The sequence below is a fragment of the Ovis canadensis genome, chromosome 22 (assembly GCF_042477335.2).
Source record: "Ovis canadensis isolate MfBH-ARS-UI-01 breed Bighorn chromosome 22, ARS-UI_OviCan_v2, whole genome shotgun sequence".
NCBI lineage: Eukaryota > Metazoa > Chordata > Mammalia > Artiodactyla > Bovidae > Ovis > Ovis canadensis.
In genome coordinates, this window is record NC_091266.1 from 17082502 (window position 1) to 17226680 (window position 144179).

Consider the following 144179-nt stretch of genomic DNA (forward strand, 5'->3'; position numbering starts at 1 on the left):
ACTTGTACAGAATATATTGTCACATGACTAAAATCTGTTTTCCATTCTGTTTCCTAATAGCCAGTCCCTATTAGGACTAAGAAACTCTCCTCCTTTCATATGTGAAAGCAATCCTACTCCTTCTATCCTGAACCTCTTGGGGTTCTGGAAGTGCTGTAATTCACAACTCTCAGAACTCCTCTCAGTTCCACAGGAGGTGAGTGAGAGACTGGTGATATAGGAGTCACTGGGTTGATTATAAATAGGAAAGAAAAATGACAGAAAGAAAATCACAGGGAAATAATGCAAATGTAAGAATATGAGACGGAGACTAAAATGTGGATTCCAAAAGCTGGATAGATTTAAATGCAGGCTTTGCCACCAAGTATCTGTATATCATCAAGAAAGTTTATGGGCCCTTTTGTGTAAAGTTTTTAATCTACAAACTGTTGATAATAGTAGCTATCAGGTTGTTGTGAATATTAAACAGAATAGCACAATCCAAGGTCCTTATTATAGCCATTATGGCAGAAAGTGAAGAAGAATTAAAGAGCTTCTTGATGAAAGCGAAAAAGGAGAGTGAAAAAGTTGGCTTAAAATTCAACATTTAGAAAACTAAGATCATGGCATCCAGTCCCATCACTTCATGGCAAATAGACAGGAAAACAGTGGAAACAGTGGCTAACTTTATTATTTTGCCTCCAAATTCACTGCAGATGGTGATTGCAGCCATGAAATTAAGAAATGCTTACTCTTTGGAAGGAAAGTTATGACCAACCTAGATAGCATATTAATAGAAACATTACTTTGCCACCAAAGATCCATCTAGTCAAGGCTGTGGTTTTTCCAATAGTTATGTATGGATGTGAGAGTTGGAGTATAAAGAAAGTTGAGCACTGAAGAATTGATGTTTTTCAATTGTGGTGTTGGAGCAGACTCTTGGAGATCCTTGGACTGCAAGAAAATCCAACCAGTCCATCCTAAAGGAAAATAGTCCTAAATGTTCATTGGGAGGACTGATGTTGATGCTGAAACTCCAATACTTTGGCCACCTGATGCGAAGAGCTGACTCATTTGAAAAGGCCCTGATGCTGAGAAAGATTGAGGGCAGGAGGAGAAAGGGACAACTGTTGGGAGCTGCGTTAGGAATTACTGACAAAATGGAGGCATGGCCCCAACCCCCTCTCTTTGTCCCACAGGCACGGACCCGGGATAAAGAAGTTAGGCTTTGTGATTCTGACTTGTTTTTTCCTTTCCTCGGCTGAGGTGACTGAAAAGAATATTAAGGTGCTTATTATTCTTGAGAGGAGCGTGAGAAGGTACAAAGCCTTCTGAAGCTGTGCTCAGAGAATAATTCATAAAGTTAATCACTGACATTTGTTCAAAGACTTTCACAAAAGAGTGTTCCTGGGTTAGCACAGAGGCCACAGCTTGAGGCCATGGGAGGGATTGCTGTTTGAAAACTACTTGTGAGGAAATTGTTTATGGCAAAGGAGTTTGCTGAATTTAGGGCTTAGAAATAATTAAAATAGTCAGAAGTTAAAGATTTAAGGGAAGTTGTAATGTTAACATTATTTTGAGAACCCCATGAACAGTATGAAAAGGCAATATGGTAGGATACCAAAAGAGGAAATCCCCAGGTCATTAGGTGCCCAATATGCTACTGGAGATCAGTGGAGAAATAAATACATAAAGAATGAAAGGATAGAGCCAAAGCAAAAACGATAGCCAGTTGTGGATGTGACTGGTGATAGAAGCAAGATCCGATGCTGTAAAGAGCAATATTACATAAGAACCTGGAATGTCAGGTCCATGAATCAAGGCAAATTCAGTTTAGTTCAGTTCAGTCACTCAGTCGTGTCCGACTCTTTGAGATACCATGAATCACAGTGCGCCAGGCCTCCCTGTACATCACCATCACCCGGAGTTCACTCAGACTCACATCCATTGAGTCCGTGATGCCATCCAGCCATCTCATCCTTGGTCGTCCCCTTCTCCTCCTGCCCCCAATTCCTCCCAGCATCAGAGTCTTTTCCAATGAGTCAACTCTTCTCATGAGGTGGCCAAGGTACTGGAGTTCCAGCTTTAGCATCATTCCTTCCAAAGAAATACCAGGGCTGATCTCCTTCAAAATGGACTGGTTGGATCTCCTTGCAGTCCAAGGGACTCTCAAGAGTCATCTCCAACACCACAGTTCAAAAGCATCAATTCTTTGGTGCTCAGCCTTCTTCACAGTCCAACTCTCACATCTATACGTGACCACAGGAAAAATCATAGCATTGACTAGACGGACCTTAGTCGGCCAAGTAATGTCTCTGCTTTTGAATATGTTATCTAGGTTGGTCATAACTTTTCTTCCAAGGAGTAAGCGTTTTTTAATTTCATGGCTGCAGTCACCATCTGCAGTGATTCTGGAGGACAAAAAAATAAAGTCTGACACTGTTTCCACTGTTTCCCCATCTATTTCCCATGAAGTGATGGGACCGGATGCCTTGATATTCGTTTTCTGGATGTTGAGCTTTAGGCCAACTTTTTCACTCTCAAGGCAAATTGGAAGTGGTCAAACAAGAGATGGCAAGGGTGAATGTTGACATTCTAGGAATCAGCGAACTAAAATGGACTGGAATGGGTGAATTTAACTCAGATGACCATTATATCTACTACTGTGGGCAGGAATCCCTCAGAAGAAATGGAGTAGCCATCATGGTCAACAAAAGAATCCAAAATGCAGTACTTGGATGCAATCTCAAAAATGACAGAATGATCTCTGTTCGTCTCCAAGGCAAATCATTCAATATCACAGTTATCCAAGTCTATGCCCCAACCACTAGTGTGGAAGAAGCTGAAGTTGAACGGTTTCATGAAGACCTACAAGACCTTTTAGAACTAACACCCAAAAAAGATATCCTTTTCATTATAGGGGACTGGAATGCAAAAGTAGGAAGTCAAGAAACACCTAGAGTAACAGGCAAATTTGGCCTTGGAATAAAGAATGAAGCAGGGCAAAGACTAAAAGACTTTTGCCAAGAAAATGCACTGGTCGTAGCAAACAGCCTTTTCCAACAATACAAGAGAAGACTCTACACATGGACATCACCAGATGGTCAACACTGAAATCAGACTGATTATATTCTCTGCAGCCAAAGATGGAGAAGCTCTATACAGTCAACAAAAACAAGACCAGGAGCTGACTGTGGCTCAGATTATGACCTCCTTATTACCAAATTCAGACTTAAATTGAAGAAAGTAAGGAAAACCGCTAGACCATTCAGGTATGAACTAAATAAAATCCCTTATGATTATACAGTGGAAGTGAGAATTAGATTTAAGGGCCTAGATCTGATAGATAGAATGCCTGATGAACTATGGAATGAGGTTCATGACATTGTACAGGAGACAGGGATCACGACAATCCCCAGGAAAAGAAATGCAAAAAAGAAAAATGGCTGTCTGTGGAGGCCTTACATATAGCTGTGATGAGAAGAGAGGCGAAAAGCAAAGGAGAAAAAGAAAGATATAGGCATCTAAATGCAGAGTTCCAAAGAAGAGCAACAAGAGGTAAGAAAGCATTCCTCAGTGATCAATGAGAAGAAATAGAGGAAAAGTAGAGAATGGGAAAGACTAGAGATCTCTTCAAGAAAATTAGAGATATCAAGGGAACATTTCATGCAAAGATGGGCTCGATAAAGGACAGAAATGGTATGGACCTAACAGAAGCAGAAGATATTAAGAAGAGGTGGCAAGAATACACAGAAGAACTGTACAAAAAAGATCTTCACGACCCAGATAGTCATGATGATGTGATCACTAATCTAGAACCAGATATCTTGGAATGTGAAGTTAAGTGGGCCTTAGAAAACGTCACTACAAACAACACTACTGGAGGTGATGGAATTCCAATTAAGCTGTTTCAAATCCTGAAAGATGATGCTGTGAAAGTGATGCACTCATATGCCAGCAAATTTGGAAAACTCAGCAGTGGCCACAGGACTGGAAAAGGTCAGTTTTCATTCCAATTCCAAAGAAAGGCAATGCCAAAGAATGTTCAAACTACTGAACAATTGCACTCATCTCACATGCTAGTAAAGTAATGCTCAAAATTCTCCGAGCCATGATTCAGCAATGCATAACCTGGAACTCCCTGACATTCAAGCTGGTTTTAGAAAAGGCAGAGGAACCAGAGATCAAATTGCCAACATCTGCTGGATCATCGAAAAAGCAAGAAAGTTGCAGAAAAACATCTATTTCTGCTTTATTGACTATGCCAAAGCCTTTGACTGTGTGGATCACAATAAACTGTGGAACATTCTGAAAAAGATGGAAATACCAGACCACCTGACCTGCCTCTTGAGAAATCTGTATGCAGGTCCGGAAGCAACAGTTAGAACTGGACATAAAACAACAGACTGGTTCCAAAAGGGAAAAGGAGTGAGTCAAGGCTGTATATTGTCACCCTGCTTATTTAACTTATATGCAGAGTACATCATGAGAAACACTGGGCTAGAAGAAACACAAGCTGGAATCAAGATTGCCAGGAGAAATATCAATAACCTCAGGTATGCAGATGACACCACCCTTATGGCAGAAAGTGAAGAGGAGTTAAAGAGCCTCTTGATGAAAGTGAAAGAGGAGAGCAAAAAAGTTGGGCTAAAGCTCAACATTCAGAAAACGAAGATCATGGTATCTGGTCCCATCACTTCATGGGAAATAGATGGGGAAACAGTGGAAACAATGTCAGACTTTATTTTTTTTTTTGTGCTCTAGAATCACTGCAGATGGTGACTGCAGCCATGAAATTAAAAGACGCTTACTCCTTGGAAGAAAAGTTATGACCAACCTAGACAGCATATTCAAAAGCAGAGACATTACTTTGCCGACTAAGGTCCATCTAGTCAAGGCTATGGTTTTTCCTGTGGTCACGTATAGATGTGAGAGTTGTACTGTGAAGAAGGTTGAGGGCCGAAGAATTTATGCTTTTGAACTGTGGTGTTGGAGAAGACTCTTGAGAGTCCCTTGGACTGCAAGGAGATCCAACCAATCCATTCTGAAGGAGATCAACCCTGAGATTTCTTTGGAAGGAATGATGCTGAAGCTGAAACTTCAGTACTTTGGCCACCTCATGAGAAGAGTTGACTCATTGGAAAAGACTCTGATGCTGGGAGGAATTGGGGGCAGGAGGAGAAGGGGACGACCGAGGATGAGATGCCTGGATGGCATCACAGACTCAATGGATGTGAGTCTGAGTGAACTTCGGGAAATGGTGATGTACAGGGAGGCCTGGCGTGCTGTGATTCATGGTATCTCAAAGAGTTGGACACGACTGAGCGACTGAAGTGAACTGAACTGAACTTATAGAGGTTAGGAACTTTAGTGATATTAATAGCTAGAAGTCTTTTTAAAAGTTAGTGATCTCATGAGACTAGGGGCAAACAGGACTTAGAAAGATAAGATATAAGCTGAGGTTTGTGGTATGCAGCCCAGATTTGAAGCATGAGTTACAATGTAAACACGAGTTAAAGTAAAAACTCTTCTGAGAGAACCGCTGAAGCAGGAACTCTGTTTGAAGGCAACAGTGATATATAGAGATAATAAATCTGGGTGAGAGGGAACTAAAAATGTCAAACCTCTGACGTAATGCTTTTATTAAATTATAAAAGAGAATCTTAAGATTGAAAAAAATAGGCAGTACAAGAAAACTGAGACGCTGTCTCATTCCTTGCTGACACTGCTCACCCCTTTAGGTTGAATCCTTGTCTGCTGGAGCTGGACTCCGGCAGACAACAGAGGATGAGGTGGTTGAATCACAGACTCAATGGACATGATTTTGGGTAGGCTCCAGGGTTTGGTGATGGACAGGGAGGCCTGGCATGCTGCAGTTAATGGTTCACAAAGAGTCGGACACAACTGAGCGACTGAACTGAACTGAATTGATAGCTCTTCACCTATTGTAAAGTGTGTGTGTGTGTGTGTGTGTGTGTGTGTGTATGTATGTGTGTGTGCATATGTGTTCAGTCATGTCCCACTCTGCAACCCTGGGGACTGGAGGCTGCCACGTGCCTCTGTCCATGAAATTTTCCAGTCAGGAATACTGGAGCGGGTTGCCATTTCTTCCCTCAAGGGATCTACCTGACCTTGGTATAAAACCTGCATCTCTTTCACCTCCTATATTGGCAGGTTGATCCTTTCACCACTGTGCTACCTGGGAAGTCCCACTGTAAAATTAACCAAAGAAGGAGGAGTAGAAGAAGGGCAAGGACAGAGAGAATAAGAACACTATTCACTGGGGGGTTGAGGGGGGGAATGGAAAGAAATTAAACCAGAGAAAGCAAAAAAAAAAAAAAAAGGATAAAATTTTAGTTTGTAAAGAATTAACACTAGACAGAAATAACAGGTATTGGTAAGTATTATGGAGAATTGGAATTCCTGCATGCATTCTATGTTTTATTCAACTGTCTGGGCTTATAAATGTCACCATGATACCCGTGAAGAGTAGTATGGAATCATCAGTTTATCAACATGAATGGACCTTGCAATTTCTGAAGTAACAAAGAGTTATTATTTATAGGAGGATGTTAAGAACATCTAGGATTTTTTTTAAGATGGTTAATAATGCATGAAACTTCACTCATCTACTTGGCATTTCACTTTTACAGACACTAGAACAGTTCCATTCACTAATAACTTTAACAACAAAACAACTAAGAACAATTGATATGAAATTTGCTAACTTAAGGCTCTTAGATGTTGCCCTGTGCTGTCTCTGATACTAATCTGGGAAGATCTAGAACAGAACAATAACCAAAACCTTTCTAATCTGTTAGACATTTTTATTGGCTAGTCAGTGCAGATACACCGTCAACCAACATTTCAGGTAAGTGAAAACATCAACTAACGTGGCTCCCTTAGAAGTTTCTATTATAATTATGGGATAGTACGGTGGCTCAGAGGATAAAGAATCTGTCTACCAGGAGACTGAGTTTCGATTCCTGAGTTGGGAAGATCCACTGGAGGAGGAAATGGCAAAAGACTCCAGTAGTCTTGCCTGGAGAATTCCATGGAGAGAGGAGCCTGGTGAGCTACAGTCCATGGGATGGCAAAGGGTTGGGCATGACAGTGACTAACAAGCAAACACGAAAGTGAAAAATGCAAATGTTTGCACATATGTGTCAATATTGGAAATGATATTCTAGTAAATTTCTTCACTGATTCCTAAATTATTTATCCAAGCAGTAGTCTCTTATTATCTGTACTGGCTTTTATTCCATTAGTTTCAGTTCACTGCAGATGCTCAGTCCTGTTCGATTTGTGACCCCATGGACTGCAGCACACCTGGTTTCCTTGTCCATCACCAACTCCTGGAGCTTACTCAAACTCATGTCCACTGAGTCAGTGATGCCATACAACCCACTCATCCTGTCGTCCCCTTCTCCTCCCACCTTCAATCTTTCCTAGTAAAAGGGTATTTTCCAATGAGTCAATTCTTTGCATCAAATGGCCAAAGTATTGCAATTTCAGCTTCAGAATCAGTCCTTCCAATGAATATTCAGGACTGATTTCCTTTAGGACAGACTGATTGGATCTCCTCAAAGTCCAAGGGACTCTCAAGAGTCTTCTCCAACATCACCGTTCAAAAGCATAATTTTTTGTTGCTCAGCTTTCTTTATACTCCAACTCTCACATCCATACTTGACTACTGGAAAAACCATAACTTTGACTAAATGGACTTTGTTGGCCAAATAATGTCTCTGATTTTTAATATGCTGTGTGGGTTGATCATAGCTTTCTTTCCAAGGAGCAAGCGTCTTCTAATTTCATGGCTGTACTCACCATCTGCAGTGATTTTGGAGACCAACAAAATAAAGTCTCTGACTGTTTCCATTGTTTCCCCAACAGTTTGCCATGAAGTGATGGAACTCGATGCCATGATCTTAGTTTTCTGAATGTTGAATTTTAAGCAACCTTTTCACTCTCTTCTTTCACTTTCATCAAGAGGCTCTTTAGTTCTTCTTCACTTTCTGCCATAAGGGTGAAGTCATCTGCATATCTGAGGTTATTGATATTTCTCCTGGCAATCTTGATTCCAGCTTGTGCTTCATGCACCCCAATATTTCACATGAGGTGCTCTGCATATAAGTGAAATAAGCAGGGTGACAATATGCAGCCTTAACATACTTCTTTTCTGATTTGGAACCAGTCTGTTGTTCCATGTCCAGTTTTAACTGATGCTTCTTGACCAGCGTACAGATTTCTCAGGAGCCAGGTCAAGTGGTCTGGTATTCCCATCTCTTTCAGAATTTTCCACAGTTTTTTGTGATCCACACAGTCAAAGGCTTTGGCATAGTCAATAAAGCAGAATTAGATGTTTTTCTGGAACTCTTCTGCTTTGCTGATGATTCAACGGATGCTGGCAATTTGATATCTGTTTCCTCTTCCTTTTCTAAATCCAGTTAAAATATCTGGAATTTCACGGTTCACATACTGTTAAAGCTTGACTTGGAGAATTTTGAGCATTATGTTGCTGGTTTGTGAGATGAATGCAATTGTGTGGTGGTTTGGACATTCTTTGGCATTGCCTTTTTTACGATTGGAATGAAAAATGAACTTTTCCAGTCTTGTGGACACTTCTGAGTTTTCCAAATTTGCTGGCATATTGAGTGCAGCACTTTCACAGCATCATTGTTTAGGATTTGAAATAGCTCAACTAGAATTCTATCACCTCTGCCAGCTTTGTTCATAGTGATGCTTCCTAGGACCGATTTGACTTTGCATTCCAAGATGTCTGGCTCTAGGTGAATGATCACATCATCATGGTTATCTGGGTCACAAAGATCTTTTTTGAATAATTCTTCTGTATATTCCTGCCACCTTTTCTTAATATCTTCTGCTTAGGTTAGGTCCATGCCATTTCTGTCCTTTATTGAGCCCATCTTTGCATGAAATATTCCCTTGGTATCTCTAATTTTCTTGAAGAGATCTCTAGTCTTTTCTATCCTATTGTTTTACTCTATTTCTTTGTATTGATCACTGAGCAAGGCTTTTTTATCTCTCCTTGCTATTCTTTGGAACTCTGCATTCAAATAGGTATATGTATCAAAAGTGATTTTGGTAACCGTAGCCAAAGACATATAAGCTGGACATAAATGAACAGTGACCCAATTCATTTTCTCTGGGTAGCTTGTTAATAATGAGATTCAACTGCAATAAAATACTCTTAAAATACATGTACAGTTTATTTAAGATGAATTATTGAGGTTTTTCTGCCATAAGCAAATGAGAATTTTTTCTCCTGAAATTAATTTTTAAAGAGGATTCAGCAAGTATTAACCCACTCAAAATGCTGAAAATGTTGAAATTTGGGTGTTCTAAAAATTTTTTATGAATATAATAAATTTCAAAAAGCTTGCTACCAGGAAAAAAACAATCTAAAGGCATACATAATTTTGATTGATTTTCATAGAACTTGTGTGCAGTATTTTTCTCTTTTCTAGCTATTCTTTCAAACTCAGGGCATCAAATACCTATCTAGACTTTGAAATCATCATTGCTCTTCAAGGTGAATAATAACCTTTAGGGATCTATATTTTACTTGCATATTTTCTTATTTCACATATCTACACAAAATCTTGTTCTTTCATCTATCTATAATGTCAAGAATAATCCATCTATCCTGTGATATTTGATGTGATCAAACCATACTCTAATCAAAAGGCAGTATTAATATCCTCTATAACAATTTCAGGTACATATAGCAGCACTGAATAATAGGAATTAGACAGTGGAGAAAACCCATTCACTTGAATATTCAAACATCAAACTATCTTTTGTTTACCTTCATTTCAATATACTCAATTTCTATTTGTTTATTTAGTATGCTAATCAGTATGAAGGAAGAAGGCAATGGCACCCCACTCTAGTACTCTTGCCTGGGAAATTCCATGGATGGAGGAGCCTGGTAGGCTGCAGTCCATGGGGTCGCAAAGAGTCGGACACGACTGAGTGAATTCACTTTCACTTTTCACTTTCACGCATTGGAGAAGGAAATGGCAACCCAGTCCAGTGTTCTTGCCTCAAGAATCCCAGGGACAGGAGGAATCTTGTGGGCTGCAGTCTATGGGATCACACGGAGTCGGACATGACTGAAGCAACTTAGGAGCAGTAGCAGCAGCAATCAGTATGAAATATAAATCAGAATGCTGAACAATAAATATCCTTGATTCTTTAAGGTATTTTAATGAGTCTTGTTATTAATATAGATATTTGACCAAATAACTTGTGTAATTAATCTTTTCAACTGAACTTGTAGACTATGTTAGGTAAAAGATAACTTTCAGAAAGTACAATTTTTTTTTCCTCTTTTTAGGGTAGGGAATGCATATCAAGAACACTCAGCACTGACATATTAAACATAATAGATATTATTCTAAGAGCACAGTGTTTAAAAAAGAGGGTGGTTCCCCCAATTCTCCATTAATACAAAATTATTTTAAGCACTGGTAGCAGACCAAAAAACAAACAAAAAAAAAAAAAAAGAAAGAAAAGAAGTGTAGATGAACCTTTGGACCAGATCTGAGAGTCTGTCCAATAGACTACAAATGACCAAAAATTTTAATATTAACTTAGTCCATAAACTAAAGTCCAGAGTCCAGAGATTGGTGTTTTTCAGTGAGCATTCAGAGGTTGTTTACAATGATATTAAACAGTCATGCTTTAGGGGCTGTCTCTGATACAGTCTCCTCTGTTCTTTGTTTGCTCATCTCTTGTTTTCATCTAATTGTTCTTTAATCACTATCAGGATTTACATTCTTAATGATCCCCCAATGCGTTAACTTTGCCTTTTTTTTTTTTTAAGTTTTCCTTTAGACTTAAATTTCTCAGTCCTCTGTGTTGACATCAACTTTCTTTCCCTTTTGGGGCTTTTGCCTTTTCGTATGTGTACTTTGCCTTTTTGTATTCAGTTCCATCTCTTCATGGCAAATTGATGGGCAAACAATGGAAACAGTGAAAGATCTCCAAAATCACTTCAGAAGGTGAGTACAGTCATGAAATTAAAAGACACTTGCTCTTTGGAAAGAAAGCTATGAGTAACCTACACAGCATATTAAAAAGCAGAGATTACTTTGCCACCAAAGTCTGTCTAGTCAAAGCTATGGTTTTTCTAGTAGTCATGTATGGATGTGAGAGTTGGAGTATAAGGAAAGCCGAGCACTGAATAATTGATGCTTTTGAACTGTGGTATTGGAGAAGACTCTTGAGAGTCCCTTGGACTGCAAGCAGATTCAATCAGTCTGTCCTAAAAGGAAATCAGTCCTGAATATTCATTGGGAGGACTGATGCTGAAGCTGAAACTCCAATACTTTGGCCATTTTATGCAAAGAACTGACTCACTGGAAAATACCCTTTTGTTGTGAAATGTTGAAGTTGGGAGGAGAAGGGGATGACAGAGAATGAGATGATTGTATGGCATCACTGACTCAATGAACATGAGTTTGAGTAAGCTCCAGGAGTTGGTGATGGACAGGGAAGCCTGGTGTGCTATAGTCCATGGGGTTGCAAAGAGTCGGACATGATTGAGCAACTGAACTGAACTGATGTGTATTGCACATCCTGACTCCTGGATCCTGGATGAACAGGGTTTACTTCCCTCTATCACATAAGCCTGACTAAGGTACGTTCAGGTTTCAATCATCTATTTCCTTTCAAAACCAACTATTGCCCTATAGCAATGTTTATCTTTATTTTGATGCACACATTAATTTTGAAAATATTTAAAGTGACCAGTCCATGGGGTCACAAATTGTTGGAAACAACTTAGCAACAGAGCAACAACAAACTGACCAAAATCTTATAAAATAATAGTCTCCATTTATTTTCACCAAACTTTATTAATTGTCAACATTTCAATTCCGCCCTCTCTATATAGCTATCTCCCTGTGTATTTGTTAAAAAAGAGAATTATTATAGTCAAAGATGCCATAATACTTACCCCTTTAACTGCATCTGCACGTAACTCTATAAAATACTATTATCCAAAATGATAAAAGAACTTTACATTCAGTCAAAACTTTAATTTGGAGAATAAAAAAGAGATGCTATTGTTTAAAAGTTTAACTTTTTAATTACTATAAATAAAAAGGAAACTGCTAAACAAATGAATGAAAAATTCCTTCCCTACTATTTTCATATTCATATATTGCATTGAGTTTTCTAAACGATGGAATTTTAGATGAAGTTTTTCAGATTACATTTTATTATCAATAGCTATCTTTTCTACTTATAATTTTTTTCATGTGCTTTTAATTTTTTCACCCTATTTTATTTTTTACCCTATTTAGGATAGCCAATGGAATTGACTGCTTTCATTATTTACTACCATATGCTTCAAATTATTTACGTTATTGGAACATTTTTTATTCCCTTAGCTTTAAATGCCACTGGACTGTAAACTCTTTGAGAATAGGAGGTTTTGTCTGTTATGTTAACCATATTTTCCTGGCTCCTGAAACAATACAATTACATAAAAGTTTCTCAGTAAATATTTTGCTGAATCAAAGAATGAATGAAATGTAAATACTTGTTCTTCTTCAAGAATTCTTGCCTAACTTTCAGTATTTTATGTGTAAGCCTCCACTGAATTTTACTCAGAATTGGTCAGTTTCTCCTTTGTGTCACTCCGTCTATAGGGTCTATGTTTTTGAATAGTACTATTAAGTGTTACCAGTTTTGCTAAATTTAAAAAAAAAATAAGAATGAAAACTATATTAAAAAAAAACTTGCTTAAAATATGCCTCTAAAATGGACTAGGTAAGTCAAAAATTGAAATTTCACAGAAGAGGTCATATTTTTAGCAAAAAAAAAATGCATGCAATGCGGTTTTATAAATTAAATTGTCACAATCCTGATGTCTGAAACTGACACAGATGTATTACTTAATAGTTCTGTACATAAGATGTTTCTCACACATATCAGTGGGCTTAAACGAAGATGTTGGCAGGACTGCATGTTTTTCTGGATTCTGTTTGAAAGAATCTATTTTTTTTGCCTTTTTCTGCTTCTATGGGCCAGACGCACTCTTTGTCTCACAGTCCCTGGCTCTATCTTTAAAGCCAGAAGCATTTAATTTCTATGACCACTCTTCCTTTGCCACATCTCCTTTTGACTCTGAACAATACCTCCATCTTTCACTTTTAAGGACACTTGGGATTATATATGATCCTCCCAGAATATCTAGGATAATCTATTTTGTTGTCACTGTGTTCAGTTGCCCAGTAGTATCCAACTCTTTGAGACTCCTTGAACTACAGAACAGAAGGCCTCACTGTCCTTCAACATCTCCTGAAGTTTGCCCAAGTTCATGTTCATTACATCAGTGATGCCATCCAGCCATCTGAACCTCTGATGCCCACTTCTCCTTGTGCTCTCAATCTTTCCAAGCATCAGGGACTTTTCCAATGGGTGGTTTGTTCGTATCAGATGACCAAAATACTAGAGATTCAGCATCAGTCCTTCCAGTGAATACTCAGGGTTGATTTACGTTAAGATTAACGGGTTTGATCTCCTTGCTGTCCAAGGGACTTTCAGGAGGCTTCAGCACCACAGTTGGAGGGCATCAATTCTTTGGTATTCTACCTTTTTTACAGTCCAGCTCTCACAACTGTGTGTGAACACTGGGAAGACCATAGCCTTGATGATATGGACCTTTGTTGGCAGAGTACTGTCTCTGCTTTTCAACACACTGTCTAGTTTTCTCATCACTTTCCTGCCAAGAAGAAATCATCCTCTGATTTCATGGCTGCAGCCACCATCCGCAGTGATTTCAGAGCCCAAGAAGAGGAAATCTTTCACTACTTCCACCTTTTCCCCTTCTGTTTGCCATACAGTAATGGGTCTAGATGCCATGATCTTAGTTTTAATATTTAGTCTTAAGACAGCTCTTTCACTCTTGTTCTTCACCATCAAGAGGCTCTTTAGTTCCTCTTTGCTTTCTGCCATTAGAGTGGGGTCATCCGCATGTCTGAGGTTGTTGATGTTTCTCCCACCTATCTTGATTCCACTTGTAGCTCGTCCAGCCTGGCATTTCTCATGATGTGCCCAAGTGTATAGGTTACACTGAGCAAAACAGTGACAGCAGACTGCCCTGTCTTACTCCTTTCTCGATCTTGAACCCGTCTTGAACCAGTTGTTCAATACAGGGTTCTAACTGTTGCTTCTTGACCCGCATACATGTTTCTCAGAGATTGTCTGGTATTCCCATATCTCTAAGAGCTTTCCACAGTTTGTCATGATCCACACAGTAAAAGACTTTGAGTAGTCAATGAAACAGAAATAGATGTTTTTCTGAAATTCCCTTGCTTTCTCTGTAATCCAGCAAATGTTGACAATTTGATCTCTAGTTCCTCTTCCTTTTCTAAACCCTTCTTGGACATCTGGAAGTTCTTGATCTGCAAAATGATGAAGCCTAGGATTAAATTCACCCATTCCCATCCATTTTAGTTATCTGATTTCTAGGATGTTGATGTTTATTCTTACAATCTCCTGCTTGACCATGCCCAATTTTCCTTGACTCATGGGCCTAATATTCCAGGTTCCTATACAACACTGTTCTTTGCAGCATCAAATTTTACTTTCATCACCAGATACATCCACAACTGACCATTGTATTCACTTTGGCCCAGCCACTTGATTCATTCTGAGGCTATTGGCAATTCTCCTTCGCTCTTCCCCAGTAGCATATCAGACACCTTCAGATCTGGGGGACTCATCTTTTGGTGTCATATCTTTTGGTCTTTTATATAGTTTATGATGTTCTCATGGCAAGCATGCTGGGGTGGTTAGCCATTTCCTCCTCCAGTGGATCAGGTTTTGTCAGAACTCTGTTATGCCTCATCCATCTTGGGTGGCCCTGCATGGCATGGGTCATAGCTTCATTGAGTTATGCAAGCCCCTTCATCGTGCCAAGGCAGAGATCTCTGTTTTAAGCTGAGCTAATTAGCAACCTTGATTCTACCTGCAATGTTAACTATGTAATCCTTCTTTGTCAGGTAACATTACATACTCATAGATTCTGAGAATTAGGATATGGAGATATATTTATATATCACAAATCATTATATCTGTATATCCTGAAATATATAGCAAACATTATCAGTACATTCAATATTTGTGCTCTATGTTATATTATTTGACTAATTTTAATTTATTTCTAAAAATAAACAGCCTTCAACTGGATTTCATGTAAAAAATGTTCAAAAGCCATTTTCCAAGTTGATTGCTTTAATAGTTGCTAGTAGTGTAAAATGTTTCCTCTGATAATGTTTTTCAAATATATATAATTAAAACTTTTTTCTAAGATAAATTCTAGATATCCTTCCTCAGTAATATTCTATTTTTTTTTAATTCTTAGAAAAGTTAAGTCCATTACTCTGAATTCATCACATTGAGAGTAAGACTACAGTCTTTAGTCTTACTTACAAGATAAAAGCTTATATTCCATCTAGCATATCATCTAGCTACACAATAAATGCATAATGGTTGAACTGCAATCTGTACCCAAAAAAAGTTCAATAGGTTATGACATTTTAATTAATTCAAATAACACAGAATAGTGATTTGCTGAGGTTTTTCAGCCACATGTAGGAGTTCCAGGATTGCAAAGAGAACACATGATTCTGAAAGATGTATTCATATGCATTTGATTCAGTTCAGTTCAGTTCAGTTCAGTCACTCAGTCGTGTCTGACTCTCTGGGACCCCATGAATCGCAGCATGCCAGGCCTCCCTGTTCATCATCATCTCCCGGAGTTCACTCAGAGTCATGTCCATTGAGTCCGTGATGCCATCCAGCCATATCATCCTCGGTCGTCCCCTTCTCCTACTGCCCCCAATACCTCCCAACATCAGAGTCTTTTCCAATGAGTTAACTCTTCCCATGAGATGGCCAAAGTACTGGAGTTTCAGCTTCAGCATCATTCCCTCCAAAGAAATCCCAGGGTTGATTTCCTTCAGAATGGACTGGTTGGATCTCCTTGCAGACCAAGGGACTCTCAAGAGTATTCTCCAACACCAGAGTTCAAAAACATCAATTCTTCAGCGCTCAGCCTTCTTCATAGTACAACTCTCACATCCATACATGACCACAGGAAAAACCATAGCCTTGACTAGACGGACCTTAGTCGACAAAGTAATGTCCCTGCCTTTTTTTTGTTTTTGGCTGTTCAGTAAATGTCAGCTAATGATCAGACTTTATTTTTTGTTTTATTTTTGTTTTAATTTTTTTTAGTTTTTTAATTTTTTAATTTTAAAATCTTTAATTCTTGCATACATTCCCAAACATGAACCCCCCTCCCACCTCCCTCCCCATAACATCTCTCTGGGTCATCCCCGTGCACCAGCCCCATGCATGCTGTATCCTGCATCAGACATAGACTGGCGATTCAATTCTTACATGATAGTATACATGTTAGAATGCCATTCTCCCAAATCATCCCACCCTCTCCCTCTCCCTCTGAGTCCAAAAGTCCGTTATACACATCTGTGTCTTTTTTCCTGTCTTGCATACAGGGTCGTCATTGCCATCTTTCTAAATTCCATATATATGTGTTAGTATACTGTATTGGTGTTTTTCTTTCTGGCTTACTTCACTCTGTATAATCGGCTCCAGTTTCATCCATCTCGTCAGAACTGATTCAAACGAATTCTTTTTAACGGCTGAGTAATACTCCGTTGTGTATATGTACCACAGCTTTCTTATCCATTCATCTGCTGATGGACATCTAGGTTGTTTCCATGTCCTGGCTATGATAAACAGTGCTGCGGTGAACATTGGGGTACATGTGTCTCTTTCAATTCTGGTTTCCTCGGTGTGTATGCCCAGCGGTGGGATTGCTGGGTCATAAGGTAGTTCTATTTGCAATTTTTTAAGGAATCTCCACACTGTTCTCCATAGTGGCTGTACTAGTTTGCATTCCCACCAACAGTGTAGGAGGGTTCCCTTTTCTCCACACCCTCTCCAGCATTTATTGCTTGCAGATTTTTGGATCGCAGCCATTCTGACTGGTGTGAAGTGGTACCTCATTGTGGTTTTGATTTGCATTTCTCTAATCATGAGTGATGTTGAGCATCTTTTCATGTGTTTGTTAGCCATCCGTATGTCTTCTTTGGAGAAATGTCTATTTAGTTCTTTGGCCCATTTTTTGATTGGGTCGTTTATTTTTCTGGAATTGAGCTGCATAAGTTGCTTGTATAATTTTGAGATTAGTTGTTTGTCAGTTGCTTCATTTGCTATTATTTTCTGCCATTCAGAAGGCTGTCTTTTCACCTTGCTTATAGTTTCCTTGGTTGTGCAGAAGCTTTTAATTTTAATTAGATCCCATTTGTTTATTTTTGCTTTGATTTCCATAATTCTGGGAGGTGGATCATAGAGGATCCTGCTGTGATTTATGTCTGAGAGTGTTTTGCCTATGTTCTCCTCTAGGAGTTTTATAGTTTCTGATCTTACATTTAGATCTTTAATCCATTTTGAGTTAATTTTTGTGTGCGGTGTTAGAAAGTGATCTAGTTTCATTCTTTTACAAGTGGTTGACCAGTTTTCCCAGCACCACTTGTTAAAGAGATTGTCTTTACTCCATTGTGTATTCTTGCCTCCTTTGTCAAAGATAAGGTGTCCATATGTGTGTGGATTTATCTCTGGGCTTTCTGTTTTGTTCCATTGATCTATATGTCTGTCTTTGTGCCAGTACCATACTGTGATGACTGTGGCTTTGTAGTAGAGCCTGAAGTCAGGCAAGTTGATTCCTCCAGTTCCATTCTTCTTTCTCAAGATTGCTTTGGCTATTCGAGGTTTTTTGTATTTCCATACAAATCTTGAATATGCTGTCTAGGTTGGTCATAACTTTCTTCCAAGGAGTAAACGTCTTTTAATTGCATGGCTGCAGTCACCATCTGCGGTGATTTTGGAGCCCAAAAAAATAAAGTCTGACATTGTTTCCACTGTTTCCCCATCTATTTTCCATGAAGTGATGGGACCGGATGTCATCATCTTTGTTTGCTGAATGTTGAGCTTTAAGCCAACTTTTTCACTCTCCTCTTTCACTTTCATCAAGAGGCTTTTTAGCTCCTCTTCACTTTCTGCCATAAGGGTGGTGTCCTCTGCATATCTGAGGTTATTGATATTTCTCCTGGCAATCTTGATTCCAGCTTGTGTTTCTTCCAGCCCAGCATTTCTCATGATGTACTCTGCATATAAGTTAAATAAACAGCCTTACAAATACAAGACCAGGAGCTGGCTGTGGCTCAGATCATGAACTCCTTATTACCAAATTCAGACTTAAATTGAAGAAAGTAGGGAAAACCGCTAGACCATTCAGGTATGACCTAAATCAAATCCCTTATGATTATACAGTGGAAGTGAGAAATAGATTTAAGGGCCTAGATCTTATGGATAGAGTGCATTTGATTGCTAGAGAAAAATGTAAATTCATTAAATTTATATATTAAATTATTATATATTTAAAAGAGTGTTATAAGAATGCCAGAGGGTATTTATGTTTATGAAAAACAGGATTGAATAGCCAATTTTATGATGACTGTCAGGGCTGACTGTGCTCTTCTGCACATAGTCCCTAGCTCCCACCTACACAACTCTGAAACTCCCCTTAAAAAAATTATTGTCCCCTGCTCAGTGGTAGGGATTTGGCCTTTGGACAAGAATCTAACTTCTCTTCAGGCTGCCAGCTTATTGAATGAAGCAAACTTTCCTTTCTACAATGCTTGCCTCTCAAGTATTTGATTTTGAGTGTCAATCATTTGGGCTTGAGGTCAATGATAGATTTTGGCAATCAGCATAGGACTATACCCCTACAGTGTCTTGCTCCTTTGAGTTTCCTGAAGGAAAGCCATCAGGTATGGCATCATACTAGAATGGTCATAATGAGCCAGCTGCTCATGGTTAGCTGGTTCCAAGGCAGGTATTTTGGGGGATGCTACCAGTAATTGCCAAAACTATTTGCTTTGGGGAAATACCCACTGTTTTTCCCCTGCTCAGAACTTACTACCAAACTCTGCTTTCAGTTATTGGGAAAAGAAACAATAATATTATAAAGCCAATGACTTTTCTCTGTCTCAGAGAACTTAATGCTGTACATAGGCCTAAACAAATATGCTTTTACTCTAGAGAATTCATTTGTTGTTGTTCAGCCCTTATCCTGTCCAAATCTTTGTGACTCCATGAACTGCAGCACACCAGGCCTCTCTGTCCCTCAAAATTTCCCAGAGTTTGCCCAAGTTCATTGCATCAACGATACCATCCAGCCATCTCATCCTTAATAGCCCTCTTCTCCTCCTGCCTTCAGTCTTTCCCAACATCAGGATCTTTTCCAGTGAGTCAGTTCTTCATATCAGGTGGCCAAAGGATTAGAGTTTCAGCTTCAGCATCAGTCCCTCCAGTGAACATTCAGAATTGACTGTCTTTAGGATTGACTAGTTGGATCTTCTTGCTGTCTTAGGGACTCTCAAGAGTCTTCTCCAACATCACAGTTCAAAGGCATTAATTTTTCAGTCCTCAGTCTTTTTTATTGTCCAGCTCTCACATCTACACAGGGCTTCCCTGGTGGCTCAGAGGTTAAAACGTCTGTCTCCAATGCGAGAGACCTGGGTTCGACCCCTGGGTTGGGAATATCCCCTGGAGAAGGAAATGGTAACCCACTCCAGTATTCTTGCCTGGAGAATCCCATGGATAGAGAAGCCTGGTAGGCTATAGTCCACAGGGTCGCAAAGAGTAGGACATGGCTGAGCGACTTCACCTTCACATCTATACATGACTATTGGAAAAACCATAGCTTTGACTAGACGGACCTTTGTTGGCAAAGTAATGTCTCTGCTTTTCAATACACTGTCCAGGTTTGTCATAGTTTTTCTTCCAAGGAGCCAGTGTCTTTTAATTTCATGGCTGCACTCACTGTCTGCAGTGATTTTGGAGCCCAGTAAATAAAATCTGCTACTGTTTCCACTTTTTCCCCATTTATTTGCCATTGCATGTTGGGACCAGATGCCATGATCTTAGTTTCTTGAAGGCTGAATTTTAAGACAGTTTTCCCACTCTCCTCTTTTATCTTTATCAAGAGATTCTTTAGTTCCTCTTCACTTTCTGCCATTAGGATGGTATCATCTGCATATATGAGGTTGTTGATATTTCTCCTGGCAATTTTGACACAAACTTGTGATTCATCCAGCCTGGCATTTCACATGATGTACTTTGCATATAACTTAAATAAGCAGCATGACAGTATACAGCCTTAATGATTTCTTTTCCAATTTTGAGCCAGTCCATTTTTCCATGTGTAGTTCTAACTGTTGCTTCTTGACCAGCATACAGGTTTCTTAGGAAGCTGGTAAGGTGTTTTTGGTATTTCCATCTCTTTAAGAATTTCCACAGTTTGTTGTGATCCACTAAGTCAAAGGCTTTAGCATAATTAAACTAGATATTTTTATGGAATTATCTTGCTTTTTCTTTGATCCAGTGGATGTTGAGAATTTGGTCTCTGGTTCCTCTGCCTTTTCTAAATCCAGTTTACACATCTGGAAATTCTGCATTCATGTACTGTTGAAACCTAACTTGAAGGATTTTGAGCTAGCATGTGAAATTAGCACACTTGTACAATACTCTGAATATTCTTTGGCATAGTTCTTTTTTGGGATTGGAATGAAAACTGACCTTTTCCTGTCCTGTGGCTACTAATGAGTTTTTCAAATTTACTGGCATATTGAGTGCAGCACTTTCACAGCATCAGCTTTTAGGATTTGAAATAGCCCAGCTGGAATTTCAGCACCCCCTCTTGTTTGTAGTAATGCTTCCTAAGGCCCACTTGACTTCACACTCCAGGATGCCTGGCTCTAGGTGAGTGACCACACCATCGTGGTTATCTGAGTCATTAAGACCTTTATAGTACAATTCTTCTGTGTATTCTTGCCACCTCTTCTTAATCTCTTTCTTTGTGTTAGGTCCTTTCTGTCTCTGTCCTTTATTATGCCCATCTTTGCATGAACATTTCCCTTGGTATCTCTAATTTTCATGAAGAGATCTCTAGTCTTTCCCATTCTATTGCTTTCCTCTATTTCCTTACTCACAGGATAAAACTTGGACCCAACAGACAATGGTAATTCTACACTGACATTTTTATAGACTAGTAAAAATTTACTGATATTGTGTGACTCTTATAGTAGGCTCACATACCATAGACATTCCACTAGATAAATCTGAAAAAAAAAAAAAAGTTTCTGTTTTAACAGATACTAAAGTGTTGATTTAACTTGAGCAGTTGAACCAAAAAGAAATAAAGAAATTAAAATATCACCAACAGATAATTAAAAAGATGTTTTACATTCAGAGTATTAACAAAAAAGATAATTAATTTCTATAGGAGTAAGTATGGCATTGTTTTTCATATATTGTGTCCTTACTTTTTTATCTGTTATGTCATGCATCTATTTTACTATTATCTAGATAAGTATATTTCATTAAAGTGATAAAAGAGAATCATAGTATTATGCATGTTCATTTCCTTAAGCAGAATGCAGTAGTAAATTTGACGAGTGGTTTAATTTTAATTCCTGCAAAATTCTTTGGATGATCTTGCTTTTCTTTTATTTTTTTAATTTTTAATTTGAGCGTGAAAGTGTGCAACAGAAGATGGTTGACTTTTTGATAGGGAAACGCTAACACACATAAGGAGATCATTCTGAAAGCTACATATTAAAGCTTTAGGGCCGTTTTTATGATCTTTATCCTACACATGATTGAATAAAGCTTTAAGACTAAGATTCCCTTAGGTGTCTTAATGGTTAGGCCTAATTTATTTGACAACTTGGCTACACAGTGGCACTGTGGGTAGGCTGCTTCTCAGCACATATCTTGCGATATAGAACTCCAACAAACTAGGAACATGTGTTGTAAACTGGAGCAGTTTAACAGAGCATTTAATGATTATTTGGTTGAAAATCTCTATAAAGGGAACAGGAAATTCACACACCAGGCCGCAATGTTCTTTCCCTAAACATTTAAATGAAGTGATTAAGGGTTTATTTGCTTTTTATGTCTGCCATTTCACCATTTTAGTTTTATACACTAACTTTTATAGTGACTGACGCTGGTTCAGGAAACAGATGTGCTTTTATTAAGTGCATTTTTTTTTAACAAAAAAGGAGGAAGTAATGTATCAAATGTAAATGTTATAGTTAAGATGAGTAAATGCTAGAAAAATAGTCTGCAGGCATATAAACCAAGGTATTATATAATAGTCAAAAACATTCAGTGGCCCAGTCACAGAAGGGCAAATACTGCATGATTTAACTTACATGATGTTTCTAATTAATGAAACTCAGAGGAGGAAAGAACTAAATGGTGTTTGCCAGGGTTTGATGGGAAGGGGAAACAGAAAGTTGCTAATCAGTGTATGAAAAAGTTCTTCAGTTATAGAGGATGAAAAAGTTTTCTCTGATAAACAACATTGGGTCTTTAGGTGATCATAGTACACTTAAGATCTACCTCCTTAACAGATTTTTAAGCGTTCTTTTACTATAAAACAAATATTTGTACAATTTTTTACATATATATATATACATACATATACACACACACACACACACACACATATATATATATACACACACATATACGCACACACACATGCACACAAATCGCTACTGTAGAGGGCTATTCTTTTCTTCTGAAAATATTAAAAACTATACTTTTAGTTTTATTTAATGTTCAAAGGAAACTCCTGAATTTCTGAATAAAATGTATGATGTACACCAATGCTTTCCAATCACTTTTAGAGCAACAGGACATTTTAAAAACATAAAACAGAAACATTTATGCAAAATGATACATATTCAAATTTTAAAATATTTACTACATATATGATTTATAGGAAAATAAACAGAAATGCTTGGAGAAGGCAATGGCACCCCACTCCAGTACTCTTGCCTGGAAAATCCCAAGGACAGAGGAGCCTGGTGGGCTGCAGTCCATGGGGTCGCTGAGAGTTGGACATGACTCAGTGACTTCCCTTTCACTTTTCACTTTCATGCGTTGGAGAAGGAAATGGCAACCCACTCCAGTGTTCTTGCCTGGAGAATCCCAGGAACGGCAGAGCCTGGTGGGCTGCCATCTATGGGGTTGCATAGAGTCGGACACGACTGAAGCGACTTAGCAGCAGCAGCAAACAGAAACGCTGGGCTGGAAGAAGCGCAAGCTGGAATCAAGATTGCCAGGAGAAATATCAATAACCTCAGATATGCAGATGACACCACCCTTATGGCAGAAAGTGAAGAGGAACTTTTAGTTTAGCCTCTTGATGAAAGCGAAAGAGGAGAGCAAAAAAGTTGGCTTAAACTCAACATTCAGAAAACGAAGATCATGGCATCTGGTCTCATCACTTCATGGGAAATAGATGGGGAAACAGTGGAAACAGTGTCAGACTTTATTTTTGGGGGCTCCAAAATCACTGCAGATGGTGATTGTAGCCATGAAATTAAAAGATGCTTACTCCTTGGAAGGAAAGTTATGACCAACCTAGATAACATATTCAAAAGCAGAGACATTACTTGGCCGACTAAGGTCCGTCTAGCCAAGGCTATGGTTTTTCCAGCGGTCATGTATGGATGTGAGAGTTGGACTGTGAAGAAAGCTGAGTGCCGAAGAATTGATGCTTTCTGAAATGTAGTGTTGGAGAAGACTCTTGAGAGTCCCTTGGACTGCAACGAGATTCAACCAGCCCATTCTAAAGAGATCAGCCTGGGTGATCTTTGGAAGGAATGATGCTAAAGCTGAAACTCCAATACTTTGGCCACCTCATGAGAAGAGTTGACTGATTGGAAAAGACTCTGATGCTGGGAGGGGTTGAGGGCAGGAGGAAAAGGGGACGACAGAGGATGACATGGCTGGATGGCATCACTGACTCAATGGACGTGAGTCTGAATGAACTCCGGGAGTTGGTGATGGACAGGGAGGCCTGGTGTGCTGCAATTCATGTGGTTGCAAAGAGTCGGACACAACTGATTGAGTGAACTGAACTGAACTGAACTGAACTGAAATAGATAGTTAAATCTACAGAAGTATTCTGCCTAGAAATCTCACTTTGTATTTTTTTTAATCACAAAATTCAGAGCTAAATATCAGACAAAGATTTCAATGATTTTTTTTTCTTAATGAATAGAGAGCAGATCTCAAGTATGAAAACCAAAAGAGATTCTGTTAAAGATAGTGCTCAGCATGAATGGAAGGAGCAAGTTGTTAGAATCCCCAATCTCCATATTTAGAGAGCTGATTAGAGGTGATTGAATGGAGGTAGTCACTTTTCCAAGTGTGAGTCTTAAGAGCACATGTGGCCGGTGTCTGAAGGCCTTAGCATACCCAGTCCATCCCCTAGTATTAAAGAACCTAGTCATTTTTGCATTCTTAGATGAGTAAATGCCTTGTGGCCTAAATCCAGAATAGAATTCCCTGGTGTTTTAGTCAGTAGAGTCTGCCTGCAATGCAGGAGACCCGGGTTCAGTCCCTGGGTTGGGAAGATCCCTTGGAGAAGGAAATGGCAACCTGCTCGAGTATTCTTGCCTGAAGAATTCCATGGACCTGGTGGGCTACAGTCCATGGGGTCACAAAGAGTCAGACACGACTGAGTGACTAACACTTTAACTTTCACTGGACATTTTGGTTTGCCCTTTAGAGCCAGGATAAGGCCTATCTTCAGACACAGACCCATGTCTTTCTTTATAAGAGGGAAAAAAAATTGCAGACTAGCATATTTTTCACTGATCATAGAGGATTCTGCATCTCTTCATGTGAGGGACAAAATAAAGCTGTTAATATTTTGCCTCGGGGGTCCTTTTATTGGAAGCATTCAATTAATTATTGCTTTGAGGGAGTGGTTTCAGTCTCTACCTGTTATCTATTAAAATCTTCAGGTTTGCTTCTCTTAGTAGGCTTCCTGATTGACAGTGTACATCACCTCTCTAGAGAAATCTTTATCTTTAGCCTAAGCAGGATGGACTAGACATGGGCTTTCATTTACTCTGAATTTTACAGGGACTTCTTATTTTTACATAATTTATTAACCATTTCATGAATTTTCTATATGTATATTTTAACTGTCTCTGACAATTTCAGGTCTGTCTTCACCCAAAACTTCCTTGCTGTCCTCAGGTATTGTAGAAGAGTCATTAGTTTCTATTGCTCTACTTTGGGCTAAAGACATATATATTTCAAACTTGAAATTGATTATTCTTAAACTAGGTTCATATAGAACAGACTTTTTCTTCTTACAAAAAAATTTTAACGAATTTTGCAATATTTTTGTAGCTTTCTGAGTTTTTTTTGGTACATGTATATATTTTCCTCTTTTTCTAGGTTAAACAGCAGATTTTATATAGCGTTTGCTTTATATTTTCAAATCTTATGGTGTCTTTAAGCTCAAGTGTGTGTGTGTGTGTGTGTGTGTGTGTGTGTGTGTGTGTGTAATAGTCCTAGGTTTCTTTTTTGCTTTTATTTATTCATTCAGAACCTGGCAGTCTAAGAAAATGTCTATATTCCTTCTATATTGTCAATCAGTTGTCAGCTGGTATTTTTCACATTCTGTCTGGAAATTTCCTAGCTAGGAATAATTTTTTAGGTACATTTCCTATTTGTACATTTTTTAAGTGAAGGAAATCATTTCAGAAATCAGTGTTGCAAACTTTCCACTATTACAGTAATAAAGATCACATATCATTAGCTTCCACTCACGTTCATTGCTTGCTTTCTTTCATTTCCTCATGAACAGCATCTTAGGACCTTTCAGTTCAGTTCAGTTCAGTCACTCTGTCATGTCCAACTCTGTGCGACCCCATGGACTGCAGCACACCAGGCCTCCCTGTCCATCACCAACTTCCAGAGTTTCCTCAAACTCATGTCCATTGAGTCAGTGGTGCCATCCAACCATTTCATCCTCTGTTGACCCTTTCTCCACCTGCCTTCAATCTTTCCCAGCATCAGGATTTTTTAATATGAGTCAGTTCTTCACATCAGGTGGCCAAAGTATTGGAGTTTCAGCTTCAGCATCAGTCCTTCCAATGAATATTCAGGACTGATTTCCTTTAGGATGGACTGGTTGGATCTCCTTGCAGTCCAAGGGACTCTCAAGAATCTTCTCTAAACACCACAGTTCAAAAGCATCAATTCTTCAGTGCTTAGCTTTCTATTTATGTTTCTGCAAACATTTATTCATGTTCTTCTATTTTCTCCTGATACCTGAATTCATTATCATATGTTCAAGACCTAAATTATTTTTCAGTTAGTATGTGTTATATAACAAACCATCCCAAAATGTAGCCTCTTAAAGAAAGGATAATAATTTTATCATCATTCATGACTTTTGTAAGTCAATAAATTGGGAAAAGATTAGATGAGCAGCTCAGGTTCAAAATATCTCATTTGAATACAGTTGGATTATGCAGCTGGATATGAAATAGCAGGGTACTGGAGCTGCTAGATACTGTTCAGATATGTCTTTCTTTATGTAGTCTCAAGGTCATCTCATATAATGTTTTCACATTCAATAATCTGGGCTTCTTCCCAGTATGGGAGCCTCAAGACAGCTATAGTTTCTACATGTTAGCTGGCTTCTCTCAGGGCCATAGTTCCAAGAGAGTAGAACTGTGGGTAAATATTTGCTTCAGGATTCAGTCATGGCATCATTCATGCCAAACTTCATTGGGTGAAGTGGTCACAATGTCTACCCAAATACAAGAATAGGGGACATGGACTCAATACTCAGTGGGAGGAATATTAAGGTCTCATTGTAAGAAGAGCATGTAGAATGGGCTATATTTTTAGAAGCATCTTTAGAAAATTCATTCTGCTAAAGGCTTTAGCCAAAATGTTCCTACATTTTTATTTAATTTACTCTTACATTTACATTAATCAAAAATTAAGTTTTTCTAAAATGAGTGTTAAAAACTGAATTGCGTACCCTCAAAATTCTGATGTGGAAGCCCTAACCCTCAACTTGATGTTATTGGAAATGGGGTTTTTAAGCATATAATTAATGTTAAATGAGATCACAATAATAGTTTCCTAATGTAAGAAAATAAATTTCTGTTTAAGCCACACAGTCTGTGATATCTTCTTCTTAAGGCAGCACACGCTAACAAATACAAAAAGCAAAGCAATTGTTTTTAGCTTAAAAGATGGAAAATATGTGTTTCATATCATTCTCTGGGAGCTCACAATGCAGTTGATCAAATAAAATTCTCTGAAAAGTCATGAAATAAAGAGATATGTTCAACTGTATTTAATTGCATTTAAATCACGGATTCCCAAACTCCTCTGTACATCAAGTAGTTCTCCTTTCACACTGATGCTTCTGTTGAATCTCGTGGAATAATGTAGTTTTATGCAGTATGGTATTTTAATAAAAATTGAGCATGGCTCATTTGTATTAGATTTTCTACTTAAAGGAAATGAAGTCTACTCCAGAAATACCTCTTTCTTAGTTACGTGCATGATTATCAGATGGTGGTTACATTAATTTATACTATTTAGCTTTAACCTAGAATTTTTACATATATTGTGGAAAAGTGGATTTAAAGAGATGAATTAGTAAGGATTAATATATGTTCTTCTTGGGCTTCCCTGGTAGCTCAGACAGTAAAGAATCTGCTTGCAATTCCACCCCTGGATCAGAAAGATCCCCTGGAGAAGAAAATGGTAGTCCACTCCAGTATTCTTGCCTGGAGAATTCCATGGACTGAGGAGCCTAACAGACAGTCCTTAGTGTTGCAAAGAGTCTGACACGGCTCAACAACTAACACTTTCACTTCAATATATGCTCTTAATCTCTTTTAAGAAGACACTTATCGAATGTCTGCTATCAGCTACACACTGTCCTAAACATGTACTTGATGGAGAAATTAACATTTTCAAGGATTTTATAGCTGGAAGAGTAAGATAACTTTTTGTGGGGGAAAAAAAAAAAGGAGCTATATAATACCATGTGTTTGGCTTTCAGAATAATGATAACAATTAGAATAGGCACTTATTGGAAACATACTGTGTTTCAAGTACGATGCTAGGCACCTTTAAGTATACCATCCATTTAAAATTTATAACAGTCAACCATATATTACAGATACTGCCATAATCCTTTTTGCCTGAATTAAGAAGCTTAAATTCAAACAAATCAAGCGATTTGCCTGATAAATGACATACTTCTGATCAGTGAGGTTGAGAGGAAAGGCTTTGATTTGATTTTTTTATGAGTGAGCAGATTTGTGCAGAACAGAACACTGCAGAATAAGGCTCTCCTTAGAGAGGAAGAAGCCTTGACAGTATCTTGAGGAAGTGTACATATGTCAGCCATTTGAAAATTGCAAATGGTGTGGTGTGACTCTCAACATTTTTAGCTGGGTAAAGAGAGGAACACAATCATACCATTCTGAACTACAACAAAAGAAAAACAGGTACTAGAAAAAAATTATGTTCAGTAAAAAATTATATTAATATAGGCCAGTAGTTCTCAAGAGGGTTGTTCAGCTCCATAAGGGACATTTTATTTCAAAAATTGTTGGACATTGCTGTCATTTACTATGTAGGGTTTGGGGCTATTAGACAGCTAGCAATGTGCAAGAAGTCTCACACAAATAATGAATTATTTTGAGCTGAGCGACATTTCAAATGTTCCTTAGGATATTCATTTAGGGAAATTCTTGTTTGAAAGTATATAAAGTCTAAATCCATTGTGCATATAAACAAAAGATTTGTTGTTCTCAGGTTTACTAAATATTAATTTTTTACAATCAAAAGACCTCAGTGTGAATCTATAGAAATTACACTTAAATTTGTTGAAAACCAGTCAGAGACATTCAGAATAGAAAATCACATCACTAATGGTAATGCTAAATATTTAGTTTGGTCACCAATATTGTGTGTATGTCTGCATTTGTGACTCATACACTAGATGGGATTCCACGAATAGAATAAACATCAACTTTGTTATGAGTTCTATCGTTGTATCTGTAAATGTGCGAAATTAAATGCATGTTAGTTGATTATCAATAGATTTTCTCACTTTTCATATTGAGTTAAATTTTGGGCATTGAAGCAAGTTTGTAAAAATATGAATGCAGATTATTTCATTATTATTAATTTCAATTTAAGGTTTTAAAGGGAGGTTTGTACATGTTTACAAACAGAGCAAGGAAGCATTAGATACCATAGAGAACCATAGATACTGTCTTAGCATAGATTAAATATGGAAGGCAGAATATATACATTCTTTTTCTTTTCTCCTCTGCGTTGTTATCTCTATTTTAAAATTCTCATCTATCTAAACTTTGTTCCACTTACAGGAGTCAGGTTCTATTTTTAGCCATTAAATTGTAAACAAGAATTGCTAGATAAGATTTCTGAAAAGGCTTTTTGACAAGGGATTGTCTCTGTTCATGAGCTGCTTTTGTCTTTCCACTGTACTGCTTTTGTCATCTTTCTACTTAGAATGATACCAGAGATTTAGCAGAAACATGGCAAGCATGATGGAGAAAAGCCAAGTGATGATAGTAATGGGGCAGAAAAAGGAGAAGAGATATTAGTTCGCAATCTTATGAAATCACTATACCTGCCTATATTTTGGCATCTTAAGTAAAATCAACAAACTCTTCACTTTTAAAGTTATTGTTTAGTTAGCCGCAGTGTCCATGCAAACTTGAGAAGAGCAACACAACATGATGGCATAGTATAATGATGAAGAAGCCAGGATCCCTGAGGACACTGTGCACTTTACTCTCTGGAATGCCAGCTTCCTTACTTTCAGTTAAGAGAGACAAAGAAATCCACCCTTGGTTAAGACAGTATTTGTTGGGTTTTGATTACTAAGAAGCTCATTTTTAACTCATATTAAGCAATATAGAAAAGTCATTGCTTGAATGATAACAGGTCCAGGTTTTCATTCAAGCAGTTTATTGAGAGAATATCCATGGAATACAAGTACTAAAAGCTGACATTAAAATACTGAACAAGACCCTCAGTGCCTCTGTTAATTGATAGTTGTGGTTAGCACTGAGAGTTTGATACAAGTTTCAGTCTGCATTAGAAGATGATAGGACACACAAGGACTTTCTATTCCTACATTAGGAGGAAGTTAAACAGGAATAGGTCTGAAAATGTGGCCAGAAAATTGGGCAAACAAGATCAAAGATACATGTTTAAATGGTTTGTCAAATAAGAAGAGAATCAGTTCAGTTCAGCTGTTCACTCATGTTTGACTCTTTGAAACCCCATGGGCTGTAGCATGCCAGGCTTCCCTGTCCATCACCAACTCCCAGAGATTACTCAAACTCATGTCCTTTGAGTCAGTGATGCCATCCAACTATTTCATCCTCTGTCATCCCCTTTTCCTCCCACCATCAATCTTTCCCAGCATCGTGATCTTTTCCAATGACTCAGTTCTTCCCATTAAGTGGCTGAAGTATTGGAGTTTTTACCATCTTTCCTTCCAATGAATTTTCATGACTGGTATCCTTGAGGATTGACCGGTTTGAACTCCTTGCAGACCAAGGGACTCTCAGGAGTCTTCTCCAACACCACAATTTAAAAGAATCACTTCATTGGCACTCAGCTTACTTTATAGTCCAACTCTCACATTCATACATGACTAATGGAAAAAGCATAGCTTTGACTAGATGGACCTTTGTTGGTAAAGTAATGTATCTACTTTTAAATATTTTGTCTAGGGTGGTCATAGCTTTTCTTCCAAGAAGTAAGCATCTTTTAATTTCATGGCTGCAGTCACCATCTGCAGTGATTTTGGAGCCCCCCAAAATAAACTCTCTCACTGTTTCCATTGTTTCCCCATCTATTGGCTATGAACTGATGGGAACAGATGCCATAATCTTACTTTTCTGAATGTTGAGTTTTAAGACAGCTTCTTCACTCTCCTTTTTCACTTTCGTCAAGAGGCTCTTTAGTTCTTTGCCTTCTGCCATAATGATGGTGTCATCTGCATATCTAAGGTTATTGATATTTCTCCTGGCAGTCTGGATTCCAGCTTACGTTTCATCCAGCCAAGCATTTTTCATGATGTACTCTACATGTAAGTTAAATAAGCAGAATGAAAATATACAGCTTTGATGTACTCCTTTCTCAATTTGGAACCAGTCTGTTGTAACATGTCTGGTGCTAACTGTTACTCCTTTATCTGCATATAGATTTCTCAGGGGGCAGGTAAAGTGGTCTGGTATTCCCATCTCTACGAAATTTCCACAGTTTGTTGTGATCCACACAGTCAAAGGTTTTGGTGTAATCAACAAAGCAGAAGTTTTTGTTTTTTTTTTTTTTTTTTTCTTTTCCTGGAACTCTCTTTTGTTTTTTTATGATCCAAGGGATGTTGGCAATTTGATTTCTTGTTCCTCTGCCTTTTATAAATCCAGCTTGAACATCTGGAAGTTCATGGTTCACATGTTGTTGAAGCCTGATTTGGAGGATTTTGAGCAGTATTTTGCTAGCATGTGACCTGCGTGCAGTTTTGAGATAGTTTGAACATTCTTTGGCATTGCCTTTCTTTGAGATTGGAGGGAAAACTGATCCCTACTGTAATACCTTACCTCTGAATCTACAGACTGTGTATTATTATTACATACGTTTTTGAAGTTTTCCCTGAGGATCTCATACACTTTGTTGTTAGTTTATCCGTTTGTCTTCAGTGACCATTTATTTTGTTATCCAAGAACACTGAGGATTTGAGATATTATTTCTAAACCTGGCATTTCAGGCAGAACTAATTTTATGACAAATGTCTTTCTAAATCTCTTTCTCTACCTAAGTCATGATGCTCCACTATTTCTGCAACCCCAAATTAAATTGGGTACATATGTTTTAGGGGTACAGTCAGAGCCATTACTATTTAAAACAAACTTTCACTGTGGCAGTGTTTAATGCCAGCTAACAAAATTATCTGAAAATTTTGCTTCTAATAACTAAGTGTGCTTAAAAACTTATTACAATAAGGTAAATGAATAGAATGTGAAAATCTAAATTGAAATGTCATGTTGTAATGTATTCAGGTCATGTTTATATTCTTAACATTTTTAGAAATCAAGGAGAATTTGTCAAAAACAAAGCTCTTACTAATATTTAAGAACTTATAATTCTCTCATCACTTTCAGGCAGTCTGACATAAATGAATGATATCTCTGGGAAATGCTTTTTTATTAAATAGAGTAGTGAGAAAAAAAAGCCACTTCTATAATGTTTATTAACTAATCTTTTTAACATTAGTGAGATCACCACCAAATATAAATCAATTGATTAAAGTATGTAAAACTTTGGAAGGAAACAGCAATAAATAATAAAAATCAAGAACTATCCCAAACAGCTATATCTTGGATATAAATCATTCTGTTATATCTGGAGAAAATGACAATATATGTCATCTATTAGCAATGTCTTCATGAATAATTTATCATACTAACAGTCAAGGAGTGATTTCAACCATATATTAGTGAACACATAATACATTTTTTCATATAGTTTCTAGTCTCTTTTCAGATATTCTCCATTGCTTACCTTCTACATAATAATGACTCACCACTCATTATTAGGAAAACCACTCAGTAGAATTTTGAGCTCTGTTTCAGGTAGATGCTATTCACTTTGGTTAAGTCAGTTTCTATCTCATTATCTTACTTTCTTCATCTTTGCTTCTCAAATTAGAGTTCAAATACTTATCGTGATATATGATAAGGTAGTAAGGTATCGAACCATAGGAAACTCAAATGCTTATTAATTTTTAATAAATAATTATAAATAAGTAGACAAGTTCTATGACTTTATGCAAAATAAAGCTCCATAATAAAGAAACCAATGGATTACTGAGAAACTTTTTCACACCTTGATCCAAGATTATTTTTTATTCACAGCACCCACATATATTAACTTATTAACATAATATTTTTGATTTGTTACTAATATACCCTCTTTTTTGGGAGTGCCAAAGGTTAAAGATATATTTATTTCTGATTTTCAGTTACTTCTTTAGCTAATTAATATATTTTTCAGAGAAGCGGGAGCTCCAAAATGTTTCACTTTTAGATAACCTTTCCTCTCAGTTGACAGCACCTTTAATACACTAGTCCCTGTGCTCCTATGTCAATGTTATCTGTTATGACCTGGTACAACTTAGAGAGTCCATGCTATACAGGTTTGTCTATAAATATTTACCTGAACAGTTGAATGGGATATTCTCTTTTCTTCATCCTGCAGCCATAGAACATGAGTAGACGGAATAGCTGGGAGATGGGTGTACATCCCTTGCAGCAGACTCAGTGTATCAGAGACCTGATAGGGCTTGTCAGCCATCATCTGGATCAGTCTCCTACACTGGGCAGATGAATGACTAAAGATATTGTAAAAGTAGCTGTCTATTTTATTTAACATTATATCCTCAACACTTTTGAGTATTCTAAGGATCTATATATCATTATCAGGAATTCTATACCTGAGAATAAACTAAGATAGTAATTTTGATTTTATTCTAATTTCCAGACAGCAGACCTGCCAGATAAATAAAATCAAATAGATTATAAATGGAAGGATTACAACTTGCTATCTCTAGTGTCTGGCTTGTAACAAGAACTTTATATTTGTTAATGGTGACAGGATGTATCTACTTATATAAATAATAGCTCTTGGTATCACAGGTATGTGTGAACTGTGGCAGAATTTTCATTGTGAATTTATGGGACTCAAAGTTTAAATTATATACTGATCCAGGTAACAAACTTGTTTGAGTGAATTGAGGTTAATAAATCTCCTCAATGGAATATTTTCCTCCAATAATGACTTATCTTCTTGTTTGGTTTGTTTTAAGTCTGTGTGATATTTAGGTTACAAAGTAAGTAATCAACACTGAGAAAGTCACTGGACAAGACAAGCCTGAACCATCTGCTTTCAGTCACTTTTTAATCCAAATAGTATTTTCTGTGTTGTTATTAATCTTATGACTTTATGCTGAGCATGTAAAGGAAAGGATCAGAGTGACAATTCAGTGAAATTGTATAACATGGGAAAGGTCAAAGGTATACAATCTAGTATTATCTTTCAGAGAACATATAAGGCCCTGAAATTCTGAAACCTAATTCCTGTCACAAAGCTTATAAAATGAAGAAAGAAAAAAAAAAAAAAAAACAAACACCAAAACCATAATCAGGCCCTTTGCTACTATCTAGAGCAGTAAGAGCCATAACAATTTAATCTGTTTGAATTACAAAGTCAGTAATGTAGTCTCTAACTCACAGTTTTATAATTAGGATTATGTTTGTACTCTGCCCTTAGTCTCTCAGTCATGTCTGACTTTTTGCGATACCATGGACTGTAGCTCGCCAGGCTCCTTTGTCCATGGGGATCCTCTAGGCAAGAATACTGGCCTGAATGTCATTTCCCTCCAGGTTATCTTCTCAACCCAGGGACTGAAGCCAGCTCTTCTTCATTGCAGGCAGATTCTTTGCTGTCTGAGCCACCAGGGAAGCCCACGAATACTGGAGTGGGTTTCCTATTCCTTCTCCAGGGGATCTTCTCAACCCAGGAATCAACCCAGGGTCTCCTGCATTGCAGGTAGATTCTTTACCAGTTGAGCTTCCAGGGAAGTCCAGGATTGAGTTTAGTTTCCTTCAAATAAAGAATGTTATGTGGGTACTTTTTTTTAATAAGCTTTGTAGTGCCCAATATGTTATTGTTTTAAAGGTTGATGTTTAAAAAATATGATATTATACATGTTTCAATGCCATTCTCCCAAATTATCCCACCGTCTCCCTCTCCCACAGAGTCCAATTAAAATAAATTTATATTAAAAACAAGAATAATGAGATAAACAACCAGAAAAAAATAGTCTCATCTTTAATATATTTGAAAATCTATTAATAATGTTGCATATAAAAACATAGCTGGTTTAGTATATAAAATACCATTGTTAGGCAAGATTTTCCAATTATTCCATTAAATTATTTTACACCATTTTACTCTAGTCACCCATTGCATTTATTTTCTAATTTATTTTTATTGTAGTTGAATTACAATATTGTGTTAATTATTGTTGTATAGCAAAATAACCCAGTTATACATTTTTGTTGTTGTTCAGTTGCTAAGTAATATTTGACTCTTTGTAACCCCATGAACTGCAGCACCCCAGGCTCCTCCATCCTCCACTATCTCCAGGAATTTGTTCGGATTCATGTCCATTGAGTCAATGATGATATCTAACCATCTTATTCTCTGCTGCCCACTTTTTCTTTTGCCTTCAGTCTTTCCCAGAATCAGGGGCTTTTCCAGTGGGTCAGCTCTTTATATCAGGTGGCCAAAGTATTGGAGCTTCAGCATCAGTCCTTCCAATGAATATTCAGGGTTGATTTCCTTTAGGGTTGACTGGTTTGATCTCTTTGCTGTCCAACGGACTCTCAAGAGTCTTCTTCAACACCACTGAAGAATTGATGAAAGCATCAATTCCTTGGCACTCTGCCTTCTTTATGGTCCAATTCTCACATCTGTACATGACTACTGGTAAAGGATAGATTTGTCTACACTGACCTTTGTTGGAAAAGTGATTTCTCTGCTTAAAAATAAATAAATAAATAAATTTATTTATTTAATTGAAGGATAATTGCTTTACAGAATTGGGTTGGTTTCTGCCAAAAAACAATATGAATCAACCATAGGTATACATATGCCCCCTCCCTCTTGAACCACTTTTCTATCTCCCTCCCCATCCCACCCCTCTAGGTTGTTACAGAGCTCTGATTTGAGTTCTCTGAGTCACACAGGAAATTCCAATTAGCTATTTATTTACATATGGTAGTGTAATGTCCATGTTACTCTCTCCATACATTCCCCCCTCCTTCTACCCCCTTCCCCCGTACCACTCCTATAAATCTGTTCTCTATGTCTAAGTCTCCACTGCTGCCCTGAAAATAATTTCATGAGTAACATCTTTTTAGTTTCCATATATATTTGTTAGTATATGAGATTTGTGTTTCTCTTTTTGACTTACTTTACTCTATATAATAGGGTCTAGATTATATGCTGCCTAAGTTTGTCATAGCTTTCCTTCCAAGGAGCAAACATCTTACTTTCATGGCCGCAGTTCTTGTCCACAGTGATTTTGGAGACTAAGAAAATAAAATTTGTCACTCTTTCTACTTTCTACCCCTTCTATTTGCTATGAAGTGATGGGACCAGAGGCCATGATCTTAGTTTTTTTAATAGTTGAGTTTCAATCAGCTTTTTCACTCTCGTCTTTCACCCTTATCAAGAGGTTCTTTAGTTGCCCTTCACTTTCTGCCATCAGGGTGGTTTCATTTGCATAGCTGAGGTTGTTATTTCTCCTGGTGCTCTTGATTCCAGCCTGTGATTCATTCAGCCAGATATTTCACATGATGTACTCTGCATATAAGTTAAATAAACTTAAGTTAAATAAACTTAGGATGCTAGTATACAGTCTTGGCCTTCTTCTTTCCCAATTTTGAACCAGTCAGTTTCTCCAAGTCTGGTTTTAACTGTTGCTTTTTGACCACATATAGGTTTCTTAGGAGACAGGTAAGGTGATCTGCTATACTCCCTTCTCTTTAAGAATTTTCCAGTTTTTATGATCCACACAGTCAAAGGCTTTAGCATAGTCAATAGAGCAGAAATAGTTGTTTTTCTGGAATTCCCTTGCTTTCTCCATGATCCCACAAATGTTGGAAATTTGATCTCTGGTTCCTCTGCCTCTTTGACACTCAGCTTGTACATCTGCAAGTTCTCAGTTTATGTACTGCTGAATCCTAACTTAAAGGATTATGAGCATAAGCTTACTAACGTGTGAAATGAGTACAACTGTAATTGGAACATTATTTGGCATTGCCTTTCTTTGGGATTATGTAAATACTGACCTTTTCTAGTCCTGTGGCCACTGATGATCTTTCCAAATTTTGCTGATATAGTGAGTACAACACTTTAACAGCATCATCTTTTAGGATTTGAAATAGCTTAGCTAGAATTCTGTCACCTCTACTAGCTTTGTTCATACTAATGCTTCCTAAGGCCCACTTGACCTTCCACTCCAGGACGAACCTAGGAGAGTAACCACACCATCATGGTTATTTGGGTCATTAAGATATTTTCTGTATAGTTCATCTGTGTACACTTGTCATCTCTTCTTAATATTCTATGTTTCTGTTAGGTCTTTACCATTTTTGTCCTTTATCATGCCCATCCTTGCATGAAAGTTCCCTTTATATATCTAATTTTCTTGAATAGACCTCTAATCTTTCCCATTCTATTGTTTTCCTCTGTTTCTTTACACTGTTCATTTAAGAAGACTTTCTTATCTCTCCTTGCTATCCTCTGGAACTCTGCATTCAGTTAGGTTTATCTTTCCCTTCCTCCTTTTCCTTTCACTTCTCTTTTTTTCTCAGCTATTTGTAAGGCCTTACCTTATTGCATTTCTTTTTCTGGGGACAATTTTGGTCACCACAGCCTCTACAGTGTTACAAACTTCCATCCATAGTTCTTCAAGCACTCTGTCTATGAGATCTAATCTCTTGAATCTATTCATCACTTCCTTTGTGTAATTATAAGTGAAAGCATTAGTCACTCAGTCATGTATGATTTTTGTGACTCCATGGACTGTAGCCCTTCAGGCTCCTCTGTCCTTGGGATTATCCAGGCAAGAATACTGGAATGGGTTGCCATTCCCTTCCTCAGGGGATCTTCCCAACTGAGGGATCGTACCCAGGTCTCTCACATTGTGGGCAGATTCTTTACCATCTGAGCCACCAGTGGGTAAAATCATAAGGGATATGATTTAGGTAATTCCTGATTGGCCTAGTGGTTTCCCCCATTTTCTTCAATTTAAGCCTGAATTTTGCAATAAAGAGCTGATGATCTGAGCCACAGTCATTTCCAGTTTTTTTTTTTTGTTTTGTTTTTGTTTTTTTTTTTGCTGACAATATAGAGATTCTCCATCTTTGGCTGCAAAAAAATATAATGAATCTGATTGAAATAGAAACATCTGGTGATGTCCATATGTACAGTAGTCTCTTGTGTTGTTGGAAAATGGTATTTGCTATGACCAGTATGTTCACTTGGCAAAACTCTGTTAGCCTTTGACCTGCTTCATTTTGTACCCCAAAGCCAAACTTGCTGTTACTCCAGGTATCTTTTGACTTCTTTTTGGTGTTAGTTCTAAAATGTGTTGTAGGTCTTCACAGAATTGGTCAACTTCAGCTTCTTAGACATCAGTGCTTGGGGCACAGACTTGTTACTATCATGTTGAATGGTTTGCCTTGGAAACGGACTGAGATCATTGCATTTATTTTAGGGTTGGGTTGTACCCAAGTACATCATATCAGACTCTTGTTGACTATGAGGGTTACTCCATTTCTTCTAAAGGATTCTTTACCACAGTAGTAGATATAATGATCATCTGAATTAAATTCATCTCTTCCTGTCCATTTTGGATCACTGATTCCTAAGACGTCAATGTTCAATTTTGTCACGTCCTGCTTGACCAGATCTCATTTACCTTGATTCATGTACCGAAGTTCCAGGTTCACATGCGATATGTTTCTCTACAGCATCAGATTTCACATGTCCACATCTGAGCATCCTTTCTGCTTTGGCCCATCTGCTTCGTTCTTTCTGTAGCTATTGCTAATTGTCCTCTAATCTGGGGGCTCATCTTTCAGTGTCATATCTTTTTGCCTTTTCATATTGTTCATGGTGTTCTCGAGGCAAGAATAATGAAGGGTAGTAATTTCCTCCTTTAACAGACTGTATTTTGTCAGAATTCATCATTATGACCCGTCAATCTTGGGTGGCCTTGCACAGAATGGTTCATTGTTTTCATATTATTTTTCATTATGGTTTATCACAGGTTATTGAATATAGTTCCCTGTACTATACAGTCGGACCTTGTTTATCTATTCCATATGTACTAGTTTGTATCTGCTAATCCAAAATTCCTAATCCCAACCCTCCCATCTCCTTCACCTTGGCAACCAGTAGTCTATTCTCTATGTCCTTGATTCTGTTTCATAGATATATTTGTGTCGTATATAAGATTCTACATATTAGTAATATCATATGGTGTTTGCCTTTTTTTTTCTGATTTACTGCACTTAGTACAATAATCTCTAGTAGCATCCATTATTGCTTCAAATGACATTATTTCATTCTTTTTATGGCTGAGTAGTTTTCTATTATATATATAAAAAATACCACATCTTCTTATCCAGTCATCTATCTATGGACATTTAGGTTGTTTCCATGTCTTGGCTATTGTGAAGAGTGCTGTTGTGAACATCAGTTCAGTTCAGTTCAATCGTTAAGTCATGTCCAACTCTCTGTGACCCCATGAACTGCAGCATGCCAGGCTTCCTTGTCCATCCCCAACTCCTGGAATTCACCCAAACCCATGTCCATTGAGTTGGTGATGCCATCCAACCATCTAATTCTCTGTCGTCCCCTTCTCCTCCTGCCCTCAATCTTTCCCAGTATCAGGGTCTTTTCAAATGAGTCAGTTCATTGTATCAGGTGGCCAAAGTATTGAGATGCCTCTATATCTTTGAGATAGAGTTTTGTCTGGATATATGCTCGTGAGTGAGACTGCTGAATCATATGGAAGTTCCATTTTTAGTTTTCTGAGAAACCTCTCTACTGTTTTCGACAATGGCTGCACCAACTACATTCTCACCAGTAGTGTAGGAGAGTTCTATTTTGCCTACACCCTCTCCAGTATTTGTTATATGTAGAAATTTTAACAATGGCCATTCTGATTAGAATGAGGTGGTACTTCATTGTAGTTTTGATTTGCATTTCTCTAATAAATAGAATTGAATGTATTTTTATGTCACACATTGAATTTAATTATCACAATCTTTTAGTTACTTTGAAACTGAAATAAATCTTCAGTTCCTATTTGTGTTTCATAGCATTGATAGCTTTGAGGAATCTGAGCCAATTTTTCTGTAGAATGCCCCTTAGATTTTGTTTACTGATGTATTCTGATGATTAAATTTTGACTGTGCATTTTTGACACTAATATCATATAATTAATTTTTTATCCTTTTCAGAAGGTCACATTGGGAGACATGCATTATCAATTTAACCACATTTGTTGATGTTGAATACATTTATTTGTGCTTATCCATAGTTTCATATGAATTGAACCATGGAATATATATCTTTTGTGCCTGGCCTCAGTGTTGCCTGTTTGAGGAACGTGCTCTTTTTATTGCTGAGTAGGTACCTTCTAAATCAAGTTGGTAATTTTAAGTAAAAGTCATATGGTAATATCTGAGATTTTGCTGGTCACACACTGGTCTCTATTATGAAATTAACTTAAAAAAAAAGTATAACCCTTTAAAAATATAAAGGCCATCTGTGGCATTCAAGTTGTATAACTATAAGCCCCAGTCCAAATTTGTCCAGTTGATTGTAATTTGCCAACCCATACAGTTTGTGAGTTATTGAGAGTATCTTTTGCTATTCAACTTTTGATAGATGTTTTGATTGCATTTTGTTTTGCAATATTATTAATGAAATTACCAAGGGAATTTCTGTAGAAGTCTTTCCAGGGATATATTTACTTATTGTAACAAGATATCAGTTCAGTTCAGTTCAGTCTCTCAGTCATGACCGATTCCTTGTGACCCCATGAATCGCAGCACTCCAGGCCTGTCCATCATCAACTCCTGGAGTTCACTCAAATTCACGTCCATCCAGTCAGTGATGCCATCCAGCCATCTCATCCTCTGTCGTCCCCTTATCTCCTGCCCCCAATCCCTCCCAGCATCAAAATCTTATCCAATGAGTCAACTCTTCTCATGAGGTGGCCAATGTACTGGAGTTTCAGCTTTAGCATCATTACTTCCAAAGAAATCCTAGGGCTGATCTCCTTCAGAATGGACTGGTTGGATCTCCTTGCAGTCCAAGGGACTCTCAAGAGTCTTCTCCAATACCACAGTTTAAAAGCATCAATTCTTCAGCACTCAGCTTTCTTCACAGTCCAACTCTCACACCATACATGACTAATGGAAAAAACATAGCCTTGACTACATGGATCTTAGTCAACAAAGTAATGTCTCTGCTTTTGAATATGCTATGTAGGTTGGTCATAACTTTTCTTCCAAGGAGTAAGCATCTTTTAATTTCACGGCTGCAGTCACCATCTGCAGTGATTTTGGAGCCCCTCAAAATAAAGCCTGACACCGTTTTTTATCTGACACTGTTTCCATTGTTTCTCCATCTATTTCCATGAAGTGATGGGACCAGATGCCACGATCTTCGTTTTCTGAATGTTGAGCTTTAAGCCAACTTTTTCACTCTCCTCTTTCACTTTCATCAAGAGGCTTTTAGCTCTTCTTCACTTTCTGCCATAAGGGTGGTGTCATCTGCATATCTCAGGTTATTGATATTTCTCCTGGCAATCTTGATTCCAGCTTGTGTTTCTTCCAATCCAGCATTTTTCATGATGTACTCCGCATAGAAGTTAAATAAGCAGGGTGACAATATACAGCCTTGACATACTCCTTTTCCTATTTGGAACCAGTCTGTTGTTCCATGTCCAATACTAATTGTTGCTTCCTGACCTTCATATAGGTTTCTCAAGAGGCAGGTCAGGTGGTCTGGTATTCCCATCTCTTTCAGAATTTTCCACAGTTTATTGTCATCCACACACTCAAAGGATTTGGCATAGTCAATAAAGCAGAAATACATGTTTTTCTGGAACTCTCTTGCTTTTTCGATGATCCAGCGGATGTTGGCAATTTGATCTCTGGTTCCTCTGCTTTTTCTAAAACCAGCTTGAAAATCAGGAAGCTTATACATAACATTAATTTTACATTTTAATCATCTTAAATGTACAATTCAGTAGCATTAAGTACATTTACAGAGTTGTACTACAATCACCACAATCATTTCAAAATGTTTTCATCATATCAAGAAGAAACTGTGCTCATTAAATAAAACCTCTCTATTCTCCTCTGTTCCTATCTTCCTATTTTTTTTTTGTATAAATACCTAGATATGGAATTGCTGGGTCTTAGGGCAGGTATGTGTTTAATTTTGTAAGAAACTGCTGAAGCATTCTCTAAAATGATTATACCCTCCCACACACAATGCATAGGAGTTGTCAGTACTCCACTTCTTCACCAACATTTGATACTATCAGTCTTTCAAAGTTTTAATCATTCTACTGAGTGTGTTGCTGTAATTCTGAGGCTTAGGTTTCTCTATGTCTTAATCTACCATCCCCATATGTTCCCCTTGCATGATAAAAACCTGGTTCCTATCTTCTGTACAAATTGTGAGCAGGGAATAGAGGACATGAGAGTCAAGCAGTTTCTCAGGAGAATGTTGTTCACAATATGCCCCATCCCTTCCACTTCCATTACATAGACTGGTTACAGGGCCACAGGTAGCAGTAAGAGAAGCAGCAAAATGTGATTTTTATCTGGAAAACCTCTTGTGCTTTTATAATCCTGGAATTATAAAAGAAATAAGGAGAAGATTGGCTCTTTTAAAGATAGCTACCATATTCTTTTAAACTTTTGAAACATGTTACAGGTAGGTTTATTTGAACTTTCCTTTTCCAATATTAACCTGTTTCCAAGTAGGAATAAACTAATGTTCTATACCTTTAAAAACCAAAAAGGAATATGTGATTTAATATATTGGATACTCTGTATGATTTAAGATAATAATATTTCCCTATGAAAGAAGAAAAAGAAAAAGAAAAAAAATACTCCTGTGTATTCTTGAATAATAAAGTATTAGCGATAATGGGGACTTCCAACAAGATCCAATGAGATAATAGTCATTTTCTCCACAGTCCTCTCTAATGAGCAATGATATTCTTTTCTATGGACAATTTTAGGTATGTGGGACCTGAATTTCTTGTAAGGCAGCCATTCAAATTCCATGCAGATTAAATGAATAACAAATTAATTTAGGGATCAATATTCATAAACATTTAATATTAATTAGTGTCAAAGGTGATGGAATTTCAGTTGAGCTGTTTCAAATCCTGAAAGATGATGCAGTTAAAGTGTTGCACTCAATATGGTAGCAAATTTGGAAAACTCAGCAGTGGCCACAAGACTAGAAAAGATCAGTTCTCATTCCGATCCCAAAGAAAGGCAATACCAAAGAATGTTCAAATTACTGCACAATTGCACTCATCTCACACGGTAGGAGAATAATCCTCAAAATTCTCCAAGCCAGGTTTCAACAGTATATGAACCATGAACTTCCATATGTTCAAGCTGGATTTAGGAAAGGCAGAGGAACCAGAAATCAAATTGCCAATATCCGTTGGATCATAGAAGATGCAAAGAGAGTTCCAGAAAAACATTTACTTCTGCTTTATTGACTATGCCAAGGCCTTTGACTGTGTGGATCAAAACAATCTGTGGAAAATTCTGAAAGAGATGGGAATACCAGACCACCTTACCTGCCTCCTGAGAAATCTGTATGCAGGTAAAGAAGCAACAGTTAGCCCCAGACATGGAACAACAAACTGGTTCCAAACTGGGAAAGGAGCATGTCAATGCTGTATATTGTCACCCTGCTTCTTTAACTTATGCAGAATACATCATGAGAAATGCTGGGCTAGATGAAGCATAAGGTGGAATCAAGGTTGCTGAGAGAAATATCGATAACATCAGATATATAGATCACATAACCCTTATGGTATAAAGTGAAGAACTGGAGATCCTCTTGATGAAAGTGAAAAAGAGGAGTGAAAAAGCTGGCTTAAAACTCAACGTTCAGAATACTAAGATCATGGCATCTGTTCCCATCACTTCATGGCAAAGAGATGGGGAAACAATGGAAACAGTGAGATAATTTCTTTCCTTGGGCTGCAAAATCACTGCAGATGGTGGCTGCAGCCATGAAATTAAAAGATACTTGCTCCTTGGAAGAAAAGCTATGACCAACCTAGACAGCATTTTTTAAAAAGAGCCATTACTTTGCCAACAAAAGTCTGTCTAGTCAAAGCTTTTGTTTTTCCAGTAGTTGTGTATGGGTGTGAGAGTTGGACTATAAAGAAACCTCGGTGCCAAAGAATTGATGCGTTTGAAATGTGGTGTTGGAGAAGACTCTTGAGTCCCTTGGACTGCAAGGAGATCCAACCAGTGCATCTTAAAGGAAACCAGTCCTGAATGTTCATTGGAAAGACATGCTGAAGCTGAAATTCCAATACTCTGACCACCTGATGCGAAGAACTGACTCATTAGAAAATATCCTTTTGTTGGGAAAGATTAAAGGCAAGAAGAGAAGGGGACGACAGAAGATGAGATTGTTGAATGGCATCACTGACTGGATAGACATGAATTTGAGCAAGCTCCGGGAGTGTGATGGACAGGGAAGATTGGTGTGTTGCAGTCCATGGAGTCACAAAGATTCAGAGAAACTGAGCAATGGAACTGAACTGAGTATCCAATGAGAATTTTACTTTACTTTTTTCACTTAAGACCAATTTCTCATTTTCACACTTTTCAAATAACTGAGAATTTGGTGTGAAGTTTTAAGAGCTTTGCTGGTGGTTCAGTGGTAAAGAATTCACCTTCAATGCAACAGGCGTGGATTCAATTCCTGGTTTGGAAAGATCTTCTGGAGGAGGGCATGGCTATTCACTTCTGTATTCTTGCTAGGAGAATCCCCTAGACAGAGAAGCAAGGGGGAATATAACCCGTAGGGTCACAAACAGTTGGACATGACTGAAGCGAATAAGCATAGCACAGCACACTTATAGTAAAAAATTATCTTGGGTTAATATATGTTTTTAATTGATAGAAAAATAATTATACTCATTGTATTGGTTTAAATGATACCAATGAATAAAATTACTTACTTTAGATAATATTAATACTTTCCTTGGTGTTATCTTTTCAATAGCATATTATAAAATACAAATTTTATACTCTAGTAAAGTTGAGTGAAAATTGCAAAGAAGTAATATCAGTGCTGAGTTAAATTCACCCATTCCAGTCCATTTTAGTTCACTGATCCCTAGAATGTCGACAGTCACTCTTGCCATCTCCTGTTTGACCACTTCCAATTTGCCTTGATTCATGTACTTGACATTCCAGGTTCCTATGCAATATTGCTCTTTACTGCATTTGGACCTTGCTTCGATCACTAGTCACATCCACAACTGGGTATTCTTTTTGCTTTGGCTCCATCCTTTCATTCTTCCTGGAGTTATTTCTCCACTGATCTCCAGTAGCATATTGGGCATCTACTGACCTGGGGAGGGCCTCTTTCAGTATCCTACCATTTTGCCTTTTCATACTGTTCATGGGGTACTCAAGGCAAGAATACTGAAGTGGTTTACCATTCCCTTCTCCAGTGGACCACATTCTGTCAGACCTCTCCACCATGACTTGCTCATCTTGGGTGGCCCCATGGGCATGGCTTAGTTTCATTGAGTTAGACAAGGCTGCAGTCCTAGTGTGACTAGATAGACTAATTTTCTGTGATTATGGTTTCAGTGTGTCTGCTTCTGATACCCTCTTGCAGCACCTGCCATCTTACTTGGGTTTCTCTTACCTTTGATGTGGGGTATCTCTTCATGGTTGCTCCAGCAAAGTGCAGCCGCTGCTCCTTACCTTGGACAAGGGGTATCTCCTCACCGCTACCCCTCCTGACCTGGAATGTGGCATAGCTAGCTCCTGTAGGCCTTCCCCTGACCTCAGATGTGGGGTAGCTCCTCCCGGCTGCTCCTGCACTGTTGCAGCCTGGCACTTTTGGATGCCACCCCTGGCCTCAAAAGCAGGGGACCATTTTATTTAATACTGTGGGCAGGAATCCCTTAGAAGAAATGGAATAGCCATCATGGTCAACAAGAGAGTCCGAAATGCACTACTTGGATGAAATTTCAAAAATGACAGAATGATCTCTGTTCGTTTCCAAGGCAAACCATTCAAATATCACAGTAATCCAAGTCTATGCCCCAACCAGTAATGCAGAAGAAGCTGAAGTTGAACGGTTCTATGAAGACCTACAAGACCTTTTAGAACTAAAACCAAAAAAAGATGTCCTTTTCATTATAGGGGACTGGAATGCAAAGGTAGGAAGTCAATAAACACCTGAAGTAACAGGCAAAATTGGCCTTTGAATACAGAATGAAGCAGGGTAAACACTAATAGAGATTTTCCAAGAAAATGCACTGGTCATAGCAAACACCTTCTTCCAACAACACAAGAGAAGACTCTACACATGGACATCACCAGATGGTCAGAACCACAATCAGATTGATTATATTCTTTGAAGCCAAAGATGGAGAAGCTCTATACAGTCAACAAAAACAAGACCAGGAACAGACTGTGGCTCAGATCATGAACTTCTTATTGCCAAATTCAGACTTAAATTGAAGAAAGTAGGGAAAACTGCTAGACCATTCAGGTATGACCTAAATCAAATCCCTTATGATTATACAGTGGAAGTGAGAAATAGATTTAAGGGCCTAGATCTGATAGATAGAGTGCCTGATGAACTATGGAATGAGGTTTGTGACATTGTACAGGAGACAGGGATCAAGAATATCCCCATGGAAAAGACATGCAAAAAGGAAAATGGCGGTCTGAGGAGGCCGTACAAATAGCTGTGAAAAGAAGAGAAGAGAAAAGCAAAGGAGAAAAGGAAAGTCATAAGCATCTGAATGCCGAATTCCAAAGAACAGCAAGGAGAGATAAGAAAGCCTTCCTCAGTGATCAATGCAAAGAAATAGAGGCAAACAACAGAATGGGAAAGACTAGAGATCTCTTCGAGAAAGTTAGAGATACCAAGGGAACATTTCATGCAAAGATAGCCTCAATAAAGAACAGAAATGGTATGGGCCTAACAGAAGCAGAAGGTGTTAAGAAGAGGTGGCAAGAATACACAGAAGAACTGTACAAAAAAAGATCTTCATGACCAAGATAATCAAGATGGTATGATCACTCACCTAGAGACGGACATCCTGGAATGTGAAGTCAAGCGGGCCTTAGAAAGCATCACTAGGAACAAAGCTAGTGGAGGTGATGGAATTCCAGCTGACCTATTTCAAATCCTGAAAGATGATGCTGTGAAAGTGCTGCACTCACTATGCCAGCAAATGTGGAAAACTCAGCAGTGGCCACAGGACTGGAAAAGGTAAATTTTCATTCTAATCCCAAAGAAAAGCAATGCCAAAGAATGCTCAAATTACACAACTGCTCTCCATCTCTTGACGATCCATGATATTAATGTACTTTACGATTAAATCGATTTTTGTTGCTGTCTCATTAGTTGTATTTGAAGTAGTGTTGGACACGATTGAGCAACTTCACTTTTGCTTTTCACTTTCATGCACTGGAGAAGAAAATGGCAACCCATTCCAGTGTTCTTGCCTGGAGAATCCCAGGGACAGTGGGCTGCTGTCTATGGGGTCACACAGAGTCGGACACGACTGAAGTGACTTAGCAGCAGCAGCAGCACACATTAGTAAAGTAATGCTCAAAATTCTCCAAGCCAGTCTTCTGCAATACATGAACCGTGAACTTCCAGATGTTCAAGCTGGTTTTAGAAAAGGCAGAGGAACTGGAGATCAAATTGCCAACATCCACTGGATCATAGAAAAAGCAAGAGAGTTCTAGAAAAACATCTATTTCTGCTTTATTGACTATGCCTTTGACTGTGTGGATCACAATACACTGTGGAAAATTCTGAAAGAGATGGAAATACCAGACCACCTGACTTGCCTCTTGAGAAACCTGTATGCAGGTCAGGAAGCAGCAGTTAGTACTGGACATGGAAAAACAGACTGGTTCCAAATAGGAAAAGGAGTACATCAAGGCTATATATTGTCACCCTGCTTTTAACATCTATGCAGAGTGCATCATGAGAAATGCTGGACTGGAAGAAACACAAGCTGGAATCAAGATTGCTGGGAGAAATATCATTAACCTAAGATATGCAGATGACACCACCCTTATGGCAGAAAGTGAAGAGGAACTAAAAAGCCTCTTGATGAAAGTGAAAGAGGAGAGTGAAAAAGTTGGCTTAAAGCTCAACATTCAGAAAACGAAGATCGTGGCATCTGGTCCCATCACTTCATGGGAAATAGATGGGGAAACAGTGGAAACAGTGTCAGACTTTATTTTGGGGGGCTCCAGAATCACTGCAGCTGGTGACTGCAGCCATGAAATTAAAAGACGCTTACTACTTGGAAGAAAAGTTATGACTAACCTAGATAGCATATTCAAAAGCAGAGACATTACTTTGCTAAAAATGGTCTGTATATTCAAGGCTATGTTTTTTTCTTGTGGTCATGTATGGATGTGACAGTTGGACTGTGAAGAAAGCTGCATGAAAAAGCAGAAGAACTGATGCGTTTGAACTGTGGTGTTGGAGAAGACTCTTGAGAGTCGCTTGGACTGCAAGGAGATCCAACCAGTCCATTCTGAAGGAGATCAACCCTGGGATTTCTTTGGAAGGAATAATGCTAAAGCTGAAACTCCAGTACTTTGGCCACTTCATGTGAAGAGTTGACTCATTGGAAAAGACTCTGATGCTGGGAGGGATTGGGGGTGGGAGGAGAAGGGGACAACAGAGGATGAGATGTCTGGATGGCATCACTGACTGGATGGATGTGAGTCTGAGTGAACTCCGGGAGTTGGTGATGGACAGGGAGGCGTGGCGTGCTGCAATCATGGGGTCGCAAAGAGTGGGACCCGACTGAGCCACTGAAGTGAACTGAACTGAATATAATTGCTGAGTCAAAATATTTTGCTTTAAAGTAAATTATTACTGAATGTTGCGTTAAACATTTAGATATCTAGGGTTTTATTTGGTCAGTAAATGTATAGTTGAAATTCTCCAGTTTATTACATTGGAAGATTAAGTGTAGCCTCTAAATTACAACTTAATCACTTCATTGAGGTCTTGTTGGATTTGAAGTCCTATGTAAATTCTTGATACAACACAAAGCTTTCTAACTCACTCCAAAATACGCAACTTACATTGATGAACCACTTTAGAAACATTAGAAAGTTGATTAAGATGGAATACTGCTCACACATTTAGGAAATCACTTCCAGAATTTCAGGATTTCCTAGAGAAACATGTGCAGAGTCCACATGCCTTCAATGATGATTGTGTTACATATTTTAGTAACCAAAGATAATTTCTGTAATGTAAATTTTGATGTAATCATAGATATCACTACCAAGAATAAATTCATTCTGTGTTTTATATTATTTGGTGATTCCAGTTATCACAAAGGCTCTAGAAATAATCTTTCCATATTTTTATATCAATTGTTTAGTTTTTAATTTTAAGACTAAATATACATTATTAGGGATGACACGTAATCTGCTGCTGCTGCTGCTAAGTCACTTCAGTCGTTTCTGACTCTGTGTGACCCCATAGATGGCAGCCCACCAGGCTCCCCCGTCCCTGGGATTCTCCAGGCAAGAACATTGGAGTGGCTTGCCATTTCCTTCTCTAATGCATGAAAGTGAAAAGTGAAAGGAAAGTGGCTCAGTTGTGTCCGACTCTTTGCAACTCCATGGACCACATACAGCCTACTCAGGCTCCTCTGTCCATGGGATTTTCCAGGCAATAATACTGGAGTGGGGTGCCATCACCTCTGGACAAATAAGCTATAAAAAGATATATCATCATTAGTCATTATGCAAATATAATTTAAACCATAATGATATGTGACTACACACTTATTGGAATGACTAACACCAACACCAATAACAAAGTAACAGACAATACTAAGTGTTCATAGCATGTGGAATAGAGTTCTTATACTTTGCTGATAAAAATGAAATATGAAACAACAATTTAGTAACAGTTTTGCCACTTTCTTACCTAATGAAACAACAACTCAGCAAATCCATCTTTTGATATCAGTCCAAGAGAATTTAAAATATCCATTCATACAGCGACTGGTATGAGAATGTTTTAGAAGCTTTAATCACAGAAGTCAAAGACTAGAACAATAAGAAAGCTGCTTCTGCTGTTGCTAAGTCGCTTCAGTCGTGTGTCCGACTATGTGCGACCCGATAGATGGCAGCCCACCGGGCTCCCCTATCCCTGGGATTCTCTAGGCAAGAATACCGGAGTGGGTTGCCATTTCCTTCTCCAATGCATGAAAGTGAAAAGTCAAAGTGAAGTCGCTCTGTCGTGTCCAACTCTTAGCGACCCCATGGGCTGTAGCCTACTAGGCTCCTCTGTCCATGGGATTTTTCAGGCAAGACTACTGGAGAGGGGTGCCATTGCCTTCTCCAGAACAATAAGGAAGGAGTATGAATAAACAAATGTTAGTATATGTATACAACAGAATGCAACTCAAAAATTTTAAAAAGCAAGTGATTATGATGCATGATACAATGGATAAATCTCAAAAGCTTTTTATATAGTAAGTGATAAAAGTCAGTTTTATGTCAACAAATTAGATAATACAGATGAAACAGACAAATTTCTAGAAAAACACAAACTACCAAATCTGATTTAATAAAGAGAAAAGCTGAATAGATTTATAATGAGAGAAGATGTTAAAATAGTAATAACATTTCCCACAAAAATATCATGCTTGCCTGATAACTCAGTAGGTAAAAAATCCACCTGCAATGCAGGAGACCCTGGTTCAATTCCTGGGCCAGGAAGATCTGCTGGAGAAGGGATAGGCTACCCACTCCAGTATTCTGGGTTAGCTGGTAAAAAGTCCACCTGCAAGTGGGGAAGTCTGGGTACAGTCCCTGGGTTGGGAAGATCCCCTGGAGAAGGGAAAGGCTAGCCACTCCACTATTCTGTCCATGGGGTCACAAGAGTTGGACACAACTGAGTGACTTTCAAAAAATATTAAATAATTTTACTGGTGAAATCCACCAAATTTTTAAGGAAAAAAGTGATATCAATTCTTTTGTGGATTTTTTCCAAAGTTGAAGACACAGAAACACTCTAACTTATTCTAGAATCCCAGTATTATTGTGACATAGCAAACCAAGACAAAGTCATCACAAGAATAAAACTGTGGACCAATATCTTTATGAATATGGAAATGAAAATCCTTCAAATAAGCAAAAAGAATCCAGTAACACATAAACAGAATTATGCATCATAACCAAGTGGGATTTATCCCAAGTGTACAAGGTTTGTTCAACATTTAAATGTAAATTAATAATAATACAGCATATAAAAAAAACACAACTACCACAATGGATGCATAATAAGCAGTGATAATGTCCAACTCACATTTTTTATAAGAATATTGGACAAACTAGGAAGAGAGGGAACTTAGTCTATTAGATAAAGGACATCTATGAAAAATCCACAGCTAACATCATAATTAATGGTGAAGGACTACAAATTTTCCTAAGATAAGGAACAAGACAAAGATGCTCCCTATTTCCACTTCTCTTTCAATGCTGTTTTGGAGGATCTAATAAAGACATTTATGTAAGAAAAAGAAACAAAAGTCGTCCAGTTGGAAACAAAGGAGTAAAATTGTAATAACATATGCTATGTATAAAAATATCCTAAATTTCCTAAAGCATGATTAAATACAAACTGAGCTAATATAAAGGTTCAGCAAGGCTGCAGACTACAATGTCATAAAAATGAAATATTTATAATGCTACAGCATAGGTGAACCTTGAAAATACAGTAGTACATGAATGAACCAGAAACCAAAGGCCCATCCATAGACTGAAAGCAGATTAAAGTTTCCTGTGGACTGAGATGGAGAGTGGGTGTAGGTGATGAGGCTAGAAAATGAGGCCTGACTTGTGATGAGATTTATTTTTTGAGTAATGAAAACAACAGACTGGTTCCAAACAGAAAAAGGAGTACATTGAGGCTGTATATTGTCACCCTACTCATTTAACTTATATGCAGAGTACATCATGAGAAACGCTGGGCTGGAAGAAGAACAGGCTACAATCAAGATTGCTAGGGAAATATCAATAACTTCGGTATGCAGATGACACCACCCTTATGGCAGAAAGTGAAGAGGAACTAAAGAGCCTCTTGAGGAAAGTGAAAAAGGAGAGTGCAAAGTTGGCTTAAAGTTCAACATTCAGAAAACTAAGATCATGGCATCTGGTCCCATCACTTCATGGGAAATAGATGGGGAAACAGTGGAAACAGTGGCTGACTATTTTCTGAGGCTCCAAAATAATTGCAGATGGTGATTGCAGCCATGAAATTAAAAGACACTTATTCCTTGGATGGAAAGTTATGACCAATCTAGATAGCATATTAAAAAGCAGAGACATTACTGTGTCAACAAAGGTCCATCTTGTCAAGGCTATGGTTTTTCCATTAGTCATGTATGGATGTGAGAGTTGGACTATAAAGAAAGCTTAGTGCCAAAGAATTGATGCTTTTAAACTGTGGTGTTGGAGAAGACTCTTGAGAGTCCCTTGGACTGCAAGGAGATCGAACTAGTCCATTCAAAAGGATATCTGTCCTGGGTGTTCATTGGAAGCACTGATGTTGAAGTTGAAATTCCAATACTTTGGCCAACTGATGTGAAGAGCTGACTAATTTGAGAAGACCCTGATGCTGGGAAAGATTGCGGGCAGGAGGAGAAGGGGACAACAGAGTTTGAGATGATGGGTGCCATCACCGACTCAATGGACATGGGTTTGGGTAGACTCCGGCTGTTGGTGATGGATAGGTAGCCTTGGTGTGCTACGGTTCATGGGGTCGCAGAGGCAGACACGACTGAGTGACTGAACTGAACTGAACTAAACTGAACTGAATGAAAATATTTTTGAATTAGATAGTGGTGATGGTTTCACAACTTTGTGAATATGGTAAAAGCAACTGAACTGTAAGGTTTTTTTTTTTTTTTTTCTAAATTCTCTTTATTTTTTATTTTTTTTTTTTAGTTTTTTATTTTTTAAATTTTAAAATCTTTAATTTTAACATGCGTTCCCAAACATGAATCCCCCTCCCACCTCCCTCCCCATAACATCTCTCTGGGTCATCCCCATGCACCAGCCCCAAGCATGCTGTATCCTGCGTCAGACATAGACTGGCGATTCAATTCTTACATGATAGTATACATGTTAGAATGCCATTCTCCCAAATCATCCCACCCTCTCCCTCTCCCTCTGAGTCTAAAAGTCCGTTATACACATCTGTGTCTTTTTTCCTGTCTTGCATACAGGGTCGTCATTGCCATCTTCCTAAATTCCATATATATGTGTTAGTATGCTGTATTGGTGTTTGTCTTTCTGGCTTACTTCACTCTGTATCATCGGCTCCAGTTTCATCCATCTCATCAGAACTGATTCAAATGAATTCTTTTTAACGGCTGAGTAATACTCCATTTTGTATATGTACCACAGCTTTCTTATCCATTCATCTGCTGATGGACATCTAGGTTGTTTCCATGTCCTGGCTATTATAAACAGTGCTGCGATGAACATTGGGGTACATGTGTCTCTTTCAATTCTGGTTTCCTTGGTGTGTATGCCCAGAAGTGGGATTGCTGGGTCATAAGGTAGTTCTATTTGCAATTTTTGAAGGAATCTCCACACTGTTCTCCATAGTGGCTGCACTAGTTTGCATTCCCACCAACAGTGTAGGAGGGTTCCCTTTTCTCCACACCCTCTCCAGCATTTATTGCTTGCAGATTTTTGGATCGCAGCCATTCTGACTGGTGTGAAGTGGTACCTCATTGTGGTTTTGATTTGCATTTCTCTAATCATGAGTGATGTTGAGCATCTTTTCATGTGTTTGTTAGCCATCCGTATGTCTTCTTTGGAGAAATGTCTATTTAGTTCTTTGGCCCATTTTTTGATTGGGTCGTTTATTTTTCTGGACTTGAGCTGCATAAGTTGCTTGTATATTTTTGAGATTAGTTGTTTGTCAGTTGCTTCATTTGCTATTATTTTCTCCCATTCCGAAGGCTGTCTTTTCACCTTGCTTATATTTTCCTTGGTTGTGCAGAAGCTTTTAATTTTAACTAGATCCCATTTGTTTATTTTTGCTTTGATTTCCAGAATTCTGGGAGGTGGATCATAGAGGATCCTGCTGTGATTTATGTCTGAGAGTGTTTTGCCTATGTTCTCCTCTAGGAGTTTTATAGTTTCTGATCTTACATTTAGATCTTTAATCCATTTTGAGTTTATTTTTGTGTGCGGTGTTAGAAAGTGATCTAGTTTCATTCTTTTACAAGTGGTTGACCAGTTTTCCCAGCACCACTTGTTAAAGAGAATTGGAGAATCCCAGAGTTAGTAGAAGGAAAGAAATCTTAAAAATTAGGGCAGAAATAAATGCAAAAGAAACAAAAGAGACCATAGCGAAAATCAACAAAGCCAAAAGCTGGTTCTTTGAAAGGATAAATAAAATTGACAAACCATTAGCCAGACTCATCAAGAAGCAAAGAGAGAGAAATCAAATCAATAAAATTAGAAATGAAAATGGAGACATCGCAACAGACAACACAGAAATACAAAGGATCATAAGGGACTACTATCAGCAGTTGTATGCCAATAAAATGGACAACGTGGAAGAAATGGACAAATTCTTAGAAAAGTACAATTTTCCAAAACTGAACGAGGAAGAAATAGAAAATCTTAACAGACCCATCACAAGCATGGAAATTGAAACTGTAATCAGAAATCTTCCAGCAAACAAAAGCCCAGGTCCAGACGGCTTCACAGCTGAATTCTACCAAAAATTTCGAGAAGAGCTAACACCTATCCTCCTCAAACTCTTCCAGAAAATTGCAGAGGAAGGTAAACTTCCAAACTCATTCTATGAGGCCACCATTACCCTAATACCAAAACCTGACAAAGATGTCACAAAAAAAGAAAACTACAGACCAATATCACTGATGAACATAGATGCAAAAATCCTCCACAAAATTCTAGCAATCAGAATCCAACAACACATTAAAAAGATCATACACCATGACCAAGTGGGCTTTATCCCAGGGATGCAAGGATTCTTCAATATCCGCAAATCAATCAATGTAATTCACCACATTAACAAATTGAAAAATAAAAGCCATATGATTATCTCAATAGATGCAGAGAAAGCCTTTGACAAAATTCAACATCCATTTATGATAAAAACTCTCCAGAAAGCAGGAATAGAAGGAACATACCTCAACATAATAAAAGCTATATATGACAAACCCACAGCAAACATTATCCTCAATGGTGAAAAATTGAAAGCATTTCCCCTAAAGTCAGGAACAAGACAAGGGTGTCCACTTTCACCGCTACTATTCAACATAGTTCTGGAAGTTTTGGCCACAGCAATCAGAGCAGAAAAAGAAATAAAAGGAATCCAAATTGGAAAAGAAGAAGTAAAACTCTCACTGTTTGCAGATGACATGATCCTCTACATGGAAAACCCTAAAGACTCCACCAGAAAATTACTAGAGCTAATCAATGAATATAGTAAAGTTGCAGGATATAAAATCAACACACAGAAATCCCTTGCATTCCTATACATGAATAATGAGAAAGTAGAAAAAGAAATTAAGGAAACAATTCCATTCACCATTGCAACGAAAAGAATAAAATACTTAGGAATATATCTACCTAAAGAAACTAAAGACCTATATATAGAAAACTATAAAACACTGATGAAAGAAATCAAAGAGGACACTAATAGATGGAGAAATATACCATGTTCATGGATCGGAAGAATCAATATAGTGAAAATGAGTACACTACCCAAAGCAATTTACAAATTCAATGCAATCCCTATCAAGCTACCAGCCACATTTTTCACAGAACTAGAACAAATAATTTCAAGATTTGTATGGAAATACAAAAAACCTCGAGTTGCCAAAGCAATCTTGAGAAAGAAGAATGGAACTGGAGGAATCAACTTGCCTGACTTCAGGCTCTACTACAAAGCCACAGTCTTCAAGACAGTATGGTACTGGCACAAAGACAGACATATAGATCAATGGAACAAAATAGAAAGCCCAGAGATAAATCCACACACATATGGACACCTTATCTTTGACAAAGGAGGCAAGAATATACAATGGAGTAAAGAACTGCAAGTTTTTAAAATGTGAATATATGACACGTGAATTTTATTTCAATAAGGAAAGCAGTTTTAATGAATGACTTTCTGAGGAGTTTGAATTCTCGTCCCCTTTCCTTTATTGATTCTTGCTGTTACCTAACAAAATTTTTGCCATTCTTTTGGTTGGAGAAAGTATTTCTTGCAGTTTTATCTCAAACTTTTATAATCATTATGAATATTTAATTTTGTTTATTAGGCATTTGTATCTTCTATTCATTAAGCTATTCATATTTTTCCATCTGAATATTCTTTTTATTTGCATGTGCTTTTTAATGGGGTAATTATATGCTTTTATTTTTATGGGATATAACTTTTCTAAGTTTTTGTATTTTTGGTTTTGTGGTATTCTATGATAAATGAAAGACTTTAATTTAAAAAAGCTTAAATTATCAATCTTTCATTGAGACTATTCCTTTTCAAATTTTGTTTAGGAAATCTAACACCAAGGTCATGATGTTATTCTCTTATATTCTGTTTCATAAATTTTAAGTTTTCACTTTCAAATTTTCCTTTAGTTCATGTAGTAATTATTTTTGTTCACAGTATGACTAAAACGTCACTGTTTTTTTTTATATTGAAACAACTCAGTTGTTTCTCTTGAATAGTTTAGCACATCTTTACAGATCACTGGAGCCCATTTTGCCATATATTGTGCAACATATGAATAATATAGGTCTTCCTACACTCTGACATTGGTATTTTTCTCTCTTTCTGCATTAAAACTTTAATGACTTAAACTTGTCAAATTACTTTTGCTTGTCAGGACTAGTCCTTTTCTTTTGTTCTTCAAGAGAGGCATGGTTATTTAAATTTTATAATGAGGATGCCAGTTCCACATAAGCGATGTTAGGATTTGTTCAGAAGAGCATTTACTTGATTCATCAGTTTTGGAAGTAAAGATATATATATTTTTTATATTTAGAATTGAAATCCATGGATATAGTCCTATATATAAGTTTTTTCTGCAGTTTTGGTTTAAAGATGTACTCTTTTCCCCTCATAGGACTTAAATAGCTTTTGTTAAAATGACTGCCATCCATATTATATAATTTTATATGTTTACTTCTTATCTTTCAAAATTAGTTTTTAGTCTAAAGCACTGTAAATAAATTTTGTACATTGGTCATATTTATAGATAACATTACTAAAATATCTTAATGAAAAAAACTATCAGATTCCATATTTGATTTATTCTGTTTCATTTCTATACTATTATTTATTTTTGATTTTCTACTTTGGTTAACTTAATTATGTCAGATAGTAACTCATATAATGTTGTATAATAGTGACCTTTATGTCCTGATTCCGGATTTTTAAGTATTTCTAGTCTTTATGACATTTTTATAGATTTTTGTTACTAAGGCCCATTCATACTAGGACCCTACTTATTAGATATAGAAGTTGAAACAAAATTTATGTTATAGAAGATGCTTTTCACTAGGTGAGAAGGTACATAAGCACTCTTGTGAAAGCAACAGTGGAAATAAAACCACATACATTACAGAATGAGTTTTCATATTTTTCCATAGAAGTACTTTATTTAGTCTTGATGTTTTAATATTTCAAAATCTCTTAGGATTGAGGCTAATAGCTAATCAAAATAACTAAAGATCATATATATTTCTTGAAAACCTACTGTATGCTAGTTGTGACAACATAATGATGCCTACTATCAGGGACTGGAGAATAAATATGAAGATAGCTTAGTGTGGAGACCTTTTTATTGAATAAGCAGCCCATCATCAAATTATTTCCTTTTGAAATTATGTGAGATCATTTGTGGGGTTATATGTCCACCCAGACAGAGATAATTTGTTGTTGAAACAGTGAGGTGGGAGGCACCATAAGGAAGAGGCCCAGAGAGATCAATACACACTCTCAAGATTAAACAACTACTTGGTAGTAAGAGTATTGTATATTTCTTATTTTATCATAATGCCATAACAATTGGTTGAAGGATTACTATGCGCCAGATATATAGGAAGATTTTTTTAAATGTATTTTCACAATCAGTCTCCACAAAAGAGCCACACATTTTAACAAAAATTTACATATGAGCAGGAATGGAGAGAATTTACTCATATATTGCCCAAATTCACTCACCTTTTCGAGACTACAGATGTGGAATGCGGATCCAGGCAGTCTGAGTTTAACTCTACTACTCTTGCCTGTTCTGCTGTACTGCCTGCTATGAATAGTATATGAATGGTAAACAGTTTTGTATTTAATACATATAAAAATGCCAAATCAGAAGATTTTTAAGCAATTTCCATTGCAAATTGTAAGTAAGGAATTTATACTGATGGATTCAACAATGCACTTTGATTTTGGCCAGCACTAAGGATCAGTATATAAGACAGTCAATTTCACTTTCACAACGCTTTAATTAGGGGTAAGAAAATTTCTAAAAAAACACTAGCTTTTCTTCAAAGAGTATTCTTCCAAGTGTTTTCTGAGTACACTTATTTAAGATTGATGTACCTATTATTTGTGCGGCAAAGCTACAGCTCTGTTAAACTTTCTATCAGGGGACAGTGAGAGTTAGAAAAGGTCCAACTGAGCTCTCTAGAAAACTCTTCCTAAAATCAACTCCTAGTTAGAATGAGGGCCTTGATAAATATATGCTGAAAATTTTTGCATGAATATTTAAGTGTCCTTTCTTCTATTATCTTTTTTATCTTTGTTGATATAGATGATACATTTACAGTTATATCTCTACTGGATTAGACTCTTCAACAGAAAAGTGAAGTCGCTCAGTCGTGTCCGACTATTTGTGACCCTATGGACTGTAGCCTACCAGGCTCCTCTGTCCGTGGGATTTTCCAGGCAACAGTACTGGAGTGGATTGCCATTTCCTTCCCCAGGGGATCTTCCCAACCCAGGGATCAAACCCGAGTCTCCCGCGTTATAGACAGACGCTTTACCGTCTGAGCCACCAGGGAAAAGAAGAAGGCACTTCATTTATTTTGACGATCATGTTCCTCTTCTAATCTTGTTGCCTTTGCCCAGATTCCTTCCTGATACACAGCTTCAGTGACAAGTCCTCACCATGCTTTTACAGCCCTGCCTGAATAATTCCCATCTTCATACATTTGATGAAACATTATATTAATAGCAGATTACCAAATTACAGCTCAGTATACAGATTATTTCTAGAAGCTGAACTTTTTACTGCTGCAGATGATTAGTCCTTAATTCTTAGCTACCTCTGAGGCAAGAAATACATATATTAGTCTCTGTCCTTCAGTTCTTGACACAGAGCTCCTAAAACCCTGGGAAGCGTGCCAACAGAACCTTTTATTTTAACGTTTAGTCTTTCACTCTACTTCCTGAAGGAGAAGTCCTAAAAATACTGTAATTCTGAAAGTTATAAGAGCACGGGAGCATGTTGTGTTCTAAAGTTTAATCTTGACTCAGCTTCTTGATGCAGATCCTTAATATCCCTTGGAATTTCCTGTGAGGTAGCAATATCTTTTGTTTTAATGAGGTGACTCTTGATAGGCTCCTGGGTGTGGACTGGTCTTCAGAAAGACCAAACCATAATTCATTTCAGTTGAGTCGCTCTGTCATGTCCAAATCTTTGCGACTCCATGGACTGCAGCACTCTAGGCCTCCCTGTCCATCACCAACTTCCAGAGTTTAATCAAACTCACATCTATTGAGTCGGTGATACCATCCAACTGTCTCATACTTTTCATTCCCTTATCCTCCTGCCTTCAATCTTTCCCGGCATCAGGACCTTTTCTAATGAGTCAGCTCTTCACATAAGGTAGACAAAATATTGGAGCTTCAGCATCAGTCCTTCCAATGAATACTCAGGATTGATTTCCTTTAAGATTGACTGGTTTGATCTCCTTGCAGTCCAAGGAACCCTCAAGAGTCTTCTCCAACACCACAGTTCAAAGCATCAATTCCTTAGCACTCAGTCTTTTTAATAGTGCAACTCTCACATCCATTTATGATGACTGGTGAAACTGTAGATTTGATTATACAGACCTTTGTCGGCAAACTAATGTCTCTGATTTCAAATATGCTCTCTAGGTTGGTCACAGCTTTTCTTCCAAGAAGCAAGCATCTTTTAATTTCATGGCTGCAGTCACCATTTGTAGTGATTTTGGAGCCCAAGTCAGTCACTGTTTGCATTGGTTCCCCATCTATTTGTCATAAAGTAATGGAACCACATGCCATGATCTTAGTTTGTTGAATGTTGAGTTTTAAGCCAGCTCTTTCACTCTCCTCTTTCACCTTCCAAAGAGATTCTATAGTTCTTCTTTACTTTCTGCCATAAGGGAGGTGTCATCTGCATATCTGAGGTTATTGGTATTACTCCTGGCAATCTTGGTTCCAGCTTGTGGTTCATTCAGCCCAGCATTTCTCATGATGTACTCTGCATATAAGTTAAATAAGCAGAGTGACAATATACAACCTTGATGTACTGCTTTCCCAATTTGGAGCCAGTCCATTGTTCCATGTCTGGTGCTAACTGTTGCTTCTTGATCTGCATACAGATGTCTCAAGAGGCAGATAAGGTGGTCTGGTATTCACATCTTTTTCAGAATTTTCCAGTTTGTTGTGATCCACACAGTCAGGCTTTAGTGTAGTCAATGAAGCAGAAGTAGATGTTTTTTCTGGAATTCTCTTGCTTTTTCTGTCATCCAATAGATGTTGGTGATTTGACTTCTGGTTCCTCAGCCTTTTCTAAGTCCAGCTTGAACATCTGGAAGTTCTTGGTTCATGTACTGTTGAAGCCTTACTTGGAGAAGTTTGAGCATTGCTTTGTTATTTTGTGAAATGAGTGCTATTGTGCAGTAGCTTCAACATTCTTTGGCATTGACTTTCTTTGGGATTGGAATGAAAACTGAACTTTTAGAGTTCTGTGGCCACTGCTGAGTTTTCCATATTTGCTGGCATATTGAATGCAGCACATTAACAGCACCCTTTTATTAATCTATTGTATTATAAGCAAAAAATACTGTAGAAGGCAACATGTTTTAACTCTGATGGGGGCATTTATCAAGTCAATCTGGAAAATACCTCCACATGTAAATTATTTTCATTGTCAAGTAAAATCAAATAATGTGAGCAAAAGATAATAAAGTTAAAGTGAATTTCTCAGCTGATGAAATATTTTCTTATATCAGTAGGAATGATTTTTTTTTTTTTTTTTTTGCTATTTACCTGTCATATGTACTATCAAGGGAAGAAGTCATGTGTGTGTGTGTGTGTGTGTGTGTGTGTGTGTGCTCAGTCCTGTCTGATTCTTTGCAACCACATGGGCTATAGCCCACCAGGCTTCTCTGTCCATGGGGCTTCCCAGGCAAGGATAGTGGAGTGGGTTTCCATTTCCTACTCCTGGTCAAGAGAAGAAGTTATACAAGGCCGTTAAACTAGGGCGTGAGAATCTTTGGGAAGCCATCTCAGAATTCTGTTTACCACACATGTGCTGTGCTAAGTCACTTTTGTTGTGTCTGACTCTTTGGGACCCTAGGGACCCCATGGACAGGCTCCTCTGTCTATGGAACTTTCCAGCCAAGAATACTGGAATGGGTTGCCATTTTCTCCTCCAGGGGATCTTCCCAACACAGGGATCGAACCTGCATCTACTGGGGCTCTTGCATTGCAGGCAATTTTTTTTTTTTTTTTTTTTTTTTACTGTTGAGCCATGGGGAAGCCCACACATACCTTACCCTAAACTTGAATCCAGAGTTCATAAAAATCTATAGCTTTTTATTGTTGAAACATGGATCTTCATTAAAACTGATAGAGCCAAAATAATTTAAATATATCCAGATTTGGGAGAATGACAGTTAAACATGTATTCTATCAGGTAAAAATGAATCACCAGTCTATGTTCGATACAGGATACAGGATGCTTGGGGCTGGTGCACAGGGATGATCCAGAGAGATGATATGAGGTGGGAGGTGGGAGTGGGGTTCAGGATTGGGAACTCATGTACACCCGTGGCTGATTCATGTCAATGTATGGCAAAATCAATAGAGTATTGTAAAGCAAAATAAAGTAAAAATAAAAACTAAAAAAAAAAAAAAAAAGAAAATGCTAGAAATATCCAATGGAGCTTTCAGCAGGAAACCTCTTATTCAGGGAAGTTCAAAGCCCTAGGAAGCAATTAGAAATTTAGTTTCTAATTTATATTTTATATTAGAAGATTCTCAGTGTCATATATTTTTATTGGAGTTTATTTCATGAGTCAGTTTTGTCTTTTGCTAGTATCTTAAGAAAATATTTAGATGAAATTTGGATTTATTTCAAATAATGGCCATTCTCAAACCAATTAACTCCCCTGCATAAAGAAATCTTGTTGAGTTCCCATATCTAAAACAATAAGCATGTCATAAAATAAAGCAAAATTGATAAAATATCCTAATAACTTTTTTACTAATTTTTAATGAAAACATGGCACAGCAGAAATATATTCATTTAGATTAAATGAGAGTGAAATCTAAAGAATTTTAAAAGCATTAAAAGAGTAAAATATTACTGAAGGTGTTACATTTAAAATGTTAACCTAAAAATGTTAATACTGCCATTTACTTATTTCTTGCAATTTTATTTAAAAAAATAAAATAAAGCAGGAAACACTGCAACTTCACATTTCATTACTGAAAATCAAAACACAGTTTAGGAAATACTGTAGCATGTCTGGAGCTTCCTTGATGATTCAGTGGGTAAAGAATCTGTGTACAGTGTAGGAGACAGAGGAGACGTGAATTTGATCCCTGGGTTGGGGAGATATCCTGGAGGAGGAAATGGCAACCCACCCCAGTATTTTGTCTCAGAAATCCCCCTGACACAGGAGCCTAGTGGGCTATAGTTCATTGGATAGCAAAGTTTTGGGTAGTGTGTCTAGAAATACGGAAAGAAAATATGAGGTCTAAGCATATATTATGCAGGAAGTCTACCTGAAAAATCATGATGAAATCGCTACCGCCAGGACTGAATAGATAATTATCCTATTCTCAGTTCTTCATACAAGAATATGACCTGATGTTATCTCTTCCTTCCAGAATACTATCACTATAAGATTTAAATCCATGAGTGTGTGTGTATGTATATTCACTCACCCATGATATTAAACATAAAAGAGAATGTCAGAATCTTAATCTGTATTATACTTCTTCACTTAATTGCTGATGCTCAAGATTTACTTGAAGTTCTCATATAAATCTCAGAAACCTTCTTTGTGGAACATCAAGTATGTCTGATATAGAAGAAACAAAGTAATAAATTCATAGTGCTCATGACAGTCTAGTCCTCACATCTATGTAATATACATAGAGAACAATAAAGCTGAATTTTACAATTACATGATAGTCAAATTTCACTCTCACATTCCTTGAGGAAAGGTATTATAGCAAAAGGTGATAAGACCAAGGGCCTTGAAGGCAATTTCACAACAATTAAATAAAGACTATTAATGGACCTTAAACTCAGGGAATATAGTAAAACAAACAAACAAAATCAGCTATACTGATTGTTTGGTCATTAGATGCAAAAGGATTTATAAGTAATTCATTGTAAGTATTAAAGACTCTTTTGCATAGAGTTAAGTGTTGAATTTATTTTTGCATATTTTTAAGATTCCATGAAACAGGCCAGTTTTAGATTAACAAAAAAATAGTCGTGATGTGTCCTATATTCCTTAAAAATTGGGAAGATTTTGGATTGACAAATGAGACTCTAGTCTTACTTTTTAATCTATTTACGCCAACTAATTCATGCAAATATAAGGTGACATGTATGAAATGCATTACAAAGTTTAGCTTTATTATTTTGTTTCAATAAATGAAAATAAGTTACAAGGAAAACTTTCATATTCTATATTTAAGGAAATGTGTGTAACTGTCAATGGAGGCAATTTATATGAGGGAAATACTCAAACACATTGTTTTGTTATAAAACCTACCATCATGTTGCAGATATTAGTTGCAGTAATATCTCCTCAGAAATACATTGCAGTTCGCATCTGGGAAGGTGTACTTGAAAACAACATACCATTGGTGTTTCTGTTCACAAAAATAGTACTTTGAAATTCCTAGCAAGGTTTTCATACTGAAATTGTCAAAAACAGATGTTCAAAAGACATTTAAAAAATAATAATTCCTTGAGCAGCCAGGCAGAATACTTTCATTCAGATATGACAACATATATGTAGTATATTGTCATAATTGGTTCATTACTTTAACTGCAATAGGAATAAAGATCTACATATGTATTTTGAAGCCATGCTTTTTAAACATCTGTTTCTACAATTGATATGGACAGGCAAATAAAGAAGAAAACTGTTTTTTTCAATCTTGTAATTTAGTTTATAAACACTTTCTCTTCTTTCCTTAAGATTCTTATGATGTAACTGGAGTATTTTGTGGCTACTTTTGTGATATCACTATAACAATATAGAGTAACTTCAATCAGAAGCACTAAAATGAAGATATACAAGACTCAATCATGAAACATTTTGAAGTGCAATCACATCAGTTCAGTTCAGTCGCTCAGTTTTGTCCCACTCTTTGCGACCCCATGGAATGCAGCAAGACAGGTTTCCCTGTCCATCACTAACTCCCAGAGCTTGCTCAAACTCATCTCCACTGAGTCAGTGATGCAGTCCAATCATCTCATCCTCTGGAGTCCCCTTCTTCTCCCACCTTCAATCCTTCCCAGTATCAGGGTCTTTTCCGGTGATTCAGTTCTTTGCAACAGGTGGCAAAAGTATTGGAATTTCAGCTTCAGCATCAGTCCTTCCAATGAATATTCAGGACTGATTTCTTTTAGGATGGACAGGATGGATCTCCTTGCAATCCAAGGGACTATCAAGAGTCTTCTCTAGCACCACAGTTCAAAAGCATCAATTCTTCGGCACTCAGCTCTCTTTATAGTCCAACTCTAACATTCATACCTGACTACTGGAAAAACCATTACTTTGATTAGATGGACATCTGTTGGCAAAGAAATGTCTCTGATATTTGATATACTGTCTAGGTTGATCATAGCTTTTCTTCCAAGGAGCAAGGGTTTTTTAATTTCATGGCTGCAGTCACCATCTGCAGTGATTTTGCAGCCCAAGAAAAGAAAGTCTCTCACTGTTTCCATTTTTTTCCCCCATCTGTTTGTCATGAACTGATGGGACTGGATGCCACTATCTTAGTTTTCTGAATGTTGAGTTTTAAGCCAACTTTTTCACTCTCCTCTTTCACTTTCATCAAGAGTCTCTTTAGTTTTTTCCTCTCTATCATAGGGTGGTGTCATCTGCATATCTGAAGTTATTGTATTTCTCCTGGCAATCTTGATTCCAGCTCGTGCTCCTTCCAGCCCAGCATTTCTCATGATGTACTCTGCATATAAGTTAAATAAGCAGGGTGACAATATACAGCCTTTACATACTCCTTTCACAACTGGTATCCAGTCTGTTGTTCCATGACCAGTACTAACTGTTGCTTCTTAACCTGCATAAAGATTACTCAGGAGGCAGGTCAGGTGTTCTGGTATTCCTATCTCTTGAAGAATTTTCCACAGTTAATTGTGATTCACACAGACAAAGGCTTAGGCATAGTTAATAAAGCAGAAGTAGATGTTTTTCTGGAACTCTCTTGCTTTTTCAATGATCCAAGGGACGATGGATATTTGATCTCTGGTTCCTTTGTCTTTTCTATATCCAGCTTGAACATCAGGAAGTTCACAGTTCACGTACTGTTGAAGCCTGGCTTGGAGAAATTTGAGCATTACTTTGCTAGCATGTGAAATGACTGCAACTGTGTGATAGTTTGAACATTCTTTGGGATTAGAATGAAATCTGAACTTTTAGAGTCCGGTGGCCAGTTCTGAATCGTCCAATTTTTCTGGCATATCGAGTGCTGCACTTTCAAAGCATCATCTTTTAGGATTTGAAATAGCTCAAATGGAATTCCATCACCTCCACTAGCTTTGTTCGTAGTGATGCTTCCTAAGGCCCACTTAACTTCACGTTCCAGAATGTCTGGCTCCAGCAGAGTGATCACACCATTGTAGTTATCTGGGTCATGAAGATCTTTTTTATATAGTTTTTCTGTGTATTCTTGCCACCTATTCTTAGTATCTTCTGCTTCTGTTAAGACCATACCATTTCTGTCCTTTATTGTGCCCATCTTTGCATGAAATGTTCCCTTGATATCTCTAATTCTTTTGAAGAGATATCTAGTCTTTCCCAGTCTCTTGTTTTCCTCTTTTTCTTTGCATTCATCACTGAGGAATCCTTTTTTTTTTTTTTAAATCTCTCTTTGCTATTCTCAGAACTCTGCATTCAAATGGGTGTATCTTTCCTTGTCTCCTTTGCCTTTAGCTTCTCTTATTTTTTCAGCTATTTGTAAGGCCACCTCACACGACCACTTTTCCTTTTTGTATTTCTTTTCTTTGGGAATGGTCTTGATCACCACTTTCTGTACAGTGTCAGGAACCTCCATTCATAGTTCTTCAGGCACTCTGTCTATCAGATACAATCCCTTGAATTTGTCACTTCCACTGTATAATCATAAGGGATTTGATTTAGATCATACCTTAATGGCCTAGTGGTTTTCCTTACTTTCTTCACTTTAAGTCTGAATTTGTCAATATGGAGTTCATGATCTGAACCACAGTCAGCTTCCAGTCTTGTTTATGGTGACTGTAAAGAACTTCTCCATCTTTGGTTGCAAAGAATATAATCAATCTGATTTCAGTATTGATCATGTGGTAATGTCCACATGTAGAGTCTTCTGTTGTGTTGTTGGAAGATGGTGTTTACTATGACCAGTGTGCTCTCTTGCCAAAATTCTGTTAGCCTTTACCCTGCTTAGTTTTGTACTCCAAGGCCAAATTTGCCTGTTATTCCAGATGTTTCTAGACTTCCTACTTTTGCATTCCAGTCCCCTATGATGAAAAGGGCATTTTTTTGGGTGTTTGTTCTACAGGGTCTTGTATGTCATCATAGAACCATTCAAATTCAGCTTCTTTAGTGTTACTGGTCAGGGCATAGACTTGGATTACTGTGATATTGAATGGATTGCCTTGGAAACAGAGATCATTCTATCATTGTTTAGATTGCATCCAAGTACTAAATTTCGGACTCTTTTGTTGACTGTGATGGCTACTCCATTTCTTCTATGGGATCTTGCCCACAGTAGTTTATATTATGGTCATCTGAGTTAAATTCACCCATTCCAGTTCATTTTAGTTCACTGATTCCTAAAATGTCAATGTTCACTCTTGCCATCTCTTTTTTTACCACTTCCAATTTGCCTTGATTCACGGACCTACCTTTCCAGATTTCCATGCGATATTACTCTTTACAGCATTGGACTTTACTTCCATCACCAGTCACATCCACACTGAATGTGTTTTTGCTTTGGCTCCGTCCTTTCATTCTTTCTGGAGTTATTTCTCCACTAATCTCCAGTAGCATATTGGGCAACTACCAACTTGGGAGTTCAACTTTCATTGTCCTATCTTTTTGCCTTTTCATACTGTTCATGAGGTTCTCATGGCAAGAATACTGAAGTGGTTTGTCATTCCCTTCTTTAGTGGACCATGTTTTGTCAGAACTCTCCACCACGATCCCTTCCTATTGGGTGGCCTTACACAGCATAGGCCATAGTTTCATTGAGTTATACAAGCCTGTGGTTCATGTGTTCAGTTTGGCTAGTTTTGTTATTGTAGTTTTCATTCTGTCTGCCCTTTGATGGATAAGGATAAGAGGCATATGGAAGCTTCCTGATGGTTCCCTTCTTTTTGTTTGACCTGAGCTACCATTACCAATGGTGGAAATAATGAGGATACGGTGACCTCCTTCAAAAGTCCCATGCACATTCTGCTGTAATCAGTGCCCCTGACCCTGCAGCAGGCCACTGCTGACCCACACCTCTGCTGGAGACTAACGGACACTCACAAGCAAGTCTGGATCAGTCTCTTGTGAGGTCATTGCTCCTTTCTCCTGGGTCTTGCTGCGCACAAGGTTTTGTTTGTGCCCTCCAAGAGTCTGTTTCCCCAGTTCTGTGTAAGTTTTGGTGGCTGTTTGGGGTTAATGGTGACTTCTTCCAAGAGGACTTATGCCATACTGATGAACTAGAGCCCCTGCCCCTGAGGCAGGCCACTGCTGACCAGTAGCTCCATAGAAGACACTCAAACACAATTCTGGCTCAGTCTCTGTGGGGTCTCTGGGTCCTGGTGTGCACAAGGTTTTTTTGGGCCTTCTGAGCATCTCTGGTAGGTTTAGGGTTTGATTCTAAACAAGATTTAGCCCATCCTACCATCTTGCTGGGGCTTCTCTTTTGCTCTTTGTAGTGGGGTATCTTTTTTTGGTGGGATCCAACATTCTCCTGCTGGCGGTTGTTCAGCACTGAGTTGTAATTTTGGAGTTCTTGCGGGAGAAGATGAGTGCACATCCTTGTACTCTGCCATATTCTACTCCTCCCCATTACCTTGTGAAATATAATAGAGCAGGCTTATTCTAGTCCTGAGACTTTCTAATTAATTTTTTTAAATTATCTAATCTCTTGGCCTCCTCTAATAAGTAGTCTTTCTCTAAGGAACACAACTCCAGTATATATTTTCATAAAGTACTTGGGATTTGTGACTGTTGGAGAAGGGGAAGACAGAGGATGAGATGGCTGGATGGCATCATCAACTCGATGGACGTGAATCTGAGTGAACTCCGGGAGTTGGTGATGGACAAGGAGGCCTGGCATGCTGGGATTCAAGGGGTCGCAAAGAGTCGGACATGACTGAGCAACTGAACTGAAGTGAACTGAAGTATAAATAAGAGTATTAAAAATGTGCTCTCTTTTTGTAGGGTCTTCTAGGAATGTTAACAAATATGAAACTTTTAGAGTTCTCATGATGACTTAGTAGTGACTTCCAGATATTTTCTTTCATAAGGAATAAAAATGATATATTTCTGGATATGTCCATGTGGGAAGTTTAAATTCAATTGACAACTGTTCAGTTCACAATACAACACACCATGCATCTTCCAGCTATAAGAACTAACTCATAATACCTCTCATTACAGCTCACGCAGCACCCAGAAGAGCTAGTGGCAGAAGTTTCCTTTGATGATACTCACTTGAGACTATCTCAAAACATTTCTTTTTTGCTGTAGATTTTAAAGCGTAATTCTTTAGAATAAAACATCCCAATGCATCTTATAGACTCAGAGAATACCATGTATATAAGACTATGAGAATTTTTATTTGAATTCCTGAATTGAGGAACACACATTTGTCATGAAGCTTAGTACTATATGTTATATGCTTCTTTCATTTTGAGAAAAAGTTTCATAATGAGAACACATTAAAATAAAACTTTTAACTTGTAGGATGGGAAGGAAAATGTTTAGAGATGTGTTAATGAACTTAAAAAAAAGTTGAGTAAACAACATATGTAATTACTCTGTGAGGAAATGCTGCTTAATTAAAACAGAGTCATTCTATTAGCATAAACACCTGCTGCTTATAGGACTCATTTCTTCCCCAAAATAACTGAAATCCTAAACATAATTCTCCCTCTAGTTCATCTCCTTGGGGAATCTCTATCTCAATTATTCTGCCTTAATCTTACATGTGCTGAAACCCCTCATAGTAATTATGATAGAATATTGTAGGATGCACAAAATTTTATGATGAAATGTCCTTGTAGACTTCATAGCTTTGTGTTTCACTCCAGAAGATAGAGGAGTAAGAGCATTCATTTCCAAAATATTCTAAATTCTGTCAAAACAAGCTTGAGAAGAGTACTTTCTTTCAGAACTTAAAGCACAATCTCAGTGTCATAATCAAGATTTGAGGAGTATCATTTATACAAACTGATCCTTCTAGAATAAGATTATTAAAAAATTTTATTCAAAGGAGTTATAAACTATAATTTATTCTGGAAACTCATTTTTAAGTTTTTATTTATTTTTTTTTTTTAATTTAAGCAAAAATAATGGTTTACCCACTTCTTCTACCCTTTCAGTTCAGTTCAGTTCAGTTCAGTCACTCAGTCGTGTCCGACTCTGCGACCCCATGAATTGCAGCACACCAGGCCTCCCTGTCCATCACCAGCTCCCGGAGTTCACTCAAACTCACATTCATCGAGTCAGTGATGCCATCCAGGCATCTCATCCTCTGTCGTCCCCTTCTCCTCCTGCCCCCAATCTCTCCCAGCATCAGAGTCTTTTCCGATGAGTCAACTCTTCACATGAAGTGGCCAAAGTACTGGAGTTTCATCTTTAGCATCATTCCTTCCAAAGAAATCCAAGGGCTGATCTCCTTCAGAATGGACTGGTTGGGTCTCCTTGCAGTCCAAGGGACTCTCAAGAGTCTTGTCCAACACCACAGTTCAGAAGCATCAATTCTTTGGCACTCAGCCTTCTTCACAGTCCAACTCTCACATCCATACATGACCACTGGAAAAACCATAGCCTTGACTAGACAGACCTTTGTTGGCAAAGTAATGTCTCTGCTTTTCATTATGCTATCTACATTGGTCATAACTTTCCTTCATCTGTCTTTTGTAACCACCAATCTGTTCTCTGTTTTGTTTTTTAGATTTCACATATAAAAGAAATCATACCATATTTGTCTTCATCTATCAACTTACTGCACTTAGCATAATTCCTTTGAGGCCCAGCCATGTTGTTGCCAATGGCAAAATTTCATTCTTTGCTTATGGTTGAATATTTCAATGTGTGTGTGTGTGTGTGTGTGTGTGTGTGTGTACACACACCTCAATTTCTTTATCCATTCATCCACCTATGGACCCTTAGATTATTTCATTTAAAGAGATTGCTTTCTCCATATATGCTTAATAATATGTCTATCTACTCCTCTTCTAAATTAAATAATCAAAAAAATGGGTTAAAATAGTAAGATAGCAATAAGTAATAGAGAATATTTACTGTGGCCCAAATGCTACAAAACATTGATATGAGTAGTCTGTATGTGTTTGTGGTTTATCTGTCAATCAGATTCAAATTATTTTAATTTTCCACATGAGAATAAAAGTATCTAATTCACTTTTGGCAGCCTAAAACCAGCTCAAGCATAAGTGCTATTAACATATTTACTCTGTATACACATTTAAAAAGAATATTTAATATTTTTGAAATAGTGAATAGCAAGAAAACTAAATATGTAAGTTCACTATCTAGATATATTTAGTTTCTGGAAAAAGAGCAATATATTTAAGTTCATAGACATGTAGAGCATTCATGTCATTGACATATTGGAACACTCAAACAGGACCAAGAAGATCAAAATTAAAAAGAGAATGTTCTAACATTTCATAGCCCTGGAGTTATCACTATTAATAAGTATGTGTGTGTGTGTGTGTGTGTGTGTGTGTGTTTGTGATCATGTCCCCCCAAAAAGAGATATATATCTACAAATATTACTTTATATATTTGTATATCTTTTCAAATAGCACATGCAGATCTGTGTCTCTTATTTTATGACTGAACAGCATTGCAACACAGTCTTGTGTGATTACTCATTTAAATAGTTCTCTATTAACGGGCATTTTGGTTGTCATCTGTATTTTACCATTATAAAAATTCAAGGACCTTACTTGGTGTATTTGCAGTGGGGAGAGGAAGTCTGACTTTCAACACAAGAAAATTTTTGTTAGTATAACTGTAGGATAATTGATACTAGTGAAGTTAGTGTGTCAAAGGGAATACGCAGATTAAATTTCAGTGAGTGACTAAGTGAAGATTGCTCAGTTCTGCCTGACTCTTTTTGACCCCATGGACTGTAGACACCCAGGATTATCTGTCCATGGAATTCTCCAAGTAAGAATGCTGGAGTGAGTAGCCATTCCTTTTTTTGGGGAATCTTTCCAACCCAGGGATCGAACCCAGGTCTCTTGTACTGCAGGTAGATTCTTTACCATTTGAGCCACTGTTGCTTTATTTTATACTTCTAATAAACTGAATCATTGTGTCTTCCCCAAAACAGTGTGTGAAACTGACTACTGTCTCATATTTTCACCACGGCTTAACATCATGGAAAGGAAATCCAAAAAAGCAAACTGGCTGTCTGGGGAGGCCTTACAAATAGCTGTGAAAGGAAGAGAAATGAAAAGCAAAGGAGAAAAGGAAATATATAAGCATCTGAATGCAGAGTTCCAAAGAATAGCAAGGAGAGATAAGAAAGCCTTCCTTGGGGATCAATGCAAAGAAATAGAGGAAAGAAAAAAAAAAACAAAAAACAGAATGGGAAGGACTAGAGATCTCTACAAAAAAAAAAAAAATTAGAGATACCAAGGGAACATTTCATGCAAAGATGGGCTCGATGAAGGACAGAAATGGTATGGATCTAACAGAAGCAGAAGATATAAAGATGAGGTGGCAGGAATGCACAGAAGAACTGTGCAAAAAAGATCTTCACGACCCAGATGATCATGATGGTGTGATCACTCACCTAGAGCCAGACATCCTGGAATGTGAAGTCAAGCGGGCCTTAGAAAGCATCACTATGAACAAAACTCTTGGAGGTGATGGAATTCCAGTTAGTAAAGCCATTTCAAATCCTGGAAGATGATGCTGTGAAAGTGCTGCACTCAGTATGCCAACAAATTTTGAAAACCCAGCAGTGGCCACAGGATTGGAAAAGGTCAATTTTCAATCCAATCCCAAAGAAAGGCAATGCCAAAGAATGCTCAAACTACCACACAATTGTACTCCTCTCACATGCTAGTAAAGTAATGCTCAAAATTCTCCAAGCCAGGCTTCAGCAATACATGAACGATGAAATTCCAGTTGTTCAAGCTGGTTTTAGAAAAGGCAGAAGAACCAGAGATCAAATTGCCAACAGAGAGTTCCAGAAAAATATCCATTTCTACTTTAGTGACTATGCCAAAGCCTTGTCTGTGTGGATCACAATAAACAGTGGAAAATTCTGAAAGAGATGAGAATACCAGACCACCTGACCTGCCTCTTGAGAAACATGTATGCAGGTCAGGAAGTAACAGTTAGTACTGGACATGGAACAACAGACTGATTTCAAATAGGAAAAGAAGTACGTCGAGGCTGTATATTGTCACCCTGCTTATTTAACTTATATGCAGAGTACATCATGAGAAATGCAGGGCTGGAAGAGGCACAAGCTGGAATCAAGATTGCTGGGAGAAATATCAATAACCTCAGATATGCAGATGACACCACCCTTATAGCAGAAAGTGAAGAGGAACTAAAAAATCCTATTGATGAAAGTGAAAGAGGAGAGTGCAAAAGTTCACTTAAAGCTCAACATTCAGCAAACGAAGATCATGGCATCTAGTCCCATCACTTCATGGGAAATAGATGGGGAAACAGTAGAAACAATGTCAGATTTTATTTTGGGTGGCTCCAAAATCACTGCAAATGGTGACTGCAGCCATGAAATTAAAAGACGCTTACTCCTTGGAAGGAAAGTTATGACCAACCTAGATAGCACATTCAAAAGCAGAGACATTACTTTTCCATCAAAGGTCCATCTAGTCAAGGCTATGGTTTTTCCAGTGGTCATGTATGGATGTGAAAGTTGGACTGTGAAGAAAGCTGAGTGCCGAAGAATTGATGCTTTTGAACTGTGGTGTTGAGAAGGCTCTTGAGAGTCCCTTGGACAGCCAGGAGATCCAACAGTCCATCCTAAAGGAGATCAGCCCTGGGTGTTCACTGGAAGGACTAATGCTAAAGCTGAAACTCCAATACTTTGGCCACCTCATGCGAAGAGTTGACTCATTGGAAAAGATTCTGATCCTGGGAGGGATTGGGGGCAGGAGGAAAAGGTGACAACAGAGGATGAGATGGCTGTTTGGCATCACTGATTCGATGGATGTGAGTTTGGATGAACTCCAGGAGTTGGTGATGGACAGGGAGGCCTGGCGTTCTGAGACTTATGGGGTTGCAAAGAGTCGGACCCGACTGAGCAACTGAACTGAACTGAGTGAAACATCATCTCACATTTAAAATTTCTTACCTGATTGTTCAAAAATGACATCTGATTTTCCTTTGTCTTACCCGCAGTTTTTGATACTGTTTGAAAGTATCTTAAGCAGTTAGTTTTAAATGTTTGTTATCCATACCTTCTGATATTTACAGCTGCTAATAATTTCAGCTAATATATTATCAGTTGTTTATTACAGTCCATGCATTGGCCCTAACCATACTATAAGTTTAATTCATTTAATCCTCAGTCAATTTAGGAAGTTTCATCCTTATTCCTGTCTCACAGCCAAAGTAGTTAAGTCATAGAAATTGAATGACTATCTGAAGCTCATGTAGCAAGCCATTAAAGGATTCAGGATAATATGAAGTTGGGCAGCCTGACTCCGGACACCATGCTATGATACTCTGCTCTGTGGACTGTCTTGTAGAAGGGAATGGTAATACTCAATTGCTGATCTTACTGTCCAGCAAATAATTGTAAGATTAGTTCTTAGAATTGTCGTGATATCTAGTTCTCTTTCTAAATAAAATTATAGATAATAAAAGGGTTATTGTTTAGTCACTGAGTTGTGTCTGACTCTTCTGTGACCCCATGAACTGTAGCCTGCCAGGCTCTTCTGTTCATGAGATTTCCCAGGCAAGAATACTGGAATGAGTTGCCATTTCTTCCTCCAGAGGATTTTCCAGACCCAGGGGTTGAACCCATGTCTCCTGCACTGGTAGACAAATCTTTACCAATGAGCCACCAGGAAACCCCAATAAACAGGTATCAGTCATCAAATACATGTCATATATTCTTTGATTACTTAGAATAAATGATTGATAAGACAAAATCAGACCCGTATTTAAACATTTTCATAAACGTAGTAGATGCTACAATAAAGACGTTATTGGGCATAGAGGAATGTCACTTAATTCAGCTCTGAATTTCAGAGGAAACTTCCTGGGGGACACGGTGCTTTGGCGAAGTCTTCACTTGCAAGTGGACCATTAATGAAGCCATAAAGTTAAAAAGATGAGGGACATGTGAATGGAATTTAGTGGTGTACGGGTGGCATGATACAAGTTTGGTGCAAATAAGAAATATATTTCAAGATGAGAAATAAGGGGAGATGAACCTAGAAAAATCAGGAGTTAGTGAATTGACTATATAGCAGAGAATGTTACTCACCAACTGTCATGTGCCTTTCTACATATTGTCTGCTCTTCCAGGCCAAGGTGTTTAAGATTCTATTCTTACTCATGGTCCCATTATGACTGAGCCTTTCAGGCCATGTGGTTGATAATGAATTCTTATCCATAGTCCATTTTGTTATCACCCCATTATCTTCTTTAAATTCATGAATATTTCAAGACTTTTATTTACCGAGTTAGAGTTTTAACCCTTCCCCATAATTTTCCAGTGTTTTCCAGGTGACGCTAATGGTAAAGAACTTGTCTGCCAATGCATGATATATAAGAGATCCAGGTTCGATCCCTGGGTGAGGAAGACCCCCAGAGAAGGGCATGGCAACCCACTCCAGTGTTCTTGCCTGGATAATCCCATGGACAGATGAAATTTGGCAGACTACAGTCCATGGGGTCACAAAGAGTCGGAGACGACCGAAGTGAATTAGCACACACATAATTTTTCATATATCTGACTTATTTTATCAAATGTCCCCATAACAGAGGGCTTTCCTTAATGACTATCTAAAATGTTATCTTTCTCTTACTGTGTTTTACTTTGGGCTTCCCTGGTCGCTTAGACAGTATAGAATCTGCCTATCATGCAGGAGACCAGGGTTCAATCCCTGAGTCAGGAATATCCCCTGGAGAAGGGAAAGTAAATATTGCAATATAAATAAACTTCTATGTATTTATCTGTTGCCACTGAAATCTGATTTTCAATGAAGGCCAAACATTGCCTAGAAAAGTTATGATACAGATAAGTTGCTCAATCAATATTTGTTAAGTGAATGGATCCATAGATTAAAATTCAAAAGAACCCAATGAGAAAGGTATTAATACTACCCATGTTTAATGAATAAAACCAAAGTTTAGAATATTTCGTCTTTTAAACAGATTCATTGAGGTGTAATAGATACACAAAAATTGAACTTATCTAACATAAAAGTTTGAGTTTGGATTTAGGCATATATACTTGAAACCATCACCATAATCAAGGTAGTAGACATATCCATTACTTCCAGAAGCATCTTTGTGTCCCTTCTATTTTATATCTAGCCTCTTAAATTTGTAGGTGCATAACACAGTACTGATAATTATAAGAAGCCTGTTGTACAACAAATCTCTAGAACTTAAGTCACCTTGCATGAAACTTTACACCAATGTAACAACTCCCTATATCTCTCTCCCCTACCCATGGCAACTACCCTATTTCCTGCTTACAAAGATTAATGGAAAAAGAATATATGATATATAAATATACTGGAATATTATTTAGTCTTAAGAAAAGGGAATTCCTGTCATTTACAACAACCTGCATAAACCTCGAGGACATTATGCTAAATGAAATAAGATAGTCACAGAAGGACAAATATTGCAAGATTCCACTTATAGAGAAGCTCATAGGAAGGCAAAATATACAAAGTGGTATTTCAAAATATTACATTTTGCAATATGAACATATTATATATGTTTATTTTTGAGATTTTCATGAAAAATGATGCTGATACCCAGATGCTTTTTTACGTCTGGGGAGTGGATATTAAACCTAAGTTAGGGATATTTCAAATATAGTAAGAAAAATTCCAACATATGAATGGATAGTGCTTATTCTAGAATTCATATTATTGATGATTTTCACCTCACAGTCAAAAGTGCCCTCTTGTTTGGAAGGAAACAGAACAGAAGTATATGACACAAGTCTTTCTCCTAAATAATATCATATTGCTCGCTTTTCCATACGTAGAAATTCAGCTGACTTACATTCTGGCTGGTTCTAACACAATGAGTAGTAGCAGTCAGATTGGATCTGCATAACTGCTAACCAGCATGGTCCACCAATAGTCAAATAAAAAATTTTGACCGGATTTTTCACCAATAAGCACTCAAAGTTTGTTTGTTTGTTTGTTTGTTTGTATTTGAGAAAGCTGATCCAGTGGTCCAAGATTCCATCATTAGAATCTCTGAAATATTTAGCACTTAAGAAATTAAAATTAGTTATTACCTAATTTTGGATTTGAGGAAATTAATGCCAGAAAGACCAAGAAGACAGAGATACAAGACAGAGCCCAGAATTCACACATGACTCGGTCCAGAATCTATATCTCTAAATGCAAACTGCACCAATAAAGAAACCACTATCCTATAATAAGATCAAAGGAAGGTCAGGCAACCAAAAGTCAGACTAGGCTTGTAGGCAAGTTAGTAATTACCTTTCTCTTTGAATTACATTTATCTGATTGAAATCAGCCACCAATACAGGTAGACTAGCCAAGCAAACATGCTAATTAAAAACCCTTGAGCTAACAAAACTATAATTTTCAACCAGATTGCATAAACTTTTCAATGCTTCACCCAAGATTTCTGCCACGAAGACAAAACTATCTAAATCCTATAAGCAAAAAATTGTTTCCACAATGTATGTTTTAATTCAGTCTCACTACAGTTGTGAATTGGGCTCACATTCAGAAAATCTGAGGAATATTAATGGATAAATTGTTTCTGAGTAGTAGGACATCTAATATCAGCTCAGTACAGTTCAGCTGCCCAGTCTTGTCTTACTCTTTGCAGCCCCATGGACTGTAGCATACCAGGCTTCCCGTTCCATCAGCATCTCCCAGAGCTTTCTCAAACTCATGTCCATTGAGTCAGTGATGCCATCTGATCATCTCATTCTCTGTTGTCCTCTTCTCTCCCTGCCTTCAATCTTTCCCAGGAACAGAGTCTGTTTCAGCGAGTCAGTTATTCACATCTGGTGGCCAAAGTATTGGAATTTCAGGTTCAGCATCAGTCCTTCCAGTGAATAATCAGGGCTGAATTCCTTGATGATTCACTGATTTGACCTCTGTGCAGTCCAAAGGACTCTCAAAAGTATTCTCCAACATCATAGTTCAAAAGCATCAATTCTTTGGTGCTAGTTTTCTTTATGGTCCAACTCTCACATCCATACATGACTACTGGAGAAACCATAGCTTGGACTAGATGGACCTTTAGTTGGCAAAGTAATGTCTCTGCTTTTTAAGATTCTGTCTAGGTTGGTAATAGCTTTTCTTCCAGGCAGCGAGCATTTTTTTTTAATTTCGTAGCTATAATCACCATAATCAGTGACTTTGGAGTCCAAGAAAATAAAGTTGATCACAGTTACTATTGTTTCTCCATCTATTTGCCATGGAGTGATGGGACTGAATGCCATGATATTAGTTTTCTGAATGTTGAGTTTTAAGCCAACTTTTTCACTGTCCTCTTTCACTTTCATCAAGAGGATCTTTAGTTCTTCCTTGCTTTCTGCCATAAGGGTGGTGTCATCTGCATATGTGAGGTTATTGATTCTTCTCCTGACCATCTTGATTCCAACTTGTGCTTCATCCAGCCTGGAATTTCGCATGATATATGCTGCGTATAACTTAAACAAGCAGGGTGACGATATACAGACTTGACGTGCCACTTTTCCCATTTGGAACCAGTCTATTGTTCCATGTCTGGTTCTAACTGTTGCTTCTTGACCCACATTTAGATTTCTCAGGAGACAGGTAAGGTGGTCTATTATTCCCATCTCTTTAAGAATTTTCCACAGTTTCTTGTGATCCACACAATCAAAGGCTTTGGCATAATCAATAAAACAAAAGTAGATGTTTTTCTGGAACTCTCTTGCTTTTTCTGTAATTCAACAGAAATGGGCAATTTGATCTCTGGTTCCTCTGCCTTTTCTAAGTCCAACTTGAACATCTGGAAGTTAATGGTCACATAAAATTGAAGTCTGGCTTGGAAAATATTGAGCATTACTTTGCTAGTGCTTTCATGCCATCTCTCCACTCTTTCTGCAGTTATTTCTCCAGTGATCTCCAGTAGCATATTGGGCACCTACTGACTGGGGAGTTCATATTTCAGTGTTATAACTTTTTGCCTTTTAATGCTGTTCATGGGGTTCTCAATGCAAGAATACTGAAGTGGTTTGCCATTCCCTTCTACAGTGGATCACGTTTTGTCAGAACTCTCCAACATGACCCACTGATATTGGGTGGCCCTACACAGCATGGCTCATAGCTTCATTGAGTTATACAAGGCTGTGGTACATATGATCAGTTTGCTAGTTTTCTTAATTGTGGTTTTCATTTTGTCTGCCCTCTGATGGAGAAAGATAAGAAGCTTATGCAAGCTTCCTGATGGGAGAGACTAACTGTGAGGAAACTGCATCTTGTTCTGATGGGCACAGATGGAACCAAAGCAAAAACAACACCATCTTGTATATGTTACTGGTGATGGAAGTAAAGTCTGATGCTATAAAGGCAAATATTGCATAAGTTCTGTTCAGTTCAGTCGCTAGGTTGTGTCCGACTCTATGAGACCCCATGAACTGCAGCACACCAGGCCTCCCTGTCCATCACCATCTCCCGGAGTTCACTCAAACTCACATCCATCGAGTCCGTGATGCCATCCAGCCATCTCATCCTCTGTCGTCCCTTTCTCCTCCTGCCCCCAAACCCTCCCAGCATCAGAGTCTTTTACAATGAGCCAACCCTTCACGTGAGGTGGCCAAAGTACTGGAGTTTCAGCTTTATCATCATTCCTTCCACAGAACACCCAGGGCTGATCTCCTTTAGAATGGACTGGCTGGATCTCCTTGTAGTCCAAGGGACTCTCAAGAGTCTTCTCCAACGCCACAGTTTGAAAGCATCTATTCTTTGGCACTCAGCTTTATTCACAGTCCAAATCTCAAATCCATACATGACCACAGGGAAAACCATGGCCTTGACTAGATGGACCTTTGTTGGCAAAATAATGTCCCTGCTTTTCAATATGCTACCTAGGTTGGTCATAACTTTTCTTCCAAGGAGTAAGCGTTTTTTAATTTCATGGCTGCAATCACCATCTGCAGTGATTTTGGAGCCCCCCAAAAATAAAGTCTGACACTGTTTCCACTGTTTCCCCATCTATTTCCCATGAAGTGATGGGACCAGATGCCCCTTTAATGTTAATGAATCAAGTCCATGAGACAAGACAAATTGGAAATGGTGAAAAAGGAGATGGCAAGTGTGAACATCAACATTTTAGGAATCAGTGAACTAAAATGAACTGGAATGGTTGAATTTAACTCAGATGACCATTATATCAACTACTGCAGGCAAGAATCCAATAGAATAAATGGAGTAACCATAACACTCAACAAAAGAGTCCAAAGTTCAGTACTTGGACTCAGTCTCAAAAACGATCAAATGATCTCTGTTTGTCTCCAAACCAAACCATTCAATATCACATTAATCCAAATTTATGCCCTCACCAGTAATGCTGAAGAAGCTGAAGATGAACTTTTCTATGAAAACTAATAAGACCTTCTAGAAGTAACACCCCCAAAACTTGTCCTTTTCATCATAGATGACTGGAATGGAAAAGTAGGAAGTTAAGAAACACCTGGAATAACAGGCAAATTTGGCCTTGGAGTACAAAACGAAGCAGGGCATAGGTTAACAGAATTTTTCCAGGAGAACACACTTGTCATAGTAAAAACCCTTTTCCAACAACACAATAGAACACTCTACACATGGATATCACCACACGGTCAATACTGAAATCAGATTGATTATATTCCTTATAACCAAAGATGGAGAAGCTCTATACAGTCAGCAAAAACAAGACTGGGAGCTGACTGTGGTTCAGATCATGAACTCCTTATTGCCAAATTCAGATTTAAATTGAAGAAAGTAGGGAAAACCACTAGACTATTCAGGTATGACCTAAATCAAATCCCTTACGATTATACAGTGGAAGCGACAAATAAACTCAAGAGATTATATCTGATAGACAGAGTGCCTGAAGAACTATGGATGGATGTTCATGACCCTTTACAGAAGGTGGGGATCAAGACCATCCCCAAGGAAAATAAACACAAAAAGGAAAAATGGTTGTCTGAGGAGCCCTTACAAATAGCTGTGAAAAGAAGAGAAGTGAAAAGCAAAGGAAAAAAGGAAAGATATGCCCATTTGAATGCAGAGTTCCAAAGAAGAGCAAAGAGAGTAAAGACATAATTTCTCAGTAATCAATGCAAAGAAATAGAGGAAAACAATAGAATGGGAAAGACTAGCAATCTCTTCAAGAGAATTAGAGATACCAAGGGAACATTTCATGCAAAGATGGGCACAAAAAAGAACAGAAATGGAATGATCTTAACAGAAGCAGAAGATATTAAGAAGAGTTGGAAAGAATACACACAAAAAAACATACAGAAAGATCTTCATGACCTAGATAACTACAATGGTGTGATCACTCACCTAGAGCCAGAAATCCTGGAATGTGAGTGGGCCTTAGGAAGCATCACTGTGGACAAAGCTAGTGCAAGTGATGAAATTCCATTTGAGCTATTTTAAATCCTGAAAGATGATGCTGTGAATGCATTGCACTCAATATGCTAGCAAATTTGGAAAACTCAGCAGTGGCCACATGACTGGAAGACGTCAGTTTTCATTCTAATCCCAAAGAAAGTTCAAACTATTGAATGATTGAGCTCATCTCACATGCTAGCAAAATAATGCTCAAAATTCTCCAACTTAGTCTTCAATAATACACGAAGGAGAACTTCCATATGTTCAAGCTGGATTTAGAAAAGACATAGGAACCAGAGATCAAATTTCCATCACCCATTGGATCATCAAAAAATGATGATCAAGAAAGTTCCTGAAAAACTTCTGCTTTATTGACTATGTCAAAGCCTTTGAGTATGTAGATCACAACAAACTGTGGGAAATTATTCATTAGGTGGGAATACCAGACCACCCTACCTGGCTCCTGAGAAATCTAAATGCAGGTCAAGAAGGAAAATAAAAACTGGACATGGAACAACAGACTGGTTCCAAATCGGGAAAAGAGTAAGTCAAGCCTGTATACTGTCACCCTGCTTATTTAAATTATATGAAAAGTACATCATGCGAAATGCCAGGTTGGATGGAGTACAAGCTGAAATCAAGATTGCCAGGATAAATATGTATAACCTCAGATATGCAGATGTCACTAGCCTTATGGCAGAAAGCTAAGAACAACTAAAGAGCCCTTGATGAAAATGAAAGAGTAAAGTGAAAAAGTTGGCTCAAAACTCAACATTCAGAAAACTAAGATCATGGCATCCAGTCCCATTACTTCACAGCAAATAGAGGGGAAAACAATAGAAACAGTGGCTAACTTTACTTTTTGGGCTCCAATTCACAGCGAATGGTGACTGTAGCCTTGAAATTAAAAGACCCTTGCTCCTTGGGTGAAAAGCTATGACCACCCTATACAACATATTAAAAACCAGAGACATTACTTTGTCAACAGTGATCTGTGTATTCAAGGCTATGGTTTTTCCAATATTCCTATATGGATGTGAGATTTGGACTATAAAGAAAGCTAAGCGCTGAAGAATTGATGCTTTTGAACTGTGGTGCTGGAGAAGACTCTTGAGAGTCCCTCGGACTGCAAGAAGATCCATCTGTTCAATCCCAAGGAGATCAGTCCTGAATATTCATTGGAAGGACTGATGCTGAACCTGAAACTGCAATACTTTGGCCACCTGATGTGAAGAAATTACTCTTTGGAAAAGGCCTTGATGCTGGGAAAGATTGAAGGCTGGAGAAGAAGGGGACAAGAGAGGATGAGATGGTTGAATGGCATCACCAACTTAATGGACATGTTTGAGTAAACTCCGGGAGTTGGTGGTGAACAGGGCAGCCTGGTGTGCTGCAGTCCATTGGGTCACAGAGAGTTGGATATGACTAAACAACTGAACTGAACTGATGGGTGGGGCCAAGAGCAAATCTTTAATCCAATTTTCTATTGATGACTGGGCCTCTGCTCCCTCCGACTTGTTTGACTTGAGGCCAAACTATGGTCAAGGTAATGAAGATATGGCATCTCCTTCAAAAGATTCTGTGTATGCACTGCTGCACTCAGTACCCCCAAGCCTGCTATAGGCCATGGCTGACCCACAGCTCCACTGAGGACTCCTGAACAGTATCAGGAATATCTGGATAGTGTCTTGTTTAGTTACTGTTCCTTTCTCTTGAGTCCTGGTATGCACAAGGTTTTGTTTGTGCTCTCCAAGAGTCTGTTTCTGCAGTCCTGTGTAAATTCTGTGGTGAAATCCCATTGGCCTCCAAAGTCAAAGCCTCTATGAGTTCTCAGTTCCTTTGCCAGAAGAGGCATATAAGTCTTTGCCACAGAAAGTTCTTGCTTTCAGCTTCACAGAATAGTATTGTTACAGAATGCCTGATACTGTAATAACATTCACTGAATCTTTAATAGTAGCACTTTAAAAGAATTCAAGCTGTAAAAGTAATTTATTCTGCTGGCTTTTTCAGAACTATAAGGTATTCAGATATTCTCACTCTAAATACAATTTTGTGTGTTTATTTTCAGCATTTCAGTAAAGGCTTATTCAAATGTCTTTCCTCATTCCTTTACATGACACAAGTGATGGCATCATTTTATTGTCCATTTGAGTAAGTTTTGTGTGGGGTCTATAACATACAAAGATATAGACAGATTCCTTTTTAGCCTTTTTCACCTTTGCTTCAGTTTATTTGTGTTGATTCTTAATATTTAGGGAAATAGTGTTTGAAAACCACTGTCTCATAGATATTTCCTTTTTCTATTAATTTGTTTTCTTAATTACTATTTATTTTTTTCTAAACAATACATTTTTGCTTTTTGTATATGTCATTTCAAACTTACATAAAATATTAGGAATTCCCTTACAAAAGCCAAATAGGGGAATAACCTAAGTGTACTACAAAGTGTGAATGAATAAGGAAGGATGTGCTGTGTGTGTATACACACACACCCACACAGACACACATATACACACACAGTGGGATATTATTCAGCCATAATCAAGATGAAAAGCATGCCATTTATGAATAGCATTAATACATTGATAAATATTGAGGGAATTATGTTTAGTGAAGTAAGTCTGACAGAGAAAGACAAATACTATATGATCTTACTTATATATGGAATCTAAAAAGAAATACACTCAGAAACATAGAATACATTGGTGATTGCAAGGGGTGTGGGCCCAGAGATTGGAGGAAATGGGTAAAGGTTGTCAAAGGATACAAACTTCCAATAATAAGATTAACATGTTCAGGGTATCAAATGTACAGCATGATGATTATAGTGAAAAAATAATATACTTGAAATACTCGAAGTGAAGTGAAGAAGTGAGGTCACTCAGTCGTGTCTGACTCTTTGTGACCCCGTGGACTGTAGCCCATCAGGCTCTTCCATCCATGGGATTCTCCAGGCAAGAATACTGGAGTGGGTTGCTATTTCCTTCTCCAGGGGATCTTCCCAACCCAGGGATTGAACCTGCATCTCCCACATTGCAGGCACTTTAACCTCTGAGCTACCAGGGAAGCCCTAAAATACTTGAAAGTTGCTTAGATAGTAGATCTTAAAAGTTCTCACCACAGACCACAAAAAGGAAATTTAAGATGTTAGCTAACCTTATTGCAATCATTTTTGCAATATGTACATGCATTGAATCTTCACATTACATATCTTAAACTTATACAGTGTTAATATGTCAATTTTATCTCAGTCAAGCTGGGGAAGAAAGAAAATTGGCTCCAATTTTTCTCATAATCATGCCTCAGTTGCTCAATTTTGAAATATATAGTCGTTTTAGATTTGCTAACCTATGCCAACTAAAAATAGCAACTGGAATTCAATAATTTTATGCATTCATTTTGTGTTTAAACTGGGGTTATATAGTATACATATGTGGGTTAATTATGTATGTGTGTGTATATATATATATATATATATATATAATGTATATATTACTGTCTTCAAAATAACCAGTTTTTTCTTTTTCTTTTTTTTTTTTTGAGTAAAATCTATAATAACCTGTCAAATACAACTTTGTCACATTAGGTATCACCTGACTGATTAAAGCTGAAACTCCAATTCTTTGGCCACCTTATGTGAAGAGTTGACTCATTGGAAAAGACTCTGATGCTGGGAGGGATTGGGGGCAGGAGGAGAAGGGGACAACAGAGGATGAGATGGCCGGAAGGCATCATCAACTCGATGGATGTGAGTTTGGGTGAACTCCGGGAGTTGGTGATGGACAGGGAGGTCTGGCGTAATGCAATTCATGGGTTACAAAGAGTCGGACATGACTGAGCAACTGAACTGAACTGAACTGGACTGATTAAAGGTAAAACTTGGAAAAGTGATTATAAAATAATTGCAAAAAGAAGACATTCTTACACTGTCATTGAAATGGCTTGCATATTTCATGTGTGTGTAAATTCATTGACTGAAAATATAATTTTTGAGAATGCTAATATATTTAATGTTTTTAAAATGTTAAGTCTGTGGATTTTACATAATCATGCAATTAATTTAAGGCAAAAGTAAATAGCTGTATGAAAAAAAATCTATATATTTTCCACAAGGATTATATTTCTGCAAAAGCTTAGTTCTGTATTTATTTGGCTAGAATAATGTTACACATTTCAAAATAAGCAAGATTTCCCCCCACAAATGTTGACATCTTTAACATCTACATAAAGTCAGTTGTTTTTCTAAAATAGCTTTCTCCTTTTATGCTTCTTTCTCTTCATCCTTGGGCTTCAATTGGCAGCAAAAATTGTTTGAATTATTATGTGAGGTTAAACTCAATTTATGAAAACTAGTGGGAGCCCTCCTCCATTTTACAGATGAGAGGTATTTGGGGCTCAAATAGATTCAGTAATTCATATGTCCATGTCTCACAAACAGTAAGGACCAGAATTATCTTTCTTTCAAAAAATCTAGTTTATATGCCATCAAATTTAACCTTTTAAAGTACATTTCAGGGGTATGCAGTATGTTTATAAAGATGTGCAAGCATCACCACTTCCTAATTTGAAAACATTTTCAGTATCATGCATCGAACCTGGACTGACGATGCTTGGGATTGGTGCACTGAGATGACCCAGAGGGATGGTGTGGGGAGGGAGGAGGGAGAGGGGTTCAGGATGGGGAACACGTGTATACCTGTGGCAGATTCATGTTGTTGTATGGCAAAACCAATACAATATTGTAAAGTAATTAACCTCTAATTAGAATAAATTTATATTAAACAAAAAGGAAGAAGATATTCATTCCTGGCAGCATGCTAAGAGAAGCAAGACACATCTGGAAAAGGAGATCAACTTTTTTGGTGATTAATCTGTCCATTCATACTTTAATGATTCTAATTAACTCTTTGCACAAAAATTAAGGTATTGGTCCATATGAACTGTGGTTCTCTTATCCAAATGTAGAGAAAATTTTCTGGGTTGATAAGTTGATGTCAATGAAAGCCAGCTGAAAACAATCCTTTCTGTCACTCTTTACAACAGGGCTGCCATAGCTACAACGATTCTGTAGGCACTTTATAGATGACTTGTGGCTTTCGCAAGAAGTCTTATTTTCACACTTCAAATAGCAAGTCTGGAGATTTAGAGAAAGTTCCACAGAGGCATCATCAGTCACTGTGTGCTTGACAGTCTTCAGATGGAAATTCCTGAATAGAAAACAGGTATCTGTCATGCAGTATTTCATCCTACATTCTCAATAACTTGCAATTTTCATGGTTGGTTATATAAGTGGCATGCTGAGCTTAGGCTAATGTGTTTTCCATCCCAAATGGCATAGCTGTTTTTTTTTTTTTCTTCCTCTTCCTGCATTAAGCACTGAGCAGGTGGTGTTTTCTAATCATTTATGTTCATCCCGTCTGCCATCACGAGCAAGAGAAACCATAGATGTGCTCAGCACTCTTGTAGTTAAATGGTGATGAATACAACAGTGAGAGTCTGCTTTGACCACAGAAACATCTAATTTGAAAACCATGGCAACAGAAGTGTGAGGTGGGGCTGGGCCCAGTTGTCTGTCATCCAAAAATAATTCAGCATTATCTAGCAGCCATTTGTCTTGGCTCAGGTTATTGTTGAGAAATGATGAATTGGAGCATTAAATCAGTAGAAGTGGCAGAGCATTTTGTTTAATTAAGAGAACAAAGTTCATCAGTGCTAATTTATAAATACTTAATTGTTTTAACATTCACTAGGAAAGTGCAAAGAATGATGATAATACTTTCATAGTGTCTTCATTTGTAGTCAGAGCTTTATGCATAAACAAAGATAATGGCTTTTTCGTCCAATCATATCAGCTAAAAGTTGCTTTTTCATTCCCTCATTTACATTTCAAAGAAAATTTTGAAACAGGACACTTAATGAAAAGGATATGGAATACCATATCTTGTGAGCCTTTTAAAAATGTAATTATAGAGAATATAAATTCACATCAGCTTGAATTTAGACTCCTAACTGTAGGCTGATGTCAATGTACAAAGAGAAATGTGAGTGAAAATCACTCTGGATGAAGTCAAGCTGGAAAATACGTTCATAAAAATGCAAAAAAGATGATCACCTTTCTGCTATTTTTCTGTTTTCTTTATTACACGTTGCAGTACTAACTGTGCCATTTGAATTTGTCTTGTTCCTTCTTAATGGGAGCAACATATACACCCCAAAATGTGCCCCTTTAGCATATTGGTTATTTTGAGCTACTTAATTTTAAGAAAAACAGCAACAAGTGAACGTCTGAAAAGTAGGTAGAATTTTTTTTTTGAGAGATATTTATATGTATCAGGGAAACCATTTATAAAGTTGTCTCCTCTGTATTAAGAAGGGTCACTCTCAATCGCTGCAAACTCTTATCAATAGAGAAAAGAAACACCTAAATCTGAAAAACAACCTTACTCTTGTTTAATATGGTTTTCCTGGTAACCGTTAAAAACTTACTTCCACCCACCAACATCTTTTTGCCTTTAGCTAAAGATAGTACTTAAGGTGCTGGCCTGGTCCTCTTTGGAGAGTTATTCAGTTTTTCTGAGTATTTTCCATGTATTCACAGGGTATATATGTAATTAAATTTATATTTTTTCTCCTGTTAATCTATCTCTTATTCTTGGGGAGAGTTCTCAGTCAAGACACTAGAAAGCTAGAGGAAAATGTTTCTCCTACCTTATGCTATAAATAAAGACTTTGCTGAAGGGGAACTATTTTAAGTAAGACCATCTAAGAGACCGTCAGATCCATGGATGCTAAAGACAGCCTAATCCAAATCAGAGTTCAGCTATAGGCCAGGGAAGAGGTGATTATATAAACTGTAGAAGTAGTATGGAAACAAGGGAATGCCAAAGTCCAAGAATGGGAAGGTGAATGGGAAAATATGAGAGCATGTGATACAGAAGGGCCCAGGTAAAGAACTGTAAGCAACCAAATGTCGATGGCATTGTTTAAAGCAAGTTCTAAAAGAATAAAGGAAGTAGAAGGAATTGGGACCAGTGAATTTTTGTATTAGGGTTCATTTATTCATTCTTTGATTATTAATTCGCTCTATAAAAGATGTTTTTTTGATGTTTCAAAGTCCTAAATTTACATATGCTATTTGTAACTCTATGGATGACTACTATTAAAGTTAAAATAATTTCTGCTAAACAGAAGGCCTTTAAATTAATATCTTCCTCTGTTTTTTCCTATACTTAGCAGGAATCCACAGTTACACTTTTCTGAAGGCTATGGAGTCAGTCTTATCTACATAATCATATATTTCCATTTTCTTATATGAATGTTTTTTATTGGTAGAATACCTTATGCTGACAACCAAAGGACAGAAAATGAACAAGTTAAGAGTGAATGTATCTTACATCTCTTATATAAACTGTCAGTTTAATATTTTCGATGAAAGGTCAGGCTATGAATCATGGTTTTTAAGAACTTGATCTCAAAGCTGAGCCACTTAAAAGCTAATTACATTAAACAAGTCAGTAATCAAGTTTTTCACTTCCAAAAATGGACTAATGCTACATGCTTCGTAGAACATTTATTGAGCACAAGACCACAGTCTTTAACTTATGGAATTTAAAGACTCTATGATGGGCTTCCCTTGTGCCTCAGCCGGTAAAGAATCCATCTGCAATGCAGGAGACTGGGGTTCAACCCTTGGTTGGAAAGATGCCCTGGAGAAGGGAAAGGCTACCCACTCCAGTATTCTTGCCTGGAGAATTCCATGGACTGTAGAGTTCATAGGGTAGCAAAGAGTCGGACATGACTGAGCAACTTTCACTCACTCACTCATGAAGGAATCAAAAACATGTATGTAAGTGTAACTTAGGAAATTTTCCTTCTAAATGCATCTCATCTTTGAGAAATATTTCCTCACCTTTGTGAAAAGACTGTGTTCTTTCTGTTTTAACTAGTACTTGATCATTACATTAGCACTTATTTTCACTCATCTACCTTTCTTCTAGACTATAACCTCCTCAAAGGATATATCATTTCTTTTTGTTTCTTGATACCCAGCAAAACATTTGACAGATATTAATAGTAGATCATCAAAAAACTTGTGCTGCTAAATATTATATATATGTGTGTGTGTGTATGTGTATATAATATATGCTGTTGAATACAATATGTATAATAATCAACATGAAGACACAGAATCTACACGGTCACAACATGTGAAAGAATGTCAAAGCTCCCAAAATTTTGAATGTAATATGTCCAATTATTTTCAGCGTTTACCTTTATTGAAGGAAGTGGGTAAGTAAAACTCTCTAATATGGTTATAATTTCATATTCATTAAATCAACATGGTAAAGCTGATGACCTTACCTCAGAACATACTTTTTGAGTTATAATTAACTTATTTTCCAAAGCTGAACTAATAGATAAAATAGAGTTTTCTATTTGAGAATGCAAGTACTTTATACTTTAGTGTTTTCAATAACACTTTCGATGCAACACTGACCATATTAAAGGTAAGTCTGAGATTAGGCACACAACAGTGTTAACAATGAGAATGAGATATTAGGGGAATTAGGTATCAACTGAAAGCCATTCAGGCTTAATCAATGGGACAATTTATACAAGAGAATCTTCCTGAAATGCAAATGATGTTTTCTAGCAACCTGAAGGACATGTGAGACCCAATATAAGCAGTTAACTAAACTATGCTTAATGTAATTTCTGACAGAATGTGCGTTTAGTTGTAGAGTATAAATTAATGAGAGATAGAGAAAAGAGATCTAAAAATGTCAGAGTTCAGCTCAGAAAGCAAAGTTCTGAGCTGAACTCTAGACCTTAACCCACCAGATTTTTAGGACAAATGGCCTCATTGTGGTTTCTAATCTTAACTTTAAAATCATATATATAATATTTCTATGTACTTTTCAAAGTTCAGTGATTTATTAGCCCTGATAGTAGGGGGGAAACCATTAGAGATTTAATGAAAAATATAACATTTTCAAAAGGCAACTGAGATATCAATAAATAAAATCTAAGCATTATGGATAGCATTTTTATACGTGCAATGCTAGATTACTGTAGATGAGAAATCAGTAACTTTCCACCATATATTTATATCCACTTTTCATTTGTAAGAGATGCTTAAGAGAATAATGTGAAATAAATGTCTCTTACTTCAGTGACATAATTTTGTTGAAGAAACCAAACATTGTAACTAAACACATTCAAATGTTGAAAGAAACTGGGCTAGAGGGAGGTAATTAAGAAAGAATTTCTTGAAAAGGATAAAAATTTAAAGTCTAGTAAGAACATAGCACAGTTTAGTAGAGAAAAGAAGGCATTTGAAAATAAAGTCAAATTGTTAAGACAAGGAACACAACAAATCAGTTTTGTTAGGAGGTTGATGAGTTTTGCTTGCTTTCATGAGCACTTGAAGGATTAAGGTAAAGTGATTATTAGGGAATGTAGCTCCTGAAAAGGGTTGGATAAAACTCTTCGCCCTTTGTTTTTACATAGTTGATTAAAATATAAAAGGACATTTCCTGAGGCAATAGTGTTAATAGCTAACTTTTATTGAATGCATACTATATACTTAATGTGTTTATTTCGTTTAATCCTCACAACAACCATGTAAAGCTGATGTTGTTATCTTCTTTTGTGTAAAAGGAAATAAAGGCTAGAGTTGTTGAATAATTTGTTCACATTACAAAGGTGAGAATTCAAAGCATAACAGTCTGGATCCAGAATACATTCTCATGTCTGTTAAGTCATTCTGCCTCTCAAGAGAGTTATACTAGAAGTCTGCTGATGCTGCTAAGTCGCTTCAGTCGTGTCCGACTCTGTGCGAAGCCAGAGATGGCAGCCCACCAGGCTCCACCGTCCCTGGGATTCTCCAAGCAAGAACACTGGAGTGGGTTGCCATTTCCTTCTCCAATGCAGGAAAGTGAAAAGTGAAAGTGAAGTCGCTCAGTCGGGTCCGACTCTTAGCGACCCCATGGACTGCAGCCTACCAGGCTCCTCCACCCATGGGATTTACCAGGCAAGAGTCCTGGAGTGGGGTACCATTGCCTTGCTTTAAAAAGGAATAGATCATATTCCAATAAAGTAAAACCAACTTAAAGCTAAAAACAAAATCAATTTCAATAAAAGCCTTTTCCATCAGCAGATGAATGGATAAGAAAGCTGTGGTACATATACACAATGGAGTATTACTCAGCCATTGAAAAGAATACATTTTAATCAGTTCTAATGAGATGGATGAAACTGGAGCCGATTATACAGAGTGAAGTAAGCCAGAAAGAAAAACACCAATGCAGCATACTAACACATATATATGGAATTTAGAAAGATGGCAATGATGAACATACAAGACAGCAAAAGAGACACAGATGTGTAGAGCGGACTTTTGGACTCAGAGGGAGAGGGAGAGGGTGGGATGATTTGAGAGAATGGCATTGAAACATGTATACTATCATGTAGGAGTCGCATCACCAGTCTATGTCAGATGCAGGATACAGGATGCTTGGGGCTGGTGCACGGAGATGACCCAAAGAGATGTTATGGAGAGGGAGGTGGGAGGGCGGTTCATGTTTGGGGACGCATGTACACCCGTGGTGGATTCATGTCAATGTATGGCAAAACCAATACAGTATTGTAAAGTAAAATAAAGTAAAAATAAAAATTAAAAATTAAATAAAATAAAAGCCTTTTGCAGGAAGGAATGCTGTCTTCCCCATCTCTAAAGTTCCCAAATCACTACTGGTAAATTGCTTTGCCTCCTGGCATGATAATCGAATATCTATTTATATTCAGAGCCAATGAATTGAAAATAAACCTTAATTTAGTTCAAATGAGACAAAAAGTAGAGTACATATGTCAGTTGAAAATTTCTTCCAAGTAGTATCTGTGCTCTCCCAATACTCAGATATATATAACTTAAATGCAAAAATGGTGAGAAACTATAACCTGTAAAAAGATACTTCTTTAGAAGAAAACCTCTATTTTATTTCTTGGACTTCCCTGGTGGCTCAGTGGATAAATCATCTGCCTGCAACGCGGAAGACCTGGGTTCAATCCCTGGATCGGGAAGATCCCCTGGAGAGGGAAATGGCAACCCACTCCAGTACTCTTGCCTGGAAAACGCCACGGATGAAGGAGCCTGGTAGGCTACTGTCAGTGGAATCGCAAGGAGTCATACATGACAGAGCAACTTCACTTTCACCATTGAATATGCTGTTATGTATTGGTTTGCTATATATGTTCCCTCTGCATCCACTTTCTGGAGTTTTTAAATCATAAATAGATGTTTAATTTTATCAAAAGCTTTCTATGCATTTATTGAGATGATTATATGCTTTTCATTTTTCAATTTGTTAATGTGGTATATCACACTGATTGATTTGCTGATATTGAAAAAAATCTTTGCATCCCTGGGGTAAATTCCACTTAATGATGGTGTATGATCCTTTTAATATAGTGTTGGATTCAGTTTTCTAGTATTTTGATCTCTTATGGTCTTTTGTATTTATGTGATGTTGGTTGTGTTTTCTTCTTTTTCATTGTTTATTTTATTGACTTCAGTGCTTTCTCTTTTATTTTTTTTCCTGGAATTTCCACTAATGGTTTATCACTTTTGTTTATCTTTTCAAAGAACCATCTTTTAGGTTGATTGATCTTTTCTTCATCTCTATTCATTTATTTCTCCTCTGATCTTTATGAGTTCTTTTCTCCTATCAACAGAGAATTTGGCACATAATAAATATGATCCTTTCAGCTTTAGCACATTTCTTTCTCTTTCCTTGCACAGAACATTTCATTCAAAAGTGATACTGGAGGATGGGAAATGCCAGTCCATTTTGACATTTTTCCAGGAACCGCTCCTTTCTTCTAATCAGTAAGCCCTGACCCTTGAGTATTGTTCATATAATAATGCTCTTTTATATTACAGAAATTTCTTCCTGAAAAGTTTGGGACTTATTATTTTTCCATTCAAAATGGCTTACAGTAGGCTTATTACTATGTAATAAGCAATAATATGTAATCAGTTATGACTTTTATAATAAGTATTACTATGTAATAATAAGTATTATTATGTAATAAGTATTACTATGTAATAAGTAATTACATGTAATTACTTATGTAATGAGTAATAATGGCTTATTACTATGCATTTCAACCTTTAGAAAAGAGTTTAAATTCTTTTTCATGAAATTATGGGTCCCAGGTGAATCACAGTCTGTGATTGTATATCTATTGATATTCCAATAATGTATAATAATTAATAAGGCTATTTTCTGATTAGAGTATAAGGAAGTTTTTTGCAATATAACCTAATGACAAATGTCACATTTGCAAAGTAAGTGCCCCACACAGATAAGCATTTATAAAATTGTATTCAATATATTCCAAGGCTGACATTTGATTGGCTAATACAATTCATGCCTGCATTTATAGGTGAATTGTTTTATAAAATGAAGATTCACGTTCTGTGAGACTTAAATGGCAACAGGACAGTATAAGTCAAACGTTTAAAGTATAGAAGGTACTTACCAACTATGTAATTGTTGGTATGAAGGAATATTTTGAACATTATCTGATCAAGATAAGAAGAAACTGATAAGTTCAAACTACTAGGAAATAAATGAAGGAAGTCTTATGATTTATAATCAGAGAGACTGATCCATTAGGCTTTATGAAGAGGGCCATCTGAGTAATAGAAAAATAGGTTCAGAACAGGTCATTGGTGTGTTCTGATTTCAAGGAAATTAGGATACATAATTGCGAAACATTTATTTGAAAACAAACACTTACAAATCGTTTCCTTTCAAAAACTTTTCCCCAAAAATGCTTAGACATACTTTCTGGGAATAAAAACAAAAGATTGGTTTTGAACAACTATCTTTTTCTGGGAAAATATTTTTTCTGAAGTATTTTAGCCTAATCTAAAACTACATAAAGCTATCTAAGGTACTGAAGAAAGTTATGTGTTAAAACCTTTTAAAGAATAGTATATAAAATGACAGAAGTTGCATAGAACATTTCATGAAGGTTTATAAAATGTAACAGTCCACAAACATTTCATTTGTATGTTTGAACAGTGGGCTTAATGTTATCAGCAATATCTCAAATCCATGAAGAAATCCCTGAATCCTACATACGGAACCACTGAAACATTCTTTAGAATGTTTCAATAATTTTTTTAATAATCAAAAAAGCATAGGTATGGCTTATATTTATTTATCATAAAAGTAAAACTAATAGGAAAAACTCACTGAATGCTAAATCCATAAGTAGTCTCCCCCCACCCCCCAAATAGTCTTATAAAGTAGGGCAGTCGGGAGAAGAAATCACGACAGTTGCGTAATAGCCCAAATGTGTAGTTAATGTCATGAACTCTGGACCGAGACAGCTGCTAATAATTCATAGTAGTTTGTAGGAAATTTTCCAAACTTCTAGAAACCTCAGTTCCCTTATTTGAGATAAGTAAGAATAATAATAGTTTCTAATTTACAATGTCATTGCAATGGTTAACTGAGCTTTAGGACTTAGCACAGTGCCTGATAAGTGCATAAGATTATAACAGAGTACTGCCTAATACTTAGAGCATCTCATTTAAAATCCACAGCAACTGTGTTAAAAAAAAAAAAAAAAAGAAACTCTTATTTAGAATATATTTCTGGACTTTTCTGGTGACTCAGTGGTAAAGTATACACCTGCCAGTGCAGGAGACATGAGTTCAGTTGCTGGTCTGGGAAGATCCTACATGACACTGAGCAACTAAGTACATGTACCACAACTACTAAGTCTGTGCTCTAGAGCCCAGGAGCCACAATTGCTGAGTCCATGTGCCGCAACTACTGGAGCCTGAGTGCTCAAGAGCTTGTGCTTGGCAACAAGAGAAGCCGCTACAATGAGAAGCCAGTGCACCGCAACTAGAGTAGCCCTCACTCTCTGCAACTAAAGAAAAGCCTGCGCAGAAACAAAGACCAAACACAGTCGTAAATAAGTAATAGAATATATTTCCTAGTGAAGAAAATATGTTTTCCCAACGGAACTATAGAAGCACTTTTCAAAAAATTGAAGTATAGTTTATGTATAATACTATATGTTACTGGTACAATATAGTAAGTGATTCACAATTTTTAAGGTTATACTCCATTTATAATTATAAAATATTGGCCATATTCCCTGTGTTTTACCGTATATCCCTGTACAAGTATTATACATAATAGTTCGAACCTCTTAATCTCCTATACATATATTATCATCCTTTCCCTCTTTCCTCTTCTCACTTGTAATCACTAGTTTGTTATCTAGATCCAAGTCTGCTTTTTGTTTTATTACCTAAGTAGTAACATTATATATATATATATATATATATATATATATATTTTCACATATGAGTGATATTATACAGTATTTATCTTTCTCTGACTTATTTTATTTAACATAATATCCTTTAAGCCCATCCATGTAGCTTTAAATGGCATTATTTTATTCTTTTTAATACTTAGTATTCTATCATCTACCTATATACATATATTTATACACACACACACCCCCCACATCTTTTCATCCATTCATATGTTGATGGACACTTAGGTTGCTTTCATACTTTGATAGTTATAAATAATAAAACTATGAACATTGGGGTGCATTTATCTTTTAATATTACTGTTTTGGATATTTTGGATGTATACTTAGGAGTGAAATTGCTGAGTCATAAGGTAGTTCTATTTTTAGTGTTTTGAGAAACTTCCCTACTGTTTTTCACAGTGGCTGCACCTATTTATATTCCCACCAACAGTGTCAGAAGGTCCCCTCTTCTCCAAATCCTTGCCAAAATTTGTTGTGGTCTTTTGATGATAGCCATTCTGATACGTGTGAGGTGATAATCTCATTGTGGTTCTGGTTTTCACTTCCCTGATGACTAGTGGTGTTGAGCATCTTTTCATGCACCTGTTGGCCATCTACATTTAGTCTTTGGAAAATGTCTATTCAGGCCTTCTGCCCATTTTTAGATTGAGCTGTTTTTATGATGTTAAGTTTTATGAGATGTTTATGTATGTTGGACAGTAACCCTGTGTTAGTCATATCAGTTGCAAATATTTTCTCCCATTCAGTAGTTATCTTTAATTAATGATTTTCTTTGCTGTGTTAAAGCTTTTAAGTTTAAGTTCACTTTGTAGGCTCAACAGGAGACTCTGTTCCACATGTTTGCAATATTTTTTCTGGTACTGTCAGGCCACTCTGAATATGTAATTCTTTTAACAAAGGCAAAGTATAAGAAGGAAAGCACAATGATATAAGAATTTTCCAAGTTTATAAATACATCAGGCCTACTAACATTATATTGGCTTAAGCATATTCCGTGGCTAAACCCAAAGTTAAGGGGCAGAGACTACTCTGTACATGGAGTGTTGGGAGGCAGGAACGAGGGAAGGGATGGATATTTCTAAGTAATAATTAAATCCGCACAGTTGTATTTTGAATCTTCATCATCTTCTTGAAAGGAATTGCCCTCCCATGAATTCTAATGGATATCTGAGTTATTTAAGCACTATGTTGATATAGTAACAATACTTCTCCTTGTATTAAGAGAGACTCTAGTGTAACTTAGATTCCTATGGCAGTTCTTTATAGAGTTATGTAATCGCTGAGAGGGCTTCCCTGGTGGCTCAGAGATTAAAGTGTCTGCCTCCAATGCGGGAGACCTGCGTTCGATGCCTGGATTGGGAAGATCAAATGAAGAAGGAAATGGCAACCCACTCCAGTATTCTTGCCTGGAGAATCCCATGGATGGAGGAGCCTGGTGGGCTACAGTCCATGGGATTGCAAAGAGTCAGACATGACTGACTTAACTTTCACTTTCTAACTTTCAATCACTGAGAGATATCAGGAAATGTTAATCTCTGTTACCTAAAAGGGATTATGCTAAAGGAGGTTATAGAGTCTTTTCAGATCCTACTGAATAACAGATTTTTAAAGAGGTTGTCTCACTTAATCTTCATAACCATGTGGTCATTAGGTGAAGAAAGTGAGATTCACTCATAGTTTCACAGTTTACTTGACATGATCAGAGCTGAAATTCAGGAAATACTCTTCTATGTGTAATATTCTTTCCCTTGTACCATTCCACTGCACCATAAAGAACAATATGCCTTACTCTTACTCAGTATGCCTTACTCTTTACTCTATATAAAGAGTATATTTTTTTATATAGCCTCAAATTTTATTCATCATAACTCTTTCAGCTTTGCTCATACTTTTGGAAAAGGGAGTATGGCAGATTTACAATGTATTCATTTAGTGAATGAGTATTTGTTGAAACTCTATTATGTGACAGGTATTGTTCTACTTGTTGAGGCTTTGGCAGTAAACAACAACAACAAAAAAGTCCTCTTCATCAAGGGCATCACAAGGCAGAGTGCATTCAAATAAATGAATTAAAAAGTTCTATATTTATTTATTCCATATATGTTAGGAAAATTAATATAAGTTGTCCTGTTCAGGCTTTAGATGCAACAATAGGCCTTTAATTTAACAGAGACCCTGAAAGGAATTACATGAGGAGCTGCTGACCAGCAGAAATGGCAAACATATTAACAGGTCTTGGGGGGCAACAGATAAGGATGGGAGTAAGTCACAAAATTCCCTGGGCCTTGGAAATCTGTCGTTTCTGGGGATCAGCGGACATTCTGAGACTTAACTAATAGCTGCTGCTGCTGCTGCTGCTGTCTCATCAGTCGTATCCAATTCTGTGCGACCCCATAGATGGTAGCCCACCAGGCTCCCCCATCCCTGGGATTCTCCAGGCAAGAATACTGGAGTGGGTTGCCATTTCCTTTTCCAATGCATGAAAGTGAAAATTGAAAGTGAATTTTCTCAGTTGTGTCCGACTCTTAGTGACCCTGATGGACTGCAGCTTACCAGGCTTCTCCGTCCATGGGATTTTCCAGGCAAGAGTACTGGAGTGGGGTGCCATTGCCTTCTCCTAACTACTAGAGATGTAAGCATTTAACATAATAGTCAGAGGTGCATCTTTGCATGTAAGCTGATGGCTATTCTCTTACAGCTTGGTGATAAATGAAGGACTCCTTTGGATGGCAGTCTGATGCTTCAACCTTGGAGTGGATACTGTCCAGGACCTCTCATTGAAGGACTCTCCCAGTGTTGCTTGAATTTGGATATGTTTCCCCAATTTGGTGATATATATTTCTTATAGCAATGTATATATGTATACATAATTGCATCTTACTATATTACCTGTCCTCATACTGTAACATACTACTACTATAATAAACTTTCTTATTCCTCTTCCACTTAAGGGTAGAGCAGATATTTTGCCAGTGAATCCTCTGAACCCAAAACCAAGAGTAAATCTTTTAGCAGACCATAAATCTTTCACCTGAACAGTATACTATACATTATATAAACACATAGTTTTCTAATGTGTGTTTGAAAGAGACAGATACAGGGACAGAGTAAAACACTATGTAAGAACATAAAGGGTCTAGAGTCGCAAGAGTGCTACTTTAGATAGGAGAAACATTTCCTGAAATATGGCCCAAGATATGACAACTGAGTATAAACCTGAATGGTATCAAGAAAACGTCTCTAGGGGAAGGGCTTTCTAGGGAGATGAAATAGGAAGTGAGAAGAGGGTTGAGGTAGGAAATAGCTTCCCTTGTTTGAGCAGGTGTTCTCAAATTGGGGTCCTTGAACTAGCAACATCACCATCATCAATGAACCTGTTAGGTAAATTTTTGTTCTCTACCTCAAACTACTAACGCAGAAGCTCTGAAATTGAGCACTGCAATCTGCGGCCTAGATGATCATAATGTGACTTCATGTTTGAGGTGTATTCTGTTTGAAGAAAACAGGAGGCAAGTGTGCTGAAGCACAACAGGTGAATAGGAAAGTTTTAAGAAATTAAGTCTAGGCTAAATAATGGACGACTTTGCAAGGCTCTTATAAGGGCTTTGGATCTTAGAAATTACATTCTCAGTCATAGTACAATAGTATATCCTTTCTATTGAGTTGGCAAAAAATTTTGTTCAGATTTTCCCGTAGGATGCTATGGAAAAACCTGAACTTTACATCCAGTCCAATATAAAGATAATATAGTCATATTCCTAAATGGCAACATGTATGTATGAATAACTAAACAAAAATTGGTAATGTAACATTGCAAATTATACAAATAGTCATAGTTATAAATTACACCTGCTGAATTTATAAGTACTGCTGACAACAATTCTATATAAACGGTTTAGTTGTAAGGAAAATATTAGTTCTATTCCCTGATGTGACATAAAAATGAGTTAAAATGTAATAGAAAAACTGATATTGTGGATACAAACAAACTGACCATGGATAAATATTTGTGCATATCTGGCAAAGGATTTGTGTGATTTAATAAACACATTAATCAGATTTAATAAGCACATGAGTCCTGGGGATCTTAGTTTACAACCAACAAGTTTAATTGGAATTTACATAAATTATCCATTGTCAGGACAACCCTATCCTTATATGGTTGCACCTGCGGGCTGCCTTCAGCAGCAACTAATATTTTCATTACTAAGTCAAAGTTAGTACTCTACAATTCTATAATGCAAGTTTATTTCCTAAAGTATGCTATCAGTATCTCCCAACAAAGACAGTAAAGAACACTGAAGCCATGCTGACAGTGTGAGTGGGAAATGACTCATGCAAGTTTCATCACAGTAAAATGATTAAAGGTTTTGTTGGGTTTTGAGCCAAATGATAGAAATTAATAAAAATGTAACATAGCAGCTGTTTCAAATCATGTCTCAAATTCCAGCCTTTGTACTTCTTCATTTTATATAAAGGACTTGAGCATCTGTGGATTTTGGTATGGGGAGTAGGGGACCTTGGAGCCAACTCATAGTTACAGAGAGAAAATGATTTTGGAATATCCATCACCTCATCTCTCTAGTAAGAAGGTAATACTAATTTAACTGCTATACCAAGACTAAGTAAAGCCCCTTTAAATGATAACTAAAAACAAAAGTGCTTCTTCCAATAAATGGAACCAGGTTTCATGCACAGAATGGTAATTAAATATGACTTTTTCATTTGTATAGGAAGATATTACATTCTGTATCAGCCTTATATTAAACATGTTCCTTAGGAAACAATCTGAATTTTATTTTCAAAATAGCTTGTAATACATTAATATAACAATTTTATTGTACAAATGGGGGATTCCCTGATAGCTCAGTTGGTAAAGAATCTGCCTGCAATGCAGGAGACCCTGGTTCAATTCCTGGGTCTGGAAGATCTATGGAGAAGGGATAGGCTACCCACAACAGTATTCTTGGGATTCCTTTGTGGCTCAGCTAGTAAAGAATCTGCCTGCTTTAAGGGAGACCTAGGTTCATTCCCTGAGTTGGGAAGATCCCCTGTAGAAGAGAAAGGCTACCCACTCCAGTTTTATGGCCAGGAGGACTCCATGGACTGCATAGTCCTTGGGGTTGCAAAGAGTTGAATACCACTGAGTGACTTTCATGTTACTTCATTGTGCAAATGCATCACTTAAAAGGGGACCCTCAGTCAGCCCAAATTTCCTTCCAAGGGAGAGAGAAATGAAAACAGAAGTAAAATACATATAGCCACAAAGTAATAGTTACAGTGAAAAAAATAGCAAAAACTGAGTAAAGAAAGAAGAAATACTAAGTGAGACCAAGGAAATCTTAAATAAATATGAATAATTAATGGTTCTAAATAATATACATTTTAATTGCAAGGAAAAGCCCTCTCCATTGGCTTCCTATTGTGAAAATTTCCAATTCCAGGTAATGTTCTGGCACTTATTTCCACGTAGGTCTTACCAGTGTTGAGTAGATACACTTTAGTCAGCCTTCAGGTTCTAGTACTTTCTGATGACTCACTATGGGGCACCTGTAGAAACTTCCTAGCACTGATATATAGGAGATCTGGAAATTTGTTCTAGAGAACTGATGTCCAATGGAGAAGTTCTTAGTCAATAAAGATAAGAAACTCACTTTAAAGGTAAAATAGATGAAAAGTAAATGTATGGGGGAAATATACCATTCTAATACTAATCTGAAGAAAGCAGGAGGTGTTCGGGAAGTACACTTCACAGAATGGAGGATACAGCTGGTCTTGTATTTTATCACCCAGGCTACTTTGACACTTGGAGAAAATTATGAAATCTTCAGGCTGGGCCCCAAACCCCATTGTCAAACTTGGTAAAGGAGGACTTCAAGGTCTATAACAACTGAGAAGGCAAATAGGGATAAAGAAAAAACACAGCTTTTGGCTACTCTGATTCAACCACCACCTCGAGGGGACCCTGGAGGGCAGAGGAGGCTGGACAAAACAAGAAATCACCTGGGTGTGAACCAGCGTGACTTTTGTCAGAAAAGAGGACACTGGAAGGGGGAATGTCCTGAATGCCCTCCTGTGGGATATCCATGGGGTGACCCCAACAGGCCCCTGTTCCTTGCAAATCTCTTGGATAAGAGACTCCTGCACAGTGACCAATGGGGTGCCAGATCCCAATCTGCCCCTCCTCATTACTCCAGCAGGGCCTCAGGTCATCCTTGATGTGGAGGGAAGAGAACTGAATTTCTTGCAGACACTGGAGCCACCTGCTTTGTTCTGAATTCGCCAGGTGGCTCTCTCTCCAATTGTAACTATAATGTGACAAGTTGATGGACAGCCAAAGGTGGGGCGATTTGCATCTCTCTTACTCATGGAATCTAGTCTATTATTACTCACTCTTTTTTTGTATATACCAGAATGCCCTGCCCCCCTCATCAGGAGAGATTTGCTAAATAAGTTAGGAGCTAGTACAATCTTAGACAGGATGAGTAGAAGGATATAAAGAATCCAAACAGAGAATGCACCCATTAGTAGTCCCAGATCACTTGTTGGACAACAAAATATTCCCCCAAGACCTTCCCTCCCAAATTAGAGTAGATCCTGAAATTTGAGATACCTTGGTACCAGGAAGGACAAAATGTCTTCCCCCAGTAAAAATAAAGCCTGGGGGGAATACCCCTGGAAGATATCATATCTTTTATACCCTGAGGTCCTGAGGAAAATCCAAACTCTCCTCAGCAAATTCCTAAAGCACAGATTCATTAGGCCCTGCTAATCCTCTTGCAACCCCTAATCGTCCCTGTTCAGAAGACTATTGGGGAGTATGGTTTGTGTAACACTTATGAGCAGTAAATGAAGCAGTCATCTCCAATTACCCATGAGTGCCAAACCCTGGCACACTGCTCATCCAAGTGCCAGGGAATATCCAGTATTTCTCTGTTTGGGACCTCACCTCAAAGATGCATTTTTCTGTATTCCTATACATCCATTCTCCATACCGTTCAAAATACTGTTAGGGTCCTAAATTTCTGGCAAAAAGGGAATATAAAGTCTCTTCAAGGCTCAGATATCGAAGCAATGGGTTCAATATTTACAATTTGTTTTGGACCCCAGGAGCATGAGCCCTGGCCATAGATCAAACAGTAGTTAGTGCATTACCATCTCCAGCCACAAAGAGGGAACTACAAGGCTTTCTTAAAATGGCTGAATTCTGTTGTATCAGGATTCCAAATCATCACCTTATAGCTAAGCCTTATATGAGGCCCTAAAGCGAGGAGAAAGGGAGCCCCTTCAACAGAATAAGGATCACTGGCAGGCCTTTGAGACTCTAAAGACTGAGTAGAGAACCAGCAATGGGTCCTCCAAATTTGGACAAGCCCTTTACTCCATGTGTTCACAAGAGGTCAGTGATAGCACTAAAAGTCTTGACCCTAAAGCTGGAACCATTCAGAGACCAGTGGCTTACTTTACTAAACTAGACTTGGTGGCCCTGGGATAGCCAAACTGCCTGTGGGCAGTAACAGTCACAGCCTTGTTGGTTAATGAGACTTCCAAGGTCACCCTGGGACAACATTTATGTGTGTTAACCCTCATCAGGTATAATTGGTGCTGGAAGTCAAAGGACATCATTAGTTGACTGGAGGAAGGCTAACAAGATATCAAACCCTCCTAATAAATACCCTCAACATTATCTTAAAAGTGTGCCAAATCCTAAATCCAGTAACTCTGCTTCCAGCAGTCAAGAGTGGAATAAGAACAAACTTATTCCAGCAGGTCTGATCTTCTAGATGAGCCTCTTGATAGCCCTGAAGCTGAATCTTTACTGATGGGAGCAGTTTTATAGAAATGGAAACCCAAAAAGCAGGCAATACTTAGTTTCTAGATGAAGTCATAGATGCCAAGGCTCTGCCACCCTAGACAGCTGTCCCAAAGGCTGAACTCATTGCATTAATGAGAGCTTTGCAATTAGGGAAGGAAAATAAATTAAATATTTTTATTCACTGTAAATGTGGGTTTTCTGTGCTACATGCTCATGCTCTCATTTGGAAAGAAAGAGGAATATTAATTGCTAGAAACTCTCCCATAAAACAAAGATTTGACTCTTGCACTTTTAGAAGCAATGCAGCCTCCAAACCAGGTAGCAATACACTGTAGATGCCATCAGAGGAATAGATCTTTTGTGACCCAAGGGAACAGTAAAGTTGATCAAATTGCAAAAAAAAAAAAAAAAAAAAAGGCAACTAGATTGCAGGAACTTGAACAAGTTATAGCTCTAGTGATTGGCTCCCCTGAACTCCCCAGTGTTCCCCACAGGAACAAGAAAATGCTGAAAAATGGGGCTATGTGAAAGGAAGCACAGGCTAGTATAAAAAGAAGGAAAAGATTTTAAACCCTGAGGCTCAACAATGGCAACTCTCCAGGCGCTTACATCATGCTACCCACTTTGGGAGGGATGCATCATGGAACTTGATGCAAAAGGCTATTTCAGGGAAGGTGATTAAAAGAAGAGTAACCCAAATAATGCTCACCTGTGATTTATGTGCCCACAGACCCATCTGATTCCCTTCATTTCTCAGGTCAATTCAATGCCAACGGACATATACAAGGGAAGACAGGCAGTTAGATTTTATCCAAATGCTCCGACAGTAAGGATATACATTTCTTTTGGTGAAATGGCAATCCACTCCAGTTTTCTTGCCTGGAAAGTCCCATGGATGGAGGAGCTTGGTAGGCTAGAGTCCATGGGGTCACAAAGAGTCAGACACAACTGAGCAACATCACTTTTTTTCTTTCTTGTGTTGGTCAATATTTTCATAGGATGGGTTGAAGCCTTCTCCATCCAATCTGAAAAGGCTATGGAAGTCTGTAAGTCCAAGTGGGGCTTAGGAATTCTCACTATGAACAAAACTAATGGAGGTGAGAGAATTCCAGTTAAGCTATCTCAAATCCTAAAAAAATGATGCTGTTAAAGTGCTGCACTCAATATGCCAGCAAATCTGGAAAACTCAGCAGTGGCCACAGGACTGGAAAAGATAAGTTTTCATTCCAATTCCATAGTAAGGCAATTCCAAAGAAAGACAATGCCAAATAATGTTCAAACGACGACACAATTCCACTCATCTCACATGCTAGCAAAGAAGTGCTCAAAATTCTCCAAGCCAGGCTTCAATAGTACATGAACCATGAACTTCCAGATATACAAACTGGATTTTCAAAAGGCAGAGGAACCAGAGGACAAATTGCCAAAATCTGTTGGATCATCAGAAAAATGAGAGAATTCCAGAAAAACACCTACTTCTGCTTTATTGATTATGCCAAAGTTTTTGACTGTGTGGATCACAACAAACTGTGGAAAATTCTTAAAAAGATAGGAATAGCAGAGCATCTTACCTGCCTCCTGAAAAGTCTGTATGCAGGTCAAGAAGCAACATTAGAACAGGATATGGGGCAATGGACTGGTTAAAACTCGGAAAGGAGTACGTCAAGGCTGTATATTGTCACCCTGTTTATTTAACTTTTTTGTAGACTACGTCATGCAAAATGCTGGCTGGATGAAGCAATACTGTGACCACCTGATGCGAAGAACTGACTCATTGGAAAAGACTTTGATGCTGGGAAGGATTAAAGGTGGGAGGAGAAGGGGACAACAGACGATGAGATGGTTGGGTGGCTTCAATGACTCGATGGACATGAGTTTGAGCATGCTCTGGGAGTTGGTGGTGGACAGGGAAGCCTGGCATGCTGCAGTCCATGGGGTCACAAAGAGTTGTACATGACTGAGCAACTGAACTGACTGACTGACTGAAGTCCCTTTTAAAAGAAACTTTTTTTGGTTTGGACTTCCAAAGTCCCACCAGAGTGGTTACAGTCCCTATCTTATAGCCAAAATCATACAGGGGTTTGCAACAGACATAGGGATGGACTATAACCTATTCACCTCTTAGCACCCTCAGTCATCAGGGAAGGTAGAGAAAATGAACCATACTTTAAAGAAAACCTTAACAAAGCTCTGCCAAGAAATGGATAAACCCTGGACCACCTTGTTTCCTATTGCACTCCTCAAGTTCCATTTACCCCCCCAGACTGGGGACACAGTCCATTTGAAAGGCCTTTTCTTTCACTATTGACATTCTACTGGGTGAGGACATGAACCAGGCCCTGAGATATATCAGTAATTTAGGACAAGTTCAGAAGTCAGTCCAGGACAATGCCCACAAGTCACTACCAGCTTCCACTAAAAATACAGAGGAGGGAGCATTTCTTTCAGAAATAAACCCTAGGGACCAAGTTCTTAAAACTTGGAAATAGGAGTCTCCTTAAGACCAGCTTTTGCCAAAATGGAAGGGCCCCAATTAAGTAATTTTAACCACCTCCACTGCTATCAAACTGCAAGGAATATCTAGCAGTTGAATATCTAGTTGGGTACATTTGTCCAGACTAAAGCTTTTATCTTCAGAAACCCTGTCAGTCACAATAAAACAATACACCTGTGAGAGAGTGGAAGATCTGAGATACCTATTCAAAAGACAGGGATCATCATCAGATAAGTAAAATGATGCACTGGGTTGGCTCCTACTTGAAATTTTAATGGGACTTAGGACCTCTCATTTAATAGGCTGATATGGTTCTTGACAATTGTCTGGCCCCTGAGTACCTTCTGGCAAAACAAGGTAGAGTTTGTTTGATAACTAAAACATCCTGTTGCACTTGATCAATGCAACAGGCCATGTAAAAGTTAATATTAAGGAAATAAACACCCAGTCAGAGTAGTCTCATAATTTTGGCAGAGGCGATATAGCTTCCATTATCTGGTCAACAGTTAACGTGGAAGTCCAAAGTTAACCTGTTTCCTTCTGTTTCTAGGCCCTTTAATGGCTATTGTTCTTTTTAGCCCTTGTTTGTTTAACCTTTTGGTCAATTCTGTGTCTTTTAGGCTCCAACAGTTTGAAGCAAGGCTTCATGATGGCTCAAGGAATTCAGTCCATTCCAGTAGAGTGAACTAGGTCCTTGCAGGTCTTTGGAAGCAGTCAGTGAGAGATTTATACACTTTTAAAGCAGCATAAGGTCTTTAGCCTCTGTCCAGTAGGAATAAGTTTCAGAAGATACCTTCCAACCTTCTGTTCCTTACACTCCTTAAGAATAAGGGTGTAGAGTCTCTCAGAGGGGAATGAGACACACCTGGGACCAGGAATCTATACTGCAGTGCTGCAGTGCTTGCACTTGGACACACCTCTCCTTAAGCAAAAAACTGGAATAAATTATATAGGACTAAAAATAACTGCATCCATGTGTGGTAGTGGTGGCTTAATTGCTAAACCATGTCTGACTCTTGAGACCCCCATGGACTGTAGCCTGCCAGGTGCCTCTGTCCATGGGATCTCCAGTCAAGAATACTGGACTCGATTGTGATTTCCTTCTCTGGGGGATCTTCCCAACACAGAGATTGAACTCAAGTCTCCTGCATTGTAGGCATTATTTATTGACTGAGCTACAGGGAAACATCACGTGTAGTTAGGGCAAATTCTGGACAAAAGTACAAAGAGGCCAGAAAAATCCAACTTTAACTTCTGAACAGCCCAGAGGAAAAGCAAGTCTCTGAGCATGTCCCCCTGTACACATCACCTAGAGGATGGGTAAACCACCTAAGCCACTCCTCTGGGCTGACCCCCCTGGACACACCCCAACACTCATCCAATATAAGGAACAATCTCATCCCCCCTTGGTGAGTGCACAGCACAAGCAAGGGAACCTGTTGTTTGTTCTTGCTCCCTCCCCTCTGCTGCAGTAGGGGCCTCAATAAAGCCTTGTTTGAAAAAAAAAAAAAAAAAGGCAGGAGTAGTTGTATAAATTTCAGACAGAGCAGATTTCAAGCCAAATAAAGATTCACAGATAAAGAAGTTTACTAATAAAAGGGTCAGTTCTCTAAGAAGACCTAATTCTTATTGTGTGTGAATCTGACATTATATGTCAAACTACACAAAGCAAAAGCTGATAGAAATGCCAGAAGAAATAGATGTATCCATTATCATGAATAGAGGCTTCAGCACACTTCTCTCAGAAATTGACACACCTGGCAGGCAGAAATCATTAAGGACACAGTCCAATTCAACAATGTCATCAACTAACAGGATATAATTAACGTAGACTACTTTATCCAACAACATAATAAAATATACAAAATAATTGTGTACAAAACATGAACATGCTTCTCAAGCTCACTAGCAACATTCACCAAGATACACTACATTTTGGACCATAAAACACATCTAAACAAATTTAAAAGAATAGAAATCATACAATATTTGATCACAGATCATAAAGGAATTAAATAGAAATCAACAACAGACAACTGGAAAATCCCCAAATACATGGAGATTAAATAACATAATTCCATGTGACATATGGATCAAATAATAAGTCTTAAGAATAAATAAAATATAATTTTAAACACGTTAAAAATAGAGACAAATATCACCATTTGTGTGAGGCAGCAAATGGAATACTTATAGGAAGTTTTATAGCACTGAATGAATATATTAGAAAAGAAAAAAATATCTAAAACCAGTCATCCAAATTTCCACATTAGGAAACCAGAAAATGTAGATCAAATGAAATTCGAAGTAACCAGAAAAAAAAATAATAGAGACAAGAGTTTGTAATAACTATAAGTGAAATATAACATTTAAAAATTGAGAATCACTATTTTGTACATCTGATACTTATATAATATTGTATATCAACTATACCTCAATTTAGAAAAGAATTAGAACATAATCATGAAATTATAAACAGAAACTACATAAGAACAATGCAATCAAAAGCTGGCTCTTTGTTTTTTTTTTTTTTTAATTTTAGTTTTTTATTTTTTAAATTTTAAAATCTTTAATTCTTACATGCATTCCCAAACATATCAACAAAACTAATAAGCTTCTAACTAGGCAAGGGAAAAGAGGACATCAGTTACTAACATTAGAAATAAAATAGGGAGCATCATTACAGGTCCATAGAAATAAAAGCATTATAAAAAGAATACTATGAATACTACTTACAATTCTAAAACCCATATTTGATAACCTACCCAAAATGTGTCCTACTTTCAAAGACATAATCTGCCAGACTTACACAAGAAGAAATCAATGATCTGAATAAAATTACATTTATTGCATGAATAAATAAATAATAATCTTCCAAAATAGGCATTAGGCTGCTGCTGCTGCTAAGTCACTTCAGTCGTGTCCGACTCTGTGCGACCCCATAGACAGCAGGCCACCAGGCTCCACCGTCCCTGGGATTTTGCAGGCAAGAACACTGGAGTGGGTTGCCATTTCCTTCTCCAAGGCTAGAGGGGTTCAATGGTGAATTCTACCAAACATTTAAGGGAGAAGCTATATCAATTCTCTACAATCTCTTCCAGAGGACAGAAACAAAGTAAATACTTTCTAACTCACCCTGTTAGATCAGCATTTATCCCAGTACCAGCACCAGACAAAGATTCTACAGGAAAGCTACAGATTAATATATCTCATAAACATAGACATAGAAATCCTCAACTAAATATTTTCAATTCAAATCCAAGAAAGTATAGAAAAATTATACACCATGACCAAGTAAAATTTATCCCAGGTGTGAAAAGTTGGTTCAACACTTCAAAATTAATTACTGCAATCCATCAAATCAATAACCCTAAAAAGCAAAAAGAAAAATCATATGATCATGTCAGTACACACAGAAAAAACATCTGAAAAAATATAACGTGCATTCATAAGAATAGTCAGTAATCCAGGAATAGAGAGAGACATTACAATTTGATAGACTCTTCAAAAAACTATAGCTAACATCATTTAATAGTTAAATATTTTTTAATGATACACATGAACTTATTAACAAAACAGAAAGACTCATGGACACAGAAAACAAACTTATGGTTACCAAAGGGGAGTGTGGAGGGATAAATCAGGAGTTTGGGATTAACATGCTACTATATATATGATAGATAACCAACAAGGACCTACTGTAAGCACAGGAAAATATACACAGTATCACATATAATCCAAAAAGAGTATATTAATATGTATATATATATATATAGTATACACACACCCACAACTGAATCACATTTTCTGCACATCAGAAATATTGTAAATCAACTATACTTCAATTTTTTAAAATAATTAAAAATAGTTAACTTTTTTGCAGTTATCTTTTAGCAGATGATACATTTCTCATCTACAGAAATGATTAAAATTTTCTTTTTAAATAATTTATATAACTTTCAAAGGACACTATTAAGAAAATTGTAAGTTTAGTGATATAGGTAAGACAGTTTGAGATTAGTTTATGACAGGAAGTCCAAAGCAGCTTCAAAGAGTTCATGAGTCCCCTGAAAATTTTTAGGGAATGTGTGCTGTTGAGAATTTTTCTAGGAAGAAGTCGATAGTCTTCTTCAAGTTCTCCTAAGTCACTAGCGGTTCTTGAGCACCCAACATATAGCTAGCTTGAAGTGAAATGCACTGTAAGCAGGTGATGCATGCACCATTTCAAAAATTTAGCATGACAAAAAGAATGTAAAATAGCTCAATGATTTTTATATTCTCAATCAAAATCCCAATAAGCCATTTTATAGATGTCAGCACACCGACTTTAAAGTTTATATGAAGAGACAATTGGCCCTAAAGAGCCAACACAATATTGAGAGAGAAGAACAAAAATGGAGGACTGGTGCTACCCAACATTAAGACTTTCTATAAAGCTCTAATAGTTAAGACAATGTTGCATTGGTGAAGGGATGGATGAATAAATAGATCAATGGAGCAAAACAGCCCAGAAATACAACTCTATAAAAATAGTCAAATTATTTCTGACAAAGAAGCAAAGGCAATACAATGGAACAAAGACAGCCTTTTCAATAAATGATGCTGAAACAACTGAATGTCCACATGCAAAACAGTGACTCTAGACATGGACCTTATACCTTTTCACAAAAAATTAACTCAAAATTTATCAGAGACTTACATGTAAAATGCAAAGCCATAAAACTTCTAGAGGGTAATATAGGAGAAAAGCTAGATGACCTTGGGTATCGTGGCATGTTTTTAGATAAAATACCAAGGTTACACTCCATGAAAGAAATAATTGATAAATTTAACTTCATTAAGATTAAAAATATGTGCTGTGAAGTGTAATATCAAAAGAATTAGAAAAGAGGCCAAACATTGTGAGAAAATTTTTGCAGAAGACTCATCTTTTATCAAAAATGAATAAAGAACTCTTAAAATTAAAAAAAAAAACAATTAAAATGGACCAAAGACTTTAATGGACACCTCATTAAAGAAGATATACTGAAGGCAGATAAGCATATGGAAACATGCCCCAAATCACATGTCCCAGGCAAATTTAATGAGATACAATTCTACACCTACTAGAATGGCCAAAATCCAGAACACTAGTAACACCAAATGCTGACAAGGTTATGAAGTTCAGGAACTTTCATATGTTGGTGGGGAAAACAGTAACTTTTGAAAACTGTTCTTACAATACTAAACATATTCTTAGCATACAATATAGCAAATGCCCTCCTTGCCATTCACTCAAATGAGTTACAAGCTTATGTTCAAACAAAAACGCACTCAGGTTTATGGAAACTGTATTCATAATTGCTAAAATTAAAAAAGAAACAAACAAACAAACAAAAAAAAAGCAAGATGTCCTTGGGCAGCTAAATGCATAAATATACCATGATATACCCAGAAAATAGAATATTATTCAGCACTAAAAAGAAAGATGCTATAAAGCCATGAAAAGATATGGAGGAAACTTAAGTGCGTATTACTAATGTTAAAAAGATACATTTTATATGATTCCAACTGCACAACATTCTGGAAAAGACAAAATTATGGATACAAAAAAAAAAACAAAAACAAAAATCAGTGGTTTCCAGGGGTTGGAGTATAAGGGAACAGATAAACAGGCAGGGTATTGAGAATTTTCAGGTTGGTGAAAATACTCTGGGTAATATTATAATGAGGGCTATCTATGATTATACATTTATCCTAACTCATAGAATGCACTGTATCAAGAGTGAACCCTAAGTTAACTATGGATTTTGGATGATTATGATGTGTCTGTGCCAGGAGCCAGCACGAGTCCCGCCCATGGCAAAGGTCATGAGGTTAAGGGGCCTGACAGGCAAAGGCGAGTCGGGCCTTAAGGGAGCCTCACTGGATCTGCTCTTGCATCTGCCCCCAAACCAGAGTCTGCCTGCCTTACTGCATTGTGCTTTTTGCCTACTCTTCTGACATTATACAGGGGGCTATCCCCCACCACCTCTCTCTGAAAAGGAGTTAACTTAGGAATCCAGTTAATAAATCTCCTGGGCCTGACAAGGGTGTTTCAGTCCAAACCTCTCTGCTGGCAGACTAGTTGTGTGACAGGATTATCCACACTCCTGCTACTATGCACATGATTGTTTACAATCTCTCAACCATAAACAGCACAGAGAGTTTGGAATATTTGAAAGTCTTTTGAAACCCTATTTCATAGGGTTTTTCTAAAGATAAAAATCATGTTGGTGAAGGGTTTCATTGCTGAGTTAATGATTGCTGCCAGGTCTCCATATCCTTAGGCACCTGGGAGTTGTTAATCAATGTAATTGGAATGTAGAAAAATAAATATAGTAGTTTTGATATTAGCAATACTAGACTTTTGAGTTAATAAATTTTCTCTTTTGTTATAGATCACTGTACTCCTCTTTCTTTGTTATAAATCATTGTGTCCTTGCTATGTAAAAATGTAACTTTATCACTGTCTTAAGACTAAATAAATCTTAAGGGGAGACAAATTTTCTGATCAATTAACCTTTATCAATAGAAAGAAAGGTGGGGCCATAAAATGTTAATCGGTCTCCAGACCAGAAGAAATTGTAAAACAAATGTAAGACCCTTGTAAGAATAAAGACATGCTGATAAGGTTCGGAGCAGCTGACCCTGAGTGACTCTGTTTCTTACATTTATCTCTATGTATAACTAAAAGTATAAAGTGGACCTGAAAAATTAAAAAATGGACCAGTTCCTGGAAAGACTGGTTTCCCCTGTGTGGTCTTTTCTAATTCTCTTCTTTTCTGGCTGAATGCCCATCTGGAGCACGGAGGCTCACCAAGACTACTAATTTTTTCTGGGCTTCTAAGATCCGAATGGGGGGGGGGGCACTTTGTGTCCCCACTCCTTCAGGAGACTGGGAAGATGCCTGTGGCCTACGTAGGTGGTGCAAGCTCCTTGTCTTGGAGTTTTATTGGTTCTCTGCCTAAACCAAGTTATTCAGCTTCTTTTCTCCACTAATTTTCCTACTATACTATTCTTTCCTAATCTCTCTTTGTATTTCTAATTAAATAGTTATTTCCTAGGATGCTGACTCCAACCCCGCTTCGAATTCCCTGGATCCACTGGGACTGGACCCCGGCATGTCAATATAGGTTCATCCTTGGTAATTAATTACCATTCAGTTGACTGATGTTGATAACGGGTAAGGTTATGCATGTTTTAGAGGAGATAGTATTTGGAAAATCTCTGTAACTCCTTATGAATTTTGTTGCAAACCTAAAACTTCTTTAAAAAACAAAAACAAAAAATTAAATTTTGTATTTTGTTTTCATAAAAAAAATCAACATTTAAATTTACAAAGCTATTGCATATAAGAACATCAAAAATATAAAATATATCTGACAAAAGATCCATGAGACTTATGCAAGGGAAACTATGAACACTGCATAGAATCACCTGTACATTTATTAGAGAAGTCAAGATTGTTAAGACATTAAGTTATTTTCACATCCATCAATGAATTCTGTGTAACACCAATTAAAATTCTAACATGTATTTGCAGAAATTTTAAAGCAGTTTTAAAACTCACATAGACAATTTGTCTTTTTCCTGATCTTAGTGGAAATGCTTTCAACTCTTTACTACAGATTGTGATGTTAGATATTGGTTTATTGTGCATGGCTTTTATTATGTTGAGTTATGTTCCCTCTATGACCTTTTTCTAGAACATTTTTTACTATAAATGGGTGCTGAATTTTGTCAAAAAGCTTTTTATGCATCTATTGAAATGATCATATGGTTTTTATTCTTCAATTTGTTGATGTGGTGCATCACATTGATTGATGTGTGGATAATAAAAATTCTTATTATTGGATTTCAGATTGCTAGTATTTTGTTGAGGATTTTTGCATGTATGTTCATCAGTGATATTAGCCTGTAATTATTTTTTGTGTGATATCTTTGCTTGATTTTAGTAAAAGGGTGATGGTGGTCTCATAGAATGAGTTTGGAGGTTTTCTTTCGTTGGCAAGTTTTTGGAACAGTTTCAGAATGATAGGTATTAACTCTTCTCTAAATGTTAAATAGAACTTGCCTATGGAGCTAACTGGTCTTGGATCTTTGTTTGTTGGAAGATTTTTATTCACAGTTTCAGACATGTCCCTATTTCACCCAGAAATAAATCCATCCACTTATGGTTAATTACTCTATGACAAAGGACACAAGACTATACAATGTTGAAAAGACAGTCTCTTCAATAAATAGTTCTGGGAAAACTGGAAAGCTACATGTAAAAAAAAAAAAAAAAGAAATTAGATCATTCTTTAAAACCGTACACAAAAGTAAGCTCAAAATATGTTAAAAACCTAAATATGAGACCAGACACTATAAAGCTTCTAGAGAAAAACATAGGCAGAACACTCTGACAAATCTCAGAATTATCTTTTTTGATTGTCCCCCAGAATAATGGAAATAAAAACAAAAATAAATAAACTAAGCAGATCTAATTAAACAGAAAAGCTTCTGCACAGCAAAGGAAACAATAAACAAAATGAAAAGACAACCTACAGATTGGGAGAAAATATTTTAAAATGATATAAATAACAAAGGATTAGTCTCCAAAATTAATAAATAGTCCATGCAGCTTAATACCATAAAAACAAACAATCCAATCAAAAAATATGCAGAAGATGTAAATAGACATTTCTTCAAAGAAGACATACAGGTGGCCAAGAGGCACATGAAAAGATGTCAACATCATTATTTTTTATTACAGAAATGCAAATCAAAACTGCAATGAGATATTACCTCACACCAGTCAAAATGACTATCATCAAAAAATTCACAAATAGTAAATGCTGGAGAGGGTATGAAGAGTAGGGAATCAATCCTCCTACACTATTGATGGGAATATGAATTGGTATAGCCAATATGAGAACAGTATGGATTTTCCTTAAAAAACTAAATGTACAGCTACCATATGACACTGCAATCCCATTCCTGAGTGTTATTATGGAGAAAAACATGGTCTGAAAGGATACATACACCCCAATGTTCATTGCAGCACTGTTTACAGTAAGTAAGAGATAAAAGCAACCTAAATGTATATTGGCAGAAAAATGGATAAAGAAGATGTGATACATATATACAACAGAATATTAGCCATCAAAATGAATGAAATAATGCCATATGCAGCAAGCTCGATGGATATAGAGAATGTCATACTGAGTGAAGTAAGTCAGACAGAGATGGAGAACTATCATGTGATGTCCCTTATATGTGGAGTCTGAAAAGAAATGATACAAATGAATGTATTTACAAGACACACAGACTTAGAGAACAAACTTATGTGGTACGGATGAAGGGTAGAGGAAAGGAATAGTTAGGGAGTTTAGGATCGACATGTACACACTGCTATATATAAAATGGATAACCAATCAGGAACTACTGTTTAACACAGAGAACTATTCTCAGTGTTATGTGGCAGCCTGGAAGGGTAGGGAGTTTGGGGGAGAATATATATGTGCGTATGAACTGTGGTGTTGGAGAAGACTCTTGAGAGTCCCTTGGACTGCAAGGAGATCCAACCAGTCCATTCTGAAGGAGATCAACCCTGGGATTTCTTTGGAGGGAATGATGCTAAAGCTGAAACTCCAGTACTTTGGCCACCTGATGCGAAGAGTTGACTCATTGGAAAAGACTCTGATGCTGGGAGGGATTGGGGGCAGTAGGAGAAAGGGATGACCGAGGATGAGATGGCTGGATGGCATCACGGGCTCGATGGACATGAGTCTGAGTGAACTCTGTGAGATGGTGATGGACAGGGAGGCCTGGCGTGCTGTGATTCATGAAGTCGCAAAGAGTTGGACACGACTGAGCGACTGAAATGAACTGAACTGAACTGATGCATGATTAAATCCCTTTTCTGCGCACCTGAAACTATCTCAACATTGTAATATAAATATAAATAAAAAAAGTTTAAAAATAATTAACATTCATATAGAAATGCAGAGAAAAGAATTGCCAAAATTGTAAGTGACAAAAAAAGAATCATGATGCCTGATTTCAACACAATAAAAGCTGTAGAAATCAAGATTTGTTATAGTGGCATAAATATAGGTAAATAGATTAATAGAACAAAAATATTCACATATATATAGATAACATGATTCAACAAAGTAAAAGGCAATTTAATGGAGATACGATAATCTTTTTAAGAAATGATACTGGAACAATTGTATATCTCAACACACACACACACACACAAACTTCAATTATTGCATTATATATGAAATTACCTAAAAAATGAAACATAGAGCCAAATATAAAGCATAAAAGTTTATACTTTCTAATGTATAGAAAAATAAAAGGAGAAAGTCTTAGTGACCTTGTGATAAACAAAGATTTTTACTTGTGGTACCAAAGTGTCATTCATTTAAAAAAAAAGAAAAGAAAAAGAAAGGTTTATTTGTATTGGACAATGAAAAGACAATTCACAGTTTTGGAAAAAATATTTTCAAATCATACATCTGATAAAAATCATATCTAGAATATATAAAAAGTACTTACAATTCAAAAATAAGAAAACAACCTGAAAAAAAAATGGAAAAAGATTTTGAGCAGACACCTTATCAAAGAAGATATACACGTGGCATATAACCGCATATTCAGCATTGCTAGTTATCAGAGAAATGTAAATTAGAGATGAAAGAAAGTGAGAAAGTAAAAGAGAAAAGAAAGAAAAGATAAGAGAAGTAATACAAACTTGACCCTATCACATGCTTATGAGGTGAAGAGAAACTGCTGCTGCTGCTGCTAAGTTGCTTCAGACGTGTCCGACTCTGTGTGACCCCATAGATGGCAGCCCACCAGGCTCCCCCATCCCTGGGATTCTCCAGGCAAGAACACTGGAGTGGGTTGACATTTCCTTCTCCGATGCATGAAAGTGAAAAATGAAAGTGAAGTCGCTCAGTCATGTCCGACCCTCAGCGACCCCATGGACTGCAGCCTTCCAGGCTTCTCCGTCCATGGGATTTTCCAGGCAGGAGTACTGGAATGGGGTGCCGTTGCCTTCTCCAGAGGAGAAACTAGGACTCATTATTCACTACTGTTGGGAATTAATTCTTGTTGGGAATGAAAAATGTTACTGCTACTTTGGATAACAGTTTGGCAATTACTTAAAAAATTAAATACATAGGTATTTCATGATTCACTCATTTCACTCCCAAATATTTACTGAAAAGAAATCAAACCACATGTTCATACAAATACTTTTATCTTAATAATAGCTTCATTTGTAATAGTCAAAGACTATAAATAATTCAAATGACCATCATCAGCAACTAGTTAAATGTACAGTGGAATAATATTCATCAAGTCAAAGAGATTAAATATTGATAGTGTCAACAAGGTGAATGAATCTAAAAATAATTATCCTGAGTGAAAGAAGCCAGAAAAAAATGCATACTTTATGATTTCACTTACCAAAAATAGAATTATAGAAAATATGAATTAATTTGTAGTAACAGACACATCACTGGCTACCTGGGAATGAGGATAAGGGCTAGGAGCGAGGGGTTAAAATAGGGCACAAAGAAACTTTTAAGGGCAATGAGTATGTTACTACCTTGATTGTGATGATTTTCAAATCTATCCTTATGTCAAAAATTGTCCAACTGAACATTTTAAATATGTACAATTCATTGAATACTATTTATACCACCATAAACTTATGAAAATTAGATAATGAAGATAATAATTCAGAGAAAGGAAATCTCTTTTATGAAGTTACCTTAAGATTTGTTTCCCAACTATTGTAGCTAAGCAAAGTTTTACTATAAAATATAGCCAAATATAAACCCTTTCTGTCTCTAGTTATTTATAGAAAGATTTCCTAGCAGAGATTTGTGCAGTCCTTGCTCCCTGATACTTTAAAAATTAATGTATTAATTTTCCTATATTATATTGCTTTAACCCAAAGTTTTTTCCTAATAAATTAATCATCACATTTTCTTTATAGCTATTTTTCAAGGATAAAATTTAACACACTTATATTTGAGTGTAATCTTTCACTCATGAACAAATTTAATTATTTGTTATTTGCATTTAAAATAATTATTTTAATATGAGCTTTTGCCTAAGCACTTTGAAAGTTAATCCTCTAAAGACTTCTGCTTTACATAAGTTTCTCTCCTGTGTTTTGGATAAATGTTATTATATAGTAGAATGAGATAAAGGGGAAATATGCAATTAATCCATGTGCCTTTATTAAAAACAGGTCTTAAAAGAATAAGACCTGTAAGGTAAGTTTTAACTTCTGTGTCAACTGGATGGGGAATAGAGACTTGCAGTGAAAACTTTTGGCTTCCATTTTTTCATCAAGGTAAAGAGAGTGATCCAGATCATTCATATATTGGCATTCATTGTTTTGTTAATATATGGAATTATTGTGCCTCTGTGGTATGAAACATTTTCCTGGCTCTTCTTTACTCTGTTATTCTGGTTCATTAGATTCTCTTCTGATTTCTATCATGAGGGATCAGGAAAGGACCTACAGTGGTGGTATAAAGGTCCTACTTTCTCTTGCTTTCTCTCTCTCTATCACTGTGTCTGTATCTATCTCCCCTCTACCTGTAAGCAAGAGGTCAAGTTAGCTTTTATTGCAAGTTTTCCTCCAATTCAAGGTTGAAAAATCCACATCTGATCTGTGTCCTTGAATGCAGTTAAAAAAAAAAAACAAACTTCACTTAATTAGGTACTTTGAGGTCCTTTATAAACCATTTATTTTCTTATTTGACCTTGGATCTTTGCATATATACTTTTATTTGTAACAATCCCAAAGAGCATAGGAGAAAGTCCTCAATCTTTAACAAGGTATGATAAATCACATATAGTCTTTAATATGGAAAAATGATGACATATCTGACATATCTGTGTATTTTTTGCTATGCCTAACACTATGCTGTATATTATATACATGCTGGATTTTACCTCATCAAGTTTGTTATGCTGATAAGTCTATTTTGAGAATCCCCTTCTCAGTAGTTTTCCGCATAAAAGCTAGACAAAAGAGGAACTTAAAGGTTTTAAAGAAAACACTGATGACACCACCCTTATGGAAGAAAGAGAAGAGGAACTAAAGAGCCTCCCAATGAAAGTGAAAGAGAATGAAAAAGCTGGCTTAAAAATAAAAATTCAAAACGCTAAGATCATGGCATCTGATCCCATCACTCCACAGCAAATAAATGGGGAAACAATGTAAACAGTGACAGACTTTATTTTCTCGGACTCCAAAAATCACTGTGGATGGGGACTTCAGCCATGAAATTAAGACTCCATGGAAGAAAAGCTATGACAAATCGAGACAACATATTAAAAAGTAGAGACATTACTCTGCCTGCAAAGTCTGTATAGTCAAAGCTATGTTTTAGCCAGTAGTCGTTTACAGATATGAGAGCTGGAAAATAAAAAGGGCTGAGAGCCAAATAATCGATGTATTTGAATGGTGGTGCTGGAAAAGACTCTTGACAATCCCTTAGACTGCAAGGACATTAAACCAGTCAATCCTAAAAGAAATCGACCCTGAATATTAATTGGAAGTACTGATACTGAAGCTCCAATACTTTGGCCACTTGATGTGAAGAGCTGACTCACTGGAAAAACCTTGACGCTGAGAAAGATTGAAGGCAGGAGAAGGGGACACCAGAGGGTGAGATGGTTGGATGGCATCACAGACTCAATGGACATGAGTTTGAGCAAGCTCTTTGAGTTGGTGAAGGACAGGTGAGCCTGGCATGCTGCAGTCCATGGGGTTACACAGAGTTGGACAGGACTGAGTGACTGAACAACAACAAATTATTATGTGAAGGCTTTTATGATCAGGCAGTGGAGGACTTCCACTGGTGGCTTCTCAGACAGTAAAGAATCCGCCTGCAATCCAAGAGACCTGGGTTCAATATTTGGGTTGGGAAAATCCCCTAGAGAATGAAGGGGCAACCCACTCCAGTATTCTTGCCTGGAGAATCCCGTGGACTGAGGAGCTTGGCATGCTACAGTCCATGGGGTCGCAAAGAGTTGGACATGACTAAATAACTAACAGCAGCAGTGGAGGACTGATGCAAGCAAATATGTACAGCAGATTTCAACTTGCTCTTGCTTTCTTTCTTTCCACATGCATTTCTTTCTGATGGCTGGTCCTGACAGGCCTAACACCAACTACTTGGCTGAGGATCCTCAGAGGTGTAGAAGCAGTCACTACACAGGGGCAATAGTCTTCCTTAAACCTTTCCAAAACATCCTTCAGGACCCCATCATGGCAGCTATAGTATTAATACATGCCTCTCAGATTCCCCTGTAAACATAAACTTGTTTCCAACAAAACCTATGGATTAATGCTGGCTAGTCTCCCCTGATCCTCTAACTTCCTCTTCTAGACCTTCCCCTTGAGCAGTTTAATAAAATCTCATCCCATAGTCTATATATCAGTCACTGCTTACAAACATTAAGCTTTACTATTTTTAGACAACATCGGTTATTTCTTCTGTTTATAAATCAAATTTGTTCTAGTTCTGTGAAAAATGTGGCTGGTAGCTTGACGGGGATTGCATTGAATTTGTAAATTGCTTCGGGTAGTATACTCATTTTCACTATATTGATTCTTCCGATCCATGAACAGGGTATATTTCTCCATCTATTAGTGTCCTCTTTGATTTCTTTCATCAGTGTTTTATAGTTTTCTATATATAGGTCTTTAGTTTCTTTAGGTAGATATATTCCTAAGTATTTTATTCTTTTCGTTGCAATGGTGAATGGAATTGTTTCCTTAATTTCTTTTTCTACTTTCTCATTATTCGTGTATAGGGATGCAAGGGATTTCTGTGTGTTGATTTTATATCCTGCAACTTTACTATATTCATTGATGAGCTCTAGTAGTTTTCTGGTGGAGTCTTTAGGGTTTTCCATGTAGAGGATCATGTCATCTGCAAACAGTGAGAGTTTTACTTCTTCTTTTCCAATTTGGATTCCTTTTATTTCTTTTTCTGCTCTGATTGCTGTGGCCAAAACTTCCAGAACTATGTTGAATAGTAGCGGTGAAAGTGGACACCCTTGTCTTATTCCTGACTTTAGGGGAAAAGCTTTCAATTTTTCACCATTGAGGATAATGTTTGCTGTGGGTTTGTCATAGATAGCTTTGATTATGTTGAGGTATGTTCCTTCTATTCCTGCTTTCTGGAGAGTTTTTATCATAAATGGATGTTGATTTTTGTCAAAGGCCTTCTCTGCATCTATTGAGATAATCATATGGTTTTTATTTTTCAATTTGTTAATGTGGTGAATTACATTGATTGATTTGCGGATATTGAAGAATCCTTGCATCCCTGGGATAAAGCCCACTTGGTCATGGTGTATGATCTTTTTAATGTGTTGTTGGATTCTGATTGCTAGAATTTTGTTGAGGATTTTTGCATCTATGTTCATCAGTGATATTGGCCTGTAGTTTTCTTTTTTTTTTGTGACGTCTTAAACACATGAAAAGATGCTCAACATCACTCATTATTAGAGAAATGCAAATCAAAATCACAATGAGGTACCACTTCACACCAGTCAGAATGGCTGCGATCCAAAAATCTGCAAGCAATAATTGCTGGAGAGGGTGTGGAGAAAAGGGAACCCTCCTACACTGTTGGTGGGAATGCAAACTAGTACAGCCACTATGGAGAACAGTGTGGAGATTCCTTAAAAAATTGCAAATAGAACTACCTTATGACCCAGCAATCCCACTGCTGGGCATACACACCGACGAAACCAGAATTGAAAGAGACACGTGTACCCCAATGTTCATCGCAGCACTGTTTATAATAGCCAGGACATGGAAACAACCTAGATGTCCATCAGCAGATGAATGGATAAGAAAGCTGTGGTACATATACACAATGGAGTATTACTCAGCTGTTAAAAAGAATTCATTTGAATCAGTTCTGATGAGATGGATGAAACTGGAGCCAATTATACAGAGTGAAGTAAGCCAGGAAGAAAAACACCAATGCAGTATACTAACACATATATATGGAATTTAGGAAAATGGCAATGACGACCCTGTATGCAAGACAGGAAAAAAGACACAGATGTGTATAACTGACTTTTGGACTCAGAGGGAGAGGGAGAGGGTGGGATGATTTGGGAGAATGGGAATTCTAACATGTAAACTATCATGTAAGATTGAATCGCCAGTCCAAGTCTGACATAGGGTGCAGCATGCTTGGGGCTGGTGCATGGGGATGACCCAGAGAGTTGTTGTGGGGAGGGAGGTGGGAGGGGGGGTCATGTGTGGGAATGCATGTAAGAATTAAAGATTTTAAAATTTAAAAAAATAAATAAATAAATAAAATAAAACAAAATTAAAAAAAAAATTAAAAAAATCAAATTTGAACAGATTTCATTTGGAATGACTCATCTTTGCTGCCCCAAAATAACTGGGCCCTCAATTAGAATAACACAAAATTGCCTGAGGCTTGGAATACCTGGGACCTGGTCATTCACCTCTCTGCTTTCTTGTAATATCATACCCCTTCATGTGGTATCTCTAATTCTCAGTCAATTCTCTGAGTATTTTAAGGAAGATGAAGTTCAAGTCACAAATGGCAAAGTCCAGGACCCCAAAATAGAACAGTATCACCCTGCCCTGTACTAGTGGACAAAGCATTTCTATAGCCAATTCACATTCAGGAGGAGAGACATAAATGAAGATTCTCAATGAGAGTGGTGTCTTAAAATGTGTGACCATTTTTAATATGCCACATTGTATAACAGTGTCTCTGCTTCTGCAGACTTTACAAGAGAGTTCATGGAAGAGTCAAGAATCAAGCCAACTCTGCATAGAAGTGGGAACCTATGTTTAAAAACATGCAAAGTATATGCCTGGCAATATGCTGCCTATGTTAACATGTGTTCTCATGTCATACAAATCTTTGAAATTTACACATCAGTATATTTTATATTGAGACAGTTGAGGCTCAAATAATAATAATAATAATTCCTCACTGCCAGTTAGTCAGTGAAAGAGTTGAAGTTCAAATCCAACCCATGTGGCAGCAAAACTCTGCATTCAATTCTTCAGCACCAGCTTTTCTATTCTCATATCTGCTATTTGTCAGCACTTTATTTCTCTAATACTCAGATAGCCTTATCCTTCACAGAGTAGGGGAATATTTTATGTTTCAGGATATCCTCTAAAAATAAACATATGTCAGCTTCTTTCCCTGGATAAGATTAGGCAAAGGTCATTTGGTCATTTATTTTCAGTCTCAGAAAAGTTTTTTGGGAAGAGTAGTTGCCTGGATTAATGTCTACCAAGCACTGAAGTCTCAGTTGCTCCCCACTAGCTTTCAATTCACTTGAGAGAATGACTTCCTAGTTGAAGAAACTGAGGGTCTGTGAAGGAATTAGTACAGACAAGTCATTCAGGACAAAAAGTTCAATGAATTTTGTCTCTCTGTCATTTCACAGCAAAAAAATTATTAACCTTCTAAGCTTCCCTCAGTGAGATGTTCATGATAGAACTAAATGACATTGTTGTAATGCCAAAGAATGTTCAAACTATTGCACAATTGCACTCATCTCAAACACTAGTGAAGTGATGCTCAAAATTCTCCAAGCTAGATTTCAACAGTGAACTAAGAACATCCAGATTTTCAGGCTAGATTTGGAAAAGGCAGAGGAACCAGATATCAAATTGCCAAAATCCACTGAATCATATAAAAAGCAAGAGAATTCCAGAAAAACATCTGTTTCATTGACTATGTCAAAGCCTTTGACTGTGTGGATCACAACAAAATGTGGAAAATTCTTCAGGAGATGAGAATGCCAGACCATTTTACCTGCCTCCTGAGAAATCTGTATGCAGGTCAATAAGCAACAGTTAGAACTGGATACGAGACAACAGACTAGTTTCAAATTGGGAAAGGAATATGTCAAGGCTGTATACTGTCACCCTGCTTATTTAATTTACATGCAGAGTACATCATGAGGCATTCTGGGCTGGATAAGCACAAGCTGGAATCAAGATTGCTGGAAGAAATATCAATAACATCAGATACAGATGATACCACCCTTATGGCAGAAAGTGAAGAAGAACTAAAGAGCCTTTTGATGAAAGTGAAAGAGTAGAGTGAAAAAGCTGGCTTAAAACTCAATATTCAAAAAATGAAGATCATGGCATCTGGTCCCATCACTTCATGGCAAATAGAAAAACAATGGAAACAGTGACAGACTTTATTTTCTAGGGCTCTAAAATCACTGCAGATGGTGACTGAAGCCATGGAATTAAGACACTTGCTCCTTGGATGAAAAACTATGACCAACCTAGACAGCATATTAAAAAGCAGAGACATTACTCTGCCTACAAGGATCTGTATATTCAAAGCTATGGTTTTTCAGTAGTCATGTGTGGATGTGAGATTCATACCATAAAGAAAGCCGAGCACCGAAGAATTGATGTTTTTGAACTGTGGTGTTTGAGAAGATTATTGAGAGTCTCTTGGACTGCAAGGGGTTATCTGTCCTGAATATTCATTGGAAGGACTAATGCTGAAGCTGAAACTCCAATACTTTGGCCAACTCATGTGAAGTACTGACTCATTGGAAAAGACCCTGACGCTGGGAAAGATTGAAGGCAGGAGGAGAAGGGGACGACAGAGGATGAAATGGTCGGATGGCATCACTGACTCAATGGACATGAGTTTGAGCATACTCTGAGAGTTGGTGATGAACAGCGAAGCCCTATGTGCTACAGTTCATAGGGTTGCAAAGAGTCAGACATGACTGAGCAAGTGAACTGAGGCCTGAAATTTAAATTTTATCTGTTTAAATTTTTATTGACTTCTCTGAATATGAGAACAGAGCTGTGAACTTTTTGATCTTAACAAATCACTGGTAAGGGAGATATATTATTATGATTGACTTAGTATAATCTCTCGACTAGATATTGGAAAATATATCTACATTGACTGATCTACTGATATTTCAGTGTACTAAGTTTAATGCAAGGTACCGATACATTACAAGGTTTTGATCAAAGTTTGAAATGTTAAGCAGCAGCCATTATCAGTTATAACTATATCAACAACATTGATGGAATAAAGATCCAGAGAATACAATTCACTTAAAAAAATGGTTAAATTGAGTATCCAATTGATGGATAAATTGAGTAGAATGGAACTCACTCTTACATAGTTTTACCACTTGTCTGATGAAAGCTCTATTCCAGTCACAAATGTTTAAACTAGTTATTTGTGTCATACATGAAAGTTGAATGTTTCAACTCTTTATTTTTCTGACAACTTATCTAAAATATTAAGACATCATCTTATCTTTTTGTGTTGAATTACTTTATCCATTTATGTTTTGCTAAATATTTTTATTCAAAACAAACACCTATAAAAGAGAAAAATTCTGTTTTTCTTCCCCTGAATTCTTCATCGCATTAAGTTATAATCGGAGCTGATTTTCAAGGAGTTGATGTTTTCTCTGGAGTAACCACAAAGCAGAAGCTGGAATATTAAATTGTATTTAAAAGCAGGTTATAACAGATGATTACAAAGGGATTTTTGCCAAATGACTAATTTGGAATTGGAAACTTTGGAGATTTTCTACTGGTGTTTTAGTTAAACTTCTGAAAAGTGATAGTATTTGGTCTTAGCCTTTCTTTTCCATAGCCTATAATTCATTCTGTAAAATAATGACAATTGCATCAGGAACTGCTAAGACTGGGAGAGAATCCTGTATACCACATCATTTGTAACTGGCATCTAGTGAAGAAAGATTTTACTTCACAATTTTTAAAATTTTATCAATGTAAAACAAATATGTTCTTTGATATCAGTAAACAACAAACATTAAGTATCAAAGTTTTAAGAGTTTAAAGGCAGATTGGATTTAATTCTTATTCATGAGAACAAAAAACCTCCTAAATCCTTATAGTTTTAGTGAGTTTGCTTCAGCTGGAGAAATTGAGCTTCATGAGCTCAGAACCTGATTTCTGATCTTGTTCAGTTTTCTTATTAGCCATAAGTGCACTCAGTGCAAATCATTTAGTACACACTATTGGTCTTGTGCCTCTAGTAATACTGGGGTGCTTAGAACTACAATATACAAATCAATGTTTTACTAATTTTTATATTTGCATATATTCAGATGATATTTAGAAAAATGATAACATAGAGGTTATTATTCAGAATTAAGATCATGCAGCTAAGAGTCAGAAATTGATATTTAGATGAATAAGCTTTTAGAAAATCAGTCTAGTGCTTTCCAAGATGGCAGAGGACTAGAAAGACATGGAGTTCTTCTCTCCCTGCAAACACACAAAATAATAACTCTATAAATGAAACAGTTCTCACAGAGCACCTGCTGAACACTAGCAGAGGTCTCCAGACAGCTAAAAGGACAAGAAAGATACCTACCTAACCTGATAGGATAAAAGGAAAAAGAGAAAGGAAGAGGAGATGGAAGCAGGATGAGACCTGTACCCCACTGGAAGATGAAGGTTAAGTCAAGTTATCACATGTGGGGAAGCTCCCTCACCAGCGGGGAGATCAACTGACCAGCAGGGAGCTTCAGAAGCTCAGAAGAGAAGCCCATAACCAGTCTGTGGCAAGTAGGACAGAGTGAGACCTACACAGATGGTTCATGCAACAACCGTGTGCACCCCAGCCTGAGATGTGTACCCACCAGTGCTGAGAGGGACTGATGCTGGAATGCAAGGTTTGGAGAACAGACCTGGAGAGAGGACTGATGTTGGCTGTGCGGAGAAAGCCTGAGGGATGGGAGTGAGGAGCTCTGCAGCCAATAATGCTCTCAGAGGAAGCCCAGAATGTGACAGAAGTGAAGCATAATTGTTCAGTGATGTGCCACCATTGTAGCCTCTCTCCTCACATGCCAGTCCCTGCCTCCACCAGCACTAGGGAGGTTTCTCACCTGAGCTGTCTTGATTGCCCTGCCATTGCCTCTTCTACCCTACCTGGGCAATCTGCTCCCCTTCATTGTTACCCAAAGGGCTCATGTGTTCCAATCACTACCCTAGCACCTTCCTGTCTAGGCACCCTGCTTGCTCTGATTGCCTCCTTGGTTCCAGCTCCTTCCTGCCTGATAAGCTTGTGTGCTCTGGCACTCTTTGAAGAAGAATCCAGTGGGAAGAACAGAAGCAGAGATGGGGCTGAAACCACAGCTAAGCCCCAAGGACCATGTGACTAAGGAAGAACAGCTGAAATCTCTCTTTATGGCTGCGTGAAATGCAAAGCTACCCCTTTGCTGAAGGCTTCCTAAATTCAGCCCCTGAAAAAAAACTTCAAAAGGACAAGCACTCCTGAAACTGGGACAAGTATGACTTGAGCAGCAGTAGCTGCTCATATATTTATGGGCATATATACCTGTGAGCGTTGGGCCAGGCCAAAATTTGATCTCCCTCCATAGCTCCCACAGCTGGTGCCATGACAATGGCATTCCTGACCTGACCTCAGTGGATCTGCACAAATGGCCTGGTGAGAGTCATCAGGGACAGATGCCAGTATACCCACAGTTAAGGTGGAACTTAAATCAGTGCCAACAAGAATATACTTTGAGAGCCTTCTGTGTGAAAAGGGACATAACAGAGCTCCAAAAGAGAAATATTCAATGGCTTCTCTCCCGGTGGAAGTACTCTCATCCCACATATCTCATGCCACAGGTCAGAAACAGCTAAGAAACCGATCTGGGGGCCTCTATTCCAGCAACTAGGGAGAAGATCCCACCCCTAACAGTGTAGTGACAAACACAGAACAAAGAGAAGATCTTGCTTAATATCCAGGGCAGACTCTGGTCACCACTGCTGCTGCTGCTAAGTCACTTGAGTCGTGTCCGACTCTGTGCGACCTAATAGACCCCACAGGCTCCTCCATCCCTGGGATTCTCCAGGAAAGAACACTGGAGTGGGTTGCCATTTCCTTCTCCAGTGCATGAAAGTGAAAAGTGAAAGTGGAATAGCTCAGTCGTGTCCAAACCCAGTCAAATCTCCTACCAAGAGGATAAATGCACAAGCCTCTGGACTAGCCTTGCCCACCAGGTAGCACACAACAGAAGCAAGTGGAATTTTAAATCTGAATTTTAAAAAGAATACATTTGAATCAGTTCTGATGAGATGGATGAAACTGGAGTTCTGATGAGATGGATGAAACTGGAGCCGATTATACAGAGTGAAGTAAGCCAGAAAGAAAAACACCAATACAGTATACTAACACATATATATGGAATTTAGGAAGATGGCAATGACGACCCTGTATGCAAGACAGGGAAAGAGACACAGATGTGTACAACGGACTTTTGGACTCAGAGGGAGAGGGAGAGGGTGGGATGATTTGGGAGAATGACATTCTAACATGTATACTATCATGTGAATTGAATCGCCAGTCTATGTCTGACACAGGATACAGCATGCTTGGGGCTGGTGCATGGGGATGACCCAGAAAGATGTTATGGGGAGGGAGGTGGGAGGGGGGTTCATGTTTGGGAATGCATGTAAGAATAAAAGATTTTAAAAATTAAAAAATAAAAAACTAAAAAAAAAAAAAAAAAAAGAAAGATGGCAATGACGACCCTGTATGCAAGATAGCAAAAAAGACACAGATGTGTATAACGCACTTTTGGACTCAGAGGGAGAGGGAGAGGGTGGGATGATTTGGGAGAATGGCATTCTAACATGTATACTATCATGTAAGAATCGAATCGCCAGTCTATGTCCGATGCAGGATACAGCATGCTTGGGGCTGGTGCACGGTGATGACCCAGAGAGATGTTATGGGGAGGGAGGTGGGTGGGGGGTTCATGTTTGGGAACACATGTACACCCGTGGTGGATTCATGTCAATGTATGGCAAAACCAATACAGTATTGTAAATTAAAATAAAGGAAAAAAATAAATTATTAATAACATCCAAAAAAAAAAGAAAGAAAGAAAAAGGAGTTCATGATCTGAGTCACAATCAGATCCCGGTCTTGTTTTTGCTGACTGTATAAAGCTTCTCCATCTTCAGTTGCAAAGAATATAATCAATCTGATTTTAGGAATTGACCATCTGGTGATGTCCATGTCCAGCGTCTTCTTTTGTGTTGTTGGAAGAGGGTGTTTGCTATGACTAGTGTGTCCTCTTGGCAAAACTCTGGTAACCTTCTTCTTGCTTAATTTTGTACTCCAAGGCCAAACTTGCCTTTATTCTAGTATCTCTTGACTTCCTACATTCGCATTCCAGTCCTCTATGATTAAAATGATATCATTTGGTGGTGTTAGTTCTAGAAGGCCTTGTAAGTCTTGATAGAAGCATTCACCATCAGCTTCTTCAGCATTAGTGGTTAAGGCATAGACTTGGATTACTGTGATATTGAATGATTTGCCTTGGAAGTGAACCAACATCATTCTGCCGTTTGAGATTGCACCCAAGTACTGCATTCAGATTCTTTCATTGACTGTAAGGGCTACTCCATTTTTTCTAAGGGATTATTGCCCACAGTAGTAAATATAATTGTCTGAATTAAGTTCACTTATTCGAGTCCATTTTAGTTCACTGATTCCTAAAATGTTGAAGTTCACTTTTGCCATCTCCTATTGATTGCTTCCAATTTACCTTGATTCATGGACATACCATTCTTTGTTACTTTGCAATATTGTTCTTTGTAGCATCAAACTATACTTTTGTGACCAGACACATCCACAACTGGGCATCGTTTCTGTTTTGGCTCAGCTTCTTCATTCCTTCTGGAGGTTTTTCTCTGCTCTTTTCCAGGAGCATATTAGGTTCCTAATGACCTGGGGAGTTCATCTTTCAGTTTCATATCATTTTGCTATTTCTTACTATTCATGGAGTTCTCCAGGCAAGAATGCTGGCATGGTTTGCCATTCCCTTCTCTGTAGGCCACCTTTTGTCAGAATCCTCCACAATAACCCATCCATCTTGGGTGACACTACATGGCATGACTCATAGTTTCCCTGATTTAGACAGGCTGTGATCCATGTTCCTTTGGTATCTCTAATTTTCTTGAAGAGATCTCTAGTCTTTCCCACTCTATTTTTTTCCTCTATTTCTTTGGACTGATCACTGAGGAAGGCTTTCTTATTTCTCCTTGCTATTCTTTGGAACTCTGCACTCAAATGGATATTTATTAAACTAAAGTAAAGAAGAACTAAATATCCTTTTATCTTTTGCTTTTCACTTCTCTTCTTTTCATAGCTATTTGTAAGGCCTCCTCAAACAGCCATTTTGCTTTTTTGCATTTCGATTTCTTGGGGATGATCTTGCTCTCTGTCTCCTGTACAATGTCATAAACTTTCATCCATATTTCAACAGACACTTTGTCTATCATATCTAGTCCCATAAATCTGTTTCTCACTTCCATTGTATAATCATAAGGGATTTGATTTAGGTCATATCTGAATGGTCTAGTGGTTTTCGCTATTTTCTTCAATTTAAGGTAAATAAGAGATACCAAGGGAACATTTCATGCAAAGATGGACTCGATAAAGGACAGAAATGGTATGGACCTAACAGAAGCAGAAGATATTAAGAAGACATGACAAGAATACACAGAGGAACTGTACAAAAAAAGATCTTCATGACCTAGATAATCACAATGGTATGATCACTCACCTAGAGCCAGATATCCTGGAATGTGTAGTCAAGTGGGCCTTGGGAAGCATTACTATGAACAAAGCTAGTGGAGGGGATGGGATTCCAGTTGAGCTATTTCAAATCCTAAAAGATAATGCTGTGAAAGTGCTGCACTCAATATGCCAGCACATTTGGAAATCTCATCATTGGCCACAGGACTGGAGAAGCTCAGTTTTCATTCCAATCCCAAGGAAAGGTATTGCCAAAGAATGCTTAAACTACCACACAATTGCACTCATATCACACACTGGTAAAGTAATGTTCACAATTATTCAGGCCACGCTTCAACAATACACGAACTGTGAACTTACAGATGTTTAAGCTGGTTTTAGAAAATGCATAGGAACCAGAGATCAAATTGCCAACATCTGCTGGATCACCAAAAAAGCAAGAAAGTTCCAGAAAAACATCTATTTCTTCCTTATTGACTATGCCAAAGCCTTTGACTCTGTGGATCACAATAAACTGGAAAATTCTGAAACAGATGGGAATACCAGGCCACCTGACCTGCCTCTTGAGAAACCTATATGCAGGTCAGGAAGAAACAGTTAGAATTGGACATGGAACAACCGACTGGTTCCAAATAGGAAAAGGAGTACGTCAAGGCTGCATATTGTCACTCTGCTTATGTAACTTCTATGCAGAGTACATCATGAGAAACACTGGGCTGGAGAAATCACAAGCTGGAATCAAGATTGCTGGGGAAAATATCAATAACCTCAGATATGCAGTTGATACCACTCTTACGGCAGAAAGTGAAGAAGAACTAAAGAGTCTCTTGACGAACATGAAAGAGGAGAGTGAAAAAGTTGACTTAAAGCTCAACATTCAGAAAACTAAGATCATGGTATCCAGTCCTATCACTTCATGGCAAATAGATGGGGAAACAGTAGCTGCCTTTATTTTGGGGGTGGCTCCAATATCACTGTGGATGGTGACTTCAGGCATGAAATAAAAAGATGCTTACTCCTTGGAAGAAAAGTTATGACCAACCTAGAGAGCATATTGAAAAGCAGAGACATTATTTTGCCAACAAAGGTCCATCTAGTCAAGGCTATAGTTTTCCCAGTAGTCATATATGGCTGTAAAATTTGAACTGTAAAGAAAGTGTCAGAGAATTGATATTTTTGAACTGTGATGTTGGAGAATACTCTTGAGAGTCTTCCTTGGACTGCAAGGAGATCCAACCAGTCAATCCTGAAGGAAATCAGTCCTGAATGATCATTGGAAGGACTGATGTTGAAGCTGAAACTCCAATAGTTTGGCCACCTGGTGCGAGGAACTGACTCACTGGAAAAGATTCTGATGCTGGAGAGATTGAAAGCAGGAGAAAAAGGGGATGACAGAGGATGAGATGGTTGGATGACATCACTGACTCAATGGACATGAGTCTGAGTAAACTCCAGGAGTTGGTGATGGTCAGAGAAGCCTGGCATGCTGCAGTCCATTGGGTCACAGAGTGTCGGACATGACTGAGTGATTGAACTGAATTGAACTGAACTGAACTATGATCCATGTGATTAGTTATTTTTTGCAAGATACAAAATTAATACCTTAAAATCGGTTTTATTTTGATTATTAACAATGAATGATCAGAAAGAAAAAAATCAAGGTAACATTGCCTCATACTGTAGAATTGAAAGGAATAAAATACCTAGGAACAAACCAACTTAAGGAGACAAGGTACCTATACTCAGAAAACTATAAGATACTTTTGAAAGAAATCAAAGATGACACAAACAATGGAAAGGTTTACCATGTTCTTAGATTGAAAGAATCAATATTTAAAAATGACTATATTACCCAAAGCAATCTACATATTCGATGCAATCCATATCAAACTACCAATGGCATCTTTCACAGAATTACAACAAAAATTTTTTATAGTTTGTTTGGAAATAGTAAAGACTATGAATTGCCAAAGCAGTCTTAAGAAAGAAAAATGAAGCTGAAATAATCAAGCCCTCTGAATTCAGAAATAGTATAATGCTACAGTAATCAAAATAGTAGGGGAATGGCACAAAAATAGAAATATAGGTAAATGGAAGAGGATAGAAAGCCTAGAGGTAAACCCACACACCTACTGTCACCTAATCTATGAAAAAGGGGGTGAAAATATATAACAGAATAAAGACAGTCTCTTCAATAAGTGATACTGGGAAAACAGCACAGCTACATGCAGAAGAATGAAATTAGAATATTAACTAACACCACACACAGAAATAAACTCAAAATACCTAAATACTATAAAACTCTTAGAGGAAAACACACACAAAGCACACTTTGATATAAATCACAGCAAGTACTTGTTGGATCCATCTCCAAGAGTAATAAAAATAAATGAATAGGACCTAATTTAAAAGATTTTCAAAGCAATGGAAAGCATAAACAAACAAAAAGACAACCCACAGAATGCAAGAAAATACCTGTAATCGAATCAACTGACAAGAAATTAATCTCCAAAATGTACCAACAACTCATTTATCTCAATTTAAAAAAAAAAATCAGAGTGGGGGAAGATCTAAATAGACACTTCTCTGAAGAAGACATATAGATGGTCAGGAGGCACATGAAAAGCACCACTACTCATTGTGTGCATCCATGCTTAGTCACTTCAGCCATGTCCGACTCTCTGTGACCCCATGGACCATGGCCTGCCAGGCCCCTCTATCCATTGGATTCTCCAATCAAGAAAACTGGAGTGGGTTTCCATCTCCTTCTACAGTGATAAAATATGAAGTGAGTGAAGTAAGTTAAATGAACTCATTCAGTCATGTCCAAATCTTTGAACCCCATGAACTGCAGCACACCAGGTTCCTCCAACCATAGGATTTTCCAGGCAAGAGTACTGGAGTGGGTTGCCATTACTTTCTTTCCCAGTACTCATTCAGTGCAGTTCAATCACTCAGTCGTGCCCGACTCTTTGGGACCCCATGAACTGCAGCATGCAGGCCTCCCTGTCCATCACCAACACTCGGAGTTCACTCAAGCTCATGTCCATTGAGTCAGTGATGACATCCAGCCATCTCATCCTCTGTCGTCCTCTTCTGCTTCCGCTCAGCATTAGTCTTTTCCAATGAGTCAACTCTTCTCATGAGGTGGCCAAAGTATTCGAGTTTCAGCTTTAGCATTATTCCCTCCAAGAACACCCAGGATTGATCTCCTTTAGAATGGACTGGTGGGATCTCCTTGCAGTCCAAGGGACTCTCAAGAGTCTTCTCCAACACCACAGTTCAAAAGCATCAATTCTTCAGCTCTCAGCCTTCTTCACAGTGCAAATCTCACATCCACACATGACTACTGGAAAAGCCATAGCCTTGACGAGACAGACCTTTGTTGGCAAAGTAATGTCTCTGCTTTTGAATATGCTATCTATTTTGGTCATAACTTTCCTTCCAAGGAGTAAGCGTCTTTTAATTTCATGGCTGCAATCACCATCTGCAGTGATTTTGGACCCCCCCAAAATAAAGTCTGACATTGTTTCTACTGTTTCCCCATCTATTTCCCATGAAGTGATGGAACCAGATGTCATGATCTTCGTTTTCTGAATGTTGAGCTTTAAGTCAACTTATTCACTCTCCTCTTTCACTTTTATCAAGAGGCTTTTTAGTTTCTCTTCACTTTCTGCCATTAGAGTGGTGTCATCTGCATATCTGTGGTTATTGATATTTCTCCCTGCAATCTTGATTCCAGCTTGTGCTTCTTCCAGTCCAGTGTTTCTCATGATGTACACTGCATATAAGTTAAATAAGCAGGGTAACAATATACACCCTTGACGTACTCCTTTTCCTAATTGGAACCAGTTTATTTTTCCATGTACAGTTCTAACTGTTGCTTTCTGACCTGCATACAGATTTCTCAAGAGGCAGGATAGGTGGTCTGGTATTCCAATCTTTCTCAGAATTTTCCACATTTTATTGTGATCCATAAAGTCAAAGGCTTTGGCCTAGTCAATAAAGCAGAAGTAGATATTTTCTGGAACTCTCTTGCTTTTTGCATGATCCAGCAGATGTTGGCAATTTGATCTCTGGTTCCTCTGCCTTTTCTAAACTAGTTTGAACATCTGAAAGTTACTTGTTCACATATTGTTTAAGTCTGGCTTGGAGAATTTTGAGCATTACTTTACTATCATGTGAGATGACTGCAATTGTGCAATAATTTGAGCATTCTTTGGCATTGCCTTTCTTTGGGACTAGAATGAAAACTGAGCTTTTCCAGTCCTGTGGCCACTGATGAGTTTTCCAAATGTGCTGGCATATTGTGTGCAGCATTTTCACAGCATCATCTTTCAGGATTTGAAACAGCTCAACTGGAATTCCATCACCTCCAGTACTCATTTAATTCAGTTCATTTTATTTGCTCAACCATGTCCAACTCTTTGTGACCCCATGAATCACAGCACACCAGGCCTCCCTGTCCATCACCAACTCCCAGAGTTCACTCAAATTTATGTCCATTGAGTCAGTCATACCAACCAGCCATCTCATCCTCTGTCGCCCCCTTTTCCTCCAGCCCCTAATCCCTCCCAGCATCATAGTATTTTCGAATGAGTCAACTCTTTGCATGAGGTGGCCAAAAGTACTGGAGTTTCAGCTTTAGCATCATCCCTTCCAAAGAAATCCCAGGGTTGATTCTCCTTCAGAATGGACTGGTTGGATCCCCTTACAGTCCAAGGGACTCTCAAGAGTCTTCTCCAACACTGCACTCAATATTCATCAGGGAAATGTAATGAAGTAGTTATGACCAACCTAGATAGCATATTCAAAAGCAGAGACATTACTTTGCCGACTAAGTTCCGTCTAGTCAAGGCTATGGCTTTTCCTGTGATCGTGTATGGACATGAGAGTTGGACTGTGAAGTAGGCTGAGTGCCGGAGAATTGATGTTTTTGAACTGTGGTGTTGGAGAAGACTCTTGAGAGTCCCTTGGACTGTAAGGAGATCCCACCAGTCCATTCTGAAGGAGATCATCCCTGGGATTTCTTTGGAAGGAATGATGCTGAAGCTTAAACTCCAGTACTTTGGCCACCTGATGCGAAGTGTTCACTCATTGGAAAAGACTCTGATGCTGGGAGGGATTGGGGGCAGGAGGAAAAGGGGACGACAGAGGATGAGATGGCTGGATGGCATCACTGATTTGATGGATGTGAGTCTGAGTGAACTGCAGGAGTTGGTGATGGACAGAGAGGCCTCCAGTGCTGCGATTCATGGGGTTTCAAAGAGTTGGAAACGACTGAGTGACTGAACTGAACTGAACTGAGTGACTTCACTTTCACTTTTCACTTTCATGCATTGGAGAAGGAAATGGCAAGCCACTCCAGTGTTCTTGCCTGGATAATCCTAGGATGGGGAAGCCTGGTCTATGGGGTCGCACAGAGTCTGACACAACTAAAGCAACCTGGCAGCAGCAGCATGTGACTCAGTGTTAAAAAATCCACCTGCAATGCTAGAGTCGCAAGTCAGATCCCTGGATTGGGAAGATATCCTAGAGAAGGAAATGGCAACTCACTCCAGTATTCTTGCCTGGGAGATCCCATGGACAGAGGAGCCTGGCGGGCTATAGTCAATGGGGTCACAAAAGACTCAGACATGACCTTGGGGATTAAACAACAAGGTTTATTGTTTGATAAATTGAACATAAATATTCATTATGATTAAATTCTCTTAGCAGAAAGAAGTGCTTTATAAAATATGGCCTGAACAGCAATGTATTTTAGGTCCAAGTGACTTGTTTTATATTTTCATTAATTATTACTGAATCCTTGATTAATGAGAGTCTCAGCCCTAATAATTTTTAACTTTCCTTGATTAAAGAGAAGTTGTATACTTTTTTTTTTTAAATGGCAACCCACTCCAGTATTCTTGCCTGGAGAATCCCAAGGACGGAGGAGCCTGGTTGGTTACAGTTCATGGGGCCGAAAGAGTTGGACATGACTGAGCGACTTCACTCACTCATAGAGAAAAGAAAGACATCAAAAAAAAAAAAAAAAAACCCAAAAAAACACCACAACCCCTTACTAGCTACATAGGAGAAATCCTTAATCACTCTGAATCACATATTGAATAACTATAAATTAGAAATAATAATAGCACCTTAATCTTGGGTTTATTTGGTAAATAAGATGAAATATGCTCAGAGATAAAATACTTAGTTTGCAGAACCAAGTAAGTGACAAAGAATAGTTAACAATTATTGTTTTTTATTACATCATACATGACCCTCTTATTTGAAGATTTTCAAAATTTCCACTGGTTTTGAATTCACGTAGATAATTTTTTTTTTTTTTTACAGTGCCTCACTGCATGTGGGATGTTAGTTCCTCAACCAGGGTTCAAACCCGAACCCCCTGCAGTGGAAAAACAGAGTTAACCACTGGACCACCAGGGGTTCTCCTGAGCACTCTGTGTATTTTAATCACGAGGCTTATGAAATATGCAACAATGACATTTGCTTGATGACCAGAAATCATAGAGCCAGTATGATACCCAAATCACCAAACATATTTATACAAATCAAGATGAGCTAGGTTACTTTATAGTAGCAAATACCATCAACATCAGTGGTTTAATGACAATAGTTTGCCTCTTACTCCCACAAAGACCACTGCAAACTCTACAGAAGCTGGAAACCTTAACTTGTTTCAACATTTCAGGCTGCACTGATGCTCCAGTTCTCTTTTATACTGCAGCTGACAGTCTACCTTCAGCCAACTTATGGCATTTCTTCCCATTTCAAGATTAGTGGCATAATGTTGGCAGCTTGCAAACAGAAGTAACCATGGCAAAATGCTACTGAAACTTTTTTTTTCTCTTATTTTGGAAAGCTAACTGCTGAATATTTGTCAGCACACTTTACATTAATAAGCACTTTCTTGAGCTATCTTGTAAAGTTTGAACATGGAAATTTACACATAGGATTTATCTGCTTCCAATAAGAACTTGCATGAATGTGTGCTCAGTTGTGACTGACTCTTTGTGACCCTATCCACTGCCAGCCTCTGTGTCCATGGAGTTGTCCTGAGAGGTGATATGGGGAGAGAGGTGGGAGGGGGGTTCAGGATTGGGAACTCATGTACACCTGTGGCAGATTTATGTCAATGTATGGCAAAACCAATACAGTATTGTAAAGTAAAATAAATAAATAAATAATAATAATAATAATAAAAGAATACTGGAGTGGATTGTCATTTCCTTCTCCAACTAGAATTTAAATGATTCAAAATTAGAAGAGAGGGTTATGGAGGTACTAGACAGAATAAGGAAGGCCTCTATGGAAGGGACATATTTAAATTAAGTAATGAAGCAAGCCATTTGGCCAAAATAAAGAAAATGAAAGTGTTAGTCTATCAGTCATATCCATCTCTTTGCAACCCCATGGACTATGTAGCCCACCAGGCTCCTCTGTCTATGGAATTCTCCAGGGAAGAATACTGGACTGTCTTACCATTCCCTTTTCCAAGAGATCTTTCTGACTCAGGTATCAAAACTGGGTCTCCTGCATTATAGGCAGATTCTTTACGATCTGAGCCACGAAAGAAGCTCAAATGGTAAAGAAATTTGGCAAAAGGGAAACAGCAAATGCAAAGGGTCTAAGGAATATCTGAGAAACATCAAGAAGGAAACCTGGGTAAAATGAAGATAATTACTGGGATAGAAGTAAGAGATAAGGTCAGAGAAGTAGCCGAGAGCCAGTTCATATAAGGCTTTATATGTCAAACTAAGAAATCTGGACGTTATTCTAAGTGAAATGAAGATTCACTTGACAGTGTTGAGTAGAGGAATGACATCGTGTGTCTACATTTTGCAGAGTCATTTTTAGCTTTCCTTTAAAGAATGATGTCTGTGTTTCTAGAGTGAGCAACAGGAAGATGGTAAATTTTCTGAGCAACAAACACTGGAGGAAGAGCAAAGTTTGCACGGCAGATGTGTAGTTCAGTTCTTTGTAACTGTCAGACTAGGATTTGAGTATTATATGGAAAGAGGAAACTAGATATGTTGATATATTGTATGCATGTATATTGGCTTACTTTGAGAGATATACTGTGATGAGAATAGAAATATGTTGAACATTTGTGCACATGGCAAGATTTGTATGCAGTATATTTAGGACAATTTCCTACAGTGACCTTCACAGAAAAGGGAAGAGATTGAAACCAATAAGCTTGGAAATTCAGTAGCTCTGAGGCCAATAAATCAGGAAATAGACTATTTCAGGTATGTCCCTAATAAGTATGCAGAATGACTCACCCTGTTAAAGAATTCTTCTTATGCCTAAGGTCCAGTTTAAGCTCTGACTAGTATGCTTTTCCTGATCCTCCTCAAAATTTTTCTTTCTTTTATAAAGAAAACAAAAAATTTTAAGCGACATATTTCATTCAATTCATATGAATTTTGTTTATGAAATTAAAAAAAAAAAACTTTGTCTAGGGACCATCTTATTTATTCAGAATACTAATGGGAATATATTATCTATATTCTTATTCATGCCTAAACAAATACTATTAGTACTCCACCAAACCATTAGGCATTTTTGATTTTCTGGTAATCAAAATACTTTAACTGTTATAAATTGTCTGTTAGTCTCCCAGACACTTCTGGAAATATTCTTAAGGTTTGTTTTAGTTTGTTATATTTGGAAATGGTGGACAGATCTAAGGTTATTACCTATAGTTATCCACTTTTATTAATGTTTCACAAATGTGAACGATTTTTTCATCTTAAAGATTTTCCAGAAACTGAAATTATAATTCTCTTTGTGGTGAAGAAGGATAACATATAACCTTACTTGTATGCAGCCCAGCTTCTGTCTCTGCATGTAGATAGAGCTTGGAGTCTAACAAGGCTCTCTTCCTCAAGAAGCTGTCACTTTCCACTGCAGGGAAATTTGTGAGTGAAAGGACCATTTCAAAATTGTTGGAGGCATAAGCTAATTATTCTGTTTTGCTCTTTATTCTTCCTATGTGGTTCAAAGTATCTTTTCTATGAGTCTTTATTTTGAAGTATAAATTAGCAGGAATAATGGATATTGGAGTTATCAGTAAATGGCAACACAATGATGACCCTGTATGCAAGACAGCAAAAAAGACACAGATGTGTATAACGGACTTTTGGACTCAGAGGGAGAGGGAGAGGGTGGGATGATTTGGGAGAATTGCATTGAAACATGTATACTATCATGTAAAAATCGAATCACCAGTCTATGTCTGATGCAGGATACAGCATGCTTGGGGCTGGTGCACGGGGATGGCCCAGAGGGATGTTGTGGGGAGGGAGATGGGAGGGGGATTCATGTTTGAGATCGCATGTACATCCGTGGTGGATTCATGTCAATGTATGGCAAAACCAATACAGTATTGTAAAGTAAAAGTAAAAATAAAAATTAAAAATTCAATTAAATGATAAAAAAGAATTAATAACATAAGCTGATATTATTTTTAACTGTATAGAATGTTATATCATTCTTGAAATCAACTATGTGAAGTGGTTAGTATTAATAGTAACATGTGACAGATACTATTACTATAGTGGAGACATAAAATTAAACATGTTATAGATCACAGAAGTGGTATACAGACAGTCCTAATTTGAACCCAGGAAATCTGACACTATAACTCATTTCTTATTAGCATGTAATGAGGGCTTTCCAGGTGGCACAGTGATAAAGAATCCACCTGCCAATGCAGGAGATGCAAGAGATAGAAGTTTGATCCTTGCTTGGGTCAGGAAGATCCCCTGCAGGAGGAAATGGCAACCAACTCCAGGAGTCTTTCCTGGAGAATTCCATGGACACAGTAGCCTAGTGGATTACAGTTCATGGGGTCACAAAGAGTTGGACACGACTGAGCATGCATACAGACAGCACATAATGAAATCCTTTACTCTATGCTACTACACTCAGCTGCACATCAGAGATAAAAAATCAACTAGATGTCATATATTATGAGAAACTCTGGCAACATTAAAAAAAAAAGTAAGTCATATTTTTACACGTCCGTAAATCATCACCCCAATTTTTTGGGAGTAGAGTATATTTCCTGACCTCAAAACCAGTAAAGTCGCTGATTATTCTATTAAAGTAATTCTCCTTGATGTTTGATAATACTTAGCAAGCACATACATTCCTCCACTTTTGCCCATGATAAGTTTCACTTATTCTCTAAAATTCATGTTATTCTTTTACACTCTTGCTATCTTTCTTTAATCTGAGAAATAAAACAGCAACCCTGGGGACTTTCCAGATGGCCCAATGGCTAAGACTCTGTGCTCCCAATGCAGGGGGCCTGCATTCAATCCTTGGTCAGGGAAGTAGATTGCAATGTACCTCAACTAACAGTTCACATACCTCAACTAAAAGATTTCACATACTGCAACTAAGACCAGGCACAGCCAAATAAATAAATATTAAAGGCAAAATCAAAAAGCAACCCTAATGACCTGACTGGCTAAGAGCTTGTCCACGGCTAGGCCTTGATATTCTTTTGAAGATAAAAGATTTCACAGAACATGAACTCAGACAAGATTATTCTGGGACTGTGATGGATAAAGAAAAAAAATGAGAGCATTGCCTAATCAAAACAGGACACTGTCCAAAATATAAAAATGAACAAATAGTCCCTTATACCCACTAATATCAGTGACTGTATCTTCTATACCTTTTGCAGCTTTATCCTTGCTTAATTTCACCAACTATTTGCAAAAGATTTATTTAAGAACCAATCATAGACTTATCCCATATACTGATAGCATAGGATTCATATTAAAGACATACTCCCTTGAAGCATCCCCTAATATTGTCATTGTTCAGTCGCTAAGTTATATCTGACTTGTGACCCCATGGACTGTAGCCTGTCATGGTCCTTGTCTATAGGATTTCCCAGGCAAGAACACTGGTGTGGTTTGTCATTTCCTTCTCCAGAGGGTCTTCCTGACCCAGGAATCGAACCCACGTCTCCTGCATTGGCAGGCAGATATTTTACCACTGAGACACCTGGGAAGTTCCTCTCCAAAGATATCTAAGTTCAAATCCAGAAATAAGTACTTTCTAATATTCTGTCATGACACACCACTGGGCTTCCTATATTATGTAGTCTTCACATCACAATGTATCAGTAAACTCCATTTTTCTCAATTATAGGTATGTACGAGAAACGCTGGGTTGGAAGAAGCACAAGCTGGAATCAAGTTTGCCAGGAGAAATATCAATAACCTCAGATATGCAGATGACCACCTTTATGGCAGAAAGTGAAGAGGAACTGAAAAGCCTCTTGATGAAAGTGAAAGAGAAGAGTGAAAAAGTTCGCTTAAACCTCAACATTCAGAAAACGAAGATCATGGCATCTGGTTCCATCACTTCCTGGGAAATAGATGGGGAAACAGTGGAACAGTGTCAGACTTTATTTTGGGGGGCTCCAAAATCACTGCAGATGGTGATTGCAGCCATGAAATTAAAAGACGCTTACTCCTTGCAAGGAAAGTTATGACCAACCTAGACAGTATATTCAAAAGCAGAGATATTGCTTTGCCAACAAAGGCCCGTCTGGTCAAGGCTATGGTTTTTCCAGTAGTCATGTATGAATGTGAGAGTTGGACTGTGAAGAAAGATGAGCACTGAAGAATTGATGGTTTTGAATTGTGGTGTTGGAAAAGACTCTTGAGAGGCCCTTGGACTGCAAGGAGATCCAACCAGTCCATTCTAAAGGAGATCAGTCCTGGGTGTTCTTTGGAAGGACTGATGCTAAAGCTGAAACTCCAATACTTTGGCCACCTCATGCAAAGAGTTGACTCGTTGGAAAAGACTCTGATGCTGAGCAGAAGCAGAAGGGGACGACAGAGGATGAAATGGCTGGATGTCATCACCGACTCGATGGACATGAGCTTGAGTGAACTCAGGGAGTTGGTGATGGAGGCCTGGCGTTCTGCAATTCATGGGGTCGCAAAGAATCAGACATGACTGAGTGACTGAACTGATGAGGTGATGACTAAAACTATCTTCAAAAAAGAAATGCAAGAAGGCAAAGTGGTTGTCCAAGGAGGCCTTAAAAATAGCTGAGAAAAGAATAGATGCAAAAGGCAAAGGAGAAAGGGAAATTTTTACCTAACTGAATGCTGAGTTCCAGAGAAGAGGAAGGAAGTTAAGAAAGCCTACTTAAGTGAACAGTGAAAAAAAAAAAAAAAAAAGAGGGAAAACAATAGAATGGGAAAGACTAGAGGTTTATTCAATAATATTGGAGATACCAAGGGGACATGAAAAAATAAAGGACAGAATTGGAAATGACCTAAAAGAAGCAGAAAAGATTAAGAAGAGTTAGCAAGAAGACACAGAAGAACTGTACAAAAAAGGTCTTAATGACCCGGATAACCGTGATGGTGTGGTCACACACCTAGAGCCAGATTCTGGAATGTGAAGTCAAGTAGGCCTAAGGAAACATTACTATGCACAAAGCTAGTGGGAGTGATGGAGTTCCAGCTAAGCTATTTTTTAAAATTTAAATTTATTTATTTTAATTAGAGGCTAATTACTTTACAATATTGTAGTGGTTTTGCCATACACCAACATGAATCTGCCACAGGTGAACACGTGTTCCTAGTCCTGAACCCCCCTCCCTCCTCCCTCCCCATACCATCCCTCCAGGTCATCCCAGTGCACTAGCCCCAAGCATCCTGTATCCTGCATTGAACCTAGACTGGCAATTCTTTTCTTATATGATATTATACATGTTTCAATGCCATTCTCTCAAATCATCCCACCCTCTCCCTCTCCCACACAGTCCAGAAGACTGTTCTATGTATCTATGTCTCTATTGCTGTCTTGCATACAGGGTCATCATTACCATTTTTCTAAATTCCATATATATGTGTTAGTATACTGTATTGGTGTTTTTCTTTCTGGGTTACTTCACGCTGAATAATTGGCTCCAGTTTCATCCACCTCATTAGAACTGATTCAAATGTATTCTTTTTAATGTCTGAGTAATACTCCATTGTGTATATGTACCACAGCTTTCTTATCCATTCATCTGCTAATGGACATCTAGGTTGTTTCCATGTCCTGGCTATTATAAACAGTGCTACGATGAACATTGGGATACATGTGTCTCTTTCAATTCTGGTTTCCTGAGTGTGTTTGCCCAGCAGTGGGATTGCTGGGTCATAAGTTCTATTTGCAATTTTTTAAGGAATCTCCACACTGTTCTCCATAGTGGCTATACTATTTTGCATTCCCACCAACAGTGTAAGAGGGTTCCCTTTTCTCCACACCCTCTCCAATATTTATTGCTTGTAGACTTTTGGATCAAAGCCATTCTGACTGGCATGAAATGGT

General features: G+C 37.6%; 1 long non-coding RNA gene across 1 annotated transcript; it reads left to right on the plus strand.

Moving 5' to 3' along the window:
* The first annotated feature begins 10630 nt into the window (after nt 1-10630).
* LOC138427827 (uncharacterized) lies at nt 10631-100292 on the plus strand. Its single transcript, XR_011252190.1, has 4 exons — nt 10631-11006; nt 85077-85238; nt 86534-86712; nt 98559-100292. It is a non-coding gene; the product is annotated as an uncharacterized lncRNA (long non-coding RNA).
* The last annotated feature ends 43887 nt before the right edge of the window (nt 100293-144179 follow it).